At 45.4% G+C, this 143422-nt stretch overlaps 6 protein-coding genes and 1 long non-coding RNA gene across 12 annotated transcripts; 4 read left to right on the top strand and 3 right to left on the bottom strand.

Moving 5' to 3' along the window:
* Positions 1 to 3543: 3543 nt before the first annotated feature.
* LOC101465644 (mechanosensitive cation channel TMEM63B) lies at positions 3544 to 31898 on the bottom strand. Of its 6 annotated transcripts, none has more exons than XM_076885332.1 (25): positions 31599 to 31898; positions 24445 to 24666; positions 20308 to 20387; positions 18349 to 18387; positions 16632 to 16722; positions 15982 to 16019; positions 15694 to 15836; positions 15552 to 15614; positions 14959 to 15010; positions 14726 to 14834; positions 14578 to 14648; positions 14159 to 14239; positions 12881 to 13004; positions 12366 to 12499; positions 12005 to 12142; positions 11765 to 11918; positions 11489 to 11595; positions 10980 to 11066; positions 10831 to 10896; positions 10594 to 10756; positions 10389 to 10494; positions 9997 to 10164; positions 8602 to 8717; positions 8442 to 8525; positions 3544 to 6708 (listed from the first exon to the last, which is right to left on the bottom strand). In XM_076885332.1, the coding sequence occupies exons 2-25, from the start codon at positions 24637 to 24639 to the stop codon at positions 6520 to 6522; spliced, it is 2598 nt and encodes an 865-aa protein (XP_076741447.1). In that variant the 5' UTR covers positions 24640 to 24666; positions 31599 to 31898; the 3' UTR covers positions 3544 to 6519. The 6 variants fall into 6 exon arrangements, with proteins under 6 accessions (XP_076741447.1, XP_076741445.1, XP_076741444.1 ...); XM_076885330.1 differs by lacking the exon at positions 31599 to 31898 and adding an exon at positions 24825 to 28218 and having other exon boundaries at positions 3544 to 6702; XM_076885329.1 differs by lacking the exons at positions 18349 to 18387; positions 31599 to 31898 and adding exons at positions 17790 to 17828; positions 24825 to 28208.
* A 21146-nt stretch (positions 31899 to 53044) lies between these two features.
* Positions 53045 to 55224, top strand: LOC143419080 (uncharacterized). The gene is made up of 5 exons (XM_076885339.1): positions 53045 to 53324; positions 53582 to 53684; positions 53764 to 53816; positions 53929 to 54007; positions 54228 to 55224. The coding sequence occupies exons 1-5, from the start codon at positions 53322 to 53324 to the stop codon at positions 54632 to 54634; spliced, it is 645 nt and encodes a 214-aa protein (XP_076741454.1). The 5' UTR covers positions 53045 to 53321; the 3' UTR covers positions 54635 to 55224.
* LOC111501286 (uncharacterized) lies at positions 55120 to 61124 on the bottom strand. The gene is made up of 6 exons (XR_013099063.1): positions 60811 to 61124; positions 60526 to 60613; positions 59748 to 59819; positions 57100 to 57125; positions 55518 to 56791; positions 55120 to 55144 (listed from the first exon to the last, which is right to left on the bottom strand). It is a non-coding gene; the product is annotated as an uncharacterized LOC111501286 (long non-coding RNA).
* Positions 61125 to 61184: 60 nt separating this feature from the next.
* srd5a2a (steroid-5-alpha-reductase, alpha polypeptide 2a) lies at positions 61185 to 90222 on the top strand. The gene is made up of 5 exons (XM_024802756.2): positions 61185 to 61581; positions 85844 to 86007; positions 88752 to 88853; positions 88940 to 89090; positions 89487 to 90222. Exons 1-5 carry the CDS (start codon positions 61322 to 61324, stop codon positions 89551 to 89553), a joined length of 744 nt encoding a protein of 247 aa, XP_024658524.2. The 5' UTR covers positions 61185 to 61321; the 3' UTR covers positions 89554 to 90222.
* A 3686-nt stretch (positions 90223 to 93908) lies between these two features.
* dpy30 (dpy-30 histone methyltransferase complex regulatory subunit) lies at positions 93909 to 95924 on the top strand. The gene is made up of 5 exons (XM_014407980.2): positions 93909 to 93972; positions 94703 to 94743; positions 94820 to 94867; positions 94947 to 95089; positions 95780 to 95924. Exons 1-5 carry the CDS (start codon positions 93963 to 93965, stop codon positions 95850 to 95852), a joined length of 315 nt encoding a protein of 104 aa, XP_014263466.1. The 5' UTR covers positions 93909 to 93962; the 3' UTR covers positions 95853 to 95924.
* Positions 95925 to 96285: 361 nt separating this feature from the next.
* On the bottom strand, positions 96286 to 102847 carry psen2 (presenilin 2). The gene is made up of 11 exons (XM_004576255.5): positions 102699 to 102847; positions 101818 to 101967; positions 101527 to 101729; positions 101311 to 101452; positions 100844 to 100911; positions 100529 to 100749; positions 100312 to 100410; positions 99736 to 99795; positions 99562 to 99648; positions 99370 to 99485; positions 96286 to 98404 (listed from the first exon to the last, which is right to left on the bottom strand). The coding sequence occupies exons 2-11, from the start codon at positions 101953 to 101955 to the stop codon at positions 98249 to 98251; spliced, it is 1290 nt and encodes a 429-aa protein (XP_004576312.1). The 5' UTR covers positions 101956 to 101967; positions 102699 to 102847; the 3' UTR covers positions 96286 to 98248.
* An 8735-nt stretch (positions 102848 to 111582) lies between these two features.
* Positions 111583 to 134496, top strand: LOC101486920 (NLR family CARD domain-containing protein 3). Its single transcript, XM_012917864.4, has 6 exons — positions 111583 to 111666; positions 114901 to 115183; positions 121621 to 123469; positions 123825 to 123998; positions 125573 to 125746; positions 125847 to 134496. The coding sequence occupies exons 2-6, from the start codon at positions 114910 to 114912 to the stop codon at positions 125995 to 125997; spliced, it is 2622 nt and encodes an 873-aa protein (XP_012773318.4). The 5' UTR covers positions 111583 to 111666; positions 114901 to 114909; the 3' UTR covers positions 125998 to 134496.
* The last annotated feature ends 8926 nt before the right edge of the window (positions 134497 to 143422 follow it).

Genomic DNA, 143422 nt, shown 5'->3' with positions numbered 1-143422 from the left:
AGCTGCGGTCCTGAACTACGTATAAACTGTATAAAAGGGGTCACAGCACGAACATGCAAACATGGAGGGAGCATGCTTTTTGAACAGCTCCTCCTCCTCTGCCATGCCTGAGTCAAAAGCTGTGAAAGTGGTCACATGACCACGCCGGGCACTTAGAACTTGAGCTGTCACACCTGAGGCCACCTTTATCTAACATTGCCACGTCCTCCTCCTGCCTGTGGGTGGAGGGAGGCCCAGATGCTTCACCTTGCACACAACTCAGGGGGAGTCCCTGGTACGTGACACTTAGTGAGGTCGTGACCGTTGAGGCGGTCCTGAGAGTCGTTGACTCGACTGTCATGTGACTCTTTGGAGTGGAAATGGCAGTTTATTCCACCTCTGAGGTGGAGGCCTACACAACCAACCATCGGCAGGTGATTAACGCTCACTCACACCTCCACCTGTGAAACAACTGAATTCAGCTCAGATCTTCTCACGCCCGATTGGCCGATCAAGTCGGGCCAGTCATATCTGAGCATGCTCACCACGGGTATTATAGCTTTTACCCCTCAGCTGTAGAAGACGTCATCCACAGAGAGGTGAGGCAGGGTGGAGACGAGTGTGACAGGAGAGCAGCAGGAGTGAAACTGAAGGTTTGGAGGTGGAGGCAGATGGAGTAAAATCTAAACTTCATATTTAACGTTTAGGCGGCTCCGATTTCAAAGTCCAACATCTGCAAACAGCTGTAAACATGAATGTGATTAAAATAACAACAGACTGGAATCAGCAGATAGAGCTCGATCCATGACGGTCACTCAGCCGGTTCAGGTGCAGCAGGAGGGGAGGAGTCTTTGTCCCAAAACGTCGGCCACATCCTCCAGAGGACCCGGCCTTCGTGGTCTATGTGGGCCGGGTCCTTCGAAGACCAAGAAGGTCAGAAGTGCGAGGCTGTGAAATGGGATGGTCCAGCCTTCAGAGTAGCGTCACCGCTGTCTCGGTGGAGTTTAATAAACTCGACCGTCTGCTCCTTGCTGTCTAAAAAAATAACAGGACACTGGAGTAAACTCTCGACCGTCTCACACTTCTGCTTAATCAGTTTTCTGTTCAACGTTATTGTGAAAACCACCCGTGGGATTAATAAGGTTTTATTTAATCTAATCTAAGGTAATAACTTTAATCTCAGCCAAACCGATTTACTCACGAACAAATAAAACACAGAAAAAAGCCCAACAATAAAATTTTTAAGTTATCTGAATGACTCATACAGTGGGGCAAAAAAGTATTTAGTCAGCCACCGATTGTGCAAGTTCCCCCACCTAAAATGATGACAGAGGTCAGTAATTTGCACCAGAGGTACACTTCAACTGTGAGAGACAGAATGTGAAAAAAAATCCATGAATCCACATGGTAGGATTTGTAAAGAATTTATTGGTAAATCAGGGTGGAAAATAAGTATTTGGTCAATAACAAAAATACAACTCAATACTTTGTAACATAACCTTTGTTGGCAATAACAGAGGTCAAACGTTTACTATAGGTCTTTACCAGGTTTGCACACACAGTAGCTGGTATTTTGGCCCATTCCTCCATGCAGATCTTCTCGAGAGCAGTGATGTTTTGGGGCTGTCGCCGAGCAACACGGACTTTCAACTCCCGCCACAGATTTTCTATGGGGTTGAGGTCTGGAGACTGGCTAGGCCACTCCAGGACTTTCAAATGCTTCTTACGGAGCCACTCCTTTGTTGCCCGGGCGGTGTGTTTTGGATCATTGTCATGTTGGAAGACCCAGCCTCGTTTCATCTTCAAAGTTCTCACTGATGGAAGGAGGTTTTGGCTCAAAATCTCACGATACATGGCCCCATTCATTCTGTCCTTAACACGGATCAGTCGTCCTGTCCCCTTGGCAGAAAAACAGCCCCATAGCATGATGTTTCCACCCCCATGCTTCACAGTAGGTATGGTGTTCTTGGGATGCAACTCAGTATTCTTCTTCCTCCAAACACGACGAGTTGAGTTTATAGCAAAAAGTTCTACTTTGGTTTCATCTGACCACATGACATTCTCCCAATCCTCTGCTGTATCATCCATGTGCTCTCTGGCAAACTTCAGACGGGCCTGGACATGCACTGGCTTCAGCAGCGGAACACGTCTGGCACTGCGGGATTTGATTCCCTGCCGTTGTAGTGTGTTACTGATGGTGACCTTTGTTACTTTGGTCCCAGCTCTCTGCAGGTCATTCACCAGGTCCCCCCGTGTGGTTCTGGGATCTTTGCTCACCGTTCTCATGATCATTTTGACCCCACGGGATGAGATCTTGCGTGGAGCCCCAGATCGAGGGAGATTATCAGTGGTCTTGTATGTCTTCCATTTTCTGATGATTGCTCCCACAGTTGATTTTTTCACACCAAGCTGCTTGCCTATTGTAGATTCACTCTTCCCAGTCTGGTGCAGGTCTACAATACTTTTCCTGGTGTCCTTCGAAAGCTCTTTGGTCTCGGCCATGGCGGAGTTTGGAGTCTGACTGTTTGAGGCTGTGGACAGGTGTCTTTTATACAGATGATGAGTTCAAACAGGTGCCATTCATACAGGTAACGAGTGGGGGACAGAAAAGCTTCTTACAGAAGACGTTACAGGTCTGTGAGAGCCAGAGATTTTCCTTGTTTGAGGTGACCAAATACTTATTTTCCACCCTGATTTACCAATAAATTCTTTACAAATCCTACCATGTGGATTCATGGATTTTTTTTTCACATTCTGTCTCTCACAGTTGAAGTGTACCTCTGGTGCAAATTACTGACCTCTGTCATCATTTTAGGTGGGGGAACTTGCACAATCGGTGGCTGACTAAATACTTTTTTGCCCCACTGTATATCATGTTTAAGCTGAGTAGTGAAAGACAGCGGGGGTCTGAAAAGGATGAAGCCGGGTGTCCGCTGCTCTCGCCGGGTTGAGTGACCATTGAAACCCCCGGTCAACTATTGAGCGGGTGGTCTAACAGACGTCTTCGAAAATGTCGGCGCACTTTTGCAAATATGTGATGTCTTGATAAATTGAGCAGATATTTGATGTTTGCACAGCTACTTTCTCGCCTGAAAATATGTTCAAAGTTTATTTTGTGACCCAGAAAGATTAATAAGAGTAGTATTAAAAACTTAGTAGCGGCCGCCATTGTTGGAAACTGGAATTGGCTGGGCCGCGCTATGAATCCTGGGATATGGTGGACCACGAAGGACACACCCGACCCATCCTTCTAATTCGGGGAAATGAAGGACGCATTTGTCGGCCACATTTGAAGGAGTTGATGAATTGGGACAGCCTTCGTCGCCTGGCTGTGACGTAATCGGCCTTCAAATGCAGCCTCCGAAGGATTCAGCTGACGTTTTGGGACACAGCTCCAGAGACAAAAGCTGACGTCCACCGTCTGTTACCATGGTAACTGACTCAGAGTTTCAGTTAACCCTAAAAGTGTTTATGTGGCGCGCTCACTTCATACCTGCCATGCGCTCACTTCTCCTGCCTCAGGGCAGATCCATGTTTAGGTGTGACAAACAGAGAGCACGAGAGCACGGATGAAATCAGTTTTATTGATCAGGAACATAAATAAGACGAAGGTGTCACTGTACACAAACCAAAGTCCAAATAAATAAGAGTCACAGCAATAAATTAAAGCAGGACGTGGACGACAGACTGCAGTTCGATGGCTATTTACACACGTTTTTACACAGTTTGTCGCTTGCTTCACGCCTCGCTTCACATTTTTCTTCTTCACATTTCAGGAATTTTATTTTTAAAAAAAGAAAAAACAAACAAACCAAACAGCACGAAGCAGCGGCTCGCTTCCAGAAACCTTCGAGTCCCATTTTTCCACACAAACAGTCCCAGGGCTCCCGCAGGCCGTGACCGCTGAAGCCCCCGAGCTCGCATTTGGTTCTGCCGGGTCTGTGCGGCTCCGGTCGAACTTCAGCCTCTCTTTCTGAAAATGATTCTATGCCGGTGCCCTTACACAGACAGGAACAGGAAGCAGGTCATCACCTGCGAGCTGCCGAGCTGAACCTTGAGGATCAGGCTCGACTCCACCTTCAGGTTCATCTGCGTACAATCATGGGCGGAGCGGCGGGGAACATCAAACAGAACACGACACCCGGACACGAACGCTGCAGAGCTCCAGCATGCAGCCGCCCGCCAATGCCAGCGAGCCAGCGGCTGCAGCTTTCATAGTCCAGCTCCGTGTCTCCCCACACACACACACACACACACACACACACACAGCAAACAAAATCTGATGTAAACATTGTTTTAGAGAAAAAAGGAACAAAACAAAACACACCTGAGACTAGCTCCTCCCCATTCTGTCGCTAAGCACTTATGTTACTCTGCAGAAGCCACACCCCTTGACCTGTCTTTGTGATGATGTCACCACCAGCCAAGTCAGTTGCAACTTGATGTTTTCTACATCCCTCCAACGGGAGGCAGATCGGCACCACGACCACATGGAGCGTGAGCTACGAGCCTGCTCACCTCTGACAGCCGAAGACACAATCAGGTGTAAATCAACTGGTTAACCAGACGACTGGTTAACCAGACCACTGGTTTCACCGCTGCGTCCCTGTGGCGTGGCCCTGCTAGCATCACATGCAAAACAGGGGAAAGTGCTAGCTTAACTAAACCATCACCTCTTCATTGTTGTGCGGTTTCAGACCATTTAGTCTTCATTTAACAGAATGCGAACCCCGGGCTAGCAGGCTAGCGCTGTGTTAGCCTGCATGCTAACAATTAACAGTGCATCATTCCTATGTGTCTGAGTTGTGTGCTTGAAGCTAACAATGACTCAGCAGTTCTGTCCTGGTTCTAAACCAGCCGTCGGTGTGAACGAGAAGCTAGGAGTAAGTTCAACTTTACACAGCTTCATCCCTACTAACGAGCTAATCAGGTGAGTTTTATTAACTGGAGCCAGAGCTAGGCTAACACTGCACTATCGGGACGACAAACTAAGTTATTAGCTTTAAAGACAAGAGCTAACAGGACAAAGGGTCAGTATCTTTTTTCATGGACTGAAACATCCTGATTATTAGTCGCTTGCTCTAGCTAGCCGAGGGTTAGCTTCAGTCAGATAAACCCAGCTAATTAGCTAAAAACAGTCATAATATGATCATTAGCATGAAATAAACAGTGATTATTTGTTTGAGGGACCAGCGGCACATCTAGGAAGCTGTGGCTCATTATTGGATGGAAGGAGCTCGTCGTACCGCGGCAGAGATGAAACCATCGATTCGCACCAGTCGGACTCTATCTAAAACTTTATTGATGCGCGTAGAGACCGAAACGGCATGATTATATATTTCTAAACTTTTGTACGAAAGTGAAAGAAAAAAAATGCTGAACTGATTCTACAGTAGATGGATGGCATTTTCATCAACGCCTGGTGAACCCTTTGTGATGTAGTCTGTTTATAAGGAGCTAACACAGACAGACGGACAGCACACACCTTCAGTACCTCCAACTTCAGGTGTTCAGGTAAAAACATCCCGACGAAAAGCGCTGCTCTTCTTCTTCATCTACCCGAAGTCGAACTACCTGCTGCTGAAAGTCATCACAAAGTTCATCCCACCTCTGAAAAGAGTTCAGATTGCTAAACCTACACAGACACAAACATCCCTGTTCCCTTTGTCAGGTGTTCATGATTTAAGGTAGTTCAGGTGAACTCAAACCAGAAAAGAAAGCGTTGTTGCATGGAGAGTTGTAGTCCGACGGCGAGGAGTGGTCCAACTGAAGCCAGCAGGCGAGAGGAAGCTTAATGTGTTCGCTCGCCAGTACAATCCGGCAATGAATGACATCGTCCAAAGGTGCGACAGTTTAATCCTAATCCTGCACTCCTAACAGCATGCAGGTACAAAAACTAAAAAAACAAAAGCCCCACACTCCAAGGTGATTCGCTGAATGTACTGGCATTCAGAGCCACAGAACGGAGGCGAGGACGGGCCAGCAGAGAAGAGGGATGACAATGCGTCTGCGTAAGCGAGGTTTCTAACACTATGAGAACTGGCGGTTGGCGAGTTGTTTAACGCTCTGATTCTGGAGTACGGTGATGACGCAACAGGCGCTCACTATGCGGAGAAAAAAAGACAGCGTCAGCATCAGCTTGGACCCCTGGAGGGGTCGGGTTCAGGTGACCCGTAGTGGGATCAGAAATCAAGACACGAGTGCGAACAAAGAATCCAGCCCAGGCACAAGTTTTTAAAACCCACCCACCCAACCCAAGAAAAAGAACTTTTGGCTTTGTGGTTATATACAGTGATTTCCTGTGGACACAGTCTGATGTCCATTAAGGATCCACAGGCGTGCAGGACTGGATGTTGGCGACCCGGCGCCGGCATCAAAGGTCAGGGTCAAGTCTTCAGGCCAAGAGGGGGTGGAGCTAACCGTGAATCTACTGTACAAGTGTTTATGGGTGTAGTGATTTTCCAGTCAGCTTTATCTGTAACTGTTGTGTGGGTATGACCCTCTACTAGCTCCGCCCCCTTCCTCTAGCACCACCCCCAGCTACTGGTGCACTTCGTTGGCGATCAGACTGTCCTCCCCCGACTGGAAATCCGCCTCATTGATGCTGTTCCCTCCATTCAGCATCTCCTCATCCTGCGATGACCCTCGGTCCTCCTCGCTGCTCCCTCCGCCAGGCTCGTCCGAGTTGGGGTCCTGGAGGACCTGGGCGATGTACATCTGCTGCTGTTGCTGGAAGGAACATAAAAACAGGTCAACCACCAGGAAGAGACATGACCACAAAGAGAACTGTGACGTGATCCGATTTCTATAAAAACGTGTTGTTTGCTATCTTCTTGATGCATGCTCAATCATCCAGGTGAGTAAATCTCCAAAACTCAATTCTGATTGATTGTTGATTCTCAACAACCACTGATCAAAGACCATGGGTACCATTCACAGAGAGTTGGGGAATGGCAGCTTAGCCTTCTTAGACTGTGAGATTTCCATCAGTAATGGAGGACATCTAAAAGCTGACGTGTACCGTAAACCTACACATACGGATCAGTATTTAAGGTTTGACTCTCATCATCTACCGGAGCACAAACTGGGAGTCATCAGGACGCTACAACACAGAGCGAACACCATCCCCACTGACACAGCAGCCAGGGAGGCAGAAGAACATCAAAAAGGCCCTGAGTAAATGTGGTTATCCCAGCTGGACTTTTGTCAAAGCTGGGAAGGCTCCTAAAGAAAGCTCCAGCCGATCCAGGAGAGAAGGACAACCGCTGCATAAGTGAAAACCTGTAGTGATCCCGTACGTGTCAGGAGTATCGGAGCAGCTGAGACGCATTTTTTCTAAACACCGGGTCTCTGTGGCTTTTAAACCCCAAAACACGCTGCGCCAAAAACTGGTCCACCCCAAGGATCGGGTCCCCGACACAAACAGAGTAACATAGTGTACGCTGGTAAGTGCAGGAGGAGTGCCAGGATTTATACGTCGGGGAAACCAAACAACCTCTGGCTACAACACAGAAGAGCCACCTCGTCAGGCCAGGACTCTGCAGTCTGTTTACACCTACAGGCCAGTGGACACTCTTTCAATGATGAGGATGTAACATCCTGGACAGGGAGGAACGCTGGTTTGAGGGCGGAGTCAAGGAGGGAAAGACCATCTCTGAATCAAGGAGGGGCCTAAGGGTACATCTGTCACCATCTTACAATGCTGTGATTGCAGCCATTCCCCAACTCTCTGTGAATGGGACTCATGGCCATTGATCAGTGGTTGCTGATCAATGGTCATGAGAATTTGCATAATTAAGATTAAGGAGCTGACCTCCCAGCCCATTGTTCCTCAGTGGGCTGGTTTCAGTCATTATGCAAATGTCCTGTTTATAAGATTGGAAACCTGAGACTGAAGAAGTCACCTGGATGATGATGAAACGTTTCTCCCACTGAAAACGTCCAGATGAACAGAATCAACTTTTGGAGTGTTGTTTGCTAGTTGTGATTCATAAAACTTGTGTATCTCAACAAGTAGGGAACCATCGGTAACTTAGGTCCAAGGTTTTCTAGAGAACTAGAAAGAATGATTTATTAGCTTATGGATAAAATCAAGAACTACAAATCTGTTCTCCCTTCAGTGCAGTGATTGAGAGACAAGTTAAATAAGGTAAGAGCAGATCTTTGAATTTGAGCTTGGTGCTTTTTGAACCTTTCAGTGTTTTATGAGCTGTACGGGAGGATCAGTCCAGGAAAGGCATTCTGATAAAATCTCACACCATCTCCTAGTTTGTCTCAGTTTTGGTTTGCTTTGGTGAGTCTGCCTGCCTTTCTGGGCCCACAGACTCAAACAGCTGTGAGTGTGTCTAAGGCGGACTAACCGAAGGCCTCAGCGGCCCCGATCTCCGGCGGTACTGAGACCCGTTTGATGAAAACCTGGGGGAGTGGTTTGTTGCAATCCCAATAAAGACAACATGCGTCACCTGAGATTTGGTGGTGGGTGAGGACGAGGGACGAGCTGGACGTCCGTTCTCGACAGCGTCCACGTCGTTCTCCTTTGTGTCAATCTGAAATGGAGATGCTCGGAATAAGACGCTGGCGTTCACACACTGCACACTAACCTTCATCGCACTGCTGTCGTACCTTGTAGTTGTGAGCGCTGAGGTACTTGAAGTGTCCGAAGCAGACGTGAGACAGACAGACCACAATGGTGACGATCAGCACCACGAGCGTGAACATGGAGGTCGGCGTGTCGAAGCCTGAGAGCACATTAGCAGTTAGCTATGGTCAGCAAATAACAACTTCCTGTCGCGAATACTAACACATCATTTTTTTAGTTCTGCTGGATTTAAAACAGCTCATCCTTTCACCGAGGGTGTGGTTAACTTCACTAAAGGAGTCACCTCAGAAAACTGCCTCACGTTACCCCGGATTTATCGCCTATTTGTATCCGACCAGGTGAGAGTGAGGTTGAACCATGACCCACAAATGTCCTCTGAAAACACCGGGCAATCAGTGTGAGGACAAGTATGGTTAACCACATTTACTCGGCGATGCTATCGAACGCCATCCACGGAGACGACATCTTGTCATCAGGGTGATAATAGCCAGTACCCACTGGCAGGACTGTCAGACCCCCCCAAAACGATAGAAACATTTAAAAAATCCCCCCCCGCCAGAGTTTTACTTGGTCTTGGTCTCGACCTCGACAGACTTTGGTCTTGCTCCCGCTGTCTCCCTCTTGTTGTCTCAGATCGACATAGTGGTCGGAGATTTGGAGTCAACAGTATCCATGACACACAACGAGAGCGCTTTGCAGTGAATCAGAAGAGTCGACTCCCATTGAGCGAGAGCCGGCAACTCAATTAATTTCCCTCCATATTGTGGCCAATCACATGCGAGGATATAGGATAATATCATTATGTGAAAAACAGAGAGGGTGATGGACGTGACGGTCACGTGGAGCGTGCGTCTGTCCTCTCAGTGAGTGAGACAGTGGACGGTGGTGAGGAGGGCTGTGCATCGCAAAAACACATAAATGTGCCCGAGACCTGTACACGAAGCAGCATCTGGCTGCAGTTTAAAGACTTTTTTGTCTCGGTCTCGTCTTGACTTCGTCTTGGTCTCGATACCCACTGGTCTTGGTATTGTCTTGTTATAGTCTACCCCCCCACCCCCCCAAAAAAAGCAACATGTCAGAAACTGCCTTTCACTGTCAGCACTTGTTATCAGTGACAAATGACCAGAACTGTTCAACCTTCTCATTGATCCACTAATAATGAAAACTACAATTAACTACATAAAAGAGAAATTCAGGGATTCAGAGGGTCGGGAGACTCGTAGTGTCCCAGACACTCAGGGATGCTACTGAGCTCTGCAGCTTCTTTCAGAAATATCCTGCAGTCATGAAGGGCGTCTCTGCAGAACAGCTACCTGCACCACTCGCATTACTTTATTGGACTCATCAAACGGTCTAAGCGGCCGTCCTAGGCGGCGCGGCAAGGAAGGTCTGACACAGCTGTGGTGGGCGGGGCTTACCTGTGCGTACAGTGGAGAAGAACAGCAGCCAGAAAAGGCAGAGGATGGGTGCTGCCACCACTTGGGTGACGGCTCCAGAGTGGATCTTCTTGTCCAGTTTGGAGGGCAGGTAAGCGTAGTACATGTTGTATCGGTCCACCAAGTGTTTCAGCAGCATGTACATCAGACCTGCGGGTGAACAGGTGAGCTGAATACCCCTGACGTCATGCTGGACCTGCTTTTATTCTGACTTGAGACTTTACGGGAACAGGAATTAGACTATTTTCAGCCACCGTCACACTTTACACTGACTTGTATGACTTCACCTGGATGCTAGTACTACTACTACTTCAACACCTGTACTGTTACTCTAAACATGTACTGACTAACAGTTACTGCAGTGCTGGACTGACCGAAGGGCACGATGATGGGGCAGGTGATGCTGTAGGCCATCACCACTGTGAAGACGTTCATCATCCAGGCATACGCTGCTCCGAACTGAAACTCGTAGGCCTGATGCTGTAGGGACGACAGACAGGGTTACAGTCAGAGCAGCGCCCCCTGTGGGCTGAAAGCTTTACCGCACCACCATAAACTTCTCAGTGAGTGTGTCCTCACCCTCTTGACGTTGCGGCGGTCGGCAGCAGAGCGAGCCAGGCACAGCCGGATCATGTACATGAGCAGGCCGGGGATCCTCAGCAGGTCCATGGCATTTCCGATGAATGCGGAGGCGATAACGTAGTTGACGAAGAAGGCGCCGTTATCTGGCAGAAAGACGCACCTGCAGAAACACAGTGGTTTTCAGTGAGCGGTAACAACCGTCAAACTGTAGGCTGGAAACAAAACATAACTCACTCAAATCGGACTTTAGCATCAGCCAGGAACTTCCTGTCAAAGAGCCAGCGGAAGAAAACGTCCAGACTGGAAAGCACAGACAGAAACGCTTTAGTAGAGGTCAAAGGTCAGTCAGGTTTCACACTCTTTAGAGCCACAAGATCTGTTACCTGCTGAGGCCGAGAGATGGCAACAACAGAACCATGAAGATCAGGAAGGTGTAACACTTATGCATGGTTGTCCTGTTTTCTCCAGACCTGCACACACCGACAGGTGAAACAGAAACTGTGAGATGGACGGAACCAGGAGCAAACCACGGGCAAACGGGGACAAAGCGTGGGCAAACGGGGACAAAGCGTGGGCAAACGGGGACAAAGCGTGGGCAAACGGGGACAAAGCGTGGGCAAACGGGGACAAAGCGTGGGTAAACGGGGACAAAAAAAAAAAAAGAAAAGAAAAGAAAAATGGGATGAAGCGTGCCCAATAACGCAGGGGATAAAAAACAAAACATGGCAAACACTGAGGTCAGATACAAGCGTCACTCGACTTTAATCATCACTGGGACTCTACAGGAAATGACTTTAAATGGGACCTTCGACTTATTTATTTCTAGTTTCACGGTGTGTGCTACTCTCACAAATAACAAAGTGATGAAGAGCAGCAGTGGAAGCAGCTGTACCTGGTCCAGTGAGCCTCGAAGAAAGCAGAGTAGTAGACGATGGTTGGCAGCAGAGCAGAGAAAGCCCAGAGCAGCAGGGTGGGGAAGAACTGAGTGACGATGGGGTTCTGTTCAAGAAACCAAGAAAAACAATTCATCCGACCAAACATCCACCCAATCAACCCAAACCATTCACCAACAAGCATTGATCCAAGCACCCAACAGACAGAGAGCACAGAGTCAGAGCTGAAGGAATCGGCCTGAAGCCGGACTATACACCTGCTTCACGCTTCTTACATTCAGATACTCGACGGGCTTGGTGACGTTGAACTTGTCCATGGTGGAAATGATGATTGCGGGCGTGGTGAGGAAGAAGAGCAGAATGAAGAGGATGCAGTTGATGACAAAACAACGGATCCACCAGGAGATCCCGCCCAGTGAAAGGTGTTCCCTACAGGAAGGAACACAGAGTCAGCTGATCTCAAAGGGCGCATTTATTTGTCCAAAGTTTCAGGTGGGCGGAGCGTGCGGACATACCAGCGGACATTCTGTGGGTCGGGTGCGTACGAAACACTCCAGTTATGAACGTGAAGAACCTCGCTGAACTGAGAGGAACGTGGCTCCTGACGACATCGACACCCCTGAACCTGACAGGCGTTAAAGTCCTTCAAAATGCTGAGAAAAGAAGAGCCGTGAGCAGAGGTGAGGTCGAAGACATGACAAGGATTCGAATGTGAGGGGTGTGGCTAACGTGAGGTGGAGGCAGGTGGGACATTTCGTTAGAGAAAACTATAAAAACCATAAAATATTTAACGATCGCCAAATGAGAAGTTTCTGAGGAGAAAAATAGGGGGAGGAGTCTGAGACAGATAAAGAGGAAGTGAAGCGAGTGGCTTACATGGCAGTCATGGCCTCATTCTGGAAGGTGACAAAGGCCATGCCCAGAGGCTTGGTGTGGACCTTTTCCTTCTCCTTCCTGTACTCCTCCTTGAGTTTGGCCTCCCTCTTGGTGTAGTAGCTGACCGCCTCCTCCTGCAGACCACAGAAAAGCATCAACAAACTGCCACCTGACATGCTAACATTAGCACGTTAGCATTTGAATTATGTGGGTAAAGCTTGGCGATGTCATGACGACTTGCAGGACAGGTGAAGTAACCCTGAAGTCCAGCGTGCTGCTCCTGGACTCATCATTCTGAGTACCAGCTCGCCATTTTCTGTATTGGCGGCATTTTAACAACGGAAACACCACAACATAACGCAGAGACACGCGACGCAGGACAAAATCATTGCGCAGTTGATGAACTGAAGGGAATGTGCAGAAACGTCGCTGTATAATGAGCCCAGCTAGGTAGTTAGCAGCTGCTGATGTGACCGCGCACGGTTCTGCCATGGGGGCGATGTCTTTGTTTTTACCTCCTCACAGCCAGCGATGGCGCAACAGCAGAGGTGTCCACAGGGCTTGGGGTTGATCATGGTGGGAACGTGTTCTTTAGCCATCAGGTCGGTAAAAAACTTCTTGCTGCGCTCCGTCTTCTTCCTGCAAAACACGAATGAAGTCATCAGGTGACGACGTGGAGCACTTTCCTGCTCGTGTCATATGCTTACTCCTCGGCGCACTTTAGCAATAACGATATTTGGAATGAATGTAGCTTGTTTGCAGCTCTGGAGGCCAGGATCACTGAATTGGAGACTGGGCTTCACACCCTCATAAAAACCCGTAGTTAGCCAGGCTCCTGTAGCCGGGGCAGCTGAAGGTAACGTAGGCCATGCTAGCTGACCAGACTTGAATTTCACATAAGGAGCAGTTTAGTTAATCAGAAGACAAACAGGTCTGGATAAACCTGCTAAAAGAAAAAAAAAGAAAAAAAGCTGTGTAGCGACAACAAGCAATGTGAATAAAAACAAACCTGGGTTAAAGTTGTCAGCAATGATTCAACTAAAGTCTGCAATTTGTTTTTCATTGGCTGTGGCTCTGCAGCACAGATCAAATCATCAGTCTTCATGTAAACACCTGTGATTGGTTGTGCAAAAGGTCAAAGGTCTGCTTGAATCAGTTTAGAGCAGCAAAAAATTTTCTTGGAAAACTTAAAAGAAAAAAGCTCCTATTTACAGTATTTTATTTTTCTGATCTCTGTCTCTCTTCCACAGCATGTCTTTATCCTGTCTTCCTTCTCTCACCCCAACCAATCACAGCAGATGGCCCCGCCCCTCCCTGAGCCTGGTTCTGCCGGAGGTTTCTTCCTGTTAAAAGGGAGTTTTTCCTTCCCACTGTTGCCAAAGTGCTTGCTCATAGGGGGTCATATGATTGTTGGGTTTTTCTCTGTATCTATTATTGTAGGGTCTCCCTTACAATATAAAGCATGTTGGTGCTCTATAAATAAAATTGAATTGAAATGATTTGACTGCTGGAGATTTATCGGGTCCAACTGGTCGATGTGGAGTCAGAAACAAGGCTTCTGGAGCGGAGCTGAACATGACAGCAGTAATCTGTATTTAGATTACTGCAAGGTGGAAAAGACAGAATGCTTGTGAAGAGCTTGGAGATGTTCACACAGCTCAGGGGTCAAAACCAGCTGATCGATGCATTTCTACTTATAAACGTGATGCGTTCAGAGTCTCACATTTTCATGCATATGAATGATTACTGTGTGGGTGTGTGAGATTTTACTCCCAGCATGCACTGGGCCTCACCTTTCAGCGTTCAGAGCCATCAGTTTGGCCACGTTATAGCAGATCCGAGCCTCGAGCACCGTGCAGTTCTCGTACGCCTGCCTGCAGGACACAGAGGAGGCACACCACCATCAGAACAAGCGTTCGATTCCTGCACCCTCCCACAGCAGCGCTGCAGGACTCACAGCTCATAATCATCCTTCTTTATCTGATGCTGGGCCTCGTGCAGTGTCTGAAACAAGCTGCTTTAGCCCTGCCCCCTTTCACTTTCATCTGACTGGCCATGTGCCCCAGATGACCATATTAGGGACATCCCTTCTGAATGAAACTGTGATAAGCTGAGTGTTCAGGGCAGACTCATGGGGGTTACACTCATCATCACAAACTCGGAGCAGGAGAACAGCTCCGTGCAGTCACTGACAGGAGAGCGTGGAACTTACTCAAAGTGCTGTTTGATCTGACTCTCCTCGGCATACTTGGAGATGCCGTTGATGAACAGAGTGCGTTTCACCTGCAAGACACAAAACTGGGATTACCGCACGGCTAAGCGCACAAATGCCGCGTCCTCAGAGTTCACGGACTTCCTACCAGGTCGTCCTCCTTGTAGTGCATCTTAGACGTGTGCCTCCTCATGCTGTAGACGGTCAGCAGCAGATACATGAAGGCAAACGTGGTGTGCAGCCAGAGCAGGTTCGTCCTGCAATGTAGCAAACCCCCAGATTACACCTCTCAACAGGAAGGTTCACAAGCTTTTACTCTGTTAATCACGGCGTTGTTTCCTGCAGATGTTTCAAAGCAAAGAAGAAGATATGAAATCTCACCCAGACTTCAGGTTGGCTATCGTCGTGCGTCCGAAGCTGTAGGCGTTGTTTTCTGGAAGAAAGCAAAGGTCACATGAAGCCCGAGTGTGCACGAGTGCTTTTCCTAACATCAGCCATTGCATCACCAGATGTGTGCTGGTGGACTTCCAGTAGTCACGGTGTTTATAGTGGGAAAGCTTGAAGTGGAGCTTTATTGGCTTAAATGTCGTTGTGTTGCAAAGACAGAAATAAAACGCAGCGTCTGAGTCACTGAGCGACGTGTTTATTGATGGTTTCATATGCCCGACTCAGCGTGACTTCTTTAAAGCTTCGTCCACGGGTGTTTCTGAATCCTCGAAGGCCATTTCGCCGAGCGGACGCCCTCCATGTGCGTCTGACAGGAAGAGCTTTTATTGTTGACACCCCGCCCCTGGGTCAGCACAGGAAGTCATCATAGCCGCTTTCACCTCCTTACCTACCGCCTGTCACTATGACAAAACCACAGCACGTTTCTAACACGGCACTCGTACTACAGACCAGATGGGACCGAGTCTACCATTAGCCACAGTCTACAGGGCGCAGGGCGCCTACGCCTCTGACCCCACCCACTTTACCTTCTTTGGAGGGTGGTCCAGGTGTTCCTCGGCTGAGGAAAGCATCTTTACTGATAATTCGGACTAAAACATTCAGACAGAAGGCGAGAAGGCGGTGAGTGACACATCGAGACCCGAGACCCTCAGACCGAGTTGCTCTTACCCAGAAGGTCTCCAGAGAAGTTCACGGGCAGGACGATGCCGACCGAGAGGACGCCGACCACGACCAGAAGGCCGATGATGTGACGCTGGAAGGACAAGTAGTAAACGGCGTCTTCGCCACACTTCTCACGAATCTCCTCGTCTCTGCGGCAGAAACAGGAGGAGTCACGGTCTGTTCTTACACTGGGAAATCTGAGCGTCTGTGATGAGTTCACAGTCTGTGGTAACGATGGGACAGTGGAGCTTTCGGTCTGACCGTGAAAGCGAGAAGCCGTTTCCTCATACTCACTTTATTCTGAAGATGGCCGTCAGCCACGAGCAGAAACCCTGAAACACAAACAGGAAGAAGACGACAGCTTTACAGCAAGCGAAACGACAGTGAAAGCCCCGACTGTGCCTGGGATTCCTCATCCTCACAAGCCGCAGGTGTGCAGGCGAGGCCAGTGGGCGGGGCCTCAGCTAACAGTTAGCGGTCGCAGCTCAAAGTACCCAGAGCTGCCGAGCTGAACAATGGCCGATGGATTAGGAACACAGATCACAGACGTACTCTGTGTCCTGCTTTAACCCTGTCACGCATGAATTAAATTCTGACTGAGGTTGTCATAATTCATCCGTGACAAGGTTAAATAACAATAATTACAAAGAAACACGTCAAACATCTGTAGTAACATTAAATGACCAGCAGGTGGCAGGTATGGAGGGACACATCAGTGTCCAACGTAGTGGTTTATGTGCAGGTACACCATCAACACTGACACGGATACAACAACAGCCTTTGAATAGCTGTCCACTGTGGTGGCCGCTATGATGACGCCAGATGATGATGATGTGTGTGCGTTTTGTGAGTTCTGCCCAGTTTGGATGAACTTTGACCCTCTGTCAGCTAACGGCTAACTGTGGCGGAGCAGGAAGAGGAGGGAGTGATGAAGGTGTTCTTACGTTGTCTCTCTGGTCGAAGTCAACAGAGCTGGAAACCGAGGTGAGGCGTTCATAGCGGTCGGGCGTCTCCGAGTGCATCGCCGAGGCAACACTGTGGACACAAACAGGAATGTTAGTATGGGGCCCTCTGACCTTTGACCTCTGTGTGTGACAGCTGGTAAGACTCCAGAGTTCCTTTGAAAATGAGTTTCGAGACACTAAACACAGACGACGGTTCACCTGGATCGGCACGCCCGCGGCGACCCCGCTCGCTCGATCGCAGTGACCCCGCGCGCTCGACTGAGCAGCGACCCCGCTGTGGTGGCGACCCCGCTCGCTCGATCGCGGCGACCCTTCACTGGGTTCAAATTGACGGATTTGGGAGAAACGGCTTAGAGCCAAACCGTCGGCTCAGCTGGAAACGCAAATAAAGATCTGAGTCACGTCTATCCAACAATAGCTCTGTGGCGGTCGGTACAGCAGGAACTTCAAGCTTCAAACCGCTCAGGAACCAGACTTGATCCACCGGACCTGCTACCTCACGTCTTTAACGGTTTCTACGTGTTTCTGCCTCCACTGTCACAGTTTGCAGGTTAAGGACTAAACAGCAGAGTCGGGGGGAAAGTTCAGCGATCTGAAGTCTGTAAACGGCGTTACAAAAATCCAGCCGACAGAAGGAAACGCACAGAGGATGACGGCGCCATTTATACTAGGACAGGAAGTAAAACTGAATACAGAACAGGGACAACTAACAAAGTAAAACAGGAACTAAGCGACAATAACTCGGGAACGTCAGACACAAAAACCTGACACGGGGAAACACACAGGAGGAATGTGAGGGAACTAACGCACTCGAACACGACAACAACACGAAACTAAGAGCCAAACGGAGAACAGCTGACATCACAACACACAAGAACTTCAGAGAGTCGGGGTCCAGAACTGCAGGACCACCACGTTTACACAAAGGTGGGAATCACCATGGCAACCAGTGACCCCAATAATGATCGGCTGTTCTGTAGTGCTGACATCTTTAACGTCGACTACGTTTGCTCTTACGTCTTCAGTTATTATCGTTTTAGCTGCCGACTCTGAGCGTGGGCGTGGCTACGGCACGTTGGGCTACTGAGTCATCTAGCTAGCACGTCACAGGGGTCCACATACGCGGGTAGCCGTTACCTTTTCACCGGCTCATAGTTATCTCTGTCGCGCCTTCGGCTGAGTTTGACACAAACATGGAGAGAAGCGTGGAGTGGTGTTAGCATCACAGCAGGTAGCATAATTAGCCATTTCAATGCTGTAAAAACACAGTGTTCATGTGCTGCGGAGGGCGATTAGTGCCTCACTGACACAGTTCAATGTGCCCCGTGGGAGAAATCTGATCCATCTCTTCTTAATAATATGGCGCATGGCAATGAACCATTTTGCCTAAATAGGAAGCCCACTTTGAGCCAAACAAACACAAACACAACAGGAGGATTAAAGTGTTGCAGTTCAACCAAGTGCCAAGCAGTTCAAATGTTATGTTTTTATAATTAAACGCTTAAATGTAGCGAGCAGGCTGCTGCGGATAGATCTGTGCAGTCTGTTGGCACTAATAACCTTCCATACAGAAACCCAAACAAGCACAGACTGAAATGCAGAAAAGAGGTGTTAGTGCACCAACCAGAGAGCCCGTTAATCAAACCAGAGGAGGTTAGCAGACAAACCAAACAGGGAGGAAGCAACAACAACATACTATTCCCGCTCCTCCAGGTCGCTGAAACGCTTCTTCAGTCTTCGGGAGAGGAAACAGAAAATAACAAGGAGGTGATGCCAGTGAGAGGGAAACAACCCTGATCAGGTCACACAGCAGGAGCGCATCACGCCCACCACCGCGTTTACACATGGACGCTCAAAGATAGACGCAGCCGCCATGATGTCACTGCGAAGCCTCGGGCTGAAGCTTTCTGCTAATGCCGCCTAATCTTACTGCTAAAACACGCTGTTAACCAATGAGCATCGAGTCAACCAATCAAGGAAGAGTCCCGCTGAGTCGGAGGCTCAGTTTCTTCTATATAGTCAGACTTTTTCCCCAACCAGCGTCGCCACCTGCTGGATATTAGTGAGAACGCAGATTTAAGGAGGCTTCACCTGTCAGATCTTGGAGGCTACGTCCATCTTTAATACTGTCGGTGTTTGTTGGGGGTAGACATGTTACTTGAACCGTGTTTTTACTTGTTCATTGTTAAGTCAAATTGTTAAATGTGTCATTGTGTTTCTTAAATTTGTAAGTCTGAGTGCAAATCTATAGGATCAAGACATTCCTTTGTCTCCGACCACCTCTCCAGCCACTCAGGGGGAGGTTTTACTGCAGATGCATCCTATCTGACAGATCTGTTTCTTGTGTGGTCGGCTTCCTGCCCTTCTGTGGCTTCACTGTGTCGTGCACGGTGAACCAATACAGGAAGTGAACCATATATTGGGTGTGGGGGAGATTACCATTTTGTGACTAAGGATGTTGTTAGAAACAGTTGGAAGTCAGGCACGCACGCACACACACACGTTCTTGCACATGCATACAGATGTTTACACACACACACACGTACGTTCTTGCACATGCATACAGATGTTTACACACACACACACGTACGTTCTTGCACATGCATACAGATGTTTACACACACACACACGTACGTTCTTGCACATGCATACAGATGTTTACACACACACACACGTACGTTCTTGCACGTGCATACAGATGTTTACACACACACACACGTTCTTGCACGTGCATACAGATGTTTACACACACACACACACACGTTCTTGCACATGCATACAGATGTTTACACACACACACACACACGTTCTTGCACATGCATACAGATGTTTACACACACACACACGTTCTTGCACATGCATACAGATGTTTACACACACACACACACGTTCTTGCACATGCATACAGATGTTTACACACACACACACGTTCTTGCACATGCATACAGATGTTTACACACACACACGTTCTTGCACATGCATACAGATGTTTACACACACACACGTTCTTGCACATGCATACAGATGTTTACACACACACACACACACACACACAGAGTGCCTTGTCTTAGAACCATCTGGGGGTTTACGGTGGGAGGTGCTTTTGCTGTGATGTGTATTGTGTAAACTGTTTTCCCAATAAAAGGCAGCAAGCGGAGGCCGGATTTGGGGTCAGTCTGGATTCAGAGTGCTTCCTGAGACACTGGCCGGGGCCTCCCTTGCAGCAAGTAAAAGATGTTCGTCTTGTTTTTGTCGTTAACGAGAATACGTTTCTAAACCAGCGGGTCCTGTGGAAGCGCAGACCCAACATTCATATTCAAATGTGGCTTTAAAGCAGCCAAACTGTGTGTGAGCGCCTCCTGTCTGCAGAGCTTCACTGATTCTCGGGTTAATATAACAGCTCACTGATTTCAATGTAGGAAACCTAAAAACAGACAGATTCTAAACTGTCTTTGGTTCACACATCAGAACGATCCATCTCTCAGCTTCCAATTCTTCCTGTCTCACCTCAGGCCTGCACATGTTTATTCGTCACACAAAAAAAAGACTCAGCTTCCTGGACGTCTCCGGCACCCCGTGTGACGGATTAAGCCCGTGAAGCTGTGGTCCAGCTCTGTGATGAAGAACGTTTACAGACTGATTAACCTTCATTTACCTGTCAGCGTCGGTGACCAGCGCCAGGCGGCCATAATCCCACGCAACCTTCCGTAAAATGGAAAAGACGAAGAGGAGCACCTGAGGAGGAAGAGGAAGGAAAAATGGTAAATGGCCTGTATTTGTATAGCGCTTTACTTAGTCCCTAAGGACCCCAAAACACTTTATACCACATCCACACATTCACACACTGGTGATGGCAGCTACATTATCCACTCTGCCATAGCTCGGCTACAGACTCAGCACCCGAGTGCCTTTATTGTGATCTCGGGTGACTTCAACCATGTATCACTGGACAATACACCAACATTCAAACAATATGTGGACTGTCCCACCAGGGGAGAGAAAACTTTAGACCTACTGTATGCTAACGTCAAGGATGCATACAGCTCCTCCTCCCTCCCCCCACTTGGTAGGTCAGATCATAACCTGATTCACCTCACCCCCCGCTATGTGCCAATTGTGAGGAGGGAACCTGTGACCACCAGGACTGTTAGGAGGTGGTCAGAGGAGGCCTTAGCAGAACTACAGGGCTGTTTCGAGGTGACCGACTGGGAAACACTCTGTGAGCCTCACGCCGAGGACATCAATGGGCTTACTGAGTGTATCACAGGCTACATAACTTTCTGCACCGACTCCATTGTTCCAGCTCAGACTGTTCATTGTTACCCAAATAACAAGCCGTGGGTGACTAAGGACATCAAAGCCCTCCTCAACAACAAGAAGAGGGCTTTCAGAGGGGGCAACAAAGAGGAGGTGAGGAAGATCCAGGTGTTACTAAAGGACAAGATCAGAGAGGCTAAGGACAATTACAGGAGGAAGCTGGAGTGGAAACTCCAGCAGAACAGCATGAGAGAGGTGTGGAGGGGCATGAAGACCATCACTGGATTCAGGCCAACCAACAGCAGGGGAGCTGAGGGAGGTGAGAATAGAGCCGACGAGTTGAATCTGTTTTTCAATAGATTCGACACCACAGTGTCTGCTCCCACCCCCACAACCTCACCTGCAGTCAGCCTGGAATCCAGAGCCACACCACTGTGCCAGCCTCTCTCTTCACATGAGTCTTCTGATGACTCTGCGGTGGTTGGATGCATCAGCAGGGATGATGAGACAGAGTACCGGGCTGTGGTCGATTCCTTTGTCACGTGGTGTGAGCAGAATCATCTGCAGCTCAACGTGGCAAAGACCAAGGAACTGATCGTGGACTTCAGGAAGACCAGGAAACACTTGACCCCTGTTTCAATCCAGGGGGTCAGTGTTGACATTGTGGAGGACTATAAATACCTTGGAGTACACATTGACAATAAACTGGACTGGGCTAAAAACACCACAGCACTTTACAGGAAGGGCCAGAGTCGTCTCTATTTTTTGAGGCGACTGAGGTCCTTCAACATCTGCCAGAAAATGCTGAGGATTTTCTATGAGTCTGTTGTGGCCAGTGCGATCCTCTATGCTGTTGCATGCTGGGGGAGCAGGCTGAGGGTCGCAGATGCCAACAGACTTAATAAACGGATCCGTAAGGCCAGCAATGTTGTGGGGATGGAGCTGGACTCCCTCAAGGTGGTGTCGGAGAGGCGGATGCTGTCCAAGATAAAGACAATGTTGGATAACACCTCCCACCCACTCCATGACATGTTGGTCAGTCACAGGAGCTCGTTCAGTGAGAGACTGAGATTACCGAAAAGCACCACTGAACGACACAGGAAATCATTCCTGCCTGTGGCCATCTCCCTGTACAACGCATCCACTTAACACACTGTTTGCTGCTACAACTACACATGTTTCTTTTCCAGCTATTTATTTATAAGTGACTTATGTATGTATGTATGTATATATATGTATATATTGTACTATTCTTAGTTAGCATATTGTCTGTCTTGTCTTAATGTTGGTTTAAAATGGAGCACTGTAACAAAAAATAATTTCCCCCAGGGATCAATAAAGTATTCTGATTCTGATTCTGATTCTGATTGTAGCCACAGCCGCCCTGGGGCGCACTGACAGAGGCGAGGCTGCTGGACACTGGCGCCACCGGGCCCTCTGACCACCACCAGTAGGCAACGGGTGAAGTGTCTTTCCCAAGGACACAACGACCGAGACTGTCGGAGCCGGGGCTCGAACCGGCAACCTTCCGATTACAAGACGAACTCCCAACTCTTGAGCCACGAAATTTCCGGGGAAAAAAAAGCAGAAATTTCACATCAGTGAACACAAGGAAAGCGGCGGGGCCAGACGGCATCACCGGCCGTCTGCTGCGCTGCTGTGCTGACCAGCTAGCAGGTGTGTTCACTTACATCTTCAACGAGTCCCTGGCGAAGTCTGTGGTCCCCACATGCTTCAAAAGATCCACCATCATCCCTGTGCCCAAGAACAGCAAACCCTCATCCCTGAACGATTACCGGCCAGTTGCACTGACCTCGGTAGTAATGAAGGTGTTTGAGAGGCTGCTGAAGAACATCATCTCCTCCCCCATCCCAGACACCACAGATCCGCTGCAGTTCGCCTACAGATCCAACAGATCCACAGAGGATGCCATCGCCCACGTCCTACACACCACTCTCAGCCACGTGGACAAGAAACAGGGTAACTATGTGCGAATGCTGTTTGTTGATTACAGTTCAGCGTTTAACACAATAGTGCCCTGCAGACTGTTCACAAAGCTGAGGGATCTGGGACTTAACAGCCGTCTGTGTGCATGGGTGTTGGACTTCCTCACTGGCAGAACTCAGGTGGTGAGGGTGGGCAGGTGCTTCTCCAACAGCATCACCATCAACACAGGAGCACCTCAGGGATGTGTCCTCTCGCCACTGCTCTACTCCCTCTACACTTCAGACTGTGTGGCCACCCATGGCTCCAACACCATTGTGAAGTTTGCTGACGACACAGTGGTGTTGGGTGCCATCTCCAACAACGATGAGGCGGCCTACATGGATGAAGTGAAGAATCTGGCATCGTGGTGCCAGGACAACCACCTCCAGCTGAACGTCAGCAAGACCAAGGAGCTGGTGGTGGACTTCAGAAGGGGTCAGCACAGAGACTACAAGCCCATCATCATCAATGGAGCTCCAGTGGAGAGGGTGCAGTCCTTCAAGTATCTTGGTGTCCACATCTCCTCAGACCTGACATGGGCTGCCCACATTCAGGTCCAGACCAAAAAGGCTAGGCAGCGCCTGTATCACCTACGACAACTGAGGAAGTTCAGGGTCTCTCCAAAGATCCTCAGGACTTTCTATACAGGCGCTGTGGAGAGCATCCTCACACAGAACATGACATCGTGGTTTGGGAACAGCTGTGTGAAGGACCAAAAAGCTCTCCAGAGAGTGATCCGTACAGCAGAACGCTGCTGCAGGATTGCTCTCCCCCCGCTTCAGGACACCTACACCAGGAGATGCCGGACTAGAGCAGATACTGAAGGACCCGTCCCATCCTGGCAACAAACTGTTCCAACTTCTGCAATCTGGTAGAAGGTTCCGCATCTTCTGGGCAAGGACAGAGAGACTCAAGAGGAGCTTCTATCCCCAAGCCATCCGTGCCCTAAACACACACACCCGCCCTCTCACATCATCTATAATTGACTGAGACAGGACTCTTCCAGACACTAAACCAAGGCACAATGTACATTTCAAATTCCTTTAATTTTAAATATGTTTATATTGTCTATCCTGTAAAATAGTCAGATGTCTATTCATATTAATGTACAGAATTCACCTGCTTGCTGCTACTACTGCACATTCACCCAATGTATGTATGTATATATATATATATATATATATATATATATATATAAATAATGTTTTTCCTCTACACCCCCCCCAGTTTTTTTGCACATGTCGAGGAGCGTGTCAGGCTACATTTCACTGTGTGTTATACTTGTATAACTATGCATGTGACAAATAAAGGACCTTGAACCTTGAACATCAGACTTCTAACGGAAAAATCCTGCATGCTGCTCTCAGTTAGAGTTCAAAGGTCACTGACACCACCATGTCAGGAAGCCCTCCAGCTGATCTGTGATGTTCACACACTTTGGATGACAGTGTTCTGTCACGTGTGAGCGTGTGTGTTCACGCCTAACGCCAGTGATGCGAGGACAAAAAGGGAGGCGTGTTTATCCTCCGTGTCTGCGGCGGCAACTCACCAGGAAGCACATGAAGTCGAGGGCGAGCACGGTGGGCACGCCGCCGAAGGGCAGCCCCTGCAGCACGGTGCTGCGGATGCGGGCCGAGTAACAGTAGTCTTTGTACTCGCCGTCGCCATCGGCCGAGCAGTTCTCCTGACCGCTGCACGCGTGGCTGCTGGTAATCGCCATGGTAACGATCAGGGCTCTGAGCATGCTCACTGCCACATCCTCGCAGAGAACCTGAGGGAGAAAAGAGAAGAGATGTGAAACGCTTGCTCTCATGAGGGAGGAGGAGCCACATGACCGCCTGAGATGAGACGGTTGACCTGCATGCGAGCATGCTCAGTACGGACCGTCAGATCTAACAGCTGTTTTAACACACGGTAAACAAATCTGACCTCTGGTAAACTCGGTGGGATTTTATTCATTCAGCTTTCAGAGGACCGCCTCACGCCACCACCAGGGGACCGCCCTCTCCCCTTCCTCGGCACCCTCTGCACACAGACCTCCATCTTCAGAGGTTTTCGGGTCACTCTGTGGTGGTTGGATGAGTCAGAGTACCCGTGATGTCACGTGATGCAACGACTCAGACTGATCACAAGCTCAGTAATGTTGTGGGGGTGGAGCTGGAAACCCTTAGGGTGGTGTCAGAGAGGCGGATGTTGTCCAAGATAAGTACAATGGTGGACAACACCTCACCCCCACTCCGTGAGGTGCTGGCCAGTCACAGACATTACCCATAATGCACCTCTGAACGACACAGGAAGCCCTTCCTGCCTGTACGCCTCCACTCGATGCACAGCACACGGTGCAGCGGTTACAGCCTGTTTGATATTTCGTGTGTGTGATGTACTCGGACTTTTATAACGAGCTGTCTGTTATAATTTGTATTATTTACAGTAGTTTGGTTGTTACCGTGACCACAGAAGGTTAAAGTATCAGGAGCTCTCTGCAGGCCGACCTCATGATGGAGTCCTCCTCCGTCACTTCACCTGCACTGATCCTGGACCAGCTAATGGGATTTTAAGCTTTTATCCGTCGGGCCTCGCTTCCACACGTGCACAAACGTTTCTGTGAAAGGTTCACACGAGTCTCTGCTGATCACAGTTATGTCACTGAGCCAGCGACGGCCCGAGATCGGAAATCTGCTCTGTTACCGTGTCCCGATGAGATCAGCAGCAGTGGTTCAACGGGCTGAACACACACACACACACACACACACACACACACGTTTAAACTCATTAAAGCTTCAAACGGAGGAAGTGACACGGCTCGGTGTCCTCCTTCACACATTACAGCTGTTGGAGCAGAGTCAGACACTGGGAGCAAAAAACATTTCAGCCAGAAAAATCAAGAAGTGATGCTGCAGGTGACCGCAGGTGTGTGTCGCTCACACACACCCACTCGTATTTACTCATCATTACCTTCAGCACACTGACGAGAGAAGCTGGCAGAGCTCACTACATTTCCCAGCATGCCCCAGCAGCGTCACAGCTTAGCCTACTGATCCCGTTGCTATGGTTACCTTGACTGCAGTCCTGGCCTAGATTTTACGGCTCAATGAGGGCGCTGTCGCTGATGATGTCACAGTTACATCACAGAGCTGGGAAACAAAGGCGGGCCAGCGTGATTTCACTGCTGACCTGGAAACGGTCTGCTGTGAGGGGCGGGACGAGTCACATCCAATCAGAGGCCCCATTACAAACAGCGAGCTCCAGCAGAGACGCGTCGAGGTCCTCGGACAGGACTGAAACTCGTTTCATCCGGTACCCCTCACTCAGACCCAGGCCAGGGCTGACCCAGGGGCGGGGTGTCGACAATAAAAGCTCTTCCTGTCAGGTGACCTGGGTCAGAGGAAGCCGGGTCTGACCGGGCGACCTCAGGTCAAAGTGAAGTAAAAGCAGACGAGTTAGTGCCACTGAACCGGGAATCTGAACGTGCTTCACGCACACATGAGAGCACCTGATGAGTCAGAGCAGCTTTCCCCCTCAGCGGCTCCTGATGCTCCCGAACAGGATGTAACAGGAAGTCCTCAGAAAAGACAAACAGGAGGAACTCTGAGTCGACTTTCCAGGAGAAAGACTTAAAATCGAGTCCCCGCCCTAAAAGTGCACCTCTGAGAACATTTTCATGACAATTCATCCAGAAGGTTCTGAAATAAACTGAACCAATCACACGGCATCTTTTCCAGAGCTTTCCAACTTCCTGTCCACCGCGCCTGACGTTTACAACCCCAAAGACGGGCGTAGAACAACAACACGTTAAAGGCAGTAAAACGCTCCACACTGCTGCGCTCCCAGCCTGAGTAACGCACGCCGCTTCAGTCCGAAGAGCTGAGCACGCACGGATGTGTCTGCAGCGTGATCAGCTGTGATTGGCTGTGAATGTGTTTTTAGTGCACACTCTGCTTCCAGGACGAGTTTCCGAGTTTTCCCTGAGACCCTCCGCTCCGGCTTGGATCAGATCCAGAACCTGCAGTGACATCTGCAGCCTGCAGGAGGCGCTGGCTCTGCTGCTGCTCTGAGCGCGTGCGGTGACGGTCTGATCTGGAAAATTCCTCCGGTGCAGCGTCACTCAGAGACCCCCCTCCTTCCCTCCCTCCTCTCTGTTGCCATGGTGATGCAGCAGCAGCATGACTCATCTGAAGCCTCCATCAGAGCTGCAGTGCAGAAGACATCCACCCAAAAACACCACCTCTGCCTCCACCCGCCGGGGTAAAACAGCTCCTGCATCAGACCTGATTACAGCCAATCCTGTGGGTCTGTCCCCCCACCATCCTCCTCCAGCTGTGTGTGTGTGTGGGGGGGTCGACTCTGGTCTCTCACACACACACACACACACACGTTGGTTTTCTATCCTCACAGGTGCGCTGTCACGTTCTGTCTCCTGTTTAGTTTCAGTCTGACGGCGTCCTCGCGCTCACATTTCACCCTCAGGTGCACCAGGCGTGCTCTGATGCTTTTTTTACAGAGCTACAAAAACAAGGAGAGCACGAATATTATGGGCTGCATCATAGCTTCAATAACACAAAGGAATTCTGTGTCATTGAAGCTGTGATGGTCCACTCGTGTGAGCTCAGGCTGACGATGATGAAGGATGTGCGGCAGGTTTGGAGGTGCAGACACACACTGACCTCCAGCATCAGCTTCACACACACTCTGAGAGAGCGTTCCTGTTCATGTTATTCTGTCCACCCTCATTTCCCCTCACAGAGCCACAGGAGCAGACATGTAGCTGCAGACGTCTCCACAATGGAGAAAGGAAAGAAACATCTCACCTTCAGGTGACACGCTCAGGTGATAACGATATAAATCACAAAAATTTAACATTTTCTGTAAATTCCTGGAGTCGAGTGTTTTAACGATGCATGAAACGATACATTTTTAGACATAAGTTGTAACGGCGCCGTTTCTTTGTGAGTATTTATCACACGGCGTGCTGCGGGGAAAAGCCTGTTCTAACGTTTGAGTCTACGGTTTATTTTAGAGCACCTGGCGGCTCTTTTTTACTTCTCATCTGTAAACACTCTGCATCTTTCATGTGATTCGGTTTATTTTGAAAAGTCTCAACAGGATCTTGAGCTTTATTGTGAAAGGTTTATGTGGAAAATAAACAAGCGGACACGCGATGGTCTTATCATCGTTGTTGCTAACGACGACGCATAAAAACAGGCGCTTGTGCGTCCGTAGTGTTTATATTAAATCTAAGAGAAAGAGAGAACTTTAAGAAATGAATAATAACTACAGGGACATCAGAACATGAAAAATATTACCGCAAACAGTTTATTTTGCGACACCACGAAACAAACGATAGATGTTTTTATATCGTTACATCGAAACGCCCTACAGTCTCTCATGTTTATTCTTTATTTCTGTGTGAACCTGCCCGCTCCACCTGCCCACTCCACCTGCCCGCTCCACCTGCCCGCTCCACCTGCCCGTCACTGTGCTCCCACTCATTGACAATATAGGATACTTCTATTCTATTCTAAAGAGGACCCGACCTCTGAGGAGGCGCTGCAGTTTTAACAGCGACGGTACGATTTTCACCTGCAGACAGGTGTGTGACGACGTCAGCGAGCAGACATTCCCGTGAGGCGCCGCAGAGTTGGAGCCACACGTTACCGAAGCACACGGCGGTCTGGTTCTCCAAAGGCGCCTCAGACTGGCGGGCAGCTCTGGTTTTACCCGGATCACAGTAACAGGTCCGAGTGGGTCACGGCCTCTGTCTTTAAACAGGAAGTCAGGCCTGGACAGGAAATATCAGTCAGCTGATTTTTGACCACGTCCTTTCTTCAAACTGTCCACAGGCAGGAAGTGACACGTTTTCCCTGACGTGATGCTTACCATTCATGAATTATTCCCTCTCATTCCAGTGTGCTTAGGCATAATCCTGCTTCTCTCCAACTCAACAACATCCACCCGACCATCCCGCCGGGCCGTAAAACAGCCGCCACGTCCTGGCGAGGCCCACAGACGGCTGTGAGTATCCCACAGACTGCACAACATTGTGATGTCACCCGCTAGCTTGTAGACTTGTGGCAGCCATGATCCCCGCCCACCCCATCCAATTAAAATCAGAATTAAATGGAAGCCATATTATTGGTCAGATGATGTCATTAACATACTCCGGCAGCTACAGCCACCTGTGTCACCATCCACCTGTCAGGCAGAGGCCCCGCCCCTGACAGAGCAAGCTTTAACATCATTTAAACAGCTTGAGTATCAGGATGTAAACGTGTTTATTTTAACATGGAGTCTATGAGGACGAACTCACTGCTGCCTCTGCTGGACGTCAGAGGAACTGCAGGTCACTGAGAGCTTCCTGCAGCTGAGACTTCAGAGGAACGCCCTGTGACCCCCACCTCACGGCCTGTGACTCGTCTATCAGGGCGAGATCAGAACTCGCCGGCGTCTGCGGCCCTCAGATAACAGCTGAGCACGTGCGTGGTTCAGATTAAGCTCCTATGGTTCAGAGGCTGACAGGAAGTGTTGCGCTCTCAGAGATCCTGCACTGGTGTCGTCTGTCGGGAGGTCGTCCACGCAGCAAAACAAGCGGCCCCACTGATCATGTGACGGCGTCTGGAAGCAGATGTTTTTCTGGGCAAATGATAAAAGTGAGCACGGTGAACCTGGAGGTATCAGGCTGCCGCAGAGCCCTCGGACCCCTGTGTGACATCACGGCGAGGCCCATCGGACCTGTCGACAACATCAACGGCCACCAGCAGAGCGCCCGACCTGGGAACCAATCAGCTGCAAGCTGAGCGCACAGCAGCCCGTGACACCTGTGTGCTCCTCCCCTGTTCTGCCTGACCCTTCACAATAAGAGCAGGTGAAAAAAAAAAACATGCAGCAGAGCAGACAGGTGATGTTTCCACGGTAACCTGCTAACAGCCTGTGAAGTGTGACCTTCACTTTCTGCACACGTACGCCAAAACATTAAACACAGTTTCTGAGGACGCCTGAATGCCTCACAGCTGCAACTGAGCAACAAACACCTCCTCCTCCTGCTCCTCCTCTGGCCTCCTCCTGCTCCTCCAAAGTTTGTGGAGTCTGAACGCTGCAGCATCGTCTCCATTAGGGACGCGCCTACTTGTCGCTGTCACTGCTCGGTCCCAGACTCACTGGTCGTTTAATCTCATCGGTAACATTTTAATCGATCCCCAAAGACGGTAAATTATTGTCGTAGATGCTACGCAGCCATCTGCCACCAGGTGGCGCATCATTGTTGAGAAGCGCCATAAATCTGTAATCTAGTCCTGATTAGAACGAGATCGCAGGTACAAGTGGTGGAAATGAGCTTTCTTTGAACAAAGGACGAGCTCCTCCTTAGCGATAGGCCGAGGAGTCCTTATGGAGGTGCTCGGAGCAGAGCCGCTGCTCCTCCACATCGGAAGGAGACGGCTAAGGCTGCCGCCTCCTGGGTGAGGGGTCCTGACTGGGCTGGAGGAGGCGACAGGGAGGTCCGGGCTCACTGCTGACTTCAGACCAGCAGGAGGAAATAACTGGATGATTTATTGTTTAGTTATTTTAGCGCGCATCATTCATAAGTCAGCATTCATCAGTCTAACGTGTGATGTTGGTAACACAGCATCGTTACTGCAGGATGTGATTAAAATGCCTTTTTGATCTTTTAAGTTAACCTTTCTCAGATTGAACGTCGTATCTGAGTGTTTCTGAGTTTCAGACTCGTCGTTAGTCTAGTTTATGTTCCTCCCCTGACCTCCGTGCCTCAGCAGGAGGACTGTGGAGGGGTCCACGTAGTCAGCTCGCCAAGACCCGGCTGCTCCAGTCTGATGAACCACAAACACACGTGTTTCTGGAACTTTGGTTTCACCGCCACTTGTTCCTGAGCTGCTCAAACGCGCATGTTTCCTGAAACCTCACCAACTCCCCATCACTCTCCTCGGGAAGAAACAAGGAGAGGGGTTTATTCTTCCGGTCAGTCTGAAGAACACCTGGAACATCTGCACGGCCAACACTGAAGGCTGAAGTATTACCACATCAACACTACAGTAACACTCAGGTCTGAAGGTTCAGACCAAACTGGGGGTTTTATTATTTGTGTTTGACTGTGAGGAGCAGGAGGAGCAGGAGGAGGTGCTCTCAGCACTTCATCAAACCTCTGCAGGCTGTGTTCAAGCTCCTCTCTGCTTTCATAAAATGGGAGAAAATTCTGGAAGAGATGCCCCCGCAGCTTCCTCATCGAGCGGCCCATCATCCTCCTCCCGATCAGCACAAAGAGCCGGGCCTGCCCGATCGTCCGGAGGCTGATCGATTACCACATTTATTGATTGGTGGATATCGGGCCGTTGGCAGCAGCTCCTCCGGCGGACTGCGGCTCTCTGACCTCGTTTGTCTCCGGTTTGCGGCCCGGATGGAGCGGCGGGCCAGGTGCACCTGCAGTCCGGCCTCAGAGCCCCGCAGCTCCCGGACACAAAGCCCGAAACCAGGCTCTGAGCTCTGCCAGGGCCCCACCGGGACCGACGCCTGGCGTCCTCTGCGCACACGTTATATAACCACCTCCACCTCCTCCACCAGCACCACCCACCCCACCCCCAGACACCGAGCCGGATGGATGCTGTCCGGGCAGCAGCGGCCTGCGCGAGCCGCCCAGCACATCAAACAAAGCCGCCTCATGATCAATTATCCCGATTAGAACAAAGCCGGTACCTGCAGCTCGGCCTCCTCCTCCTGCTCCTCCTCTCCGCTCCTCTCAGGGTAGATTTCTCCGCAGGAAGCAGCACAGCCGTTAAATCCTCACAGATCCGCCGCTCCGGCCCTCCGCCGAGCCTTCATCCCGCAAACAGCTCAAAGCAGCCGAAGGAGCGGCTCCTCTCGCCGGGTCACAGCCACAGTCCCACCGCAGCAGCGCGCCTCTCCGCTGGCCTCACGGTCCGCTGACAGCCGCTGCTGCTCCGCCGGCTGTCGGTGCTAAAATGGAGGCGGTCTGTCCGGGAATAGAAACGGGAGGAGGAGGAGGAGGGGCGGCGCTTCCACTCGGCGCCGACAGAGGGCGACAACACCCGCCCTTCAAAATAAGAGCGCTCGCTGCTTTTATTTTTCAGACTTTTCTCTGGTTTCACTCACAGATAAAGACGAGAAACAAAACCTCAGCACAGCAAATATTACATTTATGAGACAGTGCAAGCAGATGTGTGAAGGAAAGAGAAACACCGACTCACAGCAGACCTCAGACCAGGGGCGACTCTAGGATCAGAGCTTTGGGGGTGCTGAGCACCCAGAGAGCTGCCCAGCCAGGCAAGATAAACCCGTCTCTGTCAGTCCCTGCATCCTTAAATGTTGTCCCGAGTTCCCTCTGACTGTCTCCTTGGTGCATTTAAGCCCCTGTTCCTCCTTGTCCTCATCGTCTGTTGTCTTCATCTCCGTTATCAGTCATCATAATTTTACCCTCTCAGTGCAAGTCTGCAAATTTCTTTGTTAAATCATAAGATTCTTAAATTCATCAAGTCTCTCTGTGCCTGGGTCCTCGTCACAAAACATGACATCACTGTTTTGTGCATTTTAACAATTTAATCCCACATTTGTGAAAGAAAAGCAAAACACTTTTTTGAAAAGTCTGTAACAAAACCATCAAATCTGATCAAGGTTATTTAAATGCTGCAAAAGAAGAATGGATTGGAATAAAATAAATACATATCCTGACCTTAATTACTGGGAGAATAATGAATGATGCTCACAGTGAGTAAGAAGTAAACTGAGAGCATTTTTTGGACAGAGATTCACTTTTAAAGTGTGTGTGTAATATAATACAGACACATAAAAAACACTCCCAAAACAGAATAAATTATTACAAAATATTAATAAAAACTATAAAAATAGAGGCAACTTTGCCTGTGGTAGAATGAATAAAATGTATGAAAAAATCTTTACTGCAGATACTAATTTAATAATAATAATTTTGTGTTGTAAGATTTATGACTTTCATGCTTTGGTGCTTGGGAGAGCTTGACCTTTTCTCAGGTGGTCCACACTGTAACAAGTGTGAGAAACACTGATAAGTGTGTGTGTGCTTTTGGAAAACATTTAAAGCTGCAGTACAGAATCTTTGAAACAAGCTTAAAACATTTGTAGAAACAGAGCATCTGCTTCTCTTTACAGCTGCTCGCTCCACCAGGGCTGTTTGGCTCTTTCTGATAGTGAGCACATGTGATGCACGTACTGCGGCAGTCATACAGACAACTGGACGGTCCAAAGGTTGGCCGACCTGTTACTGGCTGAGGTTTTAGTAGAGTTGTGGCTGAACCACATACAAATATATCATTAATTTTAATCTCCCCGATCAATGATAATGTTATGTTGGAATGTTGTTAAAGAGGCTCAAAATGTTTCAGCCCAGTTTGTTTAGCAGACTCTGTACAGCAGCTTTAATACAGGGAGGACACAACTTCCAGACTGTGAGTAAAATCAGGTTTTTTCTCTTTGTCAGTTTCACAGTTTCTGCCTGTCACTGCTGTCTGTCTGTTTGCTTACCTGGTTCTTCCTGACCTCGTACTTTCTCCTCACGTTCCCTCTTTGGACTGACAATCATACACAAATAGATTCAATTAGATAAAAAATTACATTAATATGAAAAAATTCTATTAAGATCACTAATGAAAAAAGTCCTCTCTCAGTGTACTTTCAGCCAAAAGGCAAATAACCAAACCACGTGTACATCTGATAAAGGACATAAACATTGAAACACTGATCCAACATTATTCTTGATTTTACACTTTTACCTGATGTGGCTCCTTTTTTTGAAAAAAATTCCTCATATCCATTATGAACCTGGCTGTCTCTGTACACACACACACACACACACACACACACACACACACACACACACACAGACACACACACACACACACACACACACACACACACACACACAGACACACACACACACACACACACACACACACACACACACACACAAGGTGTTCTAAGGTTAATGGGCATTCAGTCAGTTAGCTAGTTAGTATTTCTAACAGGACAGTGGTAACAACAGCAGGCTAGATTTTAAACAGGCTGTATACATTTCAATGGGAGCAACGTGACGGTGAAATGTGGCTGATTTTACAACAGAGCAGGACGGATTGTAGGGCAGCAAACATCGTCAGGAAACACGTTTCCAACACTGCAGGTTACCTGGTGTAATGTTTTTCAGGTAAACAGAAACATGTTCTGACTCCTACCAACTATATAAAGAGTAACTGAAGGTTAAATGCAGCTAATATGTCCTGTTTTAAGGCAGGCGCTTCCACCTCCGCTCTGCTGCGTCTCAGCCACCATCGCTCTGGCAGCACAAGAGCCAGAGCAGGGGAGAGCTGGAACAAACCACTTTGGGAGGGGGGGGGGGGGGGGGGTTATCTATACTTTTGTTGTTAAAATGTTCCATCTCAAGTACGTACTGTATGTTTTTATATTTTTAGTAGTGTGTCACACAAACAGCAAATATTGTCAAAAAAGGAAGAAATCTTTGGGGGTGCTGTGATTCATTTTGAAAATGGGCTAAAATCGCCCCTGCCTCAGACACATTTGTCACCATAAACATGAAATGGATAAAATCAAATCTTTATCTATTCGAACAATCATTAGTTAAGGATTAAATCTAAATAACAGTAAATTCTAGGAGATCTTCACATTTGACAGCAGAAGCATCCTGTACGACGCAGAGAGTCCTGGCGTCCTTCTCTTTATGCACCCCAGTATCTCCAGGGTCAAACTGACACTAGAAGGTGTCTGTATGAGTAACACTGAGCACTGCTGATTTTCTAGAAATCAGAATCAGAAAGACTTTATTTATCTCCAAGGGACACTTAAGGAAATAGCTAAAAATGCTAGAAACATTACAGTGTTGTTGTTTTTTTTGTTTGTTTGTTTGAAAATCTTTGAACTTCACATATTCCTGATATTTACAAGTTTATTTTTCAGGATTTCAAAAGAGACTTGAAGCTTGTCCCGCTTCTACCTCCTTTTTGATTTACTGCATTCCCGTCTAAGACCTTAGTGATGTGTTTGATGCAGGGTGACTGTTCAGGTCTGGGCTTCTTTAGTTTATACGGCGCAATGGCGTCCATAACTGAGGAGCAAGTATTGAACATGATGGTAAGGTCTTCAGTACTGAGATAATGTGTGTGTGTGCTGGGGGAACAAGTTATGGTCAGATTATAAACTTGAACACCGGATGACAACCGCAGGTCGAATGTACGGCCCAGTCTGTGAGATTATAGTCTTCCTTAAATATTGCTCCTGTGCCAGCCGCTCAAACAGGTATCAGCTTTGATCAGGGCTGGACTGGGGCAAAAAATCGTCCCGGGCATTTTGACTAGAGACCGGCCCACCAGGTATTATAGGAAAAACCATGAAGCCTTTGAATGAAAACAAACGCTGTTGTCACAGGCAGGGCCGTGCAGAGAGGTTTAAAGGGGCGGGTGCTCAAAGTTAAAAAGGGGCACATCGAACCAGGCTGAATAACAACAACACACATTCCTCAAGAATCTAATATGGGATCGCATCATAATATATCACTGCTGTGAGGCGAAGCAAACGGAGCCTGATGGGTACAATGTTGCTGTTGAGGGGCTTCTGCTGCTCCTGCTGCTGATAGTGCTGGAGGGCTGTGTTGATCTGAGACTGTAGACAGTAAAAAGTCCACAGGAGAGATGGGAGCTGATTAAACAAGTGTCATGAGATAATAACAAAATGCAAAGATTGGTGACAGGGCTTGGAACCATAAGGCAACAAAAACTGTGAGAAATAATTTAGGCTCTGCCTGTGAATCACTCTTTGCTTCTCTTCTTCCTTCCTTCCATCATTTCATATATCACTCTCCACTTGCTGTCTATCTGAGAACAAGGCACAACTTGCTATTGCAATAAACTATAATCTAATTATCCACACCTAACAACTCCAGCACTTAATCTAAAATAAAATGATGACAGAAAAATGTTATAGCCCTGCCTTTAGTAGCCTCACACAGCTCCTACTGTTTCCTCCTCATGTCCTTACCAGCCATGTCTGCACAATATTATATCATGAGTAATATTTTTTTAAATCCAGCTAAATAAAACACACATGCACACACAGTGACATTTTAGACCTTCTTCAGAATACTGTATATACTATGGGCATCACTGTGCTGATCCAGAATCCTTACATTATTATTTATTACTAGAGCTACAATAATAAAGCAATGAGGAGGGGGAAGTAATAAATATGAAATAATGTATTTATGATGATTCCATGTGTTTCACTATCCACTCTGTGCAGGGCAAAGCTTATTACATCTTTAAACTGTAGAGATACAATAATTTTACTGCTGTAAAATCCAACTTTTGTCTTATTTAAAATATAAATCTAATATAATCAGCTTCTTAATGTATGTTCTTTAAAATACAGCGTGTTTTTTAATATATTATAATTATAATAATGCATAATTATGTGGACATGCATATTAGATCGTTTTTTAGTGAAATATAATCCCTCCAGAAAGGCAGGAAAAGCCCGGAAACTTACTTTCAAACTAAATATGTTCCCTAAAACGGTGACAGAGCTACAGACCCATGACAGCCTTACACAGGTAGCCAGCAGCTGTGACCAGCACTACTTGTGCAGTTAATAAAAGGACAGGTAATGTTTGTCGCGCTGTTGCACACACAGCACGCTCGTTTGTTTCAGTTCGTCAGTTGCAACAAGACAGCTTACCAACGTGTACGTAATAAAGTCAAAGTCAAAGTCAAAGTCAACTTTATTTGTCGATTCTGCCACATGTACAGGACATACAGAGAATAGAAATTGCGTTACTCTCAATCCCTAGATAAATAGCAAATGAACATTTAAATATATTTAAATATAAAAGTGATTAAAAATGCAAGTAAAATAATTAAAAAGTAAAAATTTAAATAAATACAATTGTACATATAACAAGAAAGCTATACAATATACAATATAATGGGTAAGTGACATTGAGTGTAAACCAGGCAGAGTAGTGCAAATAGGCAAATAGTGCAAATGGAGATTTAGTAATGTACGGTAAGAGAAAGTGTAACAACAAAGTCTTATGAGGTAATGGCAGTCCAATGCTCCACAAAGTGACTGGTAACTGGTGCAGGCCAGTGAGTGAGTCAGAGAGTGAGTGTTTGTGTGTGAGTGACAGAGTTCAGTGAGACCGTGGAGGAGAGAGGGGAGAGGGGGCAGAATCGGGAGGGAGTTAAGCTTCCTGACAGCCTGATGGATGAAGCTGTCCTTCAGCCTGCTGGTCCTGGCCTGGAGACTCCGCAGTCTCCTCCCCGACGGCAGCAGCTTGAAGAAGCTTTGCAATAAGCTGATACTCCTGTGTGCTACACACTACAGTGTGCGCTGTACACCTACTTACTGGTTGTGTCGCATCAGTCTGTGTCTCTGAGTTAACTCGTGTTTCTCTGCAGCTCCGGACCGCAAAATATGCGCGTGTTCTTTGTGAGCTCGTTCCCGGCTCGTAACCAGCGCGTTCTGCCGTCAAGGGCGATCATTGGTTAAATGTGATCATGTGACTGATGCAAGCCAGATCCTTTTATTTAGCAAAACTGTGATTAATAGTTAAATATTATTGTTGAGGGGCACAGACAGGACTCCGCTTTTTTAAAAAGTTGCCTCAACAAACGGGCACTTTGGGCACCCATCAGGAAAGGGGCGGGTGCTCAAGCCCCCCCTGCACGTGCCTGGTCACAGTGATGTACGCTGTCTTGTTGGTATATGTATCAGTCTAATAAACTTAGACCTACACCATCCTGCCTATTCTGGTATTCTAAACAGTACCTGAAAGTAGACTGTTGGTCGAGTTAACCTGAACTATCTACAACACATGGTGAAAACCTGAAATTAAGACAGAGAAGACTAGAGGTGAGACATGATCATTACTGATTACTGATGACAGATTTAGATATATTTTCATAAACCATTCATTTTCCACATCAATAAACAGCATGGCAGGGCAAAATATTCTTTCTAACATCTAACACTTTTTGATGGCATTTTACACACAGCACTGGTACAGTATCTAGAAAATGTGAGAAAATACTGGCATCATATACAGTACTTAGCTACTTCTGAAGAAATTATGATGGGACCCTCAAAAAAATTACCATGTACAATGTATGATTTCTATACATTTTACATCAGATGAAAACGTTTGTTGTAAGATTCTGATTATTATTTATTAAAAGCGAGAAATTTTAAATGGAAAATAAGAAAGAAAAGTATTTCTTTGTGCCCCCCTCTCCCTGTTAATGCCCTACCTGGCCCCCTGGCAAAACTTTGCTAGACCCGCCCCTGCACAGTTACCAGCTGTCAGCTGCTTAGAAAAGGATCCTGGTGTTATTTGTCTCTCAGAAACAGTTCATAACTTCAACTCATCCATGTCACCTAAAAGGTAAACCTGTTTCTCCATCACCTGTTCAGCTCTGAGGATTCAGTAAGGACATCTCCTGGTTTCATCTTCATGTTTCCCTCTCACCACATATCCAAACCCACATCATGACCAGCAGCTTTACAGCTGTGGCTCCAGCAAACATCAGCTGATACTAGAAATTAATATTAAATAAATTCTAACAACAGCTGATCAAGCTTAAACGTGCTGCTGTTGTTTAGCGCGACATCCGCTGGTTTCCTCTTTCTGGCGCAAAGTGGGCGATAAATAAACAAGAGAGCCGATCAGCTGATCATTGATCAGTTTCATGATTGAAGTAGAAATGGGAGAGGGAGGGGGGAGAATGAGAGAAGAAGAGGCAGCTGTGCAGCAAAGACAGAATAAATCCAGACAAACTGTGTTTCTTTTCACACCAAACGCGTAATATTTTCTCTGAATACGAGACGATTCCGTTTTTTACGGGACGGTTGGAAACTCTACTAACTAACCTTATGAATAAAATAAGATAAAACAAGTTCAACATCAGTAACATCATAGCACCCGCCCAGCAGTATAGAAGCTCCATCATGCTAGCTAGTACGCAGTACGAGTTATTTTAACTGACTGTAAAAAGTCAGCATAACTAAAATAAACTAAACTTGGTTTATATCTGACCCAGAGAGACTGCAGGTCATAACTTCTTACCTGAAGTTCGGTTCACCGCCTCGGGTCTCTGCTCCTCCTGCCTTTCCGTCATCCACCTGCCAGCGTGTTGCACCTGCTGCTTCCACCACTTGCTAATGTTACTGAATCTGTGGAAGCTCCGCAATAGCCAAACAACTGAGTTATTTTTACACATCTCCCAGCATCTGGCCAATCCACCACCTTTCAGTGTTTATACCATTACGGGAAAAAACGAAAAAAAAAAAAAAAAAAAGACAAAACCCATCGGCCCATAAAAACAGAAAATCACCATCGGCCCACCTGGACTGGCCATTGGCCCACCGGGCCAATGGCCAGTCCAGCTATGGCTTTGATGTACCAACAAAGAAACGGTGTGCTGGACAATGGAGATGCTCACCAGTGTTCAGCCAGGTCACCAACAGGAAATCCCAATTTGGACGGACATAAAGACACTTATGATGAAAGTTGGCTCTTGTGATCAGCGCCAGCTCGACTGACAGGGGCTTGTGATGTGATTTGGATTTCCACAGCAGAAGGTGAAGATTTCCACATCACTGTGTTTCACTGTAGGCTGGCGAGGGTCAGTTTCCCCAGCTTTAAGGTACCTGTTTGAGAATTATGCCAGGGAGTCAAGTACTTCTGATTTAAAGCTGTCATGATACTCTGTGTGTGGACCCGACAGTAATCCATACAGAGAAAACCCAACAATCATATGACCCCCTATGAGCAGCACTTTGGCGACAGTGGGAAGGAAAAACTCCCTTTTAACAGGAAGAAACCTGCAGCAGAACCAGGCTCAGGGAGGGGCGGGGCCATCTGCTGTGATTGGTTGGGGAGAAAATAAAACTTTAATCAGAATTACACGTACTGGGTCACAGATCCAGTACCGTGACAGAGGGGATTAAAGTACCAGAGGGCAACATTGCAGACATAGAGGGCAGCCACAAGAACCTGGGAATCCCACAGGCAAAGGGGAACCATGAAGAGGTCGCTAGGAAAGCTGCAACCACCAAGTACCTGCAGAGGGTCAGGCAAGTCCTGAGGAGTCAGCTGAACAGGAAGAACAAGATCTGGTGATCAGGCACCCTGCTGGGATAATCAGCTGACCAAAGGAGAAGATAGAAGCCACTGACATCATAACCAGGAAACTCCTTTCACCCGAGGTCCAGCACCCTGAGACTGCACGCTAAGTGGATAGAAGTTGGGCGGAGACGGATGCAGTGCATCAGGAAGATGACCACAACTGACAGTTTAGCAAACAAATGATGAAGGGCTCAAGTGCAGAACCCAGGCAACACAGCGAGACACCGTAATCAGTTCAAGAATCTTTATTTAGTCAGGAGATATCTACACCCGACCGAAAACGAGTAACTCGAACTAAAACAGAGAAATAAACGTTCCTTGGGCACAAAGGCGGAGCTTAACTAAACACAAGGATCCAGTTACTAGGGAGAGAGACTGTAACTGTTGTGTTCTTTAGGTCAGCCTTCAGCATAGGACTGCAGTGTGCTGATCTCCACATGCATCTGTAAGAATAACGGTAATAAAAGGATTGTGTAAAACATGGAAACATCTCAGCGTGATCTCTACCAGGACCAAAACAATCGCAGAGACCGGCGCTGTCTCAACACAGCACAGATCTAAGTAAAAGACAATCTCAATAAATGAGTCTTAAATGGTAAATGGCCTGCATTTGTATAGAGATTGACAGACCACGTGACTTTCGCGCATTGCATGCCGGGAACTCGTGGCAAAACAATCCAAGTACCGCATCAAATGCAAGCATTTGCAGCACCGCAAAACGTTCATTCTTCGGTTCCAATAAATTCTTGCTTTTTCTTTGCCCCCCAAAAAGGTATGTACAAAACGAAGGAGAACAATGCCGGTCCGTACAAAGACAGACTTGATGAAAAGTCAAAGAAAAGATACGAGGAAAAAATCAAAGGAGTGAAAGGGTCAGACCCTCACGAGCACACAGAGGGACAAAAGACGTTAGCGTGCTGCCCAACTTTCACCACACTCATATTTATAATTACACGGTTCTTGGAGTGAGTGCATACACTCATGAAGTTTAGTAACTTCAGGTCACTGCAACAAGCCCAGGTACAGTTTACTGACGGATGGGTACAGGACCTTGAAATGCACCGTGTAGAACGGTCAAGTTGAACTACAAACACCACCAAGTGTGGTTCAATTTCTTACTCTTAAACCCCCCAAATTACTATCCAAAATATACAGAATGCTTTCTAAAACAGATGAATCAATATCACTTCCTATTGCAAAATGGGAAGCGGATTTATCAGTTAACTTAGACCTAAACTTCTGGTCTCAGATTTGCTTAAAAACCTTTCATCTAATTAGAAATCCCAGTCTTCAATTAATTCAATACAAAATACTACATAGAGTGCACTGTACAGGTCATCGGATGTTCAAGATGGGCTTTACGTCTACCAACAACTGCTCACACTGCCAAACCAATTCACCGGACAATTATATCCACGCTCTTTGGTTCTGTCCACCAGTTCAGAAGTTTTGGCGCGAGATATGTGAAGACTTATCGAAGTGTCTGAAATGTAACATTCCAACTTCCCCCTTAGTGTGTTTGTTGGGCAGCTTAGATAATGTCACTTCAGAAAAGAATATAGCCCATATGGTTTTCACTGCCCTATGCATAGCCAAGAAAACAGTCCTCATGAACTGGAAATATAAAAATAATCTTAATTCTAACCAATATAGAAATTATCTATTAGATTACATTAGTCTTGATACAGCCTCTGCCACCACATCAGATCAATTGCTCTGGGCTCCTTTGATCAGCTCCATCACCTAGTGGGGGTGGGGGGTCATAGTTTGGTCCCGCCTTCACTGTTGTGATTGGTGTGGGGGTAGGGACAGGCTTAGGGCGTCGGGGGGTTCCCCGGAGGCATCTTCCTTGGGGGGCTCAACCCGGGGTAGCGGTCATGTCCGGTTAGGGGCTCTGTTGGCTCTCCGGTGACTGTTTCCTCGCGGCTGCGTGCAGCGGGGCTAGGGGAGGGTCTGTGCTGACGGACGTGGGTTACTGACCTGGTAGCCTGGCTGCCCCTGGGTGGGTCCGGGATGGGCGTGAGGTTCTGGGGGCGCTCCGTCTCTGGGCTGGGGCCCGGGCTGGGCCTCGGGGGCTTGGGTCCTGGTTGGTGTGTTGCCGGGGTTGTGGGCGGGTGGGTGCATGGGGGCCCAGCCCTGGAGCAGGGTGCCGCCGGTGCGTCGAGCCACCTGGGGGGCTCTTCAACTGGTGGGGGAGATTGTCACATCTTGCAGGAGCTTTCCTCTCCTCAGGAGCTGCCTCTGCAGGAGGGGGAGATACAGGAGAGGTGGAGGAAGATCTCAGCCTGGGTGTTTATTGTCTTATGTAGTCTGGAAGATGAGTGGATGGTGGGGTGGGTGCAGTTTTCTCTGTGGTGGGGTTGGGTGGACTGTCCCGGGCTCTGTGGGGCCGGGCGGCGCTGCTGCACTGGGCCCGGTCTGGATGGGCCTGGGCCCCCTTTCCCTGGCGGGTCGCGGAGTATGGGGGTGCCTACTGGGGTCAGCGGGGGAGCTGGCCCCAGGGAGGGGTCACTTGCCCCTCCCTTCCTTCCCTCCCCATCTCCAGCTGCCTCCCTCTTCCCGCTCCACCACAACCACCCACACATGCAGGGCCTTGGAGTAGGGGTATGTCACCAGGGTGCAGAGGAGGCTACCCCCCCTGTCCCCTTCTGGCTGCCTCTGCCTCAATTTTATCCCACAACTTAGACATTCACATTACTCACACTCTCATTACACATACATATAGGATCTTGGGGGTGGGCACGATACACGGAGTCCAAAGTACCATCAGGGTGTACACCCCACCCCTGGCGTCGTTGCCCACCTCTCAATTTTAAATACACGTAGACATTGAGGGCTAGCAGGAGGGACCATGCGCTTACCTGCTGCTCTCTGGCAGGTAGCTCCAAGCCCTCCTGGGTTTTAAATGCACGTTAGAACACACATGCATCAACACTACAATGAGCGGGTGGAGGGAGGTTTGGAGTCTTCTCTCACCCCCATTCTCTGCGGCCTGCTGGAGCGGGGGGGCTAGGAGGAGGAGTTGGCCGTCCGACTGCGGTCTGGAGTGTGGAGCCTTCCTGCTGCTGCGGAGTCGGGGCGGTCTGCCTCCCCCCACCGCAGGGAAAAGGGAAACACCACCTGGGTCTGGTGCAGTTCCCCCCTCCAGGGGCAAGGGTACCTAGACCCGGTTTGTAGAGTACGCTTGGGGAGTGTGATCGTGTGTACAACGTCTCTTTATGTCTGTCTCCATGTTGGTTGAGTGTGGAGTAAGTGCATATGAGAGCATGAGGGTGGGAATGGATGTTTGTGTCTGTGTGTGCCTGTATGTCTGTGTCTATATGTCAGGTTGGGTGTCAGGCGCCACCTCTCTGGGGACATCTCAGGCCCTCCAAGGTTTGGAGGCCTATCTCCCCCTACCACCACTTCCCCTGCCAGTGGCGGACTCCCTCAGGTGTCGGTGCGTTGGTGGTTCTTTGTGTCTGGGGATGGGCGTCCAGGTACACACCGGCTCACTCCTTGGCGGCCGCTTATCGGGGCCTGGAGCCTGGGGCTCGCTCGGGCCACTTCGGAGGTGGGGTGCCCCCGGCCTCTCGGCCTGGGGCTCGGTCACTCAGGCGCAGCTGGCTGCCGGCGGAGCTCACGGGCGCATCACTGCAACTCCCCCTGGCTTCTGCTCCGCGGCTGCTGAGTGAGCCCTCATCTGGGACTCTCCTCAGCTCTTTCCGGGACAGTGGCGCAGCTGCCCCTCTGTTGGTCTTCCTTGGTCTCTTGTGTTCTGGGGGCCTCTGGATGTCTGGAGTTTTGATCTCCTCCACACCTGCTTAACGCCCTGGAGGATGGGGCTGTGGCCCCCCCACACCCTCTAGCAGATTATTACATGAAGGAACCTTTTAAAAAAACAAAAAACAACCGCGTCCATGCTCACAGGTGTACACACGGGTGATCACACCCACAAACTACACCCTTTTTGGCTCCTACCTCAAAGCACACTGTGTTCTGTTGATCTTATGTGCTGCACAATAATGTTTAACATTTAGTATTTACTGTCATATTCCCATATATCATTGTGATGTTGTTTATTCTATTACTCTTGTTCTCTTCTGCTTGCTTTCTTTTTTCTTTCTCAGCAGGTGATCCAGGTGATTGATATATGCATTTTTTTTCTCTGCTCATTCTGTTGGTTTTTGTCTTTTGCCCTTCTCCCCCGTCCCTCTTCTCAGCTGTTTCTCTTTCCCTCTTTCTTTCTCCCCTTCTTTCCCCCAGTCAAGTCTGTCCCATATTCATTAAGTGAAAATAAAATAAACAATAAAAGGTGAATCAAATGGACCATTACGGCAAGGCTGGGATGGTCAGTTTGGTAAAGTAAATCCGTTGGGCATCTTTCTTTGCCTTTAGACAACAATTCTGATGCAAAAGAGCCAAACGGGACAGGCAAAAAAAAAAAAAAAAAAAAAAAGAACGAAAGACCATCGTACGAACAAAGGTAAGTTTACCGGTCTCACAAATCGTCGCCATAAATACACATTCGTTAACCGTTTATTAATAGGACGTTTGAGCTCAACGGTAATTAATTAGCAGTGGAAATAATTTCTGGTAGCATCACAGATATGTAGCAGTGACAACAATATTGTATGCTGTAATCGTACTGGACAATTAGTGATACAAAACAACTGTTTTATCCTGTGAATAAAAGTATATGTTTTTGTCAATGTACCATAATAACAGAAGCGAAACGCAATATTGTGTCAGGACAATTCACTATTTATGCACAATAAACAAAGGAGCGACAATTTCTGTTCAGCGCCAGACTTGCTTGTAACCTATATCACCAATTATGTTAAGAAAAATGACGTATTAACTACAACAGCAGACTGACCTGTGTGGGAATGCTTGGAGCAGACTAACCTGTGAGCTGGAGTGTTCTGGGACGTTATATTTGGTCTTTGAATGGCTGCAATCCAGGCCATCCGTCGCCTCTTTGTTACTTCGGAAACACGGCTCGAACAATTGGACGATCTGATTTCCTCGTGTCAGCGTTGTTCCCACATCATCATAATTAATGTTGTTCCAGGTTCAACATTGCAAGTGACCAATCACCTTCTTGTGACGTCATTCCTTTGCGACTTCGAAATACCCGCCTTCGAGTATTTCGAAATACAAGTGAAGAAGCGAGAAACCGCCGCCACCGAATTTGAAGTCAATTTAGGATACTTTTCTTTAATAAACGGTAAGCATTATACATATGTTCCTCACTTGGCTTGCTGTTTGTTTGCTAGCGATAGGCTACTTGACGACAGCATTAGCTAACCAGTGTTCTCTAGACCAGCGTTCCCCAACTTTTTGGGTGTTTCATGGCCCGGGGGTTGGGTCAGGCAAAATTGCAGTAGCTTCCCTGATCATTTTACAAACATAAGTGAAGAGAATCTGGACTAAAAGGCCTAGACTTATGGTTGTGTGCTGAATCTATGAGTCAAACTATCACCTGGAAACATAATTAACTGGTCCATAGCTGTGAAACTGGACAGGAGTTCTTGATTCTATGGAGATTAACAGTAATCCAGAAATTTACAAATTTGTCCTGGGTCATTGTGTAAATGTTGTCCCTGGGACAAAGTGTAAATGTTGTCCCAGGGACATTGTGTAAATGTTGTCCCAGGGACAAAGTGTAAATGTTGTCCCTGGGACATCGTGTAAATGTTGTCCCAGGGACAAAGTGTAAATGTTGTCCCTGGGACATCGTGTAAATGTTGTCCCAGGGACATCGCGTAAATGTTGTCCCAGGGACAAAGTGTAAATGTTGTCCCAGGGACATTGTGTAAATGTTGTCCCAGGGACAAAGTGTAAATGTTGTCCCAGGGACATCGTGTAAATGTTGTCCCAGGGACAAAGTGTATATGTTGTCCCTGGGACATCGTGTAGATGTTGTGTCAGGATCTGACGGTGCCCTGACCGGTCGACCTGCCGGTGTGTGTGTGTATATCTGTGTGCGTGTGTATGTGTCTCTCCTGTCGCTCTGTCGTCCCCTCCGGCTCTGCTGTGATGTGTTGGGGAGTAGCCTAGCAACGGGCTACCTTCGACCCGGAGGTGCTGTCGCCCGGAGCTGCCACACCTACAGTCAAGCCACCAGCTGCTGCCAATCAACTTCCATCTTCAGCAGGGCTACTTAATGGTGTGGCTGAGCGACAGACAGCGCTGGAGTATTGCACTAAGCCTGGTAGTGTCGTTGAGTCGCTAAACGTTATTGTAGTGCTGTCCGATCGTCATACTCATTCTGCTGTCGTGTGTGTGTGTTCACCCAGGGATTGACGGAGGATTCACGGACACAAGGGAAGCAGCTGGAGGAGAGACGGGCACTCATTACTACGCACGGGCTTACACGGAAGGAGGGACGCACTATCACCACTGTCGCACATTTGAACTGTTGTCACCTTGCTGCACTGTAAATAAATGCACTGTCATTATTTCTGAGCTCCGCGCCTGAGTCTACTCTCTAACCACCGTGACAGAATACTCCAGCCAGCCATGGACTCAGCGGACTCAAACCCAGTTCAGCGAGAGCTCTCTGTTCAGGGCGAAGTTTTGGGCCGCCATGAGAGCATGATGAAACACATCATGACGGAACAAACAGCGATGCGACAGGTGCTTGCAAACATTCAAGGTGTGTTACTCACCGCGCCTGGCACCTCAGCTACAGTTCCACAACCCACTCCATCAGTAAGTGTGGCTGCAGCTTGCCCATTACCTCCTTCGCCTCCACCACCTCCACCTAGGCGAGAATATACATTACCGGTTCCGGAGAAGTTTGATGGAGATATAACAAAGAGCCGAGGCTTTCTGATGCAATGTTCATTGATTTTCAGACAACAGACACAGGCTTACGGCTCAGATTGTGCGAAGATCACGCTTATGGTGGAATTGATGACTGGCCGGGCGCTGCAATGGGCACAAGCCGTTTTAAATATTCAACCGAATATCTCCTACTCGGATTTTCTGACTAAGTTCCGCTGTGTGTTTGATAAAGGAACGGATGCAGATGGCGCTGCTAATCGTTTGTTTACCCTAAAGCAGGGACGTAGGAGTGTCGCGGATTTCTCCATTGACTTTTGGATCCTAGCCGAGGAGACGGGCTGGGCGGAGAACGCTCTCCGGGGAGCCTTCCTGAACTGCCTAAACGAAGGACTCAAACGTGAGTTAGCTACGAAAGAGCTACCTAAGCCCCTTAGCGCTTTGATTAATATGTGCATTCAACTGGATAATCATATGAGAGAGTTTGGGAGATGGGCAGGTGAAGGACGACGGCCGGCAGGGGGCGCCGATGCGCCTACCGGGTTGCTTCCCTCTCACTGGTGAGAGGAAGAAGAAGACCCTGTCGAGGATGAGGAACAGCCGATGCAGTTAGGCCGGGCTCGGTTCGGTGCTTCCCATCGGAGGAGAAGACAGCGCACGGGTGAGTGCTTCGTGTGTGGAAAAAGGGGACACTGGGCTGATACCTGTCCGAAGCGAGTAAAAGACTCCGCCCGCCAGTAGCTGTGGGGATACTGGCGGGTGCTACGGCTAACTCTGCTCCCCATCTCAGTTGTCCGGCTAAGCTGATTTTTCATTCCCTTACTCACCCGTGTAGCGCACTGATTGACTCTGGAGCTGAGCAGAGTTTTTTGGATGAATCGCTAGCTCGAGAATTAGCCGTACCCATTGTTCCTCTCCCTGAACCTCTCCAGGTTTCGGCTCTTGACGGCAGCCCTCTGACTATGGTCACTCACCGCACTCAAACCATCACACTCACCCTCTCTGGCAATCACTCGGAGCAGCTCAGTTTGTTTCTTTTTAAATCTCCTGATGCTCCCCTTGTATTGGGCTATCCCTGGCTGCAACAACATAATCCGCAGATCGACTGGGCCACGGGCCGTATTTCGGGGTGGAGCGGTCGGTGTCACGCTGTGTGCTTGCGCTCCGCGACTTTTGGTGCGACGGTCGCTGGCCCCGCGGAGCCTGTTGCGCCTCCTGATTTGTCTGGTGTTCCGCCTGAGTGTCATGACCTGGCCCAGGTTTTTAGCAAGGACAAAGCCTCTTCGCTTCCGCCCCATCGCCTGTACGACTGTGGCATTGATTTGATTCCCGGCGCCCCCTTGCCCACCGGTCGGCTTTATAGCATCTCCAAGCCCGAGCGGGAGTCGATGGAACGGTACATTAATGACTCCTTGGCGGCCGGCATCATTCGACCCTCCACTTCCCCTTTGGGCGCGGGCTTTTTCTTTGTCGCGAAGAAGGACAGGTCGCTCCGGCCGTGTATCGATTTCCGGGGTTTGAATAAGATCACGATCAAGAACAAGTACCCCTTGCCCTTGCTGGCGTCCGCCTTTGAGCTTCTCCAGGGCACCACGGTTTTTTCCAAATTGGACCTCCGCAATGCTTACCACCTGGTGCGGATTCGCGAGGGGGATGAATGGAAGACAGCGTTCAACACTCACCTTGGGCATTTCGAGTACCTGGTGATGCCTTTTGGGCTCGCTAATGCCCCTGCTGTTTTCCAGGCTATGATTAATGATGTGCTGCGTGATCTCATTAACCACTGTGTTTTTGTCTACCTAGATGACATCCTTGTGTTTTCCCGGAGCCCGGCAGAACATGTGGAGCATGTGCGGCTCGTGCTGCAGCGCTTATTGGAGAATCGCCTGTTTGTGAAGGCTGAGAAATGTGAGTTCCATGTTCCAACTGTGTCTTTCCTGGGCTTTGTGGTGGAACAGGGGCGGCTGCGTGCGGACCCAGCTAAGGTCAAGGCGGTGGTTGAGTGGCCGGTGCCTAGGAATCGCAGGGAGTTGCAGCAGTTTCTGGGTTTTGCCAACTTCTACAGGCGCTTCATTCGCAACTTTAGCAGGATTGCCTTGCCTCTGACTGCCCTTACCTCTCCCAGGTTGTCGTTTCAGTGGTCTCTGGACGCTCAGCGGGCTTTCGCTCAACTGAAGGCTCTGTTTTCGTCTGCGCCTGTGCTGGTGCAGGCTGACCTGGAGCTCCCATTCTTCGTGGAGGTGGATGCTTCTGACTCGGGGGTGGGGGCCGTTCTCTCGCAGCGGGTGGCCGGTAAGATGCGTCCCTGTGCCTTTTTTTCTCGCCGGTTGTCGCCCGCAGAGCGGAATTATGATGTTGGTGACCGGGAGCTTCTCGCTGTTAAAATGGCCCTGGAGGAATGGCGTCACTGGCTGGAGGGGAACAGTTATCCAGTGGTGGTGTGGACTGACCACAGGAATTTGGCGTACCTCCGGGCTGCGAAGCGCCTTAACGCCCGACAGGCCAGGTGGGCCCTGTTCTTCGCTCGCTTTGACCTTTCCATCACTTACAGGCCCGGGTCTCGCAACGCCAAGGCTGATGCACTGTCTCGACAGTTTGCGCCTGAGGCCGGGGGCGATGGGGAGGACTTGCCCATCTTGCCTCCCTCTTGTTTCGTCGGCGCTTTGACCTGGGAGATTGAGCGGGTTGTGCGGGACGCCCAGCGGCGGGAGCCGGATCCTGGCACGGGCCCGGGGGGCAAGCTGTTTGTTCCTGCGTCGGCCCGCGGTAAGGTGCTTCAGTGGGCTCACACCGCCCATTTTGCCTGCCATCCGGGTAAGAACCGCACCGTCTCTTTCCTGCGCCGGTTGTTTTGGTGGCCCTCTCTGTTGCGGGATGCTGGGGAATACGTGGCGGCTTGTCCTGTGTGTGCTGCGAACAAGATGCCAACCTCGCCGCGTGCTGGCCTCCTACGCCCTTTGCCTGTTCCCATGCGTCCCTGGTCGCATATTGCTCTGGACTTTGTTACGGGACTGCCTCCGTCCTCAGGCAACACTGCTGTGCTCACTATTGTTGACCGGTTTTCCAAGGCTGCCCACTTTGTAGCCCTGCCGCAGCTTCCTTCTGCTCTGGAGACGGCTCGCCTTCTCACCCAGCATGTTTTTCGGCTCCATGGCATTCATCGGGACATCGTGTCTGATCGTGGTCCCCAGTTCACGTCCCGGGTGTGGCGGGAGTTCTGTGCGGAGCTGGGGGCTCAGGTCAGCCTGTCCTCGGGTTTCCATCCCCAGACCAACGGCCAGACGGAACGGGCTAATCAGGCACTGGAGGCTATGCTGCGCTGTGTAATCTCCTCCAACCAATCGACGTGGAGCGGGCAGCTCGCATGGGTGGAATATGCGTACAACTCCAGTACGTCGGCGGCCACCGGTGTGTCCCCGTTCGAGGCGTCCTTGGGTTATCAGCCCCCGCTTCTTTCCATCTCTGAGGGAGAGTTGGCCGTTCCTTCGGTCCAGCTCCACATGCGGCGCTGTCGGAGAGCGTGGCGCGCCGCCAGGGCAGCCCTCTTGAGGACGGCGGCCCTGAACAAGAGACTGGCCGATCGCTGCCGCGTCCCGGCACCGGACTACCAGGTGGGCCAGCGGGTGTGGCTCTCGACCAAGCATGTTTTTCTCAGGACTGAATCTAGGAAGCTTGCTCCTCGGTTCATTGGCCCGTTTCCTGTCCAGTCTGTGTTGAATCCGGTGACGGTTCGGTTGAGCCTGCCTTGTAACATGCGAACTCACAATGTTTTTCATGTCTCGCAGGTGAGGCCTGTTCGGACCAGCCCGCTGTGCCCGCCTCCCGGGCCCCCGCCACCCGCCCGGATTATCGACGGCGCCCCGGCGTACTCCATCACCCGCATTATGGATGCCCGGTGCCGCGGTAGGGGTTTTCAGTTTTTGGTGGATTGGGACGGGTATGGTCCGGAAGAGCGTTCCTGGGTGCCGCGGTCTGCGATTCTCGATGATGCCATGGTGAGAGAGTTCTGCCGCCGGCACCCTGACAAGTTTGGTAGGTCGCCGGGTGGCTCCCATTAGAGGGGGGATACTATCAGGATCTGACGGTGCCCTGACCGGTCGACCTGCCGGTGTGTGTGTGTATATCTGTGTGCGTGTGTATGTGTCTCTCCTGTCGCTCTGTCTTCCCCTCCGGCTCTGCTGTGATGTGTTGGGGGGTAGCCTAGCAACGGGCTACCTTCGACCCGGAGGTGCTGTCGCCCGGAGCTGCCACACCTACAGTCAAGCCACCAGCTGCTGCCAATCAACTTCCATCTTCAGCAGGGCTACTTAATGGTGTGGCTGAGTGACAGACAGCGCTGGAGTATTGCACTAAGCCTGGTAGTGTCGTTGAGTTGCTAAACGTTATTGTAGTGCTGTCCGATCGTCATACTCATTCTGCTGTCGTGTGTGTGTGTGTTCACCCAGGGATTGACGGAGGATTCATGGACACAAGGGAAGCACCTGGAGGAGAGACGGGCACTCATTACTACGCACGGGCTTACACGGAAGGAGGGACGCACTATCACCACTGTCGCACATTTGAACTGTTGTCACCTTGCTGCACTGTAAATAAATGCACTGTCATTATTTCTGAGCTCCGCGCCTGAGTCTACTCTCTAACCACCGTGACATGTTGTCCCTGGGACATCGTGTAAATGTTGTCCCAGGGACATCGTGTGATAGCTTGTTAATAATGGAATGAAAATTATTGATTGTTATTAACTTGTGAAAATGAAGTGTAACAAATCCACATGTTATGTTCTTACACCCTTACAGAAACTGTGACTCCTTCACAATGTCAGGTAAATGTCAACTCAAGTTGAATAATCAACCAATCAAGCCTTTTATTATCACATGCAATGTTACACGTACAACTGCAATGAAAATTTCACCCCCTTCTGACCATACATATATTGCTTAAACATCACATTGGGAAGACAGGTCGGAAACAGTTAGGAAGGTCAGAAAACAATTTAATTAATAGATGAGGGGAGAGGAGGAGAAAAAAGAACTACAACCAGACAAAGCTCCTAGAAGACTGAAATGGATGATGGTTGCAGCATGCAAAAAGAAAACGATATCTGTTGACTACAGCATATGCTTTCTCACAGATTACCTTGTGGGAGTAGCTGGACCAAACTCTATTGGTATTTCAAGTTTGAAATCCCTGTTTGACCAGACTAGCATTTCAGATGAGGTACCTCTTGACATAAAAATCCTTTTATGTTGTAATAAAACTAATGTTAAATTCTGCTTTAAATACACTTTATTGTACAATTTACTTAATGAATCGTATTCCTTAGTTCTGTTTTTATTTATATGTATTTATTTATTTGTTTTATAAGGTAATAGATGGTCTAATCTATTTGCAGTGTGAGGTATGTTGAAAAGCTTGTTTCATCATAATGACATAGCATGTTTACGTTTTTTGTAATGTATTTGAAAACATGTATTTATGTTATTTTTATAGAATTTCCCTCACATTTATCCAATACCAAGCCAAATCACTGGAAAAATTTTGGATGGGTCCACAAGAGCACAAAGTGCATACTTTTTGAAGGTATGACTTGGACTGTGGTAACTATGTTCTTATCACAAAGGGTTTATAAGTTGCCACTATAAACAAACAGCATTTTCCAAAATTGAAGCCTTGTCAGAAGAACCTGAAAAATACCTTTCTGAAACCTTTTCTGTGTAAAGACTTGTTCAAAAGCAATGCACACAGATTAAAACATTTGTCTTGGCCAACTGATAAAGAACACCAAAAATTGAGTGGTGCGTGTTGAGTCTGTGGTCTTGATTTGTTTTGTACACACTATAGAAATTAATTAATGTAAACCAAAAATGACACTTTCTATATGTTTGTGTATCTGCAGAATTAATTACAAGTCTCACCTGACAAGCTTTTGCAGTTTTGCAGTGTCATTCTTGACAGAAAAACATACTTGTCACATTCTTTTTATTTCCAGAAAAACATCTTTCATATGTATGAGAAATTGATTGGAGCCTGTCTGGAAAACGGCAGCCACTGGACCTTGTTTGTAAGTTGCACAGATTTTGCACTCTCTCTAGTGCATGATACTTTTCAGTGTCCCTCATTAGGAAAGCTCAAGGCCCAAGCCTACCATATCCATCTTTTTACAAAACAGTTTTGTGACATACCCAAGAGGACCATAGTCTATATGAATTCATTTGACGAGTCGGAGGTCAGAAAAAGTGCGGTGTTGAAAAACTGGAGGTAATTAATTAACATATTTAACATAACATATTTAATTTAATTGAAATCATTACCGAACGTGGTTATTGATTTCTCTATATGCTTTTTATTTGTAATAACTGCGATCTCTCAGCTCATTTGCTTCAGCAAGAGGCTGCGCTGGAGAGTGGACCTTGTCACATGTGAGCCACCCACATCAACAGGATGGGAACTCATGTGGAGTGCATGTCGTCATGGTACTGAAAACTATAGCTTTAACCTATATAAGTAATGTTTACATTTTTGCCTATTCAGTTTTTAAAGCCTTAGAGGCAGGATGGTAAAATCTCAATTTTTTTTGTAGATTGAACCATTTCAGCAGTAATGCTTTGCTTTGGTTGCTCTGTTTTTTTTTCTCGGGGGGTGGGGTGGGGGGGTTAAAAACAAACAAACATTTCTTTGTTAATCTAATTCTTTTTGTTCTTTTTTTTTATTCTTCTTCGTCAGTTATTAGTTTGCCCAATCTCTCATTGACGGTAAAACACAAGTGGAGGAGTACAACACTGAAATCACAAAGCTCAGGTCCCGACTTTGCCACTACTTATTTTCCTCAATAGGTACAGATAAAATTAGCTGCCTTCTTTTTCTCTAACATTGGAAAATGTAACTTGTACTTAAACAAATTATATTTTGCAGATCGAACTAGGAAGTGCAGTCAGTGCTGGTTCGTGATTGCAGCCAAAGACCGGGTACGCTATGACATGTCCTTAGCCATATAGATTGTTTATTTAATGGACTTTGTTCATTTGTTTTTTGTTTGTTTATTTCTTCTTCTTCTTTTTTTTTTTTTTTAATTCACAGGTGCAGTGCCAGAAATGTGGTGCCTACAAGCACATGCGTTGTTCAAAGTCTGTTTGTGGCATCTGTATCTTCTGTGAGAGTAAGTCACAATATAACTAAACAATGTCCAAAAATGTTTAAAGTGAAAATTTTTTCATAATTTTGCCTTTGCACACCCGGACTGTGTTATTAAAGTGGACGTTTCAAGATCCAGTTTTTACACAAAACTATTTTAGACATAACTGTGTCGTATTGTGGGGATTTCTCTTCACAATTAAATTGATATAGTGCTGTTTATATCATTCTTCGTTATGTAACAGCACAGTGCAGCACAGCAGAGGGAAAGGAGTTGTGCAGCATAGTGGGTGGCTATACAGGAGGAGCAATAGAAGTAGCCAGTGAAGAATGTCATCAGGGAAAGCATCAGGCAGCGAATGACAAAGGAAAAGTTCCTAAGGGAGAGAACATCTGCAGCAAACCGACAAGTAACAGTGAGATAGGAGGACTGACAGTCAGAGATGAAGGCACACAGACTGAAAGAGATGAAGGCACACAGACTGAAAGAGATGAAGGCACACAGACTGAAAGAGATGAAGGCACACAGACTGAAAGAGATGAAGGTACACAGACTGAAAGAGATGAAGGTACACAGACTGAAAGAGATGAAGGTACACAGACTGAAGACAACGAAAAAGAAAGTATACGGCACAAGTCTGAGTACAGATAATGCTGCTGCTGGTGATGTTGACAGGATCGATGCAGATGCAGAATTTCAAACTGATTCAGAAGGAACTAGTACAGTTTACAGAGTGCATGGTCGCTTATCTGTACCAAGCTCAAAAAAGAAAACCTACACAATAACAGAAGACGAGATCAAGCGCAGAATCAACGCAGAGAACATGTCAGTTCATGTTTTCAGAGGTTTGATTGGGGTAGGTATACATTTCGTGATTTTGATGTCACCTGAAATAAATCCGGGTTACTCGTATCAATGAAGTGACAATGTGGCTGGAAGTTGTGCATTTGCTGCAACATATACACAATTACACCATGTAAACAAAAGCATTTAACTTTGTGCGCGTGTGTGTGTCTCTCTCTGCTCTTTTGGTGTTTGCACTTTTTCTTTTTTAGGGCCGTAAAGCCAAACTGCCCGCAATGATTCTTGACAGGCCTAAGAAGGCCAAAACTAAAGTAACAGTGTTTAGTGTTTAGATTTTGAAAGCCATCGATTAACAGCCTGTGAATGTAAGAGAAAAAAAGTTCATCTGGAGAGAGAGACAGAGGAGCAGCTGTACAAAAAGCATAAAAGAAAGCTGACATCCAAAAATAACTTTGTCACTCACTGGACAAGAGGACCTGTGCATTACAGAAATCAACCAGGCAAACATATTTTTAAATGTCAAAAAGAGCTTTGGGAAGCAGCCACCAGAAGATGAGTGCACTGTGGTCTTAAATGGATGGACAAAGTCACTCAACATTTTATCCCTTTATATTCATTAACCTGAGTAGGTGAATATCACAATGAGGCAAATCATAACAACAGGACCCTGTTGTAAAAATGTGTTTCAGGTGCATCTTAGACAATGTGAAAAGAAAACAATGTGGTTTACCTGCAAGACATGGTACCAGCATAGAAGGATAGCTGACTCTGGAAAAACCTTCTGCAAAGCATTTATTTCCGCAAAGTCTTTGTCAACCATAAATGCTCTACAGAAAAAAAGAAAACACTAAATGAGATTAAACAGTATGAAAATGTTTTTGCTATCTCAAAGCACCACTTCAATGCCAAATTAAACATTTCAACTCACAAGTAGATATATAAAATACTGCATACAGCCTATAGGAATAACTTTAACAACTGGAAAGGAAAGTTTTTTGCAGCCCATGCTGCAGCTATAGCATTAGATTCTGGCATGTTATAACTTTTTTGAAAAGGAATTATTTCAAAATTAATAGCTGTCAATGTATTATTTACCTCGGGGAAGTTGGGAAATGCTCACAAACTATTCCAAGTACAGTTTCCAGGGTTTTCTGACTTTCGTTGCTGACAATAGCATAGGCCACAGGGACTCCATGCCCATGATCATCTCTTACAACAAGTGTGAATAAGGGAAATGAATACTGGTTAACGCAGTGCGTGGTGTCAACAAATACTAACTGTTTTGCATAGTTCTCCATGTTTGATTTCATTACAGGTGTCTGCAAAACAATCATTAGTTCTTGGTCAGATGTGTATGGTTGATAGAAGAGAACATGTTCTTGATGTTTTCCATTAAGTAAGGTATGTACACATTGACTGTCTCCACAGTTAAAGTGCTTCTTCCTCATCATGCAGGTTCTAACACTGTCAATGTCACGTGGTGTGACAAAATGCTCTCTGTTGTGAAGATCTCTGTGTCCATGTTCTTTGGCGGATTTATGACATTCGGTTAGTATGATGGCTGGCTTAGTTCCAAGGGAAAGCAGTTCCTCAATCTTCCTCCTCAAATCACTGGAAATATTGTTGAAATGTGCGTCTTTTGGGTCCGAAGGATCATGCCCATCATGCTTATCATATGCACGCTGCACGATGACTGTGTGGTCTTTCCAACATTTGAGTACTTTAAATGAAACATAGGCCTTACAGCCCACTGCTCTGTAGCTGTTTCGACTTTTTTCCCAGCTCTGATGCAGTTGAATTTGTAATAGTCTCTTTTCCTGTCTTTACCTGAGGCAACATTTAAACATTTATAATGTCCATGAAGGGTTAATGAGTTCAATTTTTCTAACACAACACTGAATGGGTCCTCCTGGCATTGTGACACATGCACACAAAGTTGTGTATCTTTTCCAGTTCTTTTTTTTTCGTCATTCAGAACACTTCTTCTAATTTTATCGTCCATTTCTGGTGGAAAAATAACGAAGGTTTAATTAGTCAATAATAATTAATTCATTTTAACTTGTTTTGGGGTTTTTTGCAATACAATGTAAATATTAAATATAATATTAAAAAAATATATATATATATAATATAAAACAAACAGGGGCTAAAAGAAGCTAAACTTTCATATGGTATGTCTCTGGCAACTTTAACATGATGTCCCTGGGACAACTTCTACATGATGTCCCAGGGACAGTTGTACGTGTAACATTGCATGTAAAAAGGCTAAAAAGGCTTGATTGGTTGATTATTCAACTTGAGTTGACATTTACCTGACATTGTGAAGGAGTCACAGTTTCTGTAAGGGTGTAAGAACATAACATGTGGATTTGTTACACTTCTTTTTCACAAGTTAATAACAATCAATAATTTTCATTCCATTATTAACAAGCTATCACACGATGTCCCTGGGACAACATTTACACGATGTCCCTGGGACAACATTTACACGATGTCCCTGGGACAACATTTACACGATGTCCCTGGGACAACATTTACACGATGTCCCAGGACAAATTTGTAAATTTGACGTCACTAGCCGTGTCTGGGTCTAAACTCCGCTGCAGGTCCATATATCAAACGATCACTATGGCATTACTGGGAGTTGAAAAACTGTCTAAAGTCTTTCATCTTTAATAAAATGATCAGCGTTCTGCTCTACCAGGTGTAACAATTGAGTTTAACATCCAGGCATCCATGAAAACGGAATTTATGACATTTAACGGAGTTAGAAGTTAGCAGGGAGTTAGCTCGCTAGCTTCTATCTAAATACAATATAGCATGTCCTGACTGCGGGGTTTTGGAAACAAATTAAAACGTACAGCTCTGCTATCACTTCCAGCATAAATGAAGACAGAAAACTAAACAGCAGTGACGTTTGTAGGGTTACTGAAGTTGGGCTAGCTGGTATATAATGATGTGCTACGTGACAGCTAGCGACACAGCTATGTTAGCATAATATAAACAAGCTAACTTTTTTTCCACTCGATAAAAGTTAACGTGAGTGTTCTCGGTGGTCAGGAACAAATGTAATCGCATGGCAGGATGCTGTAAAAGGACCAAACTTCAGCCAGGAGAACAACTGAGATAATCCATCCACAATACGAGTCATTCATATACTGCTGCATGGGCTGGGCTGTAGTTACATCCTAAGGTTTTAAAAACTGAGCCTAAATAAATGATTAGCGGTAATAAAAGCCGAGGGAGGTCAACAGGGATCACTGACTGTTTTAGGAGCTTTTTGAGATTAAATAGAAGAAAATACAAAACATTAAACATGTTAACAACACAAAAGCCATATTAAACGCAGACTACTTTAGACCCGGAAGTAGGATTCGTCACGTCATCACTTAAAGACCGGATAGCGCTTTACACTACATTCAGTCATCCACCCACTGGTGATGGCAGCTACATTGTAGCCATAGCCACCCTGGGGCGCACTGACAGAGGCGAGGCTGCCGGACACTGGCGCCACCGGGCCCTCTGACCACCACCAGTAGGCAAACATGGGGTTAGTATCTTGCCCAAGGATATTTGGCATGCAGCCAGGAGGCAGCCTGGGATCGAACCACCGACCTTCTGATTAGTGGCTGACCTGCTCTGCCACCTGAGCTCAGATACTGTAGAGATCAGTCCATTTCCCATCCAGGGTCCAGGCACCTTTGGGTCATTAGTCCCAGAAATATTCTCCCATATTCTTCTCAGAAACTAGAGGAAATAGACTAATGTTCTTGTGAACATCACACAAGGAAAGGAAAGAGAGATGTGGACCCCAGCAGCTTGAGAATTAATACTTTTAGTCCTGAACTTAACCCCACGTTCTTTTATTTTCTCCTCATGGACCAACCACAGCCTCTCTGTGTCAAGTTTTCCTGTTTCTTCCCATCCTTTGTCCCAATCTCCAACTGTTTTCTCTTGAAGTGCATTTCCATTTCTTGCAGTCTCGTGGACTGATGCTCTGAAGCTCTGCTTGCTGCCTTGCTGTCAAGCAACTCTCAAGCTGAATGGAGTCAACGGACAATATTCCCAGGTCAAAATGCACAGTAGACATGTTAGTTGTGTGTTTGTTTTTTACAAACCAATTTCAGTATGTTAGTGCTCTGCAGCGGTCATTGGAAACAGCTACTGTGCTGTGGGAGTTTCACTAAACTCCTGCACGCTGTTACATCGCTAGAACAACCCAATATGAAACACGTGGCTACAACAAATGGAACAAACTTTAACATGGCTACATAACCCCTAACCACATGGAAAACATCGCACAGAGCTGAGGTTATGAACCTTAACAGCTGTTCTGAGCAGAGGCGGAGCCAGACATTTGAAACACCCGGGGCTTAGCCCTAAAGGGTAGTATGCATGTGGGATTTTTTTTTTTTTGGGGGGGTGGGGTTAGAAATGACTGAAAGATTAATTGGCTCTGTTTTGAGTTTTGTTCAAAAAATAATGACTTCATATAGGGAAATATATATATCACACATGCAGGACACCTTAAACTAGTTTTTTAATTAAGCAGCAAGACAGAACGAAGTCGGGGCTGTATCAAGACACAGGGACTAAACCCCAATTCAACCAGACGCAGAACTGATCCAGAATTAAAACAGGACTACAACAGTTCAAAATCAGGACTACTGAGGACTTAACCAAGACAGAACCAGAATCAGAACTAGATGATAGTAGCACTAAAAACCATCATAGACCTGCACTACACTTATTTTTTAATTCTACCAAAGTACACTATTTAGATTGAGAAAAGTTTATATAATTATTTAGCCTTGTTGTGCAAACAAGCTGCATAACTTAATAAATATAGAATTTGAAAAATAGCAAACCTAAAAAGAAACACTAGGTACGAGATACATGAGGACCTATGATACGGTGATACTTTTGGCAAACGACCATTTGACTAACATGTGTGTCTCACCTGCTCTTGTTTCACCTCTGTTCTGTCCTCATTCTCCATCTCTCTCTCTGTTCCTCTCTCTCCCTCTTTGTGCTGACAATCATAAAATATACAGTTGAAACCAGATATTTACAAACTCTTCAGATCAAAACAAACACTTTTTTAATTGTAAGATCAAATCAGACTAAATGTTTATTTTTTTAGATTGATAAATATAAAAAACATATTTGTTAACTTTAAGAGTAAAGAGAGAAACTATCTGTATTTCTTAATTGCAAATGGCACCAAATTGTATTCAAACTGAGCCACACTTATGGAGCTCCACGATTCTTTTCCTGGTGTTTTGTTGACATCTCTTGATGTTCCCATGTCACAGAAACAGGCTCTGTGTTTTGCCTTATATGCATCCACAGCTGTGCCACCAGTTTACTCACATGGACTCTACTAACCTATCAGAAGCTTCTTCAGCTCAGAATGGAATCGTCTGGAGTTTTCTTATTAATTAACAATAAACTTAGTGTATATGTGCTCCTACATTTGATGAAAGTGATAATAAATAGACAGATCTCTCTCTCTTTATTCTGACATTTAACTAATTCAAAAGATATTTCAATATTTATCTAAAACAAAAGTTTACTCTAAATTGATGTTGTACAGTAAAAATGTTTTATGTTTTCTCCCTAAAGTGTAAATATCTGGTTATAAATGTGAATATCCTGCTGTGTACTGAAATCCCTCTTGTTTTGCATAGAAATATACTGAACAACATACAAAGCACAATATATAAAATAACATTTACCTGAGTTTTTTCTTTGAAAGAAGCCTCTAATGTCCATTCTTATATTTCAGTACATAACTGAAACCGATTTAGTCGGGGAGGGTAAGAACTGAAAATATGAAATAAACACACGTAAGCTAAGACTCTAAAAAATAGCATTTGTTCGGCTTTTCATTTCGCCATTTGTTGATTCACTTGAAGAGCAAGTAACGTAATATTGGTCAAGTGATCAGTTTCATATCAATCTTTCGTGATACACCGTCATATTTACATTATTTGTACGGTATGAATGATTTGCTTTGGTACCTGCTCAAACTTAAGCTCTCCTTAGTATGGCTGGCTCTGTTTCTCCAACAGCGCACTAACAGGTAGCAGCTGCCCCGCCCCCTCGCTCAGTCGCTTAGTGCCTGAGCTCGGATCATACCAATATCAGGGGGGGATTCACGCACAGTCGTAAATTCCCACAGTGTGCACTATGTGCTTCGAATATTGTGTGTACTTTTTGTTTTATACAGTTGTCAGCCAGGCATCTAACTATGAAAAAATTACACTCCAAAAGACCCCGGGCTTCTGACAAAACAACCCGGGCTTAAGCCCAGTAAGCCACCCCCACGCTCCGCCCCTGGTTCTGAGTTAACTTGCTGAGCGCTGATTCTTAAATATTGCCAGATGGAGAGCAGCTCCAGGAAACCCAGACTGCAGCTCAGAGGGAGGACTCTCTAGACAGCACCTCCTGGACTCAGTGAATGCAAACAAAACAGAACATTTCTCCTCCTACACAAAGTCAAATTTGTGATCTCGGCTGCTGTCGGGTGTGATGGAGTGCCGCGAGGCCGTCGTGTCTTACCTGAGCTGGGGTCTGGTGGTGGGTGGGGGCGCTCACCTTCTGCGGCAAAACTGCGCACAGTACGGCCGCTACGCGCCCACGAAGGCGCGCTGCTGCCCGGCCAGGCTCGGCTGGTTCTTGCAGGAGGTGCCGGCTCTCCTTGTGCCGCTGCTGCTGTTGCTGCTCTCCGCGGAGACCGGGACCGGGAGGAGGCTGCTGATCGGCACCTTCATGCTGCACTACTTCCACAGGTACGGTCTCATGCTCGCGTGCAGCTGAGAAACACTCACGATATAAACTTCTTGTTATTCATAGTGTCGAGGCGCTAGTGTCTAAACCGTAGTGTCGTTACAGGAGTAATGACTCGTTCGTAGAGCCAAGTCAGAGCACTTATGAACAGAGTGTTCCTTTGTTTAACGTTTTAGTCGTCCCGCATCACTTGTTTTAAAACTCGAGGGGACCGATCTTTCCAAGCGGTTGCACCCAGACTGTGGAATGCACTTCCCCTATTTCCACGGTGTTTGGACTCAGTGGAGACCTCCGAAAAGTATGGAACGCCAGGACTGCCATAATGAATTAATTAAATACACCATTAAATAATTAATTAAATGTGGCAATAATTAATTAAAATTGGAATTAATTAATTAAATAAATAGTTATGACACATGTAATTAATTAATTATTGACACATTTAATTAATTATTTATGTATTTCACATTTTAATTAATTATTGACACATTTCATTAATTATTTATGTATTTCACATTTTAATTAATTATTGACACATTTCATTAATTATTGACACATTTAATTAATTATTTATGTATTTCACATTTTAATTAATTATTGACACATTTAATTAATTATTTATGTATTTCACATTTTAATTAATTATTGACACATTTAATTAATTGACACATTTAATTAATTATTTATGTATTTCACATTTTAATTAATTATTGACACATTTAATTAATTATTTATGTATTTCACATTTTAATTAATTATTGACACATTTAATTAATTGACACATTTAATTAATTATTTATGTATTTCACATTTTAATTAATTATTGACACATTTAATTAATTATTTATGTATTTCACATTTTAATTAATTATTGACACATTTAATTAATTGACACATTTAATTAATTATTTATGTATTTCACATTTTAATTAATTATTGACACATTTAATTAATTATTTATGTATTTCACATTTTAATTAATTATTGACACATTTAATTAATTATTTATGTATTTCACATTTTAATTAATTATTGACACATTTAATTAATTAATTATTGACACATTTAATTAATTATTTATGTATTTCACATTTTAATTAATTATTGACACATTTAATTAATTATTGACACATTTAATTAATTATTTAATGATATATTTATTTATTTCATTTTGGCAGTCCTGGCGCCTGGCTCTCATCATGAAATAATTTTATCTGTCAGCCTCACCCATCAAACTCAGGGGGCGGGGTTAACGCTGATCGAGTCAAAACCATTGCTTTGGCCTGGTGGCCATTGTTTCTAGCACACAACAACCAGCATGTGGAAGCTAACAGAACTGAGCTTTGAAAAACCCTGTTTGTGTGTTACCAAATACCGTTTTAATATTTTTTTAGCCGAGAATGTAGTGGTTTAATCTTCATGTGTCTGGTCGGTTTGTCAAGATACAGCCTCTTTGCAAAAGTGTTTCGATGATTTCGGAGATGTCTGCCCAGTCTCACGGCAAAGCGTGGGATAGACCCGCTCGCCTCGCAAGCAATCCCACCGACAAAGCGCAGGCCCCGGTACACAGCTGTAGTAACCCCCGCTGACTTCTTTTACTGAGGTTATATTTATCGGTGTTTTATTTCCTGATGTTCTTATGTGTCCTACGTGTTTCAGTCGCTAATTCTGAATTATAACTAACATTAAAAACATGTTTAAGGAGGAGAGAGAGCAAATAAATCTGTTTAACATCTGATCTTTGGGTTTTTGTTCAGTAATCAGCGTGACCTGTGTATAAACACATAAAAGAGATAACGTTGGTGTTTCCGTCATGTAGTAACTGCTGGCTTTAACTGTACAAAGGTTGTTCGACACTATGAAACACATACAGACTTCATGATGTTCGGCTAATATTTTTATTGTGAATATTAATCATGCTGACCTCGCTCTGCACACCACGCAGCGAGGTCAGCATATCCACGATATCCTCAGCTCCATGAGTTAACACAAAGTTTCCCAGCTGACTATCTAACTGCCAACTATTCCAGAGACGTGAAAATATACAGCATAAAGAAAAGTGTAAGAGACTCAGCAGCAGATTAGAATAACAGTTATACATTTAATGAATCACCAAATGAATCCAAGAAACGAGCAAACCTGTTCCGACAGTTTGAGTGTGTATTCCCTCAGCTGCAGACTCGCTGCTGTTTAAATGTTTGAAAAGGAAGATTAGATATAAAAAACGTCAAACATAGACTCAGTCTGCCTTCACATTTGATATGAGGCCAGCACGTATAGTGGCCTCAGCAGGCTATTACTGAAATACACGTGCTATATCATAAACTATGATATAAACAGGGAGGTCCTATTAACATGTTTAGTTTTAAAGGACACCTTCCTGCCTTTAGTCTCATTCATGAGCAGTATTAGTTTTCTTCTAACATCCAGAAGTCTGCACCATGTGTTTCATAGTTTGTAACAAGCCTTTGACAGGTAAACATAACATGACCGAAAAAGCAAAAAAAAAAGCAAAAAAAAAGAGAGAGAGTGTTGACATAAGAAGAGAAAATTCTCTCAATTATGGAGACAGACAAATGGTTCATTTATGTTTGATGTGTGTTTATTCCTCCCTAAATATCGTCGGTGAAGTTCGCCATGCATGTCAGATTTTCCTGCGCATTTTTATACCTCTGCCAACAGAGACAGAAAAAAAATCACATTCTAACAGACAGCTGGTGCTTAGAATACAGCTGAATAACTATTAAAAAACAGATGATATTTAGATGATAGTTCAGTCTAACACATGTGCCAGTGAACCATTAAACGTCTGTGAAACTATGCAGTTATGAAACGTAACTTTAACCTCAGCCAAACCGATTTGCTCAGTTGTAAATAAAACAGCGAAGTAAACGTGACCCGACAGACAGAACCTGAGTGAATGAAGTCCAGCGTTTAACCACTGAGAGCTAAAACTCAGCTGAGGTTTCAAAGCTGTGTGCTGGTGATTGGACATCAGCCGCTGATAAAGCTGTTCGCCTATAAAGTGCTCTGTAAGGAAACAAGCTCCAGCAGCTCTGCGCTCGGGGAAAACACTATATTTACTTAGCTTGTGCAGAAAAATGCGCTGACATTGCGTTATATCGAGCACCGGCTGCCCAGTTAAACTGTGACTATCACCAGGTAACGTAGGCGTGTTTCTTGAATTAGCAGCAGGTGTTAAACAGCTGACAGATGAGGAGGAGGATGCATGCAGGTAAACTGAGGGTCTGTTGAGCTGATCGCTGGTTTCGTGAGAAAAATGTCAGCTCGTTCTTTATGTTACAGAAGCACAGAGACACAAGACCAGGCGGAAAGAGACGATCGTTCGGTGAAAATGAGAATCTGCGAATGCAACATGTGGAACACGGAGAGTGGAATATGTAAACAAACCGGTTAACGTAACCCCCTGGGTGCACTCTGCATGCTAACTGTTAGCAGAGCTAGTGAAATCTCTGAAAACATCTGAGCACTTTTGCAAACATGTTCTATGTTGACAACCTGACCAGACATACGTCGCGACATTCGCGGCTAAAACACTGTTAAAAGTGTAGCTGGTGACAGAAAAACGGGGTATTTTAAAACTACACCACCACCATTGCTGCTTGTGATTTGATCTGCATTCTGGGATACCTGGCTGCCCCAAGTCTACACAAGCAATCGATTTTCTAGGATCGACCTGTTTTGACTTACTTTGCACGGCAACCAATCAAATGTTAGAGAAGCTGCATGGGCAGCGTTAACCCCGCCCCCTGAGTTTGATGGGTGAGGCTGACAGATAAAATTATTTCATGACGAGAGCCAGGCGCCAGGACTGCCAAAATGAAATAAATAAATATATCATTAAATAATTAATTAAATGTGTCAATAATTAATTAAATGTGTCAATAATTAATTAAATGTGTCAATAATTAATTAAAATGTGAAACACATAAATAATTAATTAAATGTGTCAATAATTAATTAAATGTGTCAATAATTAATTAAATGTGTCAATAATTAATTAAAATGTGAAACACATAAATAATTAATTAAATGTGTCAATAATTAATTAAAATGTGAAATACATAAATAATTAATTAAATGTGTCAATAATTAATTAATTACATGTGTCATAACTATTTATTTAATTAATTAATTCCAATTTTAATTAATTATTGCCACATTTAATTAATTATTTAATGGTGTATTTAATTAATTCATTATGGCAGTCCTGGCGTTCCATAGAAAGCAGCTGAAGACATTTTTATTTCAAAAAGCTTTTTATTAGACCAGGCTTTTCATGATGTATTTATGACTGTATTGTGTTTTTACCATGTAAAGCATTTTGTGACACATGTCTGTGAAAGGTGCTATATAAATAAACTTTACTTACTTACTTTGAGCTGCTCCACCTAAAACTGTGGAAGTGCAGATCCACGCATGTTTGAGAGGTGTAACGGAGCGAAGGTGATTTTATTTCCACAGTGTTTTTTTAAAGGAGGGAAACCTTCCTCCAAACGGACAGAGCAGTGGAGCCGCCAAGGGAAAGCACACGAATTAAAACCTGTATAATTAAAATATAATTTATCATATTTAAATAGTTAAAAATGTAAAATTAATTAAAATAACACTGGCCAGGGGACAACACAATAAAAATCATTAAAACACAACATTAAAAGTCCAGTGGCGTCCGCCACGGTATAACGGTGTGTTCACACCAAACGCGATGGACGCGAACCAAACGCCCCTAATTTGACGCGTGCACATTCGCGTCTCAACGCGTGTCCAAGACAAATCCATATTTTGACGCGCGTGAACCGGAAATGTGGGAGGAAGTTGTGCCAGACCGGTATCTTTGCAAGATGGCAGCTGTCGAGCTAGCGCTTGAAGAGAGAGTCTCCCTTCTCTATGTACTGTGGAGAGCAGAGCAGCGGCGTAAAAGACGTCCTCGCCGTACCTGGGTCCATCAGGTCCTCCAGAGGCGTGAGCATTTTGGTGAGTTTCACCACTTGCTCCAGGAGCTGCGCCTGGATGACGGCCGATTCCAGCGCTATCACCGTCGGCCAGTTTGAGGACCTGCTGTCCCGCGTCGGTCCCAGAATCGCCCGCCTAGACACCAACTACAGGCGCTCAATCCCACCTGCAGAGCGCCTGTCTGTCTGCCTGAGGTTAGTAAAAGTGTTTAATACGGTAGTCCTTTATTGATACCTGTGCTAATATGCTAAACCATCCATTTATACACTGCTAACATGGATGTGCTATGCTAACAGTGAATGCTGTCGGTGTTTGCTGAAAGCAAACTGTGGTACAAAGATGACTCTTTATAATATTTCTAGTGATACTCAGAAGGTCTCATCAAGTCCCGATTTAATTCGATTTATGCTGTTATCAGTGTTTGCGATGATAGCATGGCTGTGGTGTCACATCTATGTATGCGCTGGTGTTTGCTGATATCAAACTGTAGCATTAGCACCACTGAGTTAACCTGGTTTAAAATGGAGCACTGTAACAAAAAATAATTTCCCCCAGGGATCAATAAAGTATTCTGATTCTGATTCTGATTTGTAGTGATACTCACTCCTTTTTATTTAGACCTGGGGCCTGTTCTTCGTACCGCGCTAAGTGAGTTAGCTGGATGAGATTGTTGACGATTTCGCGTGATCCTGGATCGTTCGGTTCCCCGAAGCCCATCCGGGACTTGCTGTCATAGCAACAGAGCCGTAAGCGTAAACCTGCTGGGGAGCAGGTTCACTTTATGTAAACAGGATTAGATCGCGGCCACGCAGGTATGCCCGCGTCATTCATACGAAAGCAACAGCGATATTCCACCACTGTTTCACCATAAATAAATAACATCAATGTAACTAAAGACAATGCAGTACTTGATCCTTTCATTGATGTCACACAGATACATACAGGTCATTTCCTAAAAAAGGGAAATGTACTATTAACATTCTATTACATGTATGTGATTATTACAGATTTAATTCATATTTCAGAGTAGTAATTGTAAATTACTTCGTGTAATCAAGATGAGAGACCACGGCTATAAAAGCGAAGGTGGATTTGGGAAGCCTGTCGCTGCCATGTCCTGTCCGTATACGCGAGTCACCCATTGCGGAAGGTGCAAGATTGATAAGGAGAGTCCTCAGAATTCAGCGTATATTGCGGGACAGACAGGATCCTTTAGCTCAGCGCGACAGTGTGCTCATAGAGAGATATCGATTTTCCCGTGAGGGTATTATTTACTTAACCAACTTGTTGACGAGGGGGTGCAGGACCACCACCTGTCTTTTTTTTTGCTCTGCCCTTTTCTTGGTTGCTGTTATAAACAAACAGATTATTTCAGGGTCTCTTTCCAAGAGACTCAAAGCAATACAAGTGATAAATATTACCATTCTGTAGAATATTCTTATATTTCCCTTTTACTTGTTCCCATGTTCTAGTGGGTCCTGTTGTGGCTCTAATGTGAAAGGGGATATAATATAACATAATATAATATAATATAATGTAATATAATATTGGATAATATGGTGTGATATAATAAATCTACCCTACCGCCTACTGGTGTTGGCCAGAGGGGCCGATGGTGCGATATGGCAGCCTGGCTTCTGTCAGTCTGCCCCAGGGCAGCTGTGGCTACAACTGTAGCTGCCTCCCCCAGTGTGTGAATGTGAGAGTGACTGAATAGTGGCATTGTAAAGCGCTTTGGGTGCCTTGAAAAGCGCTATATAAATCCAATCCATTATTATTGTTATTATTAAATTACTTACGAGTTTGATTTGTCAGCAACTTCCTGCCAGCCCTCGCTCCTTGCTTTTGCAGCCTTTGCAGTGTTCCCTTGCGTTTTAATTAAACTCTGAAACTCCTGAAATCCCTCACTCAAGAGTTCTTGCTCTGCTGCCGAAAAATACCGAGCGCGCTCCTTCGACATTTTCGCCGACCAATCAAAGGGTTGCCGATCAATGTTTCTACTATCGATGCGTAGCCCCTGTTGGGCCACCCAGTGATCTCACATTACTTCATCCAGCTATACTAATCGTCAACAACAGGTGTGTTCGGGGAACCGGAATAGCGAGCTCAGAGTTAGCGCGATGATTTGGTCTTGGATGTTTCATTTGATCTTGGATGTAGTAAGCGACGTACGAAGCACAGGGCCCTGGTTTAATTCTGGGATAGTTGAATGTTTGTATATAATCCCTGCAGCTGTCAGACTCTATAGCAGGGGTCACAGCCTTTATTAAAACAGAGTTAGATAAAACTGAACAGTTTGGTTCATCTCTAGTTACATGGTTCTATCTTGATAAGCTGTCTTTTCACAGATTAATTTTTCAAAAATATTAATGATTTAAGCAAGGAAAGGGCTACATGTCAACACACAACTCTTTATTTCTATTAATGTCTCACGTCATTCCTACCTGATTGACATGTTTAGGAATTATGAGTGATTGGCTCACTGTAGTTGTGAAAGTTGCTACCAATCAAATTATGATATGTTAAAGTTAAAACAAAACACAACTGTTTTAGATATTATCTAATATACATTTTGTAATTATCCTTATAATTACAAAATGTTTTATGTAAGATTTAAGTTTTGTGATTAAATCTGACATCACAAAAGTATTTTGGAATTTGAATAATGTATTTTGTGTAGCTCAGGGGTAGCTGTAGCTCAGGTGGCAGAGCAGGTCAGCCACTAATCAGAAGGTCGGTGGTTCGATCCCAGGCTGCCTCCTGGCTGCATGTCAAATATCCTCGGGCAAGATATTAACCCCATGTTTGCCTACTGGTGGTGGTCAGAGGGCCCGGTGGCGCCAGTGTCCGGCAGCCTCGCCTCTGTCAGTGCGCCCCAGGGTGGCTGTGGCTACAATGTAGCTGCCATCACCAGTGTGTGAATGTGTGTGTGAATGGGTGGATGACTGGATGTAGTGTGAAGCGCTTTGGGGTCCTATCGCTATGGACTAGAAAAGCGCTATACAAATGCAGGCCATTTACATAATACTGATTTTGAACAATTCTGTCCAGGTTCCTTGTCACCGGGGACTCCTTCAGGACCAAGCATTCAGTTACAGAGTCAGATCACCCCCCAGGCAGCGACGTCCATCTGGGACTGTCTAGTGGACGACTTCATGGCTGTGCCTTCACCTGGAGACTGGCGGTCCATCACAGAGGGATTCCAGGAGCGCTGGAACTTCCCTCTGTGCTGTGCAGCTCTGGATGGGAAGCGCGTCCAGACAAAGGCACCCCATATATCATATAGGAGACACACACATTGATATACACTAAATATTTATTTCATTTCTTTTTTGTGGTGCCCAAATTGATGCACCTGCTTGATTTTGTTTAAACAATTATTGCACACTTTCTGTAAATCCAGTAAACTTCTTTTCACTTCTCAAATATCACTGTGTGTGTCTCCTGTATGATATTTAACTGACATTTTTTATTGTAACAACGATTTATACAGGAAAATAATGTCTATTAACAAGGTTGCCCAAACTTCTGCATCCCACTGTATTAGTATATTTTGTCATTAGTTTAATATGAAATAAATTCTACATGTGTCAAGTCGTGTGCCAACATTTGCTGTGTAGTAGAACTGAGACATTAGTCAATATAAACATTTATTTGAAATAATATTAAAATTCTCAAACAGAAAAACATTAAACATAAATATATAAAATATAAGAATTTACAGAGAGACAGGAATAAAAAGGACCAGCTGCTCTCCAGAGCAGGAACAAGGCTGAGGAGGAAATGCTCCATTGGAGACTGGTGTGGACTCTTCAGGGACACCAGGGTGGCCAGCTCCACCGCCGATGGACCGTCCTGGGACCCGTCCCTCATCTGCCTCGGAGCCGTCCTCCCCTGTGGGCCTGTAAAACAGCACAAAACACAAAGAAATGAGAAGGCTGCTACTAGATTTTAATTTCAACATTGAGAAAAAAAACAAACCAAAAACAGGATATAATCAGATTGGTTGTAGATATTTAGTAAAGGTGATCACAAGGCAATCCCACCGACTAAAAAGGTATCAGTGCTTGCTGTACATACCTGTGGGTGCAGCAGCAGGAGCTCAGGGACTGGGGAGCCAGGAGAAGCAACTGGGGATGCTCTGCTGCAGCATCAGTTGGTTCTATCAATACAGTATTAAATGTTACCAGGTTGAATATAATAATCATAGAGTAGACAGTGGTCCCTCATTTATTGCAGCAGGGGTTCTCAGAATAACTAGCCCCTGGCCACGCACTTTATACACTTTTTTCCACACACACACATGAACATTGGTCACAGTTCTCACAATTGGTTCTCAAAGTGCAAACCTTTGTAGATTGCAAAACGTAAAAGTATTATTATGCCGCGGTTTGTCTTCATCTGCCCGCCACTTTCGTGCGCCTTTTTCCCTCGCGGTGCAGGTGTCTATTTCCGAATGAGGCTCATAGTTATGGGTGTTTTTGTGCTGTTTTTTCTATTGGATGTGATGGTTATCAAAACCAAACGTGATAAATTTGGCAAGCGCAGGAGATTTGTCAATCAGGCTGCAGAATGCAATGCTGTACTGTGCAATAAAAAATCAGCGAAAAAGCGAAGCAGTGACGGATGAACAGCGGGACCACTGTGTGCTGTTTATTAATAAACAATAAAATATATTCCTAAATGACAACATGCATAAAAGCAGAACGGTATTTGTACATCAGTGGGAAAATAGCGGTGGCTTGCTAGCTTTTGTGCGGCTTCCCCGGGTCAGTGAAAACGTTCAAAAGAGAAATGAATGAACTTACCAGGTTGCCCGATCTCTTCACATATCTTCCTCCAAGCTCGGTCCTTTTTATTCCTGTCTCGGTACTGAAAGCAGCTGGTGTTGTACAGCTCCGAGTTGTTTTCTACCGCATTGATTAGCCTTCCCTCCATTGAAGAATGAAGGGCTTTGGCTGGACCTGCCCCTTTGACCTAGGCCACAGCCACGTCACCAGGCTCCTGATTGGTTGTCGCGGCGCAATTTGACGCTGGAGTTCAGATTTTTCCAACTCGAGCGGTAGACGCGTAACCCGCGTATGCACAAAATGCAACACAAAAACTGACGCGCGTGGTTTTATTCGTGCGTCAAACGCGCCAGACGCCCTACACTCACGCGCGTTTCACGCGTTTTGGCGTTTTCGCGACGCAAATCTGCTTCCGAATTTTCACGGGACCCGCAATCGCGCGTCATCGCGCCTTTCCATTGACTTTACATGTAAACCTGACGCTCTATTCGCATCCATCGCGTTCGGTGTAAACACACCGTACTAAGAGTCACTAAGAATTAAAAATCCCACCTGAGTTGAATTACAAACACCACTAAGTGCGGCACATTTTCTTACTCTTAAATCCCCCAAATTATTATCTAAAATATACAGAACACTTTCTAAATTAGATGAATCAATATCCCTTCCTACTGCAAAGTGGGAAGCAGATTTATCAGTCAACCTAGACCAAAACTTCTGGTCTCAGATTTGCTTAAAAACTTTTAAATTAATTAAAAATCCCAGTCTGCAATTAATACAATACAAAATACTTCATAGAGTGCACTATACAGGTCATCGGATGTTCAAGATGGGCTTTACATCTTCCAACAACTGCTCACACTGTCAAGGCAATACACCAGACAATTACATCCACGCTCTTTGGTTCTGTCCACCAGTGCAAAAGTTTTGGCGCGAGATATGTGAAGACTTATCAAAATGTCTGAAATGTAACATTCCAACCTCCCCCTTAGTGTGTCTACTGGGCAGCTTAGATAATGTCACTTCAGAAAAGAATATAGCCCATATGATCTTCACTGCCCTATGCATAGCCAAGAAAACTGTCCTCATGAACTGGAAAAATAAAAATAATCTTAATTCTAACCAATATAGAAATTATCTATTAGATTACATTAGTCTTGACACAGCCTCTGCCACCACATTAGATCAATTGCTCTGGGCCCCTTTTATCAGCTCCATCACCTAGTGGGGGTGGGGGGTCATAGTTTGGTCCCGCCTTCACTGTTGTGATTGGTGTGGGGGTAGGGACAGGCTTAGGGCGTCGGGGGGTTCCCCGGAGGCATCTTCCTTGGGGGGCTCAACCCGGGGTAGCGGTCACGTCCGGTTGAGGGCTCTGTTGGCTCTCAGGTGACTGTTTCCTCGCGGCTGCGTGCAGCGGGGCTAGGGGAGGGTCTGTGCTGACGGACGCGGGTTACTGACCTGGCAACCTGGCTGCCCCTGGGTGGGTCCGGGATGGGCGTGAGGTTCTGGGGGCGCTCCGTCTCTGGGCTGGGGCCCGGGCCGGGCCTCGGGGGCTCGGGTCCTGGTTGGTGTGTTGCCGGGGTTGTGGGCGGGTGGGTGCATGGGGGCCCGGCCCTGGAGCAGGGTGCCGCCGGTGCATCGAGCCGCCTGGGGGGCTCTTCAACTGGTGGGGGGGATGGTCACATCTGGCAGGAGCTTTCTTCTCTCAGGAACTCTCTGCAGGAGGGGGAGATACAGGAGAGGTGGAGGAAGATCTCAGCCTGGGCGTTTACTGTCTTATGTAGTCTGGAAGATGAGTGGATGGTGGGGTGGGTGCAGTTTTCTCTGTGGTGGGGTTGGGTGGACTGTCCAGGGCTCTGTGGAGCCGGGGGGTGCTACTGCACTGGGCCCCGGTCTGATGGGCCTGGGCCCCCCTTCCCTGGCGGGTCGCGGAGGGTGGGAGTGCCTACTGGGGTCAGCGGGGGAGCTGGCCCCAGGGAGGGGTTACCTGCCCCTCCCTTCCTTCCCTCCCCATCTCCAGCTGCCTCCCTCTTCCCGCTCCTCCACAACCACCCACACATGCAGGGCCTTGGAGTGGGGGTATGTCACCAGGGTGCAGAGGAGGCTACCCCCCCCCCCCCCCCCCTGTCCCCTTCTGGCTGCCTCTGCCTCAATTTTATCCCACAACTTAGACATTCACATTACTCACACTCTCATTACACATACATATAGGATCTTGGGGGTGGGCACGATACACGGAGTCCAAAGTACCATCAGGGTGTACACCCCACCCCTGGCATCGTTGCCCACCTCTCAATTTTAAATACACTTAGTCATTGAGGGTTAGCAGGAGGGACTATGCGCTTACCTGCTGCTCCTTGGCAGGTAGCTCCATGCCCTCCTGGGTTTTAATTGCACCTTAGAACACATATGCATCAACACTACAATGAGCGGGTGAAGGGAGGTTTGGAGTCTTCTCCCACCCCCATTCTCTGCGGCCTGCTGGAGCGGGAGGGCTAGTAGGAGTTGGCCGTCCGACTGCGGTCTGGGGTGTGGGGCCTCCCTGCTGCTGCGGAGTCGGGGTGGTCTGCCTCTCCCCACCGCAGGGAAAAGGGTAACACCACCTGGGTCTGGGTGCAATTCCCCCCTCCAGGGGCAAGGGTACCTAGACCCGGTTTGTAGAGTACGCTTGGGGAGTGTGATTGTGTGTACAGCGTCTCTTTATGTCTGTCTCCACGTTGGTTGAGTGTGGAGTGAGTGCATATGAGAGCATGAGGGTGGGAATGGATGTTTGTGTCTGTGTGTGCCTGTATGTCTGTGTCTATATGTCAGGTTGGGTATCAGACGCCACCTCTCTGGGGACACCTCAGGCCCTCCAAGGTTTGGAGGCCTATCTCCACCCACCACCACTTCCCCTGCCGGTGGCGGACTCCCTCAGGTGTCGGTGTGTTGGTGGTTCTTTGTGTCTGGGGGTGGGCGTCCGGGTACACACCGGCTCACTCCTTGGCGGCCGCTTGTCGGGGCCTGGGGCCTGGGGCTCGCTCGGGCCCCTTTGGAGGTGGGGTGCCCCCGGCCTCTCGGCCTAGGGCTCGGTCACTCAGGCGCAGCTGGGGGCCGGCGGAGCTCACGGGCGCGTCACTGCAACTCCCCCTGACTTCTGCTCCGCGGCTGCTGGGCGAGCCCTCATCTGGGACTCTCCTCAGCTCTTACTGGGACAGTGGCGCGGCTGCCCCTCTGTTGGTCTTCCTTGGTCTCTTGTGTTCTGGGGGCCTCTGGATGTCTGGAGTTTTGATCTCCTCCATACCCGCTTCACACCCTGGAGGACGGGGCTGTGGCCCCCCCACACTCCCTAGCAGATCATTACATGGAGAAACCTTTGGAATGCAAGCATGCTGATCCACACAGGTATGCACACATGGGTATTCACAGACGCGGACTAAAGCTTTCTTGGCTGCTGCCTCAAAGCACACTGTGCGCTGTCTATCTTGCGTGCTGCACAATATCGTTTATCACTTAGTAAATACTGATATCTATGACTAGCTAGTTTATTGTGATGGTGCTTTGTTTTCTCTATTATTATGTTGCTCTTTGCTGTTTGCTGTCTCCTCTGTTTGTTTGTTTGTTTGTTTGTTTTTTTTCTCCATACAGGTGACCCAGGAGTTTTTTTTTTTTTTTTTTTTTTTGTCTCTCTTCCCCCCCCCTTCTCACCGTCTCTTCTCCCCTTTGGTTTTCTTTCTTTCTCTCCCCCTCTCTCTCTCATTCATTCCCCCTGTCCTATTTATTAAAAAAAAAAAAAAAAAAAAATGACAAAGGATGAACTGAAGCTCTGCCATCACGTAATGTCGCATACTGCTGTTTCTGATGTCATTTAAAAAAAAAAAAAAAAAAAAAAGCATATTAACCCGCAGCTGAAAATAGTCCAAGAAATGCATTACTTCTGAGTGATACTTGCTTCTCCCATCTCTGCTTTTTATTAGACTTTTAATTTATTGACAGTTAGAAATGCTGATACTGATCCATTTATCACTCCTTGTGTGGTGCTAATGAAAAGAATCAGAGTAAAGTAAGTAGAAGTTGCAGTTAAAGAAAGAAGAAACTAACTGAAAAAAACAGAACAGTTGGGATAAAGTTATCAAAATTTGCACCTAAATTGAAACTAAATACTAGCCCTAATACTATAGTACAGTAAATAAATAAATACTTTGACTTTGTACAAGTATTATTTCCTTCTTCGGTTGCAGATAAATATTTCAGAATCACTGCATTACCATCAAGATGTGGACAACATCTTGTCATATGGTGAGTTACTCTGATTCTCTCCCCTAAAAAGAGAAGAAGAGGAAAAAAAAAAGAAAAAAGAAAAAAAAAAAGAAAAAAAAAGAAAAAAAAAAAAAGAATTAAAAATCCCGTGAAGCGGTGGAGGAGGGAAACCCGGCGGCGTCCTCGCCTTCCTCCCCGCGTTCTGCGCCCCGGTGTGCTAAAGAAAGGGAGGTAGCGGCAGTCACTACTCTTTTAGGCAGCTTTCATTCATTAAAAGGGGACAAGTCAAAAGACTTACCCCGGGTGGGCACAGCTCTTAACTCTGCCCGCCGCTTCTTTGTGACCACCAATATATCGGCACCGGCCCGTCCGCCGCCTCTAATCTCCCGCAGTGCGTAATCTGGCCTCCTGTTGCTGCAGCAGTCGGACCGCTCGCTCCGCGTCCCTGGTTGCTGGCGCTGTATCCTCCTGCCCAAATTGACAGATGCAACCAAAACATGCAGTATAAATAAAACACTCCACAAGATATAACCAAAACATGCAATATAAAAAATAAATAAGCACACTTCCACACTTCACAGCTCTTCTTTGGATGTTTCTTGTTCTAGGATCCAGTACGACACCTGCTCAAGTCTGCCCACCTGTGAAGATCATCCTGTCGTCTCCCCTTGTGTCAAATTAAAAGACTGACACAGAAAACACATGACTTTAAAAATAATCAAATTAAAGCACTAGTAGTATTTAAGTAGGTGCAAGTGTGCAAGTAGGAAATTATTGTGACATAATGTACACACATTATTATAAACATTACTGTATGGTCTTACGATTCATATAACAGTACTACATGGTATGGACGCGACGCACTAACGTCACTAACGCCACCGCTCCCAGGAGCGCGTGCACGGCAGCGGCGCCGTCATGGAAGGAAAACTCACCTTCTTAAAATCTGTTTCTGCTTTCTTCTTCTTAGTAATGAGGGCAGTCTTGGCAGACGATACAGGCGATATGCCCACATAGCTTCCTGTCCTCCTGCAGTTATAAGAACACATTTATGTGGTATTAGTATATGGAGCGTCAACAATAAAATTCCATGTCAATGAATTTTATGTATATTTTATGTATTTATAGTTGAAGATATAAAATGAGATATCCAAAAGAAATAACTGTACGTTTTGTAGAGGGATGTGGCACAAACAAATAAACAAACAAACATAAAAACAAATAAATAAAGAAGTTAGTCCACCCTCACAAGACTCCCTCCCACTCGTTCACGGTGGCGCACGTCTGGGTGGACTAACTAAAACAAAACTACAAGTAAATCAAAAGAAAAGCATAGCAGAGAGAGCCCAACAACAGCGACAAAACAAAGTCATCAATTTAAAACACGCAGAAAGCCCAGCCCTCCCTCTCCCGGCCACCTCCTCCAGCCTTTACAGCAGGCCAGCCGAGAGATAATCTCTCCAGCATGGCCTGGGTCTGCCCTGGAGCCTCCTCCCAGTTGGACACGCTCAAACCACCTCAGCTGGCTCCTTTTGATGGGAGGAGCAGCAGCTCTACTCTGAGCCCCTCCCGGATGGCTAAAGTTCTCACCTTGTCTCTAAGGGAGATGCCAGCCACCCTTCGGAGGATGCTCATTTTGCCTGATCCACGATCTTATTCTTTCGGTCACTACCCACAGCTCGTGACCATAGGTGAGGGTAGGGGCGTAGACCGACTGGTAAACTGAGAGCTTTAAAGCACCTCCTGAAGAACCTCCCACAAGACACTCGAAGGGACACGATTGAATGCCTTCTTCAAGTCCTCAAAACACATGTAGACTGGTGGGGCAAATTCCCATGCACCCTGGAGTAGCTCGAGAAGGTAAAGAGCTGAACTACTCTTCCTCGAAGGTGACAACAACTACAGACCTTCACCTTCATCATGAGCTTGATCACAAACGGCACAAGCTGCAGAAATGAGCTTTCTCCACAAGGTGGATGGCCTCTCCCTTAGAGAGAGGCTGAGGAGCTCGGCGATCCGAGAGGAGCTCAGAGCCACTACTCCTCCACATCTAAAGGTGTCAGTTGAGGTGGTTTGGGCATCTGACAAGGATGCCTCCTGGGTGTTTCAGCGTATCCGGAGGCGGCCCCGGGGTGGCCTTGGAACGCCTCAGGGTTCCCCTGGATAAACTGGAGAGGGGGGTTTGGGCATCCTTACTTAGGCTGCTGTTCCCATAACCCGGCCATGGGGGCTTCCATAAGTGGAAGAAAATGAGTGGATGGATGGGCGATTGAGCCATGTTACCATTTCCCATATTATAAACTATGATCAAAACTGTCACCAGCATAAATAATGAGTTTCCATTAAACCCTAACCTCAGTTAAACACCTGCGCTACTGCGCTGTTCTCTCCTGGAACCTTTAATAGAGCCTCCTGGCTGTAACGTCACCCTAAACCGGACAAACAGAAGAAATCTCTGAGGTGATCACAGAAAGGTTTCCATTATTGTTGGAGCAGGCTGTCAGGCGGAGCGCGCTCTCATTGCAGGGCTGCATTCAGCCACACAAACTCTTTGTTACCAGTGACAGTGAATATATCATGTGCACTTACTTATAACAGAGCTGCTGACAGGCACACCCTGCAGTCTGTGCCAGCATGTTGGGAAACATTTGACTTTCAGTTGGATCGAGTTCAGGATTGTCTCAATAGTTATTGTAAACATGTTCTCCAAAGTGCTTTATCATTGGAGGGATCGTTACATCCAGCCGTGCTATCCACGAAGTTCGTTTTGTTTTTATAGTGTTTAACACAAAGAACAATCTTATTTCAAAACGTTATATTTTTTAGAACAATGAACAGACGAGCTCAGAGAAGCATACACTTTAAAATACTGGGTTTAAAACTTTGCATACAAAACTTAAAATGTTCACGAATGCTCAGTGAGCCGCTTCCAGACACACGGAGACATCCAGACGATAGTTAAATTCCACTTTTGCCTGATCGCGTGGAGGATGCACATCTTTATCCGGTTGTTCAGTGATGACGCGACGAATCCTACTTCCGGGTCTAAAGTAGTCTGCGTTTAATATGGCTTTTGTGTTGTTAACATGTTTAATGTTTTGTATTTTCTTCTATTTGATCTCAAAAAGCTCCTAAAACAGTCAGTGATCACTGTTGACCTCCCTCAGCTTTTATTACCGCTAATCATTTATTTAAGCTCAGTTTTTAAAACCTTAGGATGTAACTACAGCCCAGCCCATGCAGCAGTATATGAATGACTAACCTCGTATTGTGGATGGATTATCTCAGTTGTTCTCCTGGCTGAAGTTTGGTCCTTTTACAGCATCCTGCCATGCGATTACATTTGTTCCTGACCACCGAGAACACTCACGTTAACTTTTATCGAGTGGAAAAAAAGTTAGCTTGTTTATATTATGCTAACATAGCTGTGTCGCTAGCGGTCACGTAGCACATCATTATATACCAGCTAGCCAAACTTCAGTAACCCTACAAACGTCACTGCTGTTTAGTTTTCTGTCTTCATTTATGCTGGAAGTGATAGCAGAGCTGTACGTTTTAATTTGTTTCCAAAACCCCGCAGTCAGGACATGCTATATTGTATTTAGATAGAAGCTAGCGAGCTAACTCCCTGCTAACTTCTAACTCCGTTAAATGTCATAAATTCCGTTTTCATGGATGCCTGGATGTTAAACTCAATTGTTACACCTGGTAGAGCAGAACGCTGATCATTTTATTAAAGATGAAAGACTTTAGACAGTTTTTCAACTCTCAGTAATGCCACAGTGATCGTTTGATATATGGACCTGCAGCGGAGTTTAGGCCCAGACACGGCTAGTGACGTCAGACTGAACAACCGGATAGCTCGCTTCCACCATGGATCCGTACAACATCATTCCATCATAGAAAAGTCTGAGTTTAGCTGGAAAGGAGCTTGGAAGTGAATTTTCTTATCCTTTAACACTTTGTTTGCCTCGGAGTACTGCCTTCTTTGTTTCAGGACCTCATGGTCCCCCGGGCCGTGTCTGGTTAGCAACTCTTCATCCTCCGGTGCTTCGATGCTAGCTGAGGTTTGGCTAGTGTCATCTTCCTCGTTAAACAGCTCAGCTTGCGTCTTCCTTGTCTTCACTTTAGGCATTTTCAAAGCCCAATTTATTAAGTTTACTATTGCACTACTGCACTAAACTACTTGTACGAACTAGAGTTAAAGTGGGCTGATTTATTTAAGTGTAAGTTGGTTCTTCTGCTGCCATCTCGCTTCTTCCAGCTGGAAGTCCACCTGTGACAGTTAAATTCATCCCATAGTTTGGTGACCGGTTCAGGAGTCACTGCTGTGATTTCACAGTCCACAGTTGTTGGAAGCGGAGGCATGTAAATGGAGCCTGCTATAACCACCACAGTCTGTATTACTGGGCTCATTATCTACTAGTTAAACCTTTACTCAAAAAGCATCTCTAGACCCAGCAGTCTTAGCTAATTATAGGCCAATCTCCAACCTTCCTTTCATATCGAACATCCTTGAAAGAGTAGTTGTCAAACAGCTAACAGATCATCTGCAGAGGAATGGTTTATTTGAAGAGTTTCAGTCAGGTTTCAGAGCTCATCACAGCACAGAAACAGCTTTAGTGAAGGTTACAAATGATCTTCTTATGGCCTCTGACAGTGGACTCATCTCTGTGCTTGTCCTGCTAGACCTCAGACCTGTTTCTGACCAGGATATGGCCTTCAGTGCACACATGAAACCATAATGTAGGACTTTCTTCTCCCAGGATAAAAATGACAAATATCCTGTTTCAGAGTGATGCTGAAAAACTGGTTATGCAGCAACAGGTTTAGGCTGCTGGGGGATTCCCATGATGCACTGGGTGTTTCTGCTTCACTCACTATGTGTTAACAGACCTCTCTGCATTGAATCATATCTGTTATTAACCTCTGTCTCTCTTCCACAGCATGTCTTTATCCTGTCTCCCTTCTCTCACCCCAACCGGTCGCAGCAGATGGCCCCGCCCCTCCCTGAGCCTGGTTCTTTGTTATTCTTTACCTTACAATATAGAGCGCCTCGAGGCCACTGTTGTTATCAATTGGCAGTAATCAAATCGAATTGAACTGAATCAGGAGGAATAAGTGTTGAAGGCAGGAGACCTGCTGACACGGCTAACCTCGCGTCTGGAAAAGATCATTGCTGTTGTTGGATTGTGTGTCCACAGGTGTTTGTACTTTGCGTCGTAATAAAATGACGGTAAAAGGCTCCCCCCACTTCCTATCCATGTCTTACCATGCAACGACTCTGTGAATGGACTGGAGAAGTGTAGTGGTAGAGTCCTCCGTCAGGAATGAGATATGTGTGTCGACTTTTTATTCTCCCTTAAAATTATTATGCCATAACGCTGCACAGAGCAGCTCTGCTAACAGGTTATGGGCCCAGAGCAGCAGTAAAGAGATCCTGTAACTGCCAAAGGAAGGGCAGCGTTTCCTGAAACCGCAAGTTACCGGCAGGTGTTAAAAGTTTGGCACAATTGAGTGAGTAAGCGTTTTTGTGCATCATGAGCAGACGCACGGCAGAGTCGGGCAGTCGATATTCCCGTTTGCAGTTTGATGGAGATGAAAGGTAATATGAGATATGGGAAACGAATTTCCTTGGTCATCTCAGACTACAAGATTTGAAAGATGTCATCTTAAAGGCTGAGGGTGATGAAGAAGCCGATGGTGAAGATGATGACAAAAATGCAGAAGCATATGCAGAGTTGATACAATTTCTGGATGACAAAAGTTTATCGTTAGTTATGAGAGATGCAGTTGATGACGGACGGAAAGCCCTAAATATTTTGAGAGGTCATTATGCAGGAGTGGGCAAGCCAAGGATCATAAGTCTGTACACCGAACTTACTTCTCTCACAAATGAAAAGAATGAAAGTGTGACGGACTATATTATCCGAGCAGAAGCAATTATCACAGCGTTAAAAAATGCGGGTGAGCAATTAACTGATGGACTTCTGATCGCAATGATAATGAAAGGACTACCAGAGACGTTTAAACCCCTGATTGTGCACGTTACACAGAGCGAAGCAAAAATCACATTTTCAGAGTTTAAAGTAAAACTCAGAAGTTATGAAGAAACCGAGAGAATGCGTGCGGCTGTAACTGATGACAACGTAATGAGGACAAAAGTGCAATTAGACCAGGATTCTACTTCATGGCGAGCAGATGACCGAAGATCAAAGAATAATGAGATTGTGTGTTTTAAATGTGGACTAAAGGGACACACTGCAAGAACGTGCCGATCCAGAGTATGGTGCAGTTTTTGCCGGAGTAGTACACACAAAGATGCGACCTGTAGAAGGAAGCTGAGACAGGATGAAGCGAGAGGGGTTGTGGAGAAGGACTACGCGTTCAAGACGGGCTCCGAACCCCAGAGGGTCCCGGACGGCGGCCAAGAGATGCTGAATAACCAGCTACTGGTGGATACGGGAGCGACGTCACATATCTTTACGAAGATCGAGAGTTTTAAGACTTTTGATGACACATTTCGACCCGAGGCTCATTGTGTAGAGTTGGCTGACGGAAGGCGGAGCAGAGGAGCTGCAAAGCGGCGAGGAGATGCTGAGAGAAGTATGATTGACAGTAAAGGACGCAGTCACAAGGTAACATTGAAACAAGCACTCTACATTCCATCGTTTCCACAGGACATTTTGTCAGTAAAAGCAGCTACTAGTAACGGAGCCACTGTGGTTTTCAAACACGGGGACAGTTTTCTTAAACATGTTGATGGAACAAAATTCCCTATATATGAACACGAGAGACTGTTCTTTATAAACACTGTGCAAGAGTTTGAAGAGAAATGTAATGGATGTTTTGATATGCAAACGTGGCATGAAATTCTAGGACACTGTAATTATGAGGATGTTCAAAATCTGCAAAATGTCGTTGATGGAATGGAAATTAAGGGTAAAATCAACAAAAACATGCAATGTGAAGCCTGTATACAAGGGAAGTTTACTCAAACTAGGAACCGAGAACCAGATGAAAAGGCCAGGGCAGCATTAGAGTTGGTACATACGGATTTAGCTGGTCCGATTACGCCAAACTCTAAAGAAGGGTTTAAGTATGTTTTGTCGTTTGTTGATGATTATTCAGGTGCAACATTTGTATATAATCTGAAACACAAAAGTGATACAACTCAAGCAACTGAAAGATTCATTGCAGAGGTGGCGTCATATGGGAAAATCAAGTGCATTCGTTCTGATAATGGAACTGAATTTACAAGCAGACAGTTCAGAGATTTATTAAGTAGACACGGCATTAGGCAGGAAACTTCGGCGCCATATTCGCCTCATCAAAACGGAACAGCAGAGAGGAACTGGCGTACACTTTTTGACATGGCGAGATGCATGTTAGTTGAGAGCGAATTGCCAAAGTCTTTATGGCCATATGCAGTACAAACCGCGGGAGTGATTCGGAACCGATGTTTTAACAAACGTACAGGTCAGACAGCGTATAAGATGTTAACTGGAAAAAGACCTGATCTTTCTAGAATGAAAAAATTCGGATCATTGTGCTATGCTTATAAACAAAATAGGGGAAAGCTGGATCCAAGATGCGACAAAGGTGTTTTCTTGGGATATGACAAAAATAGTCCAGCATATTTGATTTATTTCCCAAAAACCGGGAAAGTTGAAAAGCACAGATTGATAAAAATACTAAATCCCGCGACAATGGATCAACAAACACAGAGTGATCAGATGTATGAAGATGAGGTTTATGAATCCAGAAAAGATGGTGAACCCAAACAGACGAAGGATGAGGATATTCCAGATGGTAGTGAAAGCAGTCAAACTGAGTCTGAGGTTAAAACTGATGATAAAGTAGATGCTGGAGCTACACGTTATCCATCCAGAATCAGAAAGAGACCTGATTATTTGAGTGATTATATCACGGATGTGAAAGAGTGTGAAAATGAACAGATGCAAACCAGTGTTGATTATTGCTACAGATTGTTGTGTGAAATACCCACATCATTTAGCGAAGCTATTGTGTCAAGTGAGTCAAAAGAATGGGAAAAAGCGATGAATGAAGAAATCCAATCCCTTAAGGAGAATGACACATTTACTTTAACCACTTTACCAGAGGGTAAGAAAGCAGTGGGGGGTAAATGGGTTTATGCCGTTAAAAAGAACTCAGACGGATCAGACAGATATAAAGCTCGATTTGTGGCTAAAGGTTTTAGTCAAACAAAAGGAGTTGATTATGAGGAGACTTTTTCACTGACTGCTAACTTATCGAGTGTGAGAGTTTTGATGCAGAAAGTGGTTCAGGATGATATGTTGGTTCACCAGATGGATGTAAAAACCGCCTATCTACACGCACCAATAAATGAAGAAATATATATACAACAACCAGAAGGTTTTGAGACAGAATCAAGTGAGACTAATAAACTGGTGTACAGACTAAAGAAATCACTTTATGGGCTGAAGCAATCGGATCGTAACTGGAACCAAACCTTACATGACTATTTAAGCAGTTGTGGATTTAGACAAAATACTGCTGATCATTGTGTGTATTCAAAAGAAACTGAAAGTGAAAAAGTAATCATCATAGTGTGGGTGGATGATTTACTCATTGCAGCTAACAATGAAAATGTGCTTTCAGGCGTGAAAGAAATGCTCTCTTCTAAATTCCAAATGAAAGATCTGGGGAAACTTAACCATTTTCTAGGAATAGATTTTATTCAAGAAAAAGAATGTGTCAGAATGTCACAGAAAATATATATTGAGAACATTTTAAAGAGATTTAACATGCAAAACTGTAAGCCAAGGTTAACACCCTGTGAACAGAAATGGACTCATTCTGATAAATCCGAGACATTACCAGATGTGAGGAGATATCGTGAAGCGGTAGGATGTCTTATTTATCTGAGCTATTGTACGCGACCTGATTTAAGCTATGTTGTCAGCAAACTGTCACAACATTTCAATGCGCCAACTGTTGATGATTGGACAGCAGTGAAACATGTTCTGAGGTATCTAAAAGGTAGTCGAGGAAAAGAACAGTGTTTTAGGAAATGTTCAAGTGGAAAACTAGGTCTACAAGCATACAGTGATGCAGATTGGGCATCCGATGTTTCTTATAGACGCAGTATGACAGGTTATTGTGTAAGCCTAAATGAAAATGGTCCTTTGATATCATGGAAAACCAAAAAGCAGACAACTACAGCACTATCAACTTGTGAAGCCGAATACATGGCATTAGCAGCAACAGTTCAGGAATGTATGTATTTGACTTATTTGATTCAAGATCTTGATGAGTTTGAGTATGAAATACCTATGATATTGGAGGACAATCAGGGAACAATCGCTTTGTCAAAAGATCCAGTGAACAGACAAAGATGTAAACACATTGATGTGAAATATCATTTTATAAGGTCAGCTGTACATGAAAGGAAAGTGCTCATTGATTACTGTCCAACTGAGTCAATGGTAGCAGATATGATGACGAAACCAGTTTCAAAGTCTAAGTTAGAAAAATTCTCTGTATTTGTGTTTGGAATGTAAGATGTTTTTTTCGGAGGATTGTTTTTCCCCAACCTGTGTACAAGTGGGGGTGTTGGATTGTGTGTCCACAGGTGTTTGTACTTTGCGTCGTAATAAAATGACGGTAAAAGGCCCCGCCCACTTCCTATCCATGTCTTGCCATGCAACGACTCTGTGAATGGACTGGAGAAGTGTAGTGGTAGAGTCCTCCGTCAGGAATGAGATATGTGTGTCGACTTTTTATTCTCCCTTAAAATTATTATGCCATAACGCTGCACAGAGCAGCTCTGCTAACAGCTGTAGTGACATCACAACAGTAACTCTGAAAGTGATAATCATTCGCTGATAACTAATAACTGAGGCGTGCACCTCAGTGATTCTGACAAAATGCCATTGAATTATGTCATCATGGCATGACGAGTGGAGAAACCGGGAATTCTGGGTGGATGTTTGAACACTTCTTGGAAAATGCATCTGTTTCATTTTTTAGAGTTTATTTAAAAACATCAGGGAGACAGTCCTGAGGTAAGCACACAGACCTGTCCGTGGGCGGAGTTTCCTCTATCTGGGACACAAACAGATGCTGAAGGAGGGTTTTCTAACCCACTGACACTTAAGGTTGTTGTGTGTGGGAGCTCCATGTCAAACTGGAAGGGGGGTCGTTGCAGATCACTGGAGACTTTTACTTTGAAGGGGGGTGAAGTTCAAACAGAAGGTAACATGAGTTTGTCCCTCAGGAGCATAATCTACGCCTTCCTGACCAGAGGACGACCCATCCCGCTGATCATCATAGTCTACGCCGTAATCTTCTGCTCGCTCAACGGTTTCCTGCAGGGCCACTTCCTGCTACACTGCGCTCGCTTTGAGGACACCTGGCTGACCCGCGCCCGCCTCACTGCAGGTGAGTCACAGCTACACCCACCAGTCACCATGAGGCCTCGCCACCATTGTCCTGAAGATTTCGTTTCGAGGCTGTAAAAACTACATTACCCACAGTCCTTGGTGGGTTTTTCCTTAAAGAGGAATGTTTAACAGCGAGGCTTTGATTGGTGTGGGTCAGTGAAGGGCATGATGGGAGTCGTAGCTGGACGTCCCGTAGTGACTTTGGTCTTTAATCCAGACCACACTGACCAATCACCATCATCCGTTATCATTACATCAAGAAGGCAGCAGTCGTAGGAGGAAGATGCAGTGAAGTCCTCCACCACCACGCCTCCACACAGAGAGGTCATGTCAGGGTCACCACGTATATGATTGCTGATTCAAACATCTGCTGACTTTTACCTTTAAAAGTCTTCTGTTTTCCACACTGGGATAAAACTACGACAAGAAAGCCAACTCGGCTTCAGCATCTGGCTGGTTGGTTCTGTGTTCTGGTTCTGTGTGTGGTCTCCATGATGCTCTGCGGCTTCATGGAGACCACACACAGAACCTGCATTACAGTCTGCAGTCTGGATTCAGGGTCCTGGACCGTTGGCAGACAAGCTAAATTTAGCCCACTCATAATCACGTCTTTATAAGTTTAGTTCGGCTAATCTTACACATGGGAACAGAACTCTGACACTAATAATAATCTTATTGGTTGTTGGGCCATCAACACGATTCAACGTAAGAAAAAAGGAATCGGGTGACGTACACCAGGCCTCAAAGAAGACAGCAGCTCGTATGAACATGTAAGTTTATGCAGGTAAACCTCAGCGAAAGGCTACCTGGGCCCTGTTTCAGGAAGCCGGTTTAGTGCAAACTCTGAGTAAGTATACCCTGAGTTAACGAAAACTCTGGGTTTTCGGTTTCACAAAGCGAGTTTAGATTAATTCTGAGTGAGTTACTATGACGACACACTCCGTGAAGCTAACCTGCCCCCTAGCAGGTTTACTTCAACTAACCCTGACCTTCTCCGCCTCTTTGTCGGAAACCTGACTGTAGGAAGTGTCAGACATGGCGTGCTCCTTCCTTGAAGAGCCAGTAGATGTTGAAGCCCAAATTCTCTGCAGAGCTCTCCGCCGGGAGAGAGTGATCAGAGCGCGTTCGGACATTTTATCATTTCCTGATGATTTTCTGTGTGAACGTCACCGTTTTTCAGCACAATCTATAATTTATTTGAATAACATCCTCAGGCCTAATATTGCTCATGTGACACATCGTGGACATCCTCTCAGTTCTGTGCATATTATTTGTATCGCACTTCGGTTTTTTGCAAACGGGAGCTTTCTGTATAATATTGGTGACGCTGAGCACGTTTCCAAGGCTACCGTCTGTCGGGCAGTCAGGAATGTTACAGTTGCACTGAAACGTCTCCTGCACTCGTCTGTGGTGTTCCCCGGTCATAGACCCACAAGATTTATCAAAGAGGGATGCCACAAAATTGCAGGTATCAGGATGAACGAAACTTAATTCATGATGTGGTGATATTTGAACTACTACTTAAATTTTACATTTATTCTCACGGTTCCCAGGCGTGATTGGCTGTATAGATGGTACTCACATTCCAATCATTGCTCCTTCAGTAAATGAAGGAGACTATGTGAACAGGAAGTCTTTCCACAGCATTAATGTGCAGGTACATAGTTCCCTGTAGCATTTCAAACTAACAAATTATTTCATTATAGTAATGGATGCTAATTTGTGTTCTCTGCACTGTGAAGATCATATGTGATGCTGCCAACATTATCACAAATGTGGAAGCCAACTGCTCAGCCTCTGTGAGTGGTGGTGGTGGAGGACCCCCACCTGTTTTTCGGGCCTCCGCTTTTTTTCTGTTGGCTATAACGGGTCACATTTGAGCATACAGAGTAAGCAAATATGTACTTGTAATGTGCTCAGATAATTTCAATAAGTGCTTACAGAGGGGAAATTAATGTAGCCTCTAACTGCAATTGATTTACATGGGACAAACAGACCAAGCACTAGGGCTCATAATACAATTACACCTTACCTGTTTGGACTATATTTTTATATTTCATTTTTACTTGCTGCCAGGAACGTTTGGGGCCTGTTGGGTTGCACCTGCGCTCACATCACGTCACAAAATAAAATGTATGAAATAAAAAATAAAATAAAATAAAATAACGTGTTAAATGGGTGGAAATCCCTCGATCAATGTTTAAATTAACACTCACGCATTGACTCTGTCGGCTATGTTTTGCCATGCATGCTCCCTTTCTTTTGCAGCTGTGGCTGTGTTACTTTTTTTCTGCAAAATTTGCATGTTATCGGCATATGCTGCCATCAGAATTTCGGCCTCAAGCGCTGTGAAATACATTGACCGCACCTTCTTTCCCTCCGTCTCCATGGTGACTCGCTTAATCTGTGCTCCACTAATCAGGGCTTTATGTATCCTCGTGCGCGCGCTTAACTTGGGGTTAAAGCAACTCCGCGTTGATTGAACTAATTGTTATCAGCCTTTCTGAAACCGAATATTCCGAGTTGGACAGTTCGGGGTTACTCAACCCTGAGTATCGTTTTTCACTCTGAGTTTTCTAAACCGGCTTCCTGAAATAGGGCCCAGGTCACCCAGGAAACCAAGCCCAAAGTGCCAAGCTGTCAGCTACAAAGTGATGTGTGGGTGGGGCTTTAGACCAGGTGATTTTACCTGTTTTGTGAAGCTGTACAGGCGCACCTGATGAACTCTGTCTGTGTCTGAAGGTATTGTTGTGTTTGCACTCGGTATGATCATCAACATCCACAGTGACTACATCCTGCGTGGGCTGAGGAAACCTGGAGAGGTTATCTACAGAGTCCCCCATGGTACGTCGCGTCCTCCTCGTGAGCAGACCTCCTCGCCGTTAGAGGCTGCTGCCTCTCGTTAAGCCGCTGCTGTCTCTGTGTTTCAGGGGGCATGTTCGAGTTTGTGTCTGGGGCAAACTTCTTCGGGGAGATCGTGGAGTGGTGTGGATACGCTGTAGCTGTCTGGTCTTTGCCAGCCTTCGCCTTCGCCTTCTTCACCCTCTGCTCCATCGGGGCCCGAGCCTGCATGCACCACAGGTAACGAGCCTCTGACGAGGCTTTGCCGCTGCTGATGCGACTGGGAGAGTGTGATCATTAAGACAGCTGGTCCTCCAACAGGAAACACATTTCTGACCATTCCGAGTGTCCGGCTAAGCGAAGTGCTCAGAAACAAAGTCCCTGAGTTTCTTTGGCTCTCGTTAAAAAGTCTTTGGGGTCCAGAAATACTTGAGTGCCAGGTCAGTCCTGCACGGGGGGCTTCGTAAAGGTACTGAGGCGTGTGCTGTAGAGCACAGCGTCAGCATGTTTCACACAACGCTGATAAAAATGCTGCACAGTTTCCATTTAAAGGCTTCACTTTGTGTTTCTGGCTGTTAAACCCAAACACCATCATGAGAAGTTCTCTCCTCTGAAATGAAACTGTGCTTTCTGCAGAAACTACCAGCAGAGGTTCGAGGACTACCCTCGCTCCAGGAAAGCCATCATTCCCTTCATCCTGTGAGGAGCACCGAGCTCGGCCGACTCCGGAGATTGAAATCTGCTCCTCTGATCCTCTGATGAAGTTCTTTACCAGCTTCACTCTTCATCCAAAGTTTATGCATTTGTTTAATCATCACCTGCATGGTTTTTACTCCTGACGTTGTCCTAGTGTTCCCCTTGATGACGTAGCTTCCTCTAATGAGCGTTTGACTTCAGAGCGCGTCCTCCTGTGCTGGCGCGTGCATCATGCACAGAGACGAGCCTCGACCCAAAGACGTGAATGAAGATTTAAATTTGACGCTGTTCGGATTCTTTCACCTGCTGGCTTCACACGGCCTGTTTTTTAGTTCTGATGTAGCAGCGCGTGCAGGCTGGAAGGCGGTGTTCTGGATATTGTCATTTGTGTTATGATGGAGGTCCGAGTGTGCGTGGGTCAGCCTGGTTTGCTCTGAGGCCAGCATGCCGTACTAACAGGACATTATGATTTTGTATTATTAAAAACACAAAAAAATTAATTTCATATTTAGTAGGGGTGCAACGATATTCGTATCGATATTGAACCGTTCGATACAGTGCTTTCGGTTCGGTACGCATATGTATCGAACAATACAACATTTGTCAGGCTACATTTCACTGTGTGTTATACTTGTATAACTATGCATGTGACAAATAAAGAACCTTGAACCTTGAACCTTGAACCCTTGTAATTTATTTGATCAACTTTCCTTCTGACGATGCTGTCTGTGTGGAGCGCTCAGTGGATCTGCGTTCGACTACTCCTATGCGCTCAAAATGTGGTCATAAATATTTTGTACTTGTAAATCAGTTTTGTATGTGCAAAAAGAATTTGTGTGTTCTGTTCTGTTTTTTTTGCTGGTTCTTCAAATGTTTAATAAAAACATGTATGCTAATTCATAACGAAGAAAGCTTTGTAATGAAGACTGTCATTTCAAAACACTGCCCCCCCACCCCGCGGTCCGCAGCGCTGTTGAAAAGGCTGTGGAAGTCCCTGTATTAAACACGTAGACCTGTGACATAAAAATCACCAAACTCTGACGACCACAGACTGTTTTCCTTCGTGGTGATGAAGGAAAACGCTGGGCTGGCATGTAAATGGGCATTTATTCCCTTCAAAGACCTGCAGTTCAAAAAAAGCGCCCCTCGACAGCCAAACCCATCTGTTCTCTGATTGGATTGTTACATTTGTGATTGACATGACATTGACCAATCAGATGATAGGAAGAAAAATAGGGTCAAAATTCGTACTTGTAACTTGCAGGGTTTTTTTGCTAAGTCCACACACAAATTCTTTTTACACACACAAAACTGATTTACAAGTACAAAATATTTATGACCACATTTTGAGCCCACAGGTTATTTACATTATTATGTAAATAACAAAATAACTTAAAGCAAAAATTGGGAAACGTAAAGTCCGAAGTCTTTATATTAACGGCCATCAGTCAAACAATATTGTTTGCTCTGGGCAGTGGTGGTCCTAGCCTGTTTGGCGCCCCGGGCGAACACTCCCTCTGGAAGACTGGAACCCACCCCCCCCCCCACCCCCCCAACACACACACACACACACACACACATAAAACATATTAAGGATTGTACATTAACATAAAGCTGTTGTCGGAATTCACCAGAGAAACACACACACATATGAAGAGAGAGAGAGTGCATTGTATGCAAACAGCCATCATAATTCTTCATACAATGAGAACAGGACGAATCAACAATTGACACTGACTAATTAATATTAACATCTGTAACATAATGTATTGTTCAGAGTTTACAATACAACTTTATTTGTATAGCACATTTAAAAGACCAGTGGTACACCAAAGTGCTTTACGATAAAAAGGAAAATTAAGACAATAAATAAAAGACTATTAACAAAGTACCACATATGTCATCAGGTTAAGGACACTAATTATACAACAATAAAAGGGAATATAAGAACAAAGTTACTAAGAACAGATATAGCTAAAAGATAAAGTACATAAATAAGAAATGGAACCAAATATAAAACAGGGACGCTAACTAGATGGAAAAGCTATGTAGAATAAATGAGTTTTTAAACAGGATTTAAAAGATAAAACGGAGTCTGACGCACGGATAGCGATGGGAAGGTTGTTCCACAGATTCGGTGCAACCAGGGCAAAAGCACGGTCACCCCTCGATTTAAGTCTAGATCTAGGCTGAGCCAGGAGTGATTGGGCTGAAGACCTGAGGGCTCGCCCAGGGAAGAAGATCGACAAGATAACGAGGGGCTGAATTATTTATAATTTTAAAGGTGAGCAACAATATTTTAAATTCAATGCGATATTTTATGGGTAGCCAATGCAACTCAATAAGAACTGAGGTGATAGAGGCATGCTTTCTAGTGCCAGTCAGGAGGCGAGCCGCAGCATCCTGGACAAGCTGAAGTCTGTGAAGGAGAGCGGAGTGAAGACCAAAGTAGAGGGAGTTACAGTAATCCAATCGAGAAGTCACAAAAGCATGAATGAGCTTTTCAAGATCTTTATGAGGGACATAGTGCTTAGCCTTGGCAATAAGGCGCAGTTGGTAGAAGCTAGATTTGATTACTGAAGACACTTGTTTGTTAAATTTGAAAGACCTGTCCAGCAGAACCCCTAGGTCACTAACTGAGTCAGAGAAAGAAGTGGCAAAGGAACCAAAGGTATCAGCTGGTAGGCCCCTAGGGATATGGTTGCCAAACACCACAATCTCCATTTTCTTTTCGTTCAGGATAAGGGAGTTGTCTGAAAGCCATTCTCTGACTTCTCTCACGCACTCGAGGAAGCAGTGCAACGAAGGAGCAATGTCGTCATCATCTAATTGAAAATAAATCTGTATATCATCGGCATAGAGGTGATAAGAAATGTTATATTTTTCAAAGATTAGTCTGTTACTGTTGCTATTTTTACCATTTCTTCTTGGAGCAACTGTAACCCACATTATTTCCTCAGGGATTAATAAAGTATTCTGACTCTGATTGTTTCAGCATGACCTGCCATTATTCAGTGACACATCTGCTTACCTGCATCTTTTGCTCGTTTCTCCTCCTGATGGCTTTGAACTGTTTTTGTCCATCTTGGTTTTCATTTTGCCCTCCAGTATGAACACAAGTCCCGCAACCCGAGGATCACCACAACATAACCTAACACACAGTTCACAGATTCACTTTGTCTAAGGTTTATTTCTGGGATTTCACACAACCCAGGATTCAAATCATGAATACATGATGGGCTTGGATTTACAACATTATGAATGAAATGTGCTCTATTTGGAAGCAGCTGGCCCCGCCCCTTTCGACGGGTTGTGTGTGAGACTTTAAATCATCAAACTGTAAATTTTAAATTGTTATTGATCCTTTACCCCGAGTCCTAAAGTGTAGATTTATTTTCTTACTCTTCTTATACATACTGTTTGTTTACTTGCACCGCTGTAATTGGAGCCTCGTCGTCTCGTCTCTCTATATGCTGGACTGTCTGTAGCGGAGATGACAATAAAGTTTACTTTGACTTCAGCAGCGCGCAGGCGCACCGAGGGCTCTGTATCATGATGTCTGGTGTTTTCGTGTTTGTTGGTTTGTTTTTATGTTGTTTTATTTTGTGAGTTGGTTATTAGATGCTGCTCCAGCCAGAGACTCCCCGCCGCCCCGCCCTCTCCTCCCTGTGCCGCCAGCAGCAGGCGCAGCTCGCAAACGGAGGGCGCCCTTACTCCCAGCAAAGGGGCGACAGAAAACCGATCGGTGCCTGTGACATCCCCAAAATGCGCTGGCTGATGTCGGGGCAGCATGAGTACGAGCATTTATTTATTTTTTGGCGAGGCCCGTGATGCCGCCCCCCGACACGATGCCGCACCGGGCAACCGCCCGTGTCGCCCGTATCTAAAACCTCTACTGGCTCTGGGTCTAAACAGAGCGCGTTGTGTGTGACGTCTTCTTTTGCGCATGCGGCCGCTTTGAGCGTTCACACTAGAGCGCGTTTGCTGTCGCATTTTATTTGTAGTGTGAACGAGCAGACAAAAACATCGGATTTGATCAAAAAATCGGAATTGAGCATCAAGACCTGCAGAGTGAACGTAGCCGCAGTTTGCTGAGTTTGCTGTGTTTGGATATTTTATGGGAAAATATTCTTGACATGATGAAAATAATATTCGTTACAGCAGAAGCGGTGTCTGCTTTACAAATTACTTCAGATGATTAAATTAACCTTGTTTTATTTTGTCTGTGCACTCTTTTTATGACAACCGTTCTTCCTGAGTTACTTCTATGCTCTTTGTATATACGAAATTATATAAATGATACAGAAAACCAACAGTATAATTTATTGTGTCAAATTATGAATAAATAAAGGGTATTTTATTTTGAAGTGCCGCTGAGGAGACCGGAAGCATTGGTACGCCGGATCCACAACAAACATGGCGGACGGTAGGTTGATTGTTAGCCATTGATGGCGGTTTTCGTTGTAATTCGGGTTCTTTGCTCCGTGATTCCGGTTGATTTCGTTGTTTAATGGTCGCTTTGAATCTCAGCAGGTCGGTTTCCGCTTCAGGAGAAGTTAATTTGGCAGAAAAGAAGCGTTAATGCGGGGCTAAGCTAGCCCGCCTGCAGCGCGGCGCAGGCTCGGTGCCGATAACGGAGACAGCCCGGGAGAAACGAGCTGAGCCGCTCTTTGCTCCACTGGCTTCCTCCTGGAAACAAAGACGTTCAGAGATTTTCCTTCGACGGCGTTAATTCCGCAAACAGACTTGAAGATGTTCCGTTTAAAGTTCATCTACGCCAAACTCCATTCAGAAAATGTCCATTTCTGCGACTCTTCACTTCTCTGTATTTAAACGGGTGTATTTTTGCACCTGTTTGTTATTCCTGAGCTTTTTTATCAATCCGCCGGGGTCAGCATCGATACAGTTATAGATGTGAGTTAGTTTGTGCCAAACTTAATGGAAAAATCAGCCACTTTAGGCTCGTCTATCTGGCAGCACAGAGGGGAAACCATTTGTGTGGAGCTGAAATGGTTAAACCAGTCACGTGTTAATTGAATTTGACCACCTATGAATCAAATACAAGCAGGACTGATAAATGAATCCTTGGGGTGCTCATGGTGTCTCTGTGCAGCAGCTGCACGCACAGTTTTCAGCAGCTCTTCTTTGTGTTTCAGATCACACAGAGGTGGAGCAGTCCATGGAGGGACACACACCTGTGAGTAACACACACACACACAAACACACACGTGTGACCTGTTTCTCTGATCAAAGTGTTTAAAATCCTCCTACAGGTTTCTGAAAACCCACACGCAGAGTATGGCCTGACAGACAACATCCAGGTAAAACAGACACACACAGCCCTGTGCTTGATGTGAAGCCTGCCGCAAACTCCCAGCATGCTTTTCTGCTGCTCCTCAGAGGACGGTGGAGAACGAGAAGGCGAGCGCAGAGAAGATGTCGAAGCAGAAAGTGGACCTGCAGGCGCTGCCGACCCGGGCGTACCTGGACCAGACGGTGGTCCCGATCCTGCTGCAGGGGCTGTCGGTGCTCGCCAAGGACAGGTACACACACACACAGAGTTGGCAGCTTGCGACCAATCAGAAACATGGACATGTCTACCTGCAGCAGAACCGGAGTGAGCTGCTGTGTTAATAACATTTATTCATACAGACTGACGTACTATTAGCCTGCTGCACGAGTACAGATGGGCGGGGCTATAAGTGTTTCAAGAGCTCAGGAAGTGCGGAGCAAAGTTTGGAGTTGCTTCCTGGATCAGCGCTCCGGTGTAGAAGAAACAAACGCCTCGCTGGATTCTGAAATTTCAAACCATGTCCTCCCAAACAAGAGCAGGAGAGGTCTATTAACACATTGTGAGTGAAGAAGAAACACCCAGTGCATCATGGGAATCCCCAGCAGCCTACACCTATTGCAGCATAACTACGGAAGCAGATCCTCAGCAGTAGGGATAGTTTGTAATTCTGTGCTGGGCGACAGCTTCGGTGCTTCTTGTTTAATGGCGCTCTGATCGGCGGCGGCAGCGTGGTCGACGTGTTTGCCGTGTTGAACCTCGTCCATGTGTTTTCCACTCAGACTCCCAGAAGTGCTTCCGTGCGCCGCTGTGACCTGCAGTCTGCGCGAGCTCGTCCTGTCGTCTCATTCAGGAAATATTTACTCGTTAAAATTCATGTGTTGAACTTTCTGGTCTCACTCTGCCTAAAATGCCTCCGCTGAAGGTTTGTTTCCTCTTTCAGACCGCCGAACCCCATCGAGTACCTGGCTGCGTTCCTGCTGAAGAACAAATCCCAGTTTGAGGAGAGAAATTGAAGAGCCTCATTGGTCGAAGCCCGTTTCTGTTTGTTTTCTTTTTTTAATTAAAAATAAAGGATGTGAAAAACATACTGTCCTCTGGGCTTTTATTCTGAAAGGCTGATTTTGCTCTGTGCTACTAGTGAAAAGTTCTTTCAAACTTAAAGAGAAAAATTTGTTAAATGGGGTAAAAAAGATGAATAAAAACCTCATGAAGAGCGAGGAGGGGACGTAAGATCACAGCAGTTTGAGGAAAATGCTTTCAAGAATTTGTAACTTTAATTTGTACGTTTAAAAACAGAATTATTTTCAAATATGAGATTTAACTGTTCTGAGATTTAAATATGAATGTTCTGGATGTTTGAGGGGGAAATGGGTGCGAACATTTGTTTAATGCAGTTTCCAGACAAATAATCTGGAACTAAATGGAAGCTTTAAAAGACGAAATCAGTTTGACAAGAAAAATAATTTTTATTGTAAGAATGATAACACTGAATACACGACAGGAAACCAAAATCAGGAGCCAAACAAGGCTAACAAACCAGATTATAATAAACTTTATTGCACAAAAACAAAGAACTGGAACATTTAAGACCCGCCCAGGTAGTGTTGAAGCTACAGCAGATTATTAAACATGGAATCATCCAGAAAGCACCTGCTCTGTCTCTGTACGGCATCCCGCCAGGCCCAAAATTCAGTGTTTCTGTTTGCGTTCAGAAAACACATTAAAAAGAAAACGGCTAAAATAAATATATTAAAGTTATAATTAGTCAGTTAAAAAAGAGAAAATTTTGTTTTCAGTTTGAAAATCTGAGCAGTGCTGCCACAAACGCACAATCATCCAGCTGTATGCTTCCTGTCTGCACAGCAAGTGGGAAACTGTGAGAACACTTTGTGCACGCCATCGGCTCCTAGCAAGACGTTCACAGTAACCATGAGCTTGTTCAGCTCAGGCTGCTCTGAACACCCAGTGTCTCTGTTTTTTTACACTCTGGATCTGGATGATGTCACTGAGAGGGGAGAAACCCAACGCACTTGTTTACGAGAGCAGCCAATCAGAAAAGAGCCAGCGTAAACACCTGAAACGGCTCGTTTCAGACAGGCTGGCTGCACTGAGGTGCGGTGTCAGGTAAAGAAGGATGATTACGAACTGGGAATCATGCAAAGCTGCTGTGGGAGAATCAAAACACGGAGCTAGAAACGAGCAGAAGAGTTCCAGCTTCATTAACAGCAGCCTAATTATGTCAGCGTTACTGTTTCCAGCTGTGCTCACGGCTCTTCACTCGATTGTCCAATGAAAAGTAAAGTAAAGTGTGCGTGTTAGTCCCCATAGGGAAATAGTTCCTCTGCATTTAACCCATTCACCCAGTGAAGCAGTGGGCAGCCGCCAGTGCAGCGCCCGTGGAGCAGCGTGTAGGGACGGTACCTTGCTCAGGGGTACCTCAGGGTAGCCGTTCAGTGGAGTCGAACCCCCGACCTTCCGATCATGGGGCCACCACTCTACCTACTGAGCTATCCCTGCCTGTATGAAAGGTCAGAATAGACCCACGTGTGACCTCTGACACTGAAGCTGCAGGCATCTGTGACGCTGCGAGCGCGGCTGCAGCTGTTAATGATGAATTCGTTCTATGTTCAGGTTTATAATGTTTATAAATGTTTCAGTGAGGCAGCATCGCTGACGTACGCAGCCCCAACGACTCAAATACAAAGACAGGAAACCCAGTTTGCACTTTTATTTTTTAACCTTTTTTCCCTTCTCGATCAAAATTTAAATCCCGTCTTTTGTTTCATTCCCAGTTTTGTCGCTCTTGAAAACGAGACCTCGTGTCTCCTTTAGGTTTACCTGCTTAATTAAAGATGAAATAACAAAATAATAAGAATAACAAACATGCTTCTGGATAAAAGCGTGTCAGCAGGAAATACCCAATCACAGCGCTCAGCAGCTGCTTCAGACTCCTCCCACTTCACTTTTTAGATTCGGCCTCTCAGGGTTTCAGGTCATGTCCCTGAAGCGCTTCACTCAAAGTGAGCTCGTCCCTCAGGTAAGTTTCATTAGGTCACATGAACCAATCAGACATCCCACCTGTTTCCTGAAGTTAGAGCGATGAGCTTAAATTAAGTGAAGAATGACGGGAACGTCAGCCAATCACAGAAAGTGGTGGTGACATCACCATCACGGCTTCAGCAACACGACAGAGACTACAGACAGGGTTTAAATATCAGTCAGCAGGTGACGTAGAAACAACCTGAGCAGAAACAACCAGGTAACAGCCACGCCCACCTTCCACACACTCTTACATCAGTTCCTGTGGTCTGAGGACGAGCGCAGGAAACAATCTTTGTGCGTTGCATCAACAAAAGGCAGCAGTCCAGCGAGATAACGAAGAGGGGGGTGAGGTGGGCGGAGCTTTGTCTCAGATGTAAAACTGGTGAGCGGCCAGGTTGTCCATGAAGGGCTGAACCAGGAAGTCCGTGGAGAAGTAGAAGATGAGGCCGAAGGTGATGGAGATGGGCAGCGCCGGCAGAGCCTTCTTAAAGATGGCCAGCAGCAGCAGAGTGAGGCACAGACCCTGAGACACAGGTGAGACAGAGACACAGGTGAGACAGAGGCACAGGTGAGACAGAGGCACAGGTGAGACAGAGGCACAGGTGAGCACAGGTGCAGGTTTAAGTGAGGGAGTCCTGCGTGCCTGACGAGGGCCTGCGCAGCTCATACGATTAGTTTTACATGTTTGACGTCGGCTCCTGTTGATCTCAGGTGGAAACGTTTTACTTTTCATGTTTCATTAAACTCACCTACGTGTGATCGAGGATGGTGTGATGACAGAGGGCAGACAGGCTGTAACTCAGAGCTGTGAGGCGGGGCCGGGACACGCCGCCGTGGTGGATGAGCGCCGTTGTGTCAGCGCGGGATTGATCTTTTTTAGAGACATCGAGATCCTTCAATGCTGTGATCTCGAAGGATCAGTCTCGACTGATTGAACTGGTTGTAAGTGAGAACCAGTGCATTCAGGTCCTGGGTTGTGTGCGCCCCTCGCCCGCCCATCGCCCTGGTTACCTGTTTTCTGTCCTGTCTGCGGCTGTGGTCGGCGTGGTTTCATCTAAAAAACTGTCTCAGTAAATATGGTTACGGTCGGTGTGTGCTGTTACTCTGACCCAGCTCAGGTGTATCCTGTCACCTGACCCTCCTCACAGCCCCGCCTCCCCCGACCTCGGCTTCCTACTGTAAATGCGTTTAAATGCAAGTCTGTCCAAAACACAGAACATGCCAAAGTTTTGTTGCGTCACTTGTGACGTTTCTCTTACTAAATCAAAGTTAAGACTCTGAAGTTGAATCTAACGTCTGCGCACAAAGGATATTTTAACGTGTCCTCTTTGTGGCCACGAAGCTGTAATTCCTGCGCCAGCCCGAGCCCACGCCTGGCATCGTGGACGGGCGACGTCAGATTCTTGGTACACCTGATCCGGGTTGGTGTGACTGTAGACGCTGAGTTTGTTGTGGCGTAGATATCAGGGAGTCAAACGTAAAACTTACGATAAGAATGGCAACGAAGCAGGCGAGCGTCGTGTTCCAGTCGCCCCCGGTCGCTGCGGCTTTTCCAACCAGAACGCTGTAGAAGATGAAATCGCCGAGGCCTAGCTTCACGCCTCCTGCACACACAACAGAGACGCGTCAGAGAATTGCAGACGCCATTAACCTCGGACACCTGAGCGACGGCGGACTCACTGTCCTCCTCCATCTCGTCCTCTGGAAGCAACCTGGAGTGTCTGCTGGGAGGCTCCGCCCTTCCGTCGCTTTGCTCCACCTCCTCATCTGAAAAACAAAATGGCGTCCGAGCAGCAGTATTAGCTTTGTGGACGAACACACAAATGTGGAGATGTTATGGGCGCGATACCTGACCTGGTTCAGAGCGCTGAGTCTCATTGGGGCTCGCCATCCCCACCGTCCACACCATGGCGGCTGAACACAGAACAAAATGAAAGGTGATGTCATCGGGCTGCGGTTTTAGATTCGACCCGAGGATCGTGATCGCCTCAGGACGTAAGAGCGCTGCAGCGGCTCAACGTCAGAGTCTGAATCTGGTTTCATTATAGCGGAAGTTATCGTGTGACGGCAGCGTCACGGCCAGGAAGCCCTCATGAACTTGCGCTTCACGACGGGAACGTCTAAACAGCTGATTTACGAGTTTCTTATTAGCAAAGATCGAAAGGTTCCAGGAAGTGCTTCCCAAAAACCAACTTTCTGTTTCTGAGTTTCCCTTCGAGCTCGTCTCTGAGGCGCTTCCTCTGGGCGCTCCGAGACCTCAGAGCTGCAGACGGGAGGTCAGCAGAAGAAGACCTCGAAAGTTTGACCTTTAGTCGCATGTTCCTGAAACCTTCAGATTCCTCTTATAACGATCGGAGGAGGAAACAATCACAAACATTAGATAAACTGCAGAGCTGTTATTGATCGAGAACAGCTGCTGGAAGCACTCACAGGAGTAGATGAGGGCGGGGAAGATGGGCTCGTTACGCTCCTGAGCCGTTTCCACCAACATCCTGAGAGGACCTTTAGGACTGAGGACGGCCACCAGGTCTGCAACAGCACAAACAACCTGAGCAAAGCATGATGGGAAAACAGAGCAGCACCGCCGCTTGGAGCCGCCAGGGAGCTCTCCACGACCCCCGCCCCCAGGTCTGAAGCCTCCACTCACCGTAGACGGAGATGGCACCCAGGATGACCCAGGCCGACCACTCGGGCAGGTATTTGATGAAGACGAGGGCCATGAGGGCGCTGATAAGGATCAGGTAGGCCTGCTGCAGCTGGAGCGGGCCCTTCCAGTGGATGCAGATCATCCCCACCGCCCCGAAGTTCCAGATGATCACGCCCACCGTCGGGTAGTCCATCGCCAGGTTGTACGTCCTAAACACCTCCCTGGAAATCGGAAAAAGCAACACGAGCGTTGAGACGCTCCGTGACAAACGTTCTGCATCACGCTGTGGCGGCAGTATCCAATCACAGGACTCACCCCAGGTACATGAAGCTGAACCAGAAGAGCAGCATGAGGGAGGACAGGATGAGCCAGCCGTGGATGAACTGAACAAACACATCAAAGTGTCACTTCCTGTACTCGAATGCAACGCTAGTCTAGCATGCAGACGGAGTAAGCGATGGTGGGTCAATCAGTAACACGACAAGCAGCAACGCTCGGCGAGCTCACTACATCATCAAGTGTTTTACGGCGCGCATCATTTCCTGATATGGACGTCAGCGGGATGAACGTTCTTTCAAAGTGCGTTACAAACGTTTCACCAGCAGTGGGGGGAGGAGGAGTTTTCTGGGGGGGGTCGGCTTTCCGTTCCCACTAAAAACAGGCTGCATGACATCACATGTGACATCACAGCACGTCTGCACTCAGCAGAAACCTCGGACGTCTCTTTCATCTACGTGAGCAACAGGAGAGGCGGGTGAATATGAGGAGGAGGAGGAGCTCACCTTGTAGCAGCGATACTTGTACAGGACGACCAGGAAGATGGTCATGACCACGATGACGCTGATCATGATGATGGTGTTCAGGACGGAGTTGAGGAGGCGGCGGCCAACGGAGGAGGTGTTCTCCGTGAACGGCGTGTAGATCCTGCGGAGAAAAACATCACAGTTAGCTGACAGGGGAGGAGGTGGCGGCGTGTGGCGGCAGGAGCGAGGACCTACAGCTGCTGGTCCGTCTTCTCCATGTAGAAGCTCACAGACTTGATGGTGGCAACCACGACGACCATGCATAGGGTGACGGGGATGAAGAGCATGATGACGTGCTTGGCGCCATACTTAAGCGGCTCTTCTTCCTCAGCTTCCACCTCCGGATCTGACCCGCCGCCGTCTGCAGCGGCCGCCCCCGGCCTCCTGCTTATCCCCGCCTGCACCAACAGAGGGCAACACATGGCGTCAGCGCAGCGGGACACGTGGGAATGAAACACTGGAGAGACTCAGTGAACGGAAACTGACCTTTAACCTTTTGGTTGGAGTGCCATTGGGGGGCGTGAGGTCTGAGTCCGGTATGTAGGAGGGGAGCGCGGGAGACTCGGACCGGACCAAGGCCGACCTTTCGTTGTAGATGTCTTCATCGCTGTCGGAGGCGTTCATGGCGTTCTGACTCTGCAACAACAGGAAACAGCACAAATCATCTGACAGGGCGAAAAACCGACGCAGGAACGCGATGACGGTCCACGATGACGGTCCACGCCTGCATCTGGTCCCTTTCTGACAAACCCGCCTACGCTTTTTAAAAAAACTTTTATAACCAGCAGCTGAGACCTGCAGTTCCTCTGGCGTCCAGCAGGGGCAGCACTGTCATCCCCACAGACTTTGGTCTCTGTAGGTGATTTCCTGTGGGGCACCTGCACCTGACGAAGCTGTTTAAATCGCAAGCTTAAAGTTTGCATTACTGGGGGCGTGGCCTGTTTGATGACAGGTGGCTGTAGCCGTCTGTCCCTCTATGGACTCGTGTCCATCGGAGCGTCCTCAGCTCGACTACACCGTCTCCAACCTTCTTCAAACCTTCGGTACCGCTCGTCTCCACCCGTGGATGGTGGAGCCCGGGATTCTAACCACCACCTGTCTCTGTCCTCGCACATGTCCACCCCACCTGTCACCTGTACTTCCGAGAGCCCCTCACATTAAACGTGAGTTCGTTTTTTCTCCTCCGCTGATGAATTCACGGCATTACCGGATCTGTCCGCTTCAAACCAGACCGGCTTCGGTGCGACTGACTGCGGCACAAAGTGCGCCTTTTCCGCTGTGACTGCGCTTTAACGGGCGGCTCTGTCCGCACACGGAAGCCATCGGAGCGATCGGTGATCGATAACAGCCAGAAAAAGCGAGTTTACCTGGATCACAGCGGAGACACCACAGCAAACACCGATCAGAAGACCCGGAAGAAGGCAGTCAGCTGACCCGCACAGCACGTGACCTGCCGCTACGTCACAGTATAGTTTATTGGCGGTTGTCAAAGAGCAAAGTGGTGCGTTACCGGAGTGTGTCAACAACAAAATCAAATAAATTCAAACCAAACAAACGCGTCTGTGTTAAAAACATGCTCTGATCACTTGCTCCAGTTCACTTTCATATCTGACCAGCTTCCAGCATCAGATTTCTGGTCGTTTCTTTTCTCTGTTGCAGTCACGCTTTCCTGTTCGGTGTTTTCCGATATAACGGTCTGCTCTCTGCTCTTCCTGTGCTTCTCATTTCTCCTCCTTTCCTCTGGATGTTGTAAAACCACGGCGCACTGCCTTTGCCGCCTTTCTTTCACTTTGTGCCGTCTTCTACTCTCCGTCCTGCTAACACTGACAATCCACTGAAAGTCTCTTTTTGCTTCCTTTGCTCCCCTATCTGCTGCTTCGTTTCCCTTAACTCCAGGATGTGTTGTTCAAGTTACTTGAAAAAAGTAATCAGTAACTAATTACTGATTACTTCTTTTCAAAAGTAATTAATTACTTACTTTTTAAAAACACGATTTACAACCTGAAGAGGTGATAAAGTGATAGATCTTTCAGCCCAATTCTACTTTTTCTACATAATCATCATACAAAATGTAATCAAATGGAAAAGTCTCTTTTTAAAACTTGTTTTATTAGTTTTAATCTTTTAACTTTATGCATCAAGCAAACATTTAATTATATGCAACATTCCCTCACTGGAAGAAATTAGTTTAACATTTAAACCTATTTTCTGCACATTCCAGCACATAAAATAAAATATTTGTGTTTACACTCAGTCTTTCAAATAGATGCAAGTAAAACACAGCAGAAAATAAATAAAGTCAAAGACTCAGCGGTCCTGTTGCTCTATTTTCACCTGTAAAGCAGGAGTGGGGTAGGCGGAGGGTTACCCTGGTGCAGGTGTGCCGCGGTCAGTGGAAGAATCCGCGAGTTTCTCTGTGAATGTCACATTACGTAGCTACTCGGTGCTTGTTTAGGGTTTTTTCGCTGTAAAAAGAAGTTTTCTTCCCACGCACAACGAACACTAATGTTTTTGTCACTTTTTATGGAATCAAACTCAAAGACATTAAAATATCACAAATATTCATGTTTTCACAGCTTTCTTGTTGAGACAGGAACAAACTTTCTGTTTCTGTCCTGAGAGTGGACAGCTTACATTTACAGATGTGGAGTTTGATCGATGAGGGAAAAGCACGAGAGTCTTTCTCACTAAAGTCAGTAAAACCAAATAACACGTTTTGGTACAAAAGTACAGATTCTGATCAGATGCTGTCAGAGATGAAACTAACGATATGTTTCCATAAAACCCGAGTAAAGGCAAATGTTTCTGTATCGCTCTTCTGTTTTTGAAGGAAGCTTTAAGGAGACTCTGTCAGGACAGGGCGGGGCATGGACAGGTGTGGGGATACTGGGATGTTACACCTGTAAGGAACGCTGAGTAATTATACAATGAGCCTGTGTTATTGAATAGTTGACTTACAAGAAGAATACCATCATTAAACCAGTTTTCATAAAAGAGCGATTTGATTTGTAAAGAATGTTACAAGATGTTCCAAATGTAACATATTTGTGAGCAAATGTTGAGCTTTGTTATAGGTGTGTGGTGCAGAGAGGAAGGACTGGCAAATTAACAAAATCCAAGAAACTCCAAATGAAGCCAAAAAAGACACAAAGCGTTTCAAGCAGGATAAAAAAGCTAAAGAGAAAATGGTAAATGGCCTGCATTTGTATAGCGCTTTACATATCCAGTCATCCACCCATTCACACACTGGTGATGGCAGCTACATTGTAGCCACAGCCACCCTGGGGCGCACTGACAGAGGCGAGGCTGCCGGACACTGGCGCCACCGGGCCCTCTGACCACCACCAGTAGGCAACGGGTGAAGTGTCTTGCCCAAGGACACAACGACCGAGACTGTTCAAGCCGGGGCTCGAACCCGCAACCTTATGATTACAAGGCGAACTCCCAACTCTTGAGCGCTCAAGGTGTTCATAACACAGACACACTGAGGGAGATACTGGTGGAGGATACACGAGGAAAGGCTGAGTTTTGGACTCAGATCATTAAAATGAGACTACGCCCGACCTCCTGCTGTACCGTGTTCAGCCAGGACGAGTTTCTACGTTGTGATGTGACTCCCTTCGCTTCCTCAACACTGAGCTCCATCATTTGTTTTTAGCAGTGAACATGATGAACATGGATGGACCTGAAATGCAGGTGTGACCGAAGTGCAGACTTTAACTGTTTAGTAATCACAGACGTTTTTAGTGCACGGTCTCAATTTTCAGAGGCTCTGAAATAACAGGACAAACTCACATCATTTAAACACGACTGTCTTTCATACTTGGATCAAAACTGTGTCTGCAGCACGTTAAGCTGCTGGTTGTGGTCTGAGATCACTGATGCTGACAGTGCTGTGGAAACCAGTCTGCCCACAGCAGGTCTCATTAGTGTTAACAGGGTGCTGGAATAATCCAACAGGAAAATCCAGGCGAGCGCTCACTGAAGTCGGACTCTACAGATATTTATGACTCTAAAAATAAATATCTCTTGTATGCAGGGCTCTAGACTAACTTTTTGCCATGGGTGTACCGGTACGCCTAACTTTAAAAAGTTAGGCGTACCGGCACAAAAGTTAGGCGCACACAAATTTTATAATAATTGATATAATATAATGTGTTTTTCTGGATACACTGTGCTTTTTCAGCATTCAAAGATTGATGACACCGTGTCAGAGCACTGGCTATGAATTTCAGAAGGATCAGGCCTTAACAGAAAAGTTAGCAATAGTTCTTTTCCTATTACAGCTACATCCACTTCTGTCGTGCCTAGGCTGCTCACTAGGGCTGGGTATCATCACTGATTCCTCATCCCCCAGTATAAACAAAGCATACGGAGGGAAGACGTGACCAAGAGGGAGGTAAAACGGTGGACTGCCCAATCAGAAGCTACGCTACAGGACGCACTCAACGACGTAGACTGGGACATGTTCAGAGCATGCGCAGTCGACATCAACGAGTTTACGGAAGTAGCAGTATGCTTCGTCAATATGCTAGCGGAGGAGATTATCCCCACTGCGAGAGTCACCACATTCCCAAACCAGAAACCGTGGATGGACAGATCGATCCGCACTGCAGTAAACGCCAGGACCGCCTCCTACAACGCGGGTCTCGCCACTGGCGATATGAGCGCCTACAAAGCGGCCTCATACGGCGTGCGGCGCGCGGTGAGAGATGCCAAACGCCGGTACCGGGAACGTGTGGAGTCCCGCTTCCACCAGGGCGACACACGGAGTATGTGGCACGGACTACGCACCATTACGGACTACAAAGCCAGGGACACTGCGCCGATCAACGCCGACTCTGCATTCACCAACGAGCTGAATCGGTTCTACGCCCGTTTCGAGGTTAGCCAGGCGGCTAATGCTATCTACCGCCTGACTACCGAGGACAGTGACGTCATCAGCGAGAGACCGGTGACCAGCATCGTGGAGCATGACGTCCGAGCGGCACTGAGGAGAGTGAACACAAGGAAAGCGGCGGGGCCAGACGGCATCACCGGCCGTCTGCTGCGCTGCTGTGCTGACCAGCTAGCAGGTGTGTTCACTTACATCTTCAACGAGTCCCTGGCGAAGTCTGTGGTCCCCACATGCTTCAAAAGATCCACCATCATCCCTGTGCCCAAGAACAGCAAACCCTCATCCCTGAACGATTACCGGCCAGTTGCACTGACCTCGGTAGTAATGAAGGTGTTTGAGAGGCTGCTGAAGAACATCATCTCCTCCTCCATCCCAGACACCACAGATCCGCTGCAGTTCGCCTACAGATCCAACAGATCCACAGAGGATGCCATCGCCCACGTCCTACACACCACTCTCAGCCACGTGGACAAGAAACAGGGTAACTATGTGCGAATGCTGTTTGTTGATTACAGTTCAGCGTTTAACACAATAGTGCCCTGCAGACTGTTCACAAAGCTGAGGGATCTGGGACTTAACAGCCGTCTGTGTGCATGGGTGTTGGACTTCCTCACTGGCAGAACTCAGGTGGTGAGGGTGGGCAGGTGCTTCTCCAACAGCATCACCACCAACACAGGAGCACCTCAGGGATGTGTCCTCTCGCCACTGCTCTACTCCCTCTACACTTCAGACTGTGTGGCCACCCATGGCTCCAACACCATTGTGAAGTTTGCTGACGACACAGTGGTGTTGGGTGCCATCTCCAACAACGATGAGGCGGCCTACATGGATGAAGTGAAGAATCTGGCATCGTGGTGCCAGGACAACCACCTCCAGCTGAACGTCAGCAAGACCAAGGAGCTGGTGGTGGACTTCAGAAGGGGTCAGCACAGAGACTACAAGCCCATCATCATCAATGGAGCTCCAGTGGAGAGGGTGCAGTCCTTCAAGTATCTTGGTGTCCACATCTCCTCAGACCTGACATGGGCTGCCCACATTCAGGTCCAGACCAAAAAGGCTAGGCAGCGCCTGTATCACCTACGACAACTGAGGAAGTTCAGGGTCTCTCCAAAGATCCTCAGGATTTTCTATACAGGCGCTGTGGAGAGCATCCTCACACAGAACATGACATCGTGGTTTGGGAACAGCTGTGTGAAGGACCAAAAAGCTCTCCAGAGAGTGATCCGTACAGCAGAACGCTGCTGCAGGATTGCTCTCCCCCCGCTTCAGGACACCTACACCAGGAGATGCCGGACTAGAGCAGATACTGAAGGACCCGTCCCATCCTGGCAACAAACTGTTCCAACTTCTGCAATCTGGTAGAAGGTTCCGCATCTTCCGGGCAAGGACAGAGAGACTCAAGAGGAGCTTCTATCCCCAAGCCATCCGTGCCCTAAACACACACACCCGCCCTCTCACATCATCTATAATTGACTGAGACAGGACTCTTCCAGACACTAAACCAAGGCACAATGTACATTTCAATTCCTTTAATTTTAAATATGTTTATATTGTCTATCCTGTAAAATAGTCAGATGTCTATTCATATTAATGTACAGAATTCACCTGCTTGCTGCTACTACTGCACATTCACCCAGTGTATATACTATATGTATGTGTATGTATATATATATATATATATATATATATATATATATATATATATATATATTAGGGGTGCAACGATATTCGTATCGATATTGAACCGTTCGATACAGTGCTTTCGGTTCGGTACGCATATGTATCGAACAATACTAAATTTTTAATTTATTTTATCAACTTTCCTTCTGACGATGCTGTCTGTGTTGAGCGTTCAGTGAATCTGGTTCGACTACTCCGCCTAGGCTCGACAGTGCAGCCTAGGCGGAGTAGTCGAACGCAGATTCACTGAACGCTCAACACAGACAGCATCGTCAGAAGGAAGAGCGCAGGGCACCTCCCCCACCCTCATTCAGATCTGGCGTTTGGAATTATTTTGGTTTTCATGTGACGTATGACCCTGAAGGTAAGCGAGTCATGAACTAAAGTAAAACAGTATGTTGGATGTGCCACGCAATGCTCAATTACATGGGTGTGAACTAGTGTGTTAGCGCAGTTAGCTCGTTAACGTGTTGGCCGTCTAGTCCCATGCACGGGGCGATCGGCGGTAGCTCGTTAACGGAGATTTGCCGTGTTGTGGCGTTAAGGTCATTTCAACGAGATTAACCTGAAAGCACTAGTGGGAACACAACGAATATGACTGCACATTTACACCGACATCATCCTAGTGCAAAGACAAGTGGAAGCAGACAAAAACAAGCAAGCATGCTACTAACTTTAGCCGAGTCATTTAGACAGCTGTTAGCACATGATTCTCCTTATGTGTTTAATATGCTGCTGAGAATATAGCCCAGAAGAAGCGGATAGTATAGCTTTTATTTTGGAAAGAGCCATTTCTCTGTAATAAACTCTCTTTTCCAAAGATGAGTGATTCCTCAATCAGATACAGGGCTCGCAATATCGCTAGCCCGACGTCCCGGAGCTAGCGATTTTTTCAGTTGGGCTACCAAAATCTATCTCTTCCCTGCCCGTCGGGCTATTGTAGGAAAAATATATGTCAATGCTTTTGCATTCTTTCAGAAATGTAGCTGGGTAATTATGTCATTGGCATCGGTGAGCCACTGTCAATATGTGACATATTGAAGTCGCGTTTGAATTTGCGCTTGTTTTTTTGCTTTCACTTTGCAATCGTGCGAACTGTGTATAGAGAGCGACAGCACTGATCTGTGAGTGATGATAATTTGTGCACCAATTCCTCTGACATCGTCTTATTAATCGTTAGCTTACTATGCAAACATGACAAGTGAAATCTCCCGCAGCTTAAACATGTGAGAGGTTGATCGCGCAGAGAATCGCTGAGCTTATGTGAGTGCGTGTGTAAAAGCAGCAGGAGAAGTTATGACAAATCAGACTATAAGGCAAAAAAGAAAGTGCAGCTTTATGGTTTCATGGACAAAAGAATTTCTGTGGCTGCAATATGACGAGCTAAATAACCAGGGCTGCACATAAGTGGTCCGCAGGTGCGCATTCGCTGTCAAAATAAAAAACACGCACAAGGGTTAGGGTTAAATTTAAAAACTGTACTTTTGAGTTAAAATATATATTTATAATTTTAATAAATGACAAATTAAAAAGGCATGAACATTTTTTTTGTATCGAAAAAATATCGAACCGTGACACCAAAGTATCGAACCGAACCGTGAATTTTGTGTATCGTTGCACCCCTAATACATATATATATATATATATATATATATATATATATACATATATATATATATATATATATATATATATATATATATATATATATATGTATATATATATATATATATATAAAATGTTCTTCCTCTACACCCCCCCCCCCCCCCCCCCCTCAATTTTTGCACATGTCGAGGAGCGTGTCAGGCTACATTTCACTGTGTGTTATACTTGTATAACTATGCATGTGACAAATAAAGAACCTTGAACCTTGAACCCTTGAACCTTGAACCCCGATTTCTATAATCCATTCGATTCCGGTTTTCAAAGTCCCGATTCGATTCAACTTAGCCTCAGACAGTCAGAAATATTATAATTCTGATCATTTATCAGCACTGTCTTCATCAGAATTGTGAACATCACAGCAGATGCCTTTGTGTGAAAGTAACTGAGAATAAAACAGAAAAACATGAAGGAGATTTTCCTGGTCTGGCTTTTTATAGCAGAAAACCTTAAAAATATTCTGCAATGTTCTGCATATAAAGTTTAAATTTCTTCAGTATTGAACAACAGAAAAAACAGGCTTTCTTGTCCGAGGTCATTTAAGTGAAAAAGAAAAAGACAGCAGCCACAGCGCTGTAAACAACGGTAGACTGGTGGGTAATAAGCGAATGAATAATACAGAAAACAGAGATTGGAGACGGAAACTGTTCTTGAACTACAGAGAGAGAGAGAGAGAGAGAGAGAGCTAGCTGTGCATGAAGTGTGATTTTAATAGTCGTGGAAGCAAAACAGCAAAATTCATGACGACATTGATCAAATGTGAAGCGCAGTTTGCTGCTTCTTTTGCTGCTGGCTCGGTGAATTTTGGTTGGAGAGACAAAACCTGCAGCTCAGAATCAGCGCAAAAAGACGTAATCACAGCGCGGACCGGACGCATCAGGATCGCTGAGCTCCGACAGCGTGTCCATCTACGGGCCGTCGGGTGAGAAAGCCGAGAAAGACAAAGCTGATTCTGATGCGTCGGGTCTGTGTTTACGTCTTTGTGTGGAGTCCGTGTACCTGCTCTCATCTGCTGTTTGGTTGTTGAAATGGTTTTGTGAGCTTTAATCTGAGAATCTGGCGTTTCTGACAAAACACAGTAATATTTAAAAGTCAGGATTTAATGAATCGATATCGCTTTATTCAAGCTACTCACCTCCCACTTCCACCTGCACTTTCAACTGGACCACGGCCAATCAGAGAGGTCCCGCCCCTTACTATCTCTGATTGGTTTAGTCCACGATAGGGGCATAATGTGTGTCTGTTGTTGACCACAAGGAAGGTTGCCGATTTTTTATTTTTTTTGCTACCCGAACATTTGGTCGCACAGGTGCAACCAAATATTTTTTTTAGTCGCACCACTGAAAAATTTGGTCGCACTCTAGAGCCCTGGTATGGTAATAAATGCTGGATGACTGGTGAAAATGTCTGTACTGCAACTCAGCGTTTTAGCTGATGTCTATGTAGTTTGATTAGATCAGATCAGAGTCGATACGATGTAGCAGGAACCCCGTCGTCGGAGTTAAGGACCGAGCAGTAAAACAGCATTTTGTGCGGCACTGTGAAAGGATGTTAATGTTTTTATAATTTCCTGTTTCTTGTGAAGCTGCTGGAAACTTTTTGAGCCAAACCACAGGTTTTTCACTTCATCTCAGTATCTTCTATGTTCGCCCCCACCTTCACCTGTTCACGATGCGGCTCAGTCACTTATGCTAACGCAGAAGGCTGCATGTCAGAGAATAACACAGGGTCTGTGTTATCCCGGAGCCTCACTGTCCACTCTGTGTGGTCTGCAGCCTGTCCAAGGTACCTCGCATCAAGTGACAGCAGGGACAGGCTGCGTCCATCTTTTAACTACAGCTGGTTAACTCTTGGAGGTTTAAAGGGTCAGTTCACCTATTTTTTGTGTGAAAGCTGCTCAGACAGCATGTGCTACGTGTCGTAAATCAGCTGTGTTCACACAAGGAAATGATGCACTTCCTGTTTGGTTGTGAAAAAGATGTGATGATCTTTCCTCTTTTTTCAGCTCTTTCCTGAAGAGTGGACAGATTGAAATCTCTCTGTCTGCAGCAGGATCAGCGAAGGCTTTGGGGAGGGAGCTGCTGCTGCTTACAAAGGTGTGTTTGTCTGCTATCATCTCAGCTGGTTCACATTTCACCTCAAAGTTTTCACCTTTGCTGTTCTTCCTAACCAGCAGACAGAAGAGAGTCGAACATCTGCTGTAGACCTTTTTGTGCTCTGCTGTCTCAGCTCTTTCTGTGAGTTAGCGCTGTCATCATATCAGGTTTTCACTAAACTGTTAGATTATGCTGAACGTATGTATGCAGAATGTGAGTTGATTTATGGAGCAGAGCATTTATACACAGATAACTGCTCAGAGGAGTGGATACAGGTGAGGAATGAAGTAAAACACAGGTGGAAACCAGCTCTCAGGATACAGCAGCACATGCAGTTTTCCATTCAAATGAACTTAAACCTGAATTCAGAGACAGAACTGTGAAAGGTGAGACAGGTGAATGCTGAGGGAACTAAACACAAGAAAAATTAAAGCAGGAACTGAAACTCAGTGACAGACCAAGGATTTTAAAAGGTGCTGTCCATCACAGTGCGAGACATCCTAGAAAGAAGAGCTGGTGACTGGATCCTGGGAGGCTGCTGTGGTCTTAGATTCCCTAGCCACTGAACATTGTTGTCATGTGTTGCATGCTTCTTCTGTATGCTCTTCCAGTATGGCTACAGCCTTGGTGGTACTCTTCTCATATTGCTGCCTTACCACTGAGCGTACACCTTGGATGGTTCAGTTGTTTTTTCCTCCTAGCTTCTGTCTCTCTTGCATACCTCTTCAAGCTGTTGGGCAAGACCGTGAGTCTTTGCTTGGCAGTTTCTAAGGCTTGAGGCATGGGCAGCTTGTTGTACTTTGTAGCAATGATCGGACCCACACAGTGTACTGACGTGTTTTGAGTTTCTTTATTTTTGTTCACCAGTTCGTTCAGGTTAAGGCACAACTCGAGCCAGGAGTCAGCTCCTCTTGCAGCTTCCTCCGCTGCACACACTTTTCCATCAGTCTCTGCCGTCACTATATATAATGAGAGAGTCATTAGTCTCAGCACACACACCTGTCCCCTATGTGCCCGAGAGCTCACTGCACCACCCATCCACTGCAGCAGGCCAGAGACCACCTCCCTGCCACATACTTCTTAGCAGTCAGAATCAGAATCAGAATCAGAATACTTTATTCATCCCGAGGGAAATTAGGGGAAGTGTTGGGAAGGTTACTTTTAAAATGTATTCCACTACAGATTACAGATTACATGCCCCAAAATGTATTTTGTAATGTATTCTGTTACGTTACTCAATGAGAGTAACATATTCTGAAAAATTGGATTACTTAATATATTATCATGCTTTTTACAACTACATGAATGTCCTATTGCTGTGATTTATTAATATTACTGCAGGTTACTCTCCACACCAACACCAACCAGATGTTTAAATCTTAATATAAATGAGTAACAGTAGGTGGACATTAGGTAAGGCTGCACTTTTTGCAGTGTAGAAAACTATTCGGCGCGTATATAAAACAGGTCCGCTCCGAACTGTAGTAAAGGGACCTCTGGCTGATACGTCGGGTTCGTGTCGGCTCGTAGCTGAAAACTAGCTTTACTTTGTTGTCTGGGTCGACTTTGCTAGCAGAGACAGAGAGAGGCGTTGAAAGGCTGCTGCAACGGGACTTATTGTTTCAGAGGAAAACAGGAACACGGTGTACAGTCGAGTCTTAACAGCTTACTTACAACTGGACTACACTGCCCATCAGACTACATTCTTTAGGGCGATGCCTGTAACACTCTGCCTATTGCCTTCATATTAAATAATTTTTTGAATAATAATTAAAAACAAATTTCTTCATGCCATTATGCGGGCTGCAAGTAGAGGTGACATGGGCCGTGAGATTGAGACACAGGCATTAGAGCAGGGGTGGGCAACTCCAGGCCTCGAGGGCCGGTGTCCTGCAGGTTTAGATGTGTCCTTGATCCAACACAGCTGATCCAAATGGCTAAATGACCTCCTCAACTTGTCTTATAGTTCTCCTGAGGCCTGGTAATGAACTAATCATTCCTTAGCTTATGCTTCTTCCTGCTCCTTTTTGAACATGGACGTTATTTGGAGTTGTGGTTGCTCGTTTTCCTTTTGTTTGCTTTGTTCATTTGTCTCTTTTAATTCTATTTTTTTTATACTTTTTCAACATGTTCAAAATAAAGATTCAATCAAAATCAAAATCAAAATCATTTGATTCAGGTGTGTTGACCCAGGGTGAGATCTAAAACCTGCAGAACACCGGCCCTCGAGGCCTGGAGTTGCCCACCTCTGCTTTAGAGCCTCTTAATGTGTGTTTTGTTTGGGTTTCCACCGGCGTGGAATTACCAAAAATAGAGAGGGCGTAGCCGAACATATGAAACAGGAAAATACCGCCGTGTAATCCCTTTATTTCAACAAAGTAACTGTATTCTGAATACCACATTTTTAAACGGTAACTGTAACGGAATACAGTTACTCATATTCTGTATTTTAAATACGTAACGTCAGTACATGTACTCTGTTACTCCCCAACACTGCTTCTTAGGCACGTCTTTCTTCATCACACCTTTCTGAAGCTCAGATAGTTGGCTAACTTCCCTCCATGCTGCCTTCATCTTGACTTCTAGTCTCCTTCTCTATGGAGGGTACTGCTCCTTGTGGCTGTTCATCTTTTAGACTTAGACTTAGAGACTTAGAGCTTTTTATTGTCATTGTGCAGTTTCTTGCACAGCGAAATTGGGTAGCTAGACCACAAAGGTGCTAAAGCAAGAAGAGAAACCAATATACAACGAAGGTGGAAAATAAATAAATAAATAAATAATTAAATAAATAGAATAAAATAAAAAACAGTGTATATGTATACATATGTGAGTGGAACTATATACATGGTGTATGTGCAGGAAACATTGAAACAGACTGGGACCAAAATAATTGCACATTTTTTAGCCAAGCATCTTAGTGACCACTGCTACTATGATGTAGATCAGCTGGTTGGTTTTGGTGATGGTCACAGTAGGGATTGTCTGTGATGATGTAATCTTTTAGTATACCAGAGGGTACTTCACATAGTCTTGGCAGTCTCTCAGGTCAGCTGCTCTCACGTTCAATGCCTTCAATGCACCAGTTGCTCTTGGGGCTTGGTACCCAATCTAGGAGGGTGGGGATGATGATAACTGTCCTCCATCTGATGTCCTGGCTTCCCTTTGCTGTAACATTTGTGTTGTACCTCTTTGATCTCTACTTTTCAGCAGAAAATATTCTATTCTATACTTCAGGGAGCTGTGATGACACCAGAGGATCTCTTAAACACCTTAGATGATTTGGGAGATGGGGAGTTCAAAAAATTCAAGTGGTTCCTACAGCAGGCCAACATTGTTCAAGGCCTCCCAACCATCAAGAAAAGCAGACTAGAGATGACAAACAGGTGGGACACTGTGGACCTGATGGTGCAGACCTACAGACTTCCTGGAGCTGTGAAGGTGACCAGGAAGGTTTTAGAGCGGATCAGCAGGAATGACCTGCTGCTCAGTTTGTCTGCCAGCAGGTCCAGACCAGAAGGTGAGTCACAGGAAGACATAAACAGGAAGTCATTGCAGTCTGACAAAGTTTTGGAGGCAACAGGTAATATTGGTGTAATGTTCATATTCTGTTTGTCTGTCAGTCAGTGTACATTAGCGAAGCTGTGTGTCACTGCTTTGTAGCTGGTGTGTTTGCGGAGCGATCCCAAAAACAGACACGGCAGCGTAAACTCAGTATAACCGAAGCCGAGCTCTTTATTTGGCTGAAAATACCTGAATATAAAACGAGGCAAAGCGAGCTGGGGAAAAAAGCTCAACTAAAACCTAAACTGGGAATAAACTAAGATCAACTATGACGAGAAAGCATGAACATTAACATGAATCTGAAAAGGTGCATGTGGAACAATGATGTGAACCCCCGGTGAGCATGAACATGCACCTGAGCAGAAGCACGAAAAAAACCTGAAAGCTGGAGAGCTGTGATAAGAGACAAACAGACAACCCGACACTGAACAGTGGAAGACAGAAGACGTAAAGACACAGAAGGGTAATGAGGCACAGAGAGACACCTGGGGAGACACCGCTGACAAAAATGCACCTAAACACACTGAACATGGAAACGCAAGACTTTCAAAATAAAACAGGAAACATGGAGTGATGTAGATATGATAACAAAAGCTTGACAACATGAAACACGCAGACAAGAACTACATGACAGACTGGGGAGACTGGGGCTGTGTCCCGATTAAGAGACCGCATGCTTGAAGTACGCGCACTACGCGTACTACGTACGGTGCGTACTATAAGTACGAGAAGTGCGGAAGTAAGAGGCTTGTGAAACGGGACGGCCTAGCCTTCATCGCGCTTTTCAGGTTGCCTAGCAACCATGATACTAACTGCGAGACACGTTACATACAGCTTTGTTTGACAGAAATGAAGGAGAAAAATGTTTTGTTAGTCATTCATTTTTATCATGACATCACTTTGATTAGTTGAGTATCTGAGGCTGAGACCACGGGACTGTAAAACATGATTGTTGGGCTTCATTTCTGTGCTGAACAGTCATTTAAGATTAGCTAGTAAACAACAATCAGCTCATGTTGTTCATGAGACTAAAGTCATCTCACTGTGGTAATGTAAATATAATATGGCCAATATTATAGTATTGTCAGATTATTATGAGATATATATCTCGCAGCTTCCTCCGCTGCACACACTTTTCCATCAGTCTCTGCCGTCACTATATATATATATAATGAGAGAGTCATTAGTCTCAGCACACACACCTGTCCCCTATGTGCCCGAGAGCTCACTGCACCACCCATCCACTGCAGCAGGCCAGAGACCACCTCCCTGCCACATACTTCTTAGCAGTGTTGGGAAGGTTACTTTTAAAATGTATTCCACTACAGATTACAGATTACATGCCCCAAAATGTAGCGTTTTGTAACGTATTTTGTTACGTTACTCAATGAGTATTCTGAATACTTTGGATTACTTAATATATTATCATGCTTTCTACAACTACATGAATGTCCCATTGCTGTGATTTATTACTATTACTGAAGGTTACTCTCCACACCAACACCAACCAGATGTTTGAATCTTAATATAAATGAGTAACAGTAGGTGGACATTAGGTAAGGCTGCACTTTTTGCAGTGATCTTGTATAGAAAACTATTCCGAGCATATAGCCCCTTTAGGGCGATGCCTGTAACACTATAATTTTTTGAATAATAATTTTAGAAAATATTTCTTCACGTCATTATGCGGGCTGCAAGTAGAGGTGACAAGGGCCGCGGGATTGAGACCCCGGCATTAGTGCCTCTTAATGCGTTTTTTTTGGGGTGGGTTTCCACCAGCGTGGAATTACCAGAAATACAGAGGGCATAGCCGAACATATGAAACAGGAAATGACCGTCGTGTAATTCCTCTATTTCAACAAAGTAACTGTATTCTGAATACCACCTGTCACGTTACTGGGTTGTGTGACCCAGTTTGTGGGTTTTTAATGTATCATTTTGTATTCACTGGACAGAGGTTTCAGTTTGGCTCATCTAGTTAATTTCCAGGTCAAATCAAATCAAATCAAATCAAATCAAATCACTTTTATTGTCACATCACATGTGCAGGCACACTGGCACAGCACATGCGAGTGAAATTCTTTTTTTTTTTTTTTTTTTTTTTTTCTTTAAATGACATCAGAAACAGCAGTATGCGACATTACGTGATGGCAGAGCTTCAGTTCATCCTTTGTCATTTTTTTTTTTTTTTTTTTTTTTTTTAATAAATAGGACAGGGGGAATGAATGAGAGAGAGAGGGGGAGAGAAAGAAAGAAAACCAAAGGGGAGAAGAGACGGTGAGAAGGGGGGGGAAGAGAGAGAAAAAAAAAAAGAACTCCTGGGTCACCTGTATGGAGAAAAAAAAAAACAAGCAAAAAAAACAAACAGAGGAGACAGCAAACAACAAAGAGTAACATAATAATAGAGAAAACAAAGCACCATCACAATAAACTAGCTAGTCATAGATATCAATATTTACTAAATAATAAACGATATTGTGCAGCACGCAAGATAGACAGCGCACAGTGTGCTTTGAGGCAGCAGCCAAGAAAGCTTTAGTCCGCGTCTGTGAATACCCATGTGTGCATACCTGTGTGGATCAGCATGCTTGCATTCCAAAGGTTTCTCCATGTAACGATCTGCTAGGGAGTGTGGGGGGGCCACAGCCCCGTCCTCCAGGGTGTGAAGCGGGTATGGAGGAGTGAAATTCTTGTGTGCGAGCCCCACAAGCAACAGAGATGTGCAAACACAACAACACAAACGAGCAAAATACAAGAATGGCCAACCTGAAACTAATAAATATATGTACAATATATAATAGTGTATGCATTTCTGGATGTGTATACTAAATATTTTCCTACGTGTGTGTGTGTGTGTGTGTGTGTGTGTGTGTGTGTGTGTGTGTATACACATTTTTACAAATTAAATAGTAAAAAAAAAAAAAAAAAAATAATAATAATAATAATAATAATAAAATATATAAAATATACAGAGTTGAATATGTGCAAAACAAGTGGCATTTATATACAGTGTGGAGTGCATAATGTTGAAGTTCCAGTAGTGAAGCTGAGGTGTCTATGACGTGTTCAGCAGTCTGATGGCCTGATGGAAGAAGCTGTCTCTCAGTCTGCTGGTTCGGGACCGGATGCTGCAGAACCTCCTTCCTGATGGAAGCAGTCTGAACAGTTTATGCTGGGGTGACTGGAGTCCTTGATGATCCTCCCCGCTTTCCTCAGGCAGCGCTTCCTGTAGATGTCTTGGAGGGAGGGAAGCTCACCTCCAATTATCCGTTCAGAGCACCGCACTACTCGCTGGAGAGCTTTGCAGTTGTAGGCGGTGCTGTTGCCGTACCAGGTGGTGATGCATCCAGTGAGGATGCTCTCAATGGCACAGTGATAGAAGGTCCTGAGGATGCGGGGGCTCATGCCGAATCTTTTCAGTCTCCTGAGAAAGAAGAGGCGCTGCTGCGCCTTCTTCACTGTTTTGTTTGTGTGTACTGACCACGTAAGATCCTCAGCCAGATGTACTCCAAGGAACCGGAAGCTGCTCACTCTCTCCACAGCAGCGCCGTTGATGGTGATGGGGGTGTGTACTTCTCTGCACCTCCGGAAGTCCACTATCAACTCCTTTGTCTTTGCGACGTTGAGGGTGAGATGGTTGTCTTGACACCAGTGGGTCAGGGCGCTGACCTCCTCCCTGTAAGCCGTCTCATCACCGTTGGTGATAAGACCCACCACTGTAGTGTCGTCCGCAAACTTCACAATGATGTTGGAGCTGTTAGTGGCCGTGCAGTCGTAGGTGTAGAGTGAGTACAGGAGAGGGCTCAGTACACACCCCTGTGGAGCACCAGTGTTCAGTGTGATGGGGGATGAGGTGATGCTGCCCAGTCTGACCACCTGGTGTCTGTCAGACAGGAAGCTTGCGGTTTAGTCCTTTGTTTCTTAAATTTCTTTTGCCATCTCCCCCTGTACTCAGTCTCACTGGTTCATGCGCCTACCTGTCATCTCTGTGTGGCTCTTGTCAAGTTTGTGTCTTATCTATGTCTCCGTGTTTCCCGTTTTATTTTGAAAGAGTCTGGTGTTCTTTGTTCATTGCATTTAGTTTTACTCTCCCCTGTGTTGTCATCATGTTTCATTCTAGTCAGCTGTGGCCTCATGTGTCTCCACTTCCCCTGATCACCTCATGTGTGTATTTAAGTCCTCAGTCTTCCTGTGTTCGTCGTCGTGCCGTCTGATTCACCCACCCTGTTATTCTAGCTGCACGTCATGATTCTAGCCTGCAAGATTCGGTATCGGACATGTTCATAGTCACTTACTCCAGTCATGTTTTCCTGCACCTTCATGTGCCAGCACTGAGATCTTGTTCATAGTTTTTCATGTTGTGTTCATAGTCAGTTCATAGTACTTCGTTATAGTTCAGTCCTCAGTCCTAGTCTTCGTTCATGGCCCTCGTTCATAGCCTTTCGTTTCTCCCAGTTTAGGTTCTTAGTTTTGTCATTGCCGTAGTTTATTGTTTGTTATTTTGCCTTCTGTATCAGCCCCTAATAAAGGCTCACTTTGAGTTTAGCAAAAGTTTTGCCTCCTGTGTCTGTGTCCGCACCTCGGTCCTCCAAACACTCTCCACACGGTCAGCGGCTACCGTGACACCACCTTTTTAAATGGTAACTGTAACAGAATACAGTTACTTATATTTTGTGTTTTAAATACGTAACGCCGGTACATGTATTCCATTACTCCCCAACACTGTCAGTACCACATGGAAGATCCTGTCAGGCATCATAGCGGCTAAGGTGAACAGACATATAACTCAATACATGAGTGGGGCACAGAAGGGGATTGGCAAGAATACCAGAGGTGCCAAACACCAGCTACTAGTAGCACTGCCTGGACTGGTTACAAGAAGGCCTATGACCCTAATAGCTGTCAACAGGAACTCCATGGCGTATGGGTGTGGCGTATGCTGCTCGGAAAGCTGCAACCACCAAGTACCTGCAGAGGGTCAGGCAACTCCTGAGGACTCAGCTGAACGGTAACAACAAGATCCGGGCTATCAACACCTACGCCCTCCCCCCTGCTGGGATAAAAAGTTGACCACAGGAGGAGATAGAAGCCACTTACATACAGACGATGAAGCTCCGGACCATGCATGGGGGGTTTCACCCCAAGTCCAGCACCCTGAGGCTGTACGCTAAGTGGAAGGAAGGAGGCCGGGGACTTGTAAGTGTCAGTAACACAGTCCAGGATGAGACAACAAACATCCATGATTACATCAGGAAGATGGCCCCAACCGACCGTGCGATCAGTTAATACCTCAGGCAGCAGAAACCCAAAAAAGAGGAGGAACCATCATGGAAGGACAGGCCCCTGAATGGTATGTACCACCGGCAGATAAAAGAGGTGGCTGACATCCAGAAATCCTACCAGCAGCTGGACAAAGCTGGACTGAACAAGCTCTGAGCACAAGAGCCATAGAGGCTGGGGTCTATCACACCAGGCAAGACCCCAGGTGCAGGCTGTGTAAAGGTGCCCCTGAGACAATCCAGCACATAACAGCAATGGTGCTAGATGCTAACACATGGCGGATCACTCAGTGATATCTGGCCTTACAGATACCACCTTCCTGGTTGAGAACCATGGCCTCTGACCTGAGGGTGAGGATTCTCATTTGAGATGTTTCACACTCAGAAACCACCCCAGTACAAGCTGAAGGTTATTGCTCAATGAAACCACCAAAACCACATCTCCAAAGGTGGATTCTGTTAATCTGGACGTAGCGTTTTCAGTGGGAGAAACGTTTCGTCACTCATCCAAGTGACTTCTTCAGTCTCAGCTGACTGCAGGTTTCTTATATACACCACATTTGCATAATGACGGAAACCAGCCCACTGAAGGAACAATGGGCGGTGAGGTCAGTTCCTTCAACATGATTATGCAAATTCTCATGACCATTTATCAACAACCACTGATCAACAACCACTGATCAAAAACCACTGATCAATGGTCGTTGGTCTCCATTTGACGCAATGCATTATCAGGGACACAACACTGTCAGCAGCTTTTCGCAGTCATCCTTTCAAGCTGGTTCTGAAGACTAGGGGACTGTCTAGCCTGCTCACACTTTTAAAAATAAACCATGAACCTGCTTGAATAACTTTTTATCTATATATTCAGAGTGGAATTTATTTTTATTGAGTCATTATGGCTAAAGTAGAGCTTCTAAGGCAGTTATAAATGTATTTCTGTGAGTGTCTTCAGTCAAACATTAACTTCCAATTATGAAAGTTATAATGTTTCCTGAAGAAATGCATGAAGCATTATCTTGAGACAATATTTCACCCTGAAATCCATGTGTTTCTAACATTAACATGGGTATTTGTAGACACAGGTTTATAATTTGTTACTTGTTTGATACAGATGTGGTGGTTCCAGTACCAGAGCCTCGCCCCATCATGTTTTACAAGCAGATGCTTCAATCAAACTTCCAGGACAAGTTCATGTGCGCACAAGAAGGGTGGACAGAAGATAAATTGCATCTAACTGATATCTACACAGAGCTGTACATCACAGCTGGATATGATGTACATATCAACACACAGCATGAGGTCCGGCAGATTGAGAAAGTATGGAAGCCAGCAGAGCCAGAGAAACCTATTAGACCCACAGACATGTTCAAACATCCTTCAGGAGACTACAGACCCATCAAAACAGTGATGACCAATGGAATCGCAGGAATTGGAAAAACTTTCCTTGTTCACAAGTTTGTTTTGGACTGGGCTGAACAAAGATCCAATCAAGATGTGCATCTGATTTTCCCCTTCACCTTCCGTCAGCTGAATCCTCTGAAGGGAGAAAAGTTCAGTTTGGCAGAGCTCATTCATGAATGCATCCCAGAAACTGTAGGCATCCCACAGGAGGCTCTTAATTACATCTTTACAGATGTTCAGTCATCAGGAATCACCAACTATGACAAGAGTAAATTCAAACTTCTGTTTGTGTTTGATGGGCTGGATGAGAGCCGCCTTCATCTCGACCTTCATTCTGAAGACATTCGCTCTGTCGATGTAACAAAGGCAGCTAAAACAGATGTCCTGCTGAGGAAACTCATCAATGGGAAACTGCTACGCTCTGCTCGCATCTGGGTAACCACACGGCCTGCAGCGGCCAATCAGATCCCTCGAGAGTTTATCAGCAGTACAACAGAGGTCAGGGGGTTCACCGACCAACAGAAAGAGGAGTACTTCAGGAAGAGATTCAAAGGTAAGGAGGAGGCTGACAAACTCATCTCCCATATCGTGACATCACGAAGCCTCCACATCATGTGCCACATCCCAGTCTTCTGCTGGATCACTGCAACAGTTCTGGAAGATGTGTTGAAAACCAGAGAGGGAGGAGAGCTGCCCAAGACTCTGACTGAGATGTACGCAGAGTTCCTGATGTTTCAGATTGATCGGACAAAAGAAAAGTATGGCCCAGAGAAGAGCATTCAATACATTAAGTCATTAGCAAAACTGGCCTTTGAGCAGCTGGAAAAGGGCAACCTGATCTTCTATGAGAAGGATCTGAGAGAGAGTGGCATTGATTTCAGCGAAGCCTCGGTGTGCTCAGGAGTGTTCACAGAGATCTTCAAAGAAGATCGAGGAAGGAAAGGGAAAGACAAGATGTTCAGCTTCGTCCATCTGAGCGTTCAGGAGTTTCTGGCTGCTCTTTATGTGAGGATGTCGCTTATAAATAGCAACAAAAATGTGATGCTTTCACCACCACTGTCTCTGAAAATTCTTCGACTGCTTTTCAGTAAAATATCTTCAAAGAAGATCAACAAAATTTCTATTGACAGGGCCTTACAGAGTTCAAACGGACACCTGGACTTGTTCCTTCGCTTCCTCTTGGGTCTTTCACTGCAGACCAATCAGGATAAACTACAGAGCCTACTGAAAAAAACAGACTGTCGGTCAAAAACCAACCAGAAAACAATCCAATACATCAAGGAGAAGCTCAGTGAGAATCTGTCTCCAGAGAGAAACATTAATCTTCTCCACTGTCTGAATGAACTAAATGATCGTTCTTTAATAGAGGAGATCCAACAGTATTTAAGTTCAGGAAGCCTCTCCACATATGAACTTTCTCCAGCTCAGTGGTCAGCTTTGGTCTTCATCTTACTGTCATCAGAAGAACATCTGCATGTTTTTGACCTGAAGAAGTACTCTGCTTCAGAGGAGGCTCTTCTGAGGCTTTTGCTAGTGGTCAAAGCCTCAAAAACAGCTCTGTAAGTACATAGATAACAAGAATTAGAAAATGTCTTAAAACACCATGATTGTTCACTAAACACTAAACTAAACAAAACCAGTGATTTGATAATTGTGAAAACAAATCAACACATTAAACCACAAGCAAAATTAACTACTGGTTTGCAACTTTGTTTGTAGACAGTTTTAAATATTTTGGTCAGATTATTAACTTTAGATAATGGAATCTAAAATTCCTATGGAAATTTAAAGTGGTGTTATTAAACTGTTTGATCCTGCAATCAACCATTCTTGTATCTGAAAAAGTAAAACCTCTTTGGAGGTCTTTTTTTTATACCCCAAAATGTTACAAATGTTTTGTTAACTCATTTCAAGGCTGAGCAGCTGCAATTTGTCAGAAAGAACCTGTGAAGCTCTGTCTTCGGTACTAAGCTCACAGGTCTCCAGTCTGACAGAGCTGGACCTGAGTAACAATGACCTGAAGGATTTAGGAGTGATGCTGCTATCGTCTGGATTGGAAAGTCCACGCTGTGCACTGAAAATTCTCAGGTAAAGTTTTAACGTCTGTCGAAGTTTAATTTTGTTTCGGCAAAGACTGTTTCTTCACATCACGATTTCTGTCCAAACTATTATATACCGAATGTATGATAAAAGCAGTTGACTCTCTGCATTGTTTGGATGGAGAGATCAGCGCTGAGGCTGCTTCTATTGCTGTCTGGCGTAGCCCAGGCAGCGGCTCTCAGTCTGCCCGCGGCAGCGAGTGATTGTGGACAGTTGGAAAAGGAGGTACCAAATTCAAACATTCCCGCCCCCCTCCATTGTGATGACCATCTCGCACAGAAAGCAGATGTTGCTGCACACAAGAGCACACAAGACAGGGGGTGGGTGTAGCTCAGGAGGTAGAGCAGGTCAGCTGCTCATTGGAAGGTTGGTGGTTTGATCCCTGGCTCCCCTAGTTTGTATGCCAAGTATCCTTGGGCAAGATACTAACCCCAACTTGCTCTCAGATGCATCTATCGGAGTATGAATGCGTATGAATGATAGTTTAAAATCCGGATGCACCAACGGGAGTTGGAGTAAAGACAATGAAAGGCATCTACAAACTGCTGAGGGACTCCATACTGGTGTAGGATAGCCCATAGCGATCGTGGATCAAGAGTTGGGAGTTCGCCTTGTAATCGGAAGGTTGCCGGTTTGAGCCCTGGCTTGGACAGTCTCGGCTGTTGTGTCCTTGGGCAAGACACTTCACCCGTTGCCTACTGGTGGTGGTCAGAGGGCCCGGTGGCGCCAGTGTCCAGCAGCCTCGCCTCTGTCAGTGCGCCCCAGGGTGGCTGTGGCTACAATGTAGCTGCCATCACCAGTGTGTGAATGTGTGTGTGAATGGGTGGATGACTGGATATGTAAAGCACTTTTTCCTTAGGGACTAGAAAAGCGCTATATAAATACAGGCCATTTACCATAGAGTCGGCCGGTGGACGCTGTCAAAAGCCTTCTCGAAGTCAATGAAATTAATAGAAATCTTCCTTTGGTATTCCAATGTTTGTTCAATGATCATGCGGAGGGTGAAGATTTGCTCGACGCATGATCAGCCACTCCGACAGCCAGCCTGCTCTTCTCGCAATTGTTCGTTTACTGCGCATCGTAGCTGATTCAAAAGAACGAGGCAAAACACTTTCCCGGGTACCGACAGCAACGCGATGCCCTGCCAGTTGTTACAGTCACCCAAATCACCTTTCTTTGGAAGTTTGATGATTATTAAACTGATTTCTGTTTTGGTCAGACCACATACAGAGTAATTTGAAAATAATTTTTATGGTCTGTCACTCATCCAAAGCATGGCGGACCCCAGTTGGAAGCCGCCCTTACAAGACTCCTAAACGCCTGCTGGTCAACATCATATGTACCCGATGATTGGACAAAAGGCGTCATCATCAAACTTTCAAAGAAAGGTGATTTGGGTGACTGTAACAACTGGCAGGGTATCACGTTGCTGTCGGTACCCGGGAAAGTGTTTTGCCTTGTTCTTTTGAATCGGCTACGACGCGCAGTAGACGAACGATTGCGAGAAGAGCAATATATATAACTTCAATAATATGTCATTCTTTATTTGCGGTTGTGTCAAGGCTGTCAGGCTGTCAGATCTCAGAGGAAGGCTGTATCTGTTTGGCCTCAGCTCTGAAATCCAACCCCTCACGCTTGAGAGAGCTGGACCTGAGCTACAACCATCCAGGAGACCTAGGGGTAAAGCTACTGACTGCTGGACTAAAGGATCCACAGTGGAGACTGGACAGTCTCAGGTATGGACTCTACTGTTGAACTCACATGCTCTCTCGCAACAAGATCCTCGATAATGAGGAAGCTTCTGAAGGCTCATTCTGGCTTTATTTCTTCCTTCAGCCTGGAGCATAGTGGAGCGCAAAGGCTGAAACCTGGTCTGAAAAAGTGTAAGCATGTTTTTATTCTGCATCATTACAAACTAGTCACATTTCTGCTAAATGTCTCTCAATACATTGGTGAAAAACTCAGCGGTAAACATGTGAACATGTGACATCAGCTGCTCATGTCATAGTATCTGTCACTTGTGACAACACAGTGGTAGCTGTGACCAGGAGATATTTTATTTTGTATTCTTATGATCACAGTTATAATCAGAAGTATCAATCATTAATCATTTACCATTGTTGAACCAGTTGACAGAATAATCTTTGAACCATATCTATGTTAACATTAATCTACACAGATTATCAGTACTTTAATCAGTCTATTGTTGTTCTGTACTATTCATGTTATTTGCTTAAAGCTGTTTCACAGTTCTGTAATCACTCAGAAGCCTGTGGGGCCTGCTGGACCCTGCCTTGGTTCTATGTTCAGTTCTGCACGTACACAGGCCTTTAGTAAGAATAGGAGGGTCGTCTGAGGACAGATATACTTTCACAAAAGGCACGAATGTAATACACACTTGTTTTCTCTAACAACTAACAGTTGATGTCCATATTAGGTAAACTCTCTGAACAGGCCCAAAACTGTTATCATTTCCAGTAAGGTCTGACTGTGTTACGTCATCATGGGATCATGGGTTATATAAGGATGGGGAGCGGTCCACTCTTTGGAGATCTGTGGCTGTACGCTTGTCTTCCCATGCTTCTGTCTTAGAAGTGTGCAATAAAATCACTATGTTTGTCACCTACACGGACTTGGCTGTTTTTCCTTCTTACCCAAACTGAACCAGACGTAACAACTTGGTGCCGAAACTCCGGTTGGAGAGGAGGGGAGCTTGCAGCTATCGTGTGGGTGACAAACAGGGGCGGAGGCCAGCAGCCTGTCTGAGTGACGCCAGGCGTCATAAGAAAAGGTGAGTGCCACCTGTTGATTTTTATCCAAAGGCGCTATATTGGAAGTTAAAACTAAATTTAATTAAATAATATTCACGCAGTCTGGGCTTCTGGCGTTGGTCCATAGTGATCTTGACTAATTAGTTTTAAAATAGGGCATAGTAGTCTGACTAAATTCATTGTTGTTCATTTTGGGGGTAAATTTTGAGTTAAGAAGTTATGTGTTTAAGTTAATACGGTTTAAGGTGTGTGGAAACAAATAGATACGGTTTAAGAGGTTAAATGTGGGTTGACTGGGAATGCCAGCCAGTCAATCGGTAGTGTAGGGTTAATTTGGTTTTAATTGGGTAGCAGAGACGGTCTCGGGCTTCAGATAATTAAACGGGGGGGCTGAGAGCTCACCGTGAGGCTTTTAAACAAGTAAATTCGTTTAGGACTGAGAAGCTAGGCTCTCTAAGAATGCAGTTTGTTCAGCAGGTGGCGCTGACCCCTGACCCCGGACGCGTGGTTAGGTTCTAGCCCGGTTTTGGCCTCCCGCTGGGGACTTGGGACTCCCGGTTAATTGGCCAGGTAATCTATGAGTGATTGCCTTCTACTGCATTGATTGATTAAGAAGGTTAGACCTGGCTGCATCCTATCTAAACGTTGGGCACACTGAGCTTTAAGTAAAGCCAAAAGCGTGAACTGTGATGTGTCACGTGGCTGGTGGAGCTCCGTGTTTTCCTGGCGGGGAAGTAGTTTTAAAAGTAAGTAGAATTTAGTAATTTGACCGTTTTTCAAGGCGGCGTACTTGAAACGGTAATTGATCAGCAAGAGCCGGGCTCTGGGCTGAAAGATGCTTTTAAATTAGTCAAAAATTTAGCAACACCAGCAGAGAAATAGAGAAGTGAGATAAAGTTGTTCTGGCATATGGTGTTTTCTTAGGAATTCGAGCGCTATCGGGAGGGCGTTCCCGAGGTGTGTATTGACCAGTAAGGCTAGGCCTGGGCTATAGGTGCTTTTAAATTAGTCAAAAAAGTTAGGAGTAACCTCTTCTGGGATATGACGTCTATGCGGGCCCGTGTATACTGTATATAAATTACCCGTGTGTCTGTGCATTTAAAAGTGTAAATTGTATAAACTGTCTTGTGTTGTTGAATTTTTTCTGTGTGGATTCAGAGTGTGAAAAAACGAAAACGCCTTTCTCTTCTGTGTAAATAGAACATAAATTACCGGTGTGTGTAAATAAAGTGTAAAATAGTGGTATAAACTGTCTGTTGAATTTCTCCTGAGTGTTGAAAAAAGGAAAAACTCTTTTCTGCTCTCTCTGAGAGAGGGGCTGTGTGTGTGTGAGACAGGAAGTGTGCATGCCCATAGAAGGAAAGAGATGAGGTAAACTCTGTGCAGATAGACCGAAGTAAAAAAAAAAAAAAGGAAAAGGGTCTCTCTCTGTCTCTGTGAGAGAAAAAAGGTGGGGGCCAAGTGAGCCTGCGGGGCCGAGCGGGTCCGCGGGAGCGAGCGTGTATGCTGTATGAGGAAGAAGGGAGTGGGAAGGAGCGAGTGAAAAGAGTAACCGAGTATTTGGTGATTTTTTATTATTTCAGAGGCTCTGGGTAAGAGTTTTGACTTTAGCTGTGAGAGTTGTGAAAAGAGCAGGTTTTTCTTTTGTTGTAGACTGTGAGTGATTGGTGTTTTTCTGCCTAGTGCTGCGTGGAAGACACCGAAGTGTAGAAATGTTTGTGGTTTATCTTTGTTTGACGTTTTATATAGAGTTGGTTGATTCAGGGTGATTTCTCCCGTTTAAGGGAGGAGTTGCAGTGTGGTTATGTTAAAGCTTTACTGTAGGGGTATGTGTGTGATTTTGTGCTGGCTTCGCATGTTTAAATGGATGCACAGAAGTTTGTGAGTGAGAAATTGTTATGGTGGGGTTTAAAGTTAGTAAAGAGTCAAACAACGCCCACTGTTTTAAAAAGGCCCAAAACATCATAGAAGACACCTCACATCCTGGCCACTCCCTGTTCGAACTGTTGCCCTAAGGCAGACGGTACAGGGCAAGCAGAGTAAGGACTAATAGACTCATACACAGCTGTTATCCAACTGCAATAACACATCTGAATACTACAAAAATGTCCACCATGCCACTCTTGTGTTAATCTATGCACGGTCTGAAGCATGACTGTGGGAATACTTAGTATGTTAAGTAGTCTATCTATTTTATTTATTGAATTTTAGTGTTTTTTTTTTATATTTGATATTGCTAGGGATGATGCAATGATCGGGGACCATTCATAATTTTGTTGGTCTCATGACAATGACTATAAAGATTCTGATTCTGATTCTGATTCTGAAATCCACCCTCCTCAAGAGTTCAATAATTTAGGCAGTTATGTTTATACAAATACTAAATGTATGTTTAGTGTCTTCATACAGGTGTTTTTTCTTAACCTGGAAACCTGAGTACGGCAGCAGAAGACAGGCCAAGCTTTGGCTAAAATTCACGGCTGGACACCAGAGTTGTCCTCACCCCTCCCGGAAAAACAAAAATGAGAGAATGTAGTTTGAGGCAGGTTTTTCTCGCTGAACTGCTCTGGGTGCTGTGTCCCTGAATCTCACCAGTGTTAACCTCTGGCGGAAGACATGGGGAAAAGGAAGAGATGTTCCTGGTAAATCACTGAAACAAATAAAACCACACACAACCAGAGAAAGGTATGAGAAGTGTGAGGAACAGACACATGTGCGTGTTAGAGAAATGCCTCGTTTGAGAAAAAGTTAAATTAACCCATATACAGACGCACCCATACATGCAATGAAGAAACAGCTTACATACATGTGCACGTACATGCAAGGTTAAAGTAGCGACACTTAACATACACCTGTTTTTAAATGATATAGTTTATACATTACTGACAAATAAACTCTTTGGGTTGCAGGACAACAACGTAACGTCAAAAGACAAAGACACTGGTCTGATGATTAAGTGAGGACACGACAAATTTAGTGGTTAAAAGGGTCGACTTGGGACATGTTTTTGTTGATTGTTTAAGACAAATGACTACTGAATGGTAGAAAATTCTTTTTTAGGTTTCTAAACAGGATCTTATGAATTTTAACACGTACCTGTGTTGTCCTGTCAACTTGAGGGGTTATGAGTTGATTATATGGTGAAAAAAAAAAAACAAAAAAGGGGGGAGACGAGATCTCGTTGTTTCTCCCCTCTCTGGACAGCACAGCCAACACAACATCATTTTCCTGTTCGCCTGTTTTGTTTTGTTTTTGTTTTTTCTGAAAGCCGAAGCTGACCTGGACTCCTACCCTCCCCTCTACCATCGTTGCCCTCTCCGCGACCATCTTTGACCCTTTGACCCCTGAAGGCCACAGCAGCTGGACTCACAACAACAACTTGAGGATGTCAACAGCGCTGCAAAAAAGCGATCTCATGCAGTAGAGACGGAGAGCACTAAACCTAAAGCCCGTTTCACTACACGGGGGAAATTCCCAGGCTGCGTCAGCTGACAGAGCTGTGACGAGACGCGCATTAAGCCCGGAGGAAAAGGGAGGGTGAGCAAAAGAATGCTGACCTCTGAGAAGAGCCGAACGGAAGAGCTGCAGAAGGCCGTGGAGCAGAGTAAGGACAACATAAACAGACTCCAATCTGACGTGGAAGGAAAAGACTCTGAGGTGTTTGCCCTCAGTAAGAGCTCAAGGCATCAGAACAGAAATTGAGCATGGCTCCGGAGGAGCTGGCTGCTAATTGAACTCATCAGTCAGACTTGGAGTTTCACGTACAGGACTTGTAATCAGGCGGAAGCTTGCTGGAGCAGGAGGTCGTCAGACTTGACGCAAAGCTCCAACAGCAGGAGTAAACCCTGAAAGAGCTACAGAAGCATAAGGGTCAAGTTATAAGGAGAAGATGCAGGCAGCTGCAACAACGGATGAAAACAGACCCAAAGAGGAGGGGAGGACCCTAGGCCATGCTTCAGGCCGCTGGTTTACCTAAACTACAGAACAGGAAGGTGATGAACACAAACATACACCAACACGCGAACACACACTTCTGCATGCGCCGACTTAGAATGAAGAGAAACACACACATGAACACTTATGCACTCGTTGAGGGAGTGAAAACTGATACATACCCATGCACTAAAATCAAAATGTTGATTTAATTTACTAAGAAGTGACACACAATGCTCCAGCTGCTGCAATGAAGAATGCTTTACTGACAAAGGCTCAATGCTGCACACAACAAAGTCAACTATAGAATATGCTATAATAATAAGCCCAGAGGGCATTTGTGTGGTCTGGGGAGCAGAATCCAGAGCGGTTTGGTTATGAAAACGATGCCTGTGCGAGATATCTGGGGCTTAAGGCCTCGACTCAATTGTTTACTGTACACTAAAAAGAAAAGAAAACTCTCTGAGCAGTGGTGCAGAGTGAAAACGAGGAATTAACAGTGTGAGTTTTATTTCAGAGCGCCACATCATTGTGATGGAGATTTAATAAAAGGAGGAACACACGGACAAAGAAGAAGAGAAGGGGGGACAGCCCTTGAGCACGATTGCCTGAGGCATTAAAGTTCTGTACTAAATTCTGGTTTCCAGTGTGAGAGAAGTCACGCAGTGCCAGTAGTAGAGCTAGGTTGAGTGATGATTCTAAATTACTGTAAGTAAATCATCGTACACCGTTCAAGTTTCATGATAACGGGGATCTAGACTTTGTTGAACCCTAGGCAATTTGAACAGGTAAAATTCGAGTGACCAAGTAGCAGTTGAATAGAAGTCATTGAATAAGTGTTGAAATAAACTGGCAGAATTAAGAGAATTAAAACATTTCAAGAGCTCAAATTACTTAATGGTTCAATTTTGTTTCACGAACGCAAAACATATAGGTTTAGGAATATGAAAAGGTTGAGGTGGTGTTGATTTGACTCTGTGTAGGTTTAGGTGGGTATTTTTATTGATGGGAGGAATATTCAGTGACAAGTCCTAAGACCCGGGCGTCTGCATTTTGTTTTTGTTATTTTGAACAGTGCACTGATTTTTGTTTCTGAATCTTTTCTTTAAGCAGATCTGCACATCGGAAATTACAAGCATTACACGTCGGCGAGAAAATTGTTGTAAGTGAGTTTCTCCGCATTGAAATGGGTTCTGGAGGAAACACTTGTGGGGACAATTAGAAACGAGAGTCCCTGTCTAAAAAAGGATTCAGCGAGGTAATCCAAACTCAAGTTCTTGTTTTCTTTTTGAGATGACGTCATTTTGCTGAGTGTGGAAACTAAATGCGACGACAGGTTTCACTATCAGCAAAGAAAGAAAGAAATGAATGAATGGATGAAAGACTGGAAATAAAAACAAACGGACTGACTGGTAAAAGATGACAAGACTTGACCATGACTCAAGGTTAACCACCTCCACCTAGATAGGATAAAAGGGTGGATGAATTTATGTGTGTTTCTTTTTACAGGAGTAGAAGGATGACAAAATATTCGAGGATGAGTGAACCTGTAAATGCCATTTTTGTGTCTTGTGTTGTTTACAGAGGTAACTGCGCAGCGTTACCATTTACATTTTCTTCCCTACAGGGTTACAGTTTTAATGTTTTTCTATTACAGGATTTCTGGGCGGATGTGTGAAGAAACGGTGTTTATGGGTTAGGAGTTGGTGATGCTATTACACTGTATTCTGGTGAGAGTGTTGGGGGAGACACACCCTGTCTTGAAAACTGTGATTCTTTTACAGGAAATGTTTTTATAGCACCTATGGGATGTGGATGCCTGACTATGGTCAATGTGCTGCTAATGTTTGCTTTGCTTTGGTGAGAAGGGTGCAGTAGAAAACAGACAAGTGACATGAAAACAAGTAATAATAACAAATAACAAATTTGGGGACAGTTTGACCTAGGGCCCACTAACTGGCCATTAGGGGCTCTCTCTCTTGGAATAACATTGCCCAAAGGGTGAATAAAGCAAATTGTGGCAATATTAGTGATTTAATGATTGGAGAAATCCTGAACATGATACTTGTCTGTTGTGCTGAATCTTTTATTACTCTTATGATTTGCAGGTGGTTGTAAATAAGCTGTTTACTTTAACAGGTTTGCTTTTTAGCTGAATTGCAAAATACAACTAGAACGATTAATTGAGACTAATCGCAACTAACCTGAAACTGAGGAGGTTCTATATAAGGAGGAATTAAAACAGGTATAAAATGCATCTGATCTTTAATTGCAGGTGGGACCATGAAGATTTTTTGGTACAGATTGCAGGTTGTTGCTCATTATTGAAGTGTGCTCATAAAGGTAAAAGCTATATAGGGGGTCTATCATTTGGTCTGTGTTTTAATAATTTAGGTATGGCAAAATTAAAGGTTTCTAGACAATTTAGGGAACGAGTGAGAAGCATAATTAGATGATCAGAAACTGAGTACTACACTCAAGTTAGAATTAAGAATGCCCAATTTGTTTGAGGTCTGTTGTTCATTTTTATACACACATTGCAAATGTGCTTATAAGGAGCTGGCACTTAGTCTGTGAAGGTCAAAAGCTTCATCCGACAACGGATCGGATTGATATATTGGAGCTATTGACTTCACGTGCAGAGGGTTAAATGCATGCACGCTTACACACATAAGCATGGCATAGGATTGGAATAAACAAAGTCAACAACATTAGGTTAGGAGAGCCAGCGCAGGAGAGGTGTTGGCTTTCTGTCTCTTGCAGAGAAGGGAACAGACACCAGACGGGGACACGGAGATATGGGGATCCTTCACAGCAACTGGGGTCAAGTGTCATGGCCTTGGGGCTCCTTGAGAAGATGGATCCCATAACCACAGCGATAACCAGGAAGGGGTTGGCGAAAACTAGGAACACCAGAGACCAACGAGATCTGTGTAACGACTGAAGGGTGGTATAACCCCGGAAGTCGAAGAAAGAAGAATCTGAGGGCGTTTCTTCACTCCAAGAGGAGGTGGTAAAGGGGCCTGAAGCGTGTCAGGCTGAAACTCGAGTCCGAAGCTAAAAGAACAGCTGGGTTGTGGGAAAATTGGAAAACAACGGAGGCGTTGGGATTGATAAGTGTCATAACGTGTTTGTTTGGTTTGGAAATAAATCCTGGTGTGAGTTGGGCTGGCAAGCCAGCCCAAAGAGGAGGAATGTGACCAGGAGATATTTTATTTTGTATTCTTATGATCACAGTTATAATCAGAAGTATCAATCATTAATCATTTACCATTGTTGAACCAGTTGACAGAATAATCTTTGAACCATATCTATGTTAACATTAATCTACACAGATTATCAGTACTTTAATCAGTCTATTGTTGTTCTGTACTATTCATGTTATTTGCTTAAAGCTGTTTCACAGTTCTGTAATCACTCAGAAGCCTGTGGGGCCTGCTGGACCCTGCCTTGGTTCTATGTTCAGTTCTGCACGTACACAGGCCTTTAGTAAGAATAGGAGGGTCGTCTGAGGACAGATATACTTTCACAAAAGGCACGAATGTAATACACACTTGTTTTCTCTAACAACTAACAGTTGATGTCCATATTAGGTAAACTCTCTGAACAGGCCCAAAACTGTTATCATTTCCAGTAAGGTCTGACTGTGTTACGTCATCATGGGATCATGGGTTATATAAGGATGGGGAGCGGTCCACTCTTTGGAGATCTGTGGCTGTACGCTTGTCTTCCCATGCTTCTGTCTTAGAAGTGTGCAATAAAATCACTATGTTTGTCACCTACACGGACTTGGCTGTTTTTCCTTCTTACCCAAACTGAACCAGACGTAACATAGCACAAGGATGCGTGCTAAGTCATCCAGCTAAGTAAATCCCAAAGGTTGATTCTGTTCATCTGGACGTTTTCAGTGGGAGAAACGCTGCGTCAATCATCCAAATGACTTCTTCAGTCTCAGCTGACTGCAGGTTTAACCAACCTTATATACAGGACATTTGCATAATGACTGAAACCAGCCCACTTGAAGGAACAATGGGCTGGGAGTCAGTTTATGATCATTAATATGCAGTGTTGGGAAGGTTACCTTTAAAATGTATTCCACTACAGATTACAAATTACATATGTATTCTGAATACTTTGGATTACCTATTATATTATCATGCTTTTTACAACTACATGAATGAACGATTGCTGTGTGATTTATTACTATTACTGAAGGTTACTCTCCACACCAACACCAACCAGATGTTTAAATCTTAATATAAATGAGTAACAGTAGGTGGACATTAGGTAAAGCTGCACTTTTTGCAGCGAGCTCATATAGAAAACTATTCGGCGCGTATATAAAACAGGTCCGCGGCTCCGAACTGTAGTAAAGGGACCTCTGACTGATACGTCGGGTACGTAGCTGAAAACTAGCTTTACTTTGTTGTCTGGGTCAACTTTGCTAGCGAGAGACAGAGAGAGGCGTTGAAAGGCTGCTGCAACGGGACTTATTGTTTCAGAGGAAAACAGGAACACAGTGTACAGTCGAGTCTTAATAGCTTACTCACAGCTGGGCTCGTCAGGCTCTCTGTTTGGCTGCAGTGGTTATTATTATATTTACATGCTTCCAGCTCCCGTTTCTGCCCCGTGACAGCTCATACTTTTCCTTTTTCTCCCTCCCTCACTCACAGACACATCACGGGTATGACAGTCCATTCTCCCTGCAGCACGAACTACACTGCCCATCAGGCTCCATGCTTTAGGGCTATGCCTCTCTCTGCCTATTGCCTTCATATTAAATAATTTTTTTAAATATTTCTTCACGTCATTATGCGGCCGCAAGTAGAGGTGACATGGGCCGCGAGATTGAGACACAGACATTAGAGCCTCTTAATGTGTGTTTTGTTTGGGGCGTGGAAACCAAAAATAGAGAGCATATAGCCGAACATATGAAACAGGAAAATAACGCTGTGTAATCCCTTAATTTCAGCAAAGTAACTGTATTCTGAATATCACCTTTTTAAACGGTAACTGTAACGGAATACAGTTACTCATATTTTGTATTTTAAATACGTAACGCTGGTGCATGTATTACGTTACTCCCCAACACTGTTAATATGCAAATTATTATGAGCATTGATCAACAACCACTGATCAATAACCATGAGTACCATTCATAGAGAGTTGGGGAATGGATTCAGAGATGGTCTTTCCCTTTTCACGTAAATGGCCTCCTTGACTCCGCCCTCAAACCAGCGTTCCTCCCTGTCCAGGATGTTACATCCTCATCACTGAAAGAGTGTCCACTGGCCTGTAGGTGTGAATATACTGCAGAGTCCTGGCCTGACGAGGTGGCTCTTCTGTGTTGTGCCATCCTCTCAGCCAGAGGTTGTTTGGTTTCCCCGATGTATAAATCCTGGCAATCCTCCTGCACTTAACAGCGTACACTGTTACTCTGTTTGTGTCGGGGGACATGATCCTTGGGCTCCTTGGATCAATTTTTGGCGCAGCGTGTTTTGAGCCCACAGAGACTCGGTAAAGAGAGGCGATCACTTCTACTATCCCCAAAGAGGGAAAAGATCAATTGGACTGTGGAAATTACTGACCTGCAAGTATGTTAAATACTGGCTACAAATTGAGATTGGAATCAGTATTACCAGACATAATGGTGTTGTTGCCATTGCACTTTGTTGACGATAAAATTTGGGCTGTTGTTTCTGGGCTTCTTTTTTGTTTGTTTGTTTTTGTTTTTTGTGTGTATGGACAGACTGCAAATCAGTTTCTTATTGGGGACAATAAAGTTACCATTGAACCGACCTATTACACAACAACTACACAGGTTTTATCAAACAAACTCAGGATAGTATTAGGAGAACACCACACATTGTGAAATGACTCTGCTAATAAGTGTAGCTGCAGCGAAAGCATTCGATTCTGTAAGTCTTTTCTGCATGAACTCATCCAGTATCAGCACACTGGCAGCACTATATGACAAACCAAGATCAGTGTGGATCTGACAGACTCATTCTACCTACACAGAGGAACACTACAAGGATGCTGCGCTCCACCACTCCTCACCAATGGATATAAAGGAGTAACATCTACTAAAGGAGAGCAGAAAATGGCCTCATTTGCAGATGATCTTCTGTTAGCTTTAGCACAACCTACCCAAATACTCCCAAAGTTGATGACCATGTTAGAAGAATATGACTAATATTCTCGGTATAAAATTAATATTTTACATAAACTAAAGTTTACTTTAACCCATCAAAAGAACTAAGAATGAACTATAATTGGAAGTGGGATAATGAGTCTATTAAATGTTTGGGGGTTACCCTGCGGGGTTCTAAAATGTTTGCGGTTCAACATAAAGTCAGATGTTCAATGGTGGCATCCCCTTTTTGACTTTGAGTTCTCGGATAGAGTCTGTCAGAATGAACATTCTCCCACACATGCTTTATTATTTTCAGTGCCTCCCAAGATCACTCAAACAATTTCTAGAATTGGACAGACTACTTTAGAGACATCTGTGGGAAGAGAGCCAGGGTCAGGTATAAAACACTGATGCGTCGAGCTGAGCAGACGTGAGTTTATGAGCTCTGCACTGGACAGCTGTAAAATATTGGTATTTTAGCTCATTTTTGCCAACAAGTTGCCTCGAATATCTATATAATGTCTCTAGACGAGTTTTTCGCACACCCTGGATCAAGCAAAAAGAGAGAAATGAGCAAACGTGGAGTCAAAGCAAAAGCTAGCAGTGACCTGGTAGCTAGCAATTGCCCCGAAAAGGAGACCATGTGCGACGCTGAGGATGCACTAAGTACACTGCGGGATGACGTGATTGTGGACAAGGTGACTTCTAACATATCTAAGTATATGGATATCAAGATATCCGAAGTCATAAAGCCAATAAACGAGCTCACTGAGAAATTCGACAATCTGATAGAAAGAATGGAAACAGTGGAGCAGCGGGTCTCGGACTTGGAAGATGTCACGGCTACAAATGAGCCACGTATTGCCGCTCTCGAGACCCAGCTTAAGAAGGCCATGGAGCGTCTGGAAAGCTTTGAGAATCAGAGCCGGCGGCAGAACGTGAGGATTGTCGGGTTAAAGGAAGGCGCGGAGGGTAGAGCACCAGTGGACTTTTTTAAAAAATGGATACCAGAAGTCCTGGGCCTTCAACAGGGTGCCATTACAGTCGACAGAGCCCATCGCACTGGACCACCTATGAGGCTTACCGGCACGGAGGGACCGCGTGCAGTACTGGTCCGGCCTCATTACTACACCGATACACAGAGGATTCTCCAGGCTGCCAGGGCTAAAGGTACCGTAAACACAGAGGCAGGAAAAGTATCCTTCTATCAGGATTTCTCCGCCGAGGTGGCTCGAAAGAGAAAGGAGTCGGCGAATGCGCGTAAAGCTCTCCGAGAGGCGGGGATCAAATATTCCTTCCTTTATCCAGCCATCATTAAAATATTTAACCCCGATGGCACCAGCATCTCCCTCGCGACCACCCAGGACGTCAAGGACTATGTGAGCAAATTGCCAAGACCTAAATAAACTGTTGGTGCACGACAGTGTCATTGTAACGTAAGTTACAAACTCGAGGCTTACAGCATTAAAGTATTGATAATGAGCTAAGGTATAGAGACTTTGATTTTTGACATAGACTCCAGTGCAGGGATGTTACGCGTTTGTGGCCCCCCACAGCTGTACTTTAGAGTAGGGTACATCTAGATGTGTAATTTATTTTTTGTTATTTTGTGTTATTTGTGTTGGGGAGGGTTGAGGTTTCCAGGCTTTGTGTTCAGGTTTTGCTGGGAACCAGTGTTCTTGTTTTATGCTCAATTATTTTGGTTAATAGGCTCAGACTGGTCAAATGTAGATTTGGTTAAATATGTAAACAGCACAATATATACATTACTTTTCCTATATGTCAGTTAAGATAAGTACTTGGAATGTTAAAGGGTCCAACAATGTGGTGAAAAAAAAGTCCATTTTAAATTCTCTGAAGAAAGATTTGACTCACATTGCTTTTTTGCAAGAAACCCATTTGACAGATGATGAACACAGAAAATACTGTAGAGAATGGGTTGGTCAAATTTTTTTCTCATCCTACTCCACAAATAAAAGGGGGGTTATTACCCTTATACACAAAAATCTTCCCTTCAACGTTATAGCCACTCACAAGGACAATGAAGGAAGATATATATTGGTTAAAGGGATGTTGCATGGGGAAACTGTTCTCCTAGGTAATATATATGCGCCGAATGCACAGGATGGCGAATTTTATACGGTATTATTTAGTCAATTAGTGGACATGGACTGTGCTAATATAATATTAGCGGGTGACTTTAACTGTGCTTTATGCCCTAAAATGGATAAATTTCCCCCACAATCTATCTTGACCAAAAACTCCAAAGCCCTTTGGCAAATTATAAATGAGCTTGACCTTATAGATGTTTGGCGACACTATAATCCACTATCTAAGGAGTACACTTTCCATTCTAACCCTCACTTATCAGCATCTCGTATAGATTATATTTTTATGTCCAAGTGTATCAGTCAGTTAGTTCAGCAGGTAAATATTGGTCATATAGGTCTCTCTGACCATGCTCCTGTTGTCTTAACCATTCAACCCATGAGACATATTGAGCGCTCTAGGTCTTGGAAGATGAGCACACTGTCTCTTTTGGATGAGAAATTTATACATTTCATAACAGAGCAAACAACAGTATTCCTAGAAATAAATGACAAAGAGGAGATAGACACGAGAACTTTATGGGATAGCTATAAGGCTTACATGAGAGGGATGATTATTTCATACACAAGTCATAAAAGGAAGCAACGATTAACAAGGCAGTTAGAGATCGAGAATAATATCAAAAAGCTGGAGAAACAATACTATGTAACAAAATCAGCTGAAACATTAAGTGAGCTTAATATTGCAAGGACATCTTTGCGTAATTTGATAATGCGAAAGGCTGAAAGAGATGTCCTTCTTGCCAGACAACGGCTTTTTGAATCAGCTAGTAAGCCTAACCGCTTTCTGGCTCGTCTTGCAAGGAATACTCCATCAAGTTCCTTTATCACAGCTATTGTGGATGTGAATGGTGAAAGACAAGTAGGAAACCGTCAGATTAATGAGTGCTTCAGAGAATTCTATACAAACCTATATCGATCTGAGATGGACATAACAAGGCTTAACTCAGGCTTCTTCCTAAACGACTTAGTATTCCCTCAGCTTTCTGAAGATCAGGTAAGCCTGCTGGAGTCACCCATAACAATGATAGAGGTGGATAAAGCTATATCTGCACTCCAGTCAGGGAAATGTCCTGGGGCAGATGGTTTCCCAGTAGAATTTTTTAAGGTAATGAAAATGAAGTTAAATAGTTTATTATTAAGGGTTTTTAATAAAGCATTTGAAGAATCGAAACTCCCAGAATCTATGTACCAGGCTAATATAACATTGATAGCTAAAAAAGATAAAAATCCAGAGTCATGCTCATCTTACAGGCCTATTAGCCTTCTTGGTGCTGATAATAAGATACTTTCAAAGATACTGGCTCTTAGGCTAGAAAAAGTAATGTGCTCTATCGTGCATGCTGATCAGACAGGTTTTATTAAGGGGAGGAATTCTTATAATAATACTCGACGCCTATTTAATATTATTCATTTTTTAAATTTTCATCAGATCCCTGGGGTTGTTGTTTCTATGGATGCCGAAAAGGCATTCAATAGAATTGAATGGGAATATATGTTTGAAATAATGAGAAGATTTGGGTTTGGAAAAAACTTTCTGGGGTGGATCAAAATTATATACAAATCGCCAATAGCATCTGTGTTAACTAACGGCTTGTTATCTTCCCCATTTTCACTGAGCAGAGGTACAGCACAAGGTAGCCCATTGTCACCACTATTATTTGCTTTGGCCATCGAGCCCTTGGCCATGGCCATTAGACAAAATCCAAGTGTTCTTGGAGTTAAAATTGGGGATAGACAACATAAAATTCTGCTTTATGCAGACGATATTCTTCTGACACTGACTGACCCGGTTAACTCTTTACCCGTTCTTATTAGGTGCATCAAGGACTTTGGTCTTATATCTGGATACAAAGTAAATTTTGATAAATCTGTTATAATGACTTTGTGTAGTGGAGGGGATAATGAACCTTTATATGTTAAACCCTTTCATTGGGCACCATCAGGTTTTGTATATTTGGGAGTTAAAGTTACACCAAATGTTGGACACTTATATAGAGAAAATATTAATGGAATGGTTCAAGATCTTCGGGAGATGCTGACAAGATGGAGATCACTTCCGATATCATTTTTGGGAAGAATAAATCTCATTAAAATGGTAATCCTACCGAAAATATTATATCCCACAGGCATGTTGTTTGCAATCTTGAAATCAGAAGATATTAAAGTAATTAACAAGGCTATGGTGGATTTCATTTGGGCAGGAAGAAAACCCAAAATTAAATTGGAGACACTACAGTTACCGAAAGATCTGGGTGGGTGGGGAGTGCCAAACATAGAAAATTATGTCCTCTCAATACAAGCGAGGATTCTTTCTTCCTGGATACATGAACATTCTGATGTGCCATGGCTAAATATTGAGGAAGTATTATGTAAACCATCCTCACCTGTTAACTTCTTAGGGAAACGTCTAAATGACTTACCTCACGTAATAAAGCATAACCCACTGATATATAATGCTATGTGGACGTGGGGAAAACTGAGAAAAATTTTTAACAGTAGTCTTCCGTTTAATATCTTGTCAACGTTTATAAATAATCCAGACCTTCTGCCACAAAACATAGGGTCAAGCTTTGTGGGATGGCATAAAGTAGGTGTAAAGAGGTTTTATGACCTCTTTAAACATGGTGAGTTTAAATCATTTGAATCCTTGAAGTCCCAGTATTCTATGTCAAAGACTGAGTTTTATAAGTATTTGCAACTGAGAAATTATGTGTTAAAAAATGCTAAAACATTACGAATCTCAACTGCCTCTTTTCGGTTGGAGAAATTTTTTTTGGATAATAGGGAGCATAAACATTTTGTATCAAAGTTTTATTCCGAGATTTATGCCCTAATCGAGGATAAACTGGCATGGTTGAGAAAATCTTGGGGGACGCTGCTTAAATGTGAAATAGATATACAGGCATGGGACAAAATCTTGCTCCTTCCATCCAAAATCTCTGTTTGTAACCGATTTAAAGAACTGCAGTACAAAATTTTGCACAATGTGTATATTTCTCCATATATTTATAGTAAGTATAATATGGGAATATCTCCAAACTGTCTCAAGTGTAAGGTCAGAGTGGGCACTAGATTCCACTGCTTGTGGGAATGTGCTATTATTCAGTCATTTTGGAAAGAGGTCTGCGCCAATATTAGTACAGCCATTGGTCATCAGGTGACAGAAAACCCATTAATGTGTATATTGGGATATATTCCTGTCTCACTGGTACAACATGAGTATGTAATTCAGTCACTGTTAATGTTGGCCAGGAAAAGCATTATGTTGAGATGGGTGGGGGCTGAGCCTCCCTCCATTTCTCTATGGAAGTCGCTCATCATTGAAGTTATGACTCTGATCAGGCTGGGACATTATATTGATGGGAGCTCCCGAATTTTTGTTTACAAATGGAAGAGACCACTGGAAGCACTGGGAGTAACCTATAAACTGGATCCTAGAGGACAACAGTTATGGACATAATGTTGTAATATTCTAGTGCTGTGTAGTGTTATTATTTTGGATGTGAACCAGTCTTATATTTGTTGGGGAAAAAAAGTTAAATAAAAGTTAAAAAAAAAAACAAAAACAAAACACTACCCACATAGCAAAATAGTAATGGCCCGGATCTGGCCCACACAATGTGCTTACACATGGCCCACATACGGCAAAGAATGATGGCCCTTTGGTGGCCCAGATCTGGTTTGCCAGAGGTGGCCCACACATGGGCCAGCACAAGGCCAGCAGCAGACATACTGCTGACATGCGGCCTGGAGGAGCCAGGGATCGAACCACTAACCGTCTGAATCAGTAGGTGACCTGCTCTACCTCCTGAGCTACAGCCACCCACTGGCAAGCATAAGTAAACCCTCACTAGGTTTTGGATAAAGTGTACACTCACAAGCCTGTCAAACCTGCATTTGAAACGTTGGCTACCGTAGCAGTACCGTATTGCAACATGGCATTTCAGTCTTCTAACTAAAATAGGAAAATAGGAACACAAACGGTGCCATCATTGCCAGTGTCACGGTACTGGGTCGTGTGACCCAGTGTTTGAGTTTTATGTATTTTTGTATTCATTTTTGATCTAGTTAATTTCTAGGTTGCTGTTTATTCCTTTATTACTTAGTTGTTTTCTGTCATCTCCCCCTGTACTCAGTCTCCCTGGTTCGTGTGTCTACCTGTCATGTTTCATGTCTGTGTGGTTATGTTAAGTTCATGTCATGTTTAATCTCCATGTTTCCTGTTTTATTTTGAAAGAGTCCAGCGTTCTTTGTTTATTGTATTTAGTTTCACTTCCCCTGTCCTGTCATTAGGTTTATGTGTGTCAGCTGTGCTCCCATGTGTGGCCTCTTCCCCTAATCATCCTTGTGGGTATTTAGTCTCTGTGTTTCGTTCAGTCTGTGTCGCGCCGTCTGTTCATGCACCCTGTTACTCTAGCTGCACGTCATGATTCTAGCCTGCAAGAGTCTGTATCGGACATG

This window comes from Maylandia zebra, linkage group LG6 (assembly GCF_041146795.1).
Source record: "Maylandia zebra isolate NMK-2024a linkage group LG6, Mzebra_GT3a, whole genome shotgun sequence".
In the NCBI taxonomy this organism is placed as follows: domain Eukaryota; kingdom Metazoa; phylum Chordata; class Actinopteri; order Cichliformes; family Cichlidae; genus Maylandia; species Maylandia zebra.
This window is presented reverse-complemented; position numbering and strand designations above follow the sequence as displayed.

Excerpts from the sequence above, each read along its gene's own strand:
- LOC101465644 (XM_076885329.1), bottom strand. The coding sequence starts at position 24,854 with ATGAATAAAATCCCACCGAGTTTACCAGAG. Across the intron at positions 11,919-12,004 it reads GACCCACAGAATGTCCGCTG|GGAACACCTTTCACTGGGCG; the intron begins GTATGTCCGCAC and ends TCCTTCCTGTAG. Across the intron at positions 11,067-11,488 it reads TTCGAGGCTCACTGGACCAG|GTCTGGAGAAAACAGGACAA; the intron begins GTACAGCTGCTT and ends CGGTGTGTGCAG.
- LOC143419080 (XM_076885339.1), top strand. Across the intron at positions 53,685-53,763 it reads CTACTTATTTTCCTCAATAG|ATCGAACTAGGAAGTGCAGT; the intron begins GTACAGATAAAA and ends TATATTTTGCAG. Across the intron at positions 53,817-53,928 it reads TGATTGCAGCCAAAGACCGG|GTGCAGTGCCAGAAATGTGG; the intron begins GTACGCTATGAC and ends TTTAATTCACAG.
- srd5a2a (XM_024802756.2), top strand. The coding sequence starts at position 61,322 with ATGGAGTGCCGCGAGGCCGTCGTGTCTTACCTGAGCTGGGGTCTGGTG. Across the intron at positions 88,854-88,939 it reads TATCTACAGAGTCCCCCATG|GGGGCATGTTCGAGTTTGTG; the intron begins GTACGTCGCGTC and ends TCTGTGTTTCAG. Across the intron at positions 89,091-89,486 it reads CGAGCCTGCATGCACCACAG|AAACTACCAGCAGAGGTTCG; the intron begins GTAACGAGCCTC and ends TGCTTTCTGCAG.
- dpy30 (XM_014407980.2), top strand. Across the intron at positions 94,744-94,819 it reads CCATGGAGGGACACACACCT|GTTTCTGAAAACCCACACGC; the intron begins GTGAGTAACACA and ends ATCCTCCTACAG. Across the intron at positions 94,868-94,946 it reads GCCTGACAGACAACATCCAG|AGGACGGTGGAGAACGAGAA; the intron begins GTAAAACAGACA and ends GCTGCTCCTCAG.
- psen2 (XM_004576255.5), bottom strand. The coding sequence starts at position 101,955 with ATGAACGCCTCCGACAGCGATGAAGACATCTACAACGAAAGGTCGGCC. Across the intron at positions 99,486-99,561 it reads GGACGAGATGGAGGAGGACA|GAGGCGTGAAGCTAGGCCTC; the intron begins GTGAGTCCGCCG and ends TTGTGTGTGCAG. Across the intron at positions 98,405-99,369 it reads GCTTCGTTGCCATTCTTATC|GGTCTGTGCCTCACTCTGCT; the intron begins GTAAGTTTTACG and ends CCTGTGTCTCAG.
- LOC101486920 (XM_012917864.4), top strand. The coding sequence starts at position 114,910 with ATGACACCAGAGGATCTCTTAAACACCTTAGATGATTTGGGAGATGGG. Across the intron at positions 123,999-125,572 it reads TGTGCACTGAAAATTCTCAG|GCTGTCAGGCTGTCAGATCT; the intron begins GTAAAGTTTTAA and ends GGTTGTGTCAAG. Across the intron at positions 125,747-125,846 it reads TGGAGACTGGACAGTCTCAG|CCTGGAGCATAGTGGAGCGC; the intron begins GTATGGACTCTA and ends TTCTTCCTTCAG.